Below are 144,179 nucleotides of genomic sequence, written 5' to 3' on the forward strand. Positions count from 1 at the left end.
GCGCAACGGAGCAACTGTGTCTAAAGTGCCGGAAAATAGAGAGTTAAAAGTTTCTGTCGCAATATCGAGTTCTTCTAAGCTATCTGGGATGCTGAGATGATGAAATTGATCAGGAAGATTATTAATAAAGTAATCTTTAGTGGCAGAAGTGATAGGTCTAACATATTTGTAACACGGAGTAGGCTTTGCAGCCTTGGCCAAATGAAGTTTACACGAGACCAGATAATGATCTGAGATGTCATCGCTCTGCTGCAGAATTTCAACGGCATCAACATTGATTCCGTGTGATAATATTAGATCTAGGGTATGATTACAACAATGAGTAGATCCTGACACATGTTGTCTAACTCCAATATTATTCATTACAGCGAGATGGTCTTTCTGCTGGGCCTTAGGCCTGTCGCACCTCCAACGGTGCCTTTGGTGGACTATGCATGGCAGAGGCGTCCTCTTCCCTGAGGCAGGCCTAAACCTGTCCGCATACCACACGGTTTTGCTGCAGGATCTTCAGCTGGGGACCACCGCTCATTGACGTTTTGCCCCTTAACCCAGAACGTCTCATGGTGGCGGGGCAGTGAACAGGGACGTCTCCCTGACACCCCCTGCAGCAAAACCTAATTAGATGTTACACCCCAAGCCTTGTCTCGTCGTTTCAGCCAGAGCCAGTGGCTTGCTTTCTCAGATTCCTCAGAGAGCTCTTTGGTGGATCTGCTCAGTGTGGCTCCCCGTAGTCCCAGGTCCTTGAGCAGACGTGATGTTGATCTGCCCACAAAGCCTCTGGCTCCCACCTCCATCGGGTACAGCCTCACACTCCATCCACTTTCCCTGCACTCTGCAACCAGATCTGCATACTTCGCCTTCTTTCTCTCATAGGCAGCTTCCAGTCCCTCCTCTCATGGCACTGTCAGCTCGATCAGTATTACTGACTTCACAGCTGCAGACCACAGCACCACGCCTGGTCTTAGGGTGGTGCTGCATATCTCCTGTGGGAACTGGAGCTGCCTTCCCAAGTCTACTTCCATCTTCCACACCGCCCCTGGTGTTAATAGCTTGGCGGGTTGTCTCTTGCTGGTATGCATTGCGTGTTCCCCCTGCCTAATGAAGTGGATCCTGCATCGGCTCTCTGATGGACTCTGGTTGTTTGCCTCCTGTCGACTTTTCTCCAGCACCTCTGCCAGCTTCCTGAGCACTTGGCCGTGCCGCCATCTGAGCCGACCCTGTGTCAGTGCTGTTTTACAGCCCGACAGAATATGATGGTCATATGATGGAATTGATGGTCCCACAGAGGTCGCAGGATTGCTCTGCTCCAAGCCATTGGTGGAGGTTTTTAGGGCTCGGGAGGGTGTCGTACGTTGCCGTAATGAGGAAACTGAGCCGAGGCTGTGGCAGTTTTTGCAGAACTCTGCCCAGCTGATTGCTCGGCTCGCAACACCCTCCCAAGTTGTCCACCGCCCCTGCTGCCCCTGTACCACAGACCTCACTCTGGTCTCCTGTGGGACCATCAATGCCTCACTCCAACATATTCTGTCTGCTCAAGGACCTGGGACTACGGGGAGCCACACTGAGCAGATCCACCAAAGAGCTCTCTGAGGAAGCTGAGAAAGCAAGCCACTGGCTCTGGCTGAAACGACGAGACAAGGCTTGGGGTGTAACATCTATGAGCGGTGGTCCCCAGCTGAAGATCCTGCAGCAAAACCGTGTGGTATGCGGACAGAGGCGTCCTCTTCCCTGAGGCAGGCCTAAACCTGTCCGCAGACCACACGGTTTTGCTGCAGGATCTTCAGCTGGGGACCACCGCTCATTGACGTTTCGCCCCTTAACCCAGAACGTCTCATGGTGGCGGGGCAGTGAACCGGGACGTCTCCCTGACACCCCCTGCAGCAAAACCTAATTAGATGTTACACCCCAAGCCTTGTCTCGTCGTTTCAGCCAGAGCCAGTGGCTTGCTTTCTCAGCTTCCTCAGAGAGCTCTTTGGTGGATCTGCTCAGTGTGGCTCCCCGTAGTCCCAGGTCCTTGAGCAGACAGAATATGTTGGAGTGAGGCATTGATGGTCCCACAGGAGACCAGAGTGAGGTCTGTGGTACAGGGGCAGCAGGGGCGGTGGACAACTTGGGAGGGTGTTGCGAGCCGAGCAATCAGCTGGGCAGAGTTCTGCAAAAACTGCCACATGCTCGGCTCAGTTTCCTCATTACGGCAACATACGACACCCTCCCGAGCCCTAAAAACCTCCACCAATGGCTTGGAGCAGAGCAATCCTGCGACCTCTGTGGGACCATCAATTCCATCATATGACCATCATATTCTGTCGGGCTGTAAAACAGCACTGACACAGGGTCGGCTCAGATGGCGGCACGACCAAGTGCTCAGGAAGCTGGCAGAGGTGCTGGAGAAAAGTCGACAGGAGGCAAACAACCAGAGTCCATCAGAGAGCCGATGCAGGATCCACTTCATTAGGCAGGGGGAACACGCAATGCATACCAGCAAGAGACAACCCGCCAAGCTATTAACACCAGGGGCGGTGTGGAAGATGGAAGTAGACTTGGGAAGGCAGCTCCAGTTCCCACAGGAGATATGCAGCACCACCCTAAGACCAGGTGTGGTGCTGTGGTCTGCAGCTGTGAAGTCAGTAATACTGATCGAGCTGACAGTGCCATGAGAGGAGGGACTGGAAGCTGCTTATGAGAGAAAGAAGGCGAAGTATGCAGATCTGGTTGCAGAGTGCAGGGAAAGTGGATGGAGTGTGAGGCTGTACCCGGTGGAGGTGGGAGCCAGAGGCTTTGTGGGCAGATCAACATCACGTCTGCTCAAGGACCTGGGACTACGGGGAGCCACACTGAGCAGATCCACCAAAGAGCTCTCTGAGGAAGCTGAGAAAGCAAGCCACTGGCCCTGGCTGAAACGACGAGACAAGGCTTGGGGTGTAACATCTAATTAGGTTTTGCTGCAGGGGGTGTCAGGGAGACGTCCCTGTTCACTGCCCCGCCACCATGAGACGTTCTGGGTTAAGGGGCAAAACGTCAATGAGCGGTGGTCCCCAGCTGAAGATCCTGCAGCAAAACCGTGTGGTATGCGGACAGGTTTAGGCCTGCCTCAGGGAAGAGGACGCCTCTGCCATGCATAGTCCACCAAAGGCACCGTTGGAGGTGCGACAGGCCTAAGGCCCAGCAGAAAGACCATCTCGCTGTAATGAATAATATTGGAGTTAGACAACATGTGTCAGGATCTACTCATTGTTGTAATCATACCCTAGATCTAATATTATCACACGGAATCAATGTTGATGCCGTTGAAATTCTGCAGCAGAGCGATGACATCTCAGATCATTATCTGGTCTCGTGTAAACTTCATTTGGCCAAGGCTGCAAAGCCTACTCCGTGTTACAAATATGTTAGACCTATCACTTCTGCCACTAAAGATTACTTTATTAATAATCTTCCTGATCAATTTCATCATCTCAGCATCCCAGATAGCTTAGAAGAACTCGATATTGCGACAGAAACTTTTAACTCTCTATTTTCCGGCACTTTAGACACAGTTGCTCCGTTGCGCTTAAAGAAGATTAAAGAAAATAGTCCAACAGCGTGGTACAACGAGCACACTCAGGCCCTTAAAAGAGCAGCCAGAAAAATGGAGCGCAACTGGAAGAAAACAAAACTAGAGGTATTTCGCATTTCATGGAAAGAGAGCTCGATTGCATACAGAGAGGCCTTAAAGGTCCCATGACATGGATTATTTTATTATTTTATAATGTTTCCTGGGGTGCCCTTATAATGTTAGTATGTTTTTAAGATGAACATTTTTAATAATTTAGAAAAAAAAGGCATTTTTCCTAGCCTGATTTTAGCCTCTGATTTGAACACTGTTTGAAGGGGCGTGTCTGCTGTGAGACTTCAGTGTAAACGCCCACTGCTGTGATTGGCTGACATGTTTGCATATGAAATAGCTAGCATTATGTGGAACTCTCTCGAATACTTTTACTATTACAGCTATCGAGATTAACGAATCGTGAGAAGTTTTTTAAGTATTTAGATCTATTCCCATCACATAAAAGGTTGCAGTGATGAGCATTGAGCAGATGACAGTCTGTTGATCGCGTGAATGGTGATCTTATCATTGCAACGCAGTTTCTGCACTCTCACTAATGATTTCACCAATGCAAACATGAGGTAAGTACAGTAAGAGCTTTGTTGTGCCGCATAACAGCGTCATTGATTTCATAACGAGTTTTGGCAAGTGGCCAGATAAACTCGCGCTGTGTGATTGACAGCTTGGGCGATTGGAAAGGGATTGTTCTTTGATCGCTTTCTGTATTTTAATCACAGTTTAAATAAGATTATTTTCATCCTACCATGAGAAACCATGTGAAGTTGATATTTTAGTCACTGGCTTGATTTACTGATAAACAGTATTGAACGATTTTGAGAGAAAGATTTTCTGTCTGAACTTGAACAATTACACATCAGAAATTCACATAACCCACTGGTTCTTCAGAGGCTTGGATGAAGGAACTAAAAAAATACTTTTGTGTTCATTTGTACATCCAAACACTGAGCAACTGCTTTGCTTCGCTCGTTTGCAAGCCATGATGTCTCTCTCCAATATCCAATATCACCAATATCGCGCTCACGCAGCTCATTTTCTCATGGGTGGGCCAAATTTTCTTTGCGGGCAAAGAAGAGAAAGGGGAGGTGACCTTTCCCCTTATGACGACATAAAGGGAAGATTCTAGATTCGCCCGTCTGAGCTTTCATTTTCTCAAAAATACCCAGGGCTTGGTTTACACCTATCAAAATGTCTAGCCATTGGGGGACCATAGGCAGGCTAGGGAAACTCTTATTAAGGTTAAAAAACCTCATAAAGTGAAATTTTCATGTCATGGGACCTTTAAAAGCTGCTAGATCTGCTTATTTTTCAACCCTATTAGAAGAAAATAAACAAAACCCTAGGTATTTATTTGAAACAGTGGCTAAACTAGCAAAAAATAAAGCTTCAAGCCCAGAAGTTTCCAAGCAGCACATCAGTAATGACTTTATGAACTATTTCACTTACAAGATTGATAATATCAGGAAAAAAATTATAACTATGCATCCATTTGATTAAACCGCTTGTTAAAAAAACGCAACTTGATCGTACAGAATTAGTCAATTACAGGCTGATCTCGAATCTACCTTTTCTGTCAAAGATACTAGAAAAGGCAGTATCCTCACAACTATGTTCCTTTTTAGAAAGAAATGATATCTGTGAGGATTTTCAGTCAGGATTTAGACCGTACCATAGTACTGAGACTGCTCTCATTAGAGTTACAAATGATTTGCTCTTATCATCCGATCGTGGTTGTATCTCTCTATTAGTGTTACTCGACATTCTTTTAAATAGACTCGAAAATTATGTTGGCATTTGTGGAATTGCATTAGCATGGTTTAAATCATACTTATCTGACCGTTATCAGTTTGTAGCAGTAAATGAAGAGATGTCTCATCGATCACAAGTTCTCCCCAGGGTAGCATGTACAGAGTGAAAAGCAACAATCCTAGTACTGAGCCTTGTTGTACCACAACACCCACTCCCTTTATCAAGTTGCGTTTTTTTAACAAGCGGTTTAATCAAACGGTTGCATAGTTATAATTTTTTTCCTGATATTCTCATCCTAGGGCGTCAAATACTGACGCTTTTGACATTTCGTCTACATCCAACGCACATGGCACCCTTTAGCGTCAATATGACACGCACAGAGCTTTGTTCGGTTATGGGTAGGTTTAGGTCTGGGGTAGGGTTAGGATTAGACCGCTAGGAGGCGCCTTCTGGCCCATATCTATCTGCGTCTCTTATTGACGCTAAGGGGTGCCATATGCGTTGGATGTAGACGAAATGTCAAAAGCGTCAGTATATGACGCCTTGGGATGAGATCGGGCTGGCTACCCTGGGGAGATATCATTAGGAAGCATGGAATTAGTTTTCACTGTTATGCTGATGATACTCAGCTCTATATTTCTTCACGCCCTGACGAAACTTACAAATTCACAAAATTAACTGAATGTATAGGTGATATAAAAAAACCAAATTTTTCCATCTTAAAAATATATCCAAATTACGTCATATGCTCTCATTGTTAACTGCAGAACAATTAGTCCATGCGTTCATGACATCAAGGCTAGATTATTGTAATGCTATTATGGGTGGTTGCCCTGCACGCTTAATAAACAAATTACAGCTGGTCCAAAACGCAGCAGCTCGAGTTCTTACCAGAACCAGGAAGTATGACCATATTAGCCCTGTTCTGTCAACACTGCAATGGCTCCCTATTGAACATCGTATACATTTTTAAATATTGCTGATTACTTACAAAGCACTAAATGATTTAGCTCCGCAGTACTTGAGCGAGCTCTTAACGCATTATAGTCCTTCACGTCTATTGCGATCTCAAAATTCCAACCAGTTGATAATACCTAGAATATCAAAATCAACGGCTGGCGGTAGATCGTTTTCCTATGTAGCACCAAAACTTTAGAACAGTCTTCCTAACATTGTCCGGGAAGCAGACACACTCTGTCAGTTCAAAGCTAGACTAAAAACACATCTCTTTGACCTAGCATACACCTAACACATTATAGACTTTTATAATTCAATGTTAGGCTGCATAGATTAGGTCAGCCGGAACCGGGAACACTTCCCATAAATCCTGATGTACTCGTTACATCATAAGAAGAATGGCGTCTATGCTAATATTAGTCTCTGTTTATCCCGAGGTTTACCGCAGTCCGCCGGATCCAGGCTGTATCCAGATCTGATGAAGGACCCGCGCCTGGACGCGACGATAGCGCAGTCCTGAAATGTCCTCCCTCCCCTCCCTCCCCTCCCTTTACCTCTCTACAGATAAAGCGTTGTCGGGATAATTCCGGTTCGCGTGGCTACGTGGAAGCCATACAAATTCTGTATTATTAATTTGAAGGCCAGACAAGTAGTATGTTGAGGGTTGATTTGTAGGGAAGGACTACACATATATTCAAATGCACATACCTACAGACTGAACTCGTAATACGCATGTGCACGTCATCGCCGTTCTCACTGGTTCGCGTTTTTGAAGTTTGCGCAGAAAGAACTTATGAGTTTTCTGTTAAAACGGTGTCGTGTTAGCGGCCCCTAAGTTAATAACTAATGATCGTTGCGACGGAAGTGAATCAATCACTACCATCCGCCATCTCTGCTGATCACCATCATTGTCCGTTCTCCGCTCTGGTTTCTTCTTTACCTGCAAAGACATTCATATTACTCATTCAGCTAAGTTCATTTATCATCTCATGCTTTATATGTAGAAGCAAAAATATGAATTATGAACAGATAATTAGGACAAATGTTAGCTATCACTCACTTGTGAAAAAGATGCGTGTTTAAATGTATTGAATGTGCACTTGTATGTTTAATTCGAATCTCATATATATATGAAGGTAAAATAGTAGCAAAACTCGAGAGCACGTAGATGTGAATTTGAAAACTTGTACAATAAATATTCGTACTTGTACATGAACATTTACACTCACAGCTCCAATGTGAAAACCTGTAAAATAAAAATCTGAAGTTGAATGTTGAAATTTGCACTCGCATACAATAGTCACAAACCTGTATTCTGAATCTGAAGCTGCAGACAAGTAGACACAAATGTGTAAAATGCCATTCACAAATATACAACGACAGACACAAACTTGTAATATATATTTTGCGTTTAATCTTACGTTTACATTCGCAGTACTACCTCAAATAGGCACTTGCAACTTCTCAAATCTGTCACTGCAATTTCAAATTTCGCGCCTTGACTTTTGCTACTCTTTTCGCGATATATCAGGTGCAAAACTAACTTGTGCACTTGAAACTCAGAGGCGGCGAGAGAGAAAGGGGGGCGGGAGTGGGGGGTTCAAAGGAGCCGTTTTATTGGTTGGCAGCTAGCCAATGAAATGGGACTTCGATGATGTCACGAAACCCGCGTGCACTGAAACACTAACATGGCTTAATGCATTAGACTGATATTAAAAGAAATAAACGATATTATCAAACTCAGTAAACGCAATGCTTATAATGCATACTACAGAAAAGCAGATGAGCACAGAATATGACGAAAGAAAGCAAATGTGTGTTCAGTGCAAATAAACTTGCCTGTGTTTTATTAATAATGTAACGAATTATGTGTTTTTTTTTTTTTTTTTTTATAACTGTTGGTCCATTAAGCCTCATTAAGCGTTTTCTTGGTTTTCTATGGGAGGAAAACGTACAATTAAACGCGTTGCGTTCATATTCTGTGCTCAATTGCTTTACTGTATGCTTTATTTGTATGGTGTTTCCTGAGTTTGATAATATCGTTTATTTCTTTTAATATCAGTCTAATGCATTAAGCCATGTTAGTGTTTCAGTGCACGCGGGTTTCGTGACATCATCGAAGTCCCATTTCATTGGCTAGCTGCCAACCAATAAAACGGCTCCTTTGAACCCCCCACTCCCGCCCCCCTTTCTCTCTCGCCGCCTCTGAGTTTCAAGTGCACAAGTTAGTTTTGCACCTGATATATCGCGAAAAGAGTAGCAAAAGTCAAGGCGCGAAATTTGAAATTGCAGTGACAGATTTGAGAAGTTGCAAGTGCCTATTTGAGGTAGTACTGCGAATGTGAACGTAAGATTAAACGCAAAATATATATTACAAGTTTGTGTCTGTCGTTGTATATTTGTGAATGGCATTTTACACATTTGTGTCTACTTGTCTGCAGCTTCAGATTCAGAATACAGGTTTGTGACTATTGTATGCGAGTGCAAATTTCAACATTCAACTTCAGATTTTTATTTTACAGGTTTTCACATTGGAGCTGTGAGTGTAAATGTTCATGTACAAGTACGAATATTTATTGTACAAGTTTTCAAATTCACATCTACGTGCTCTCGAGTTTTGCTACTATTTTACCTTCATATATATATATATAAAAAGAAAATAAAAGCATATTTTAAAATACGTAGAGGCAGCGCTTACTAAAGGCGGTGTCCTCAGATGATGCCATGTCCTCCTTTACAAAACGAATGTAGTTTTGGATCTCTGAGATGTCTATTAACACAAACAAAAAGGATTTATATTTTATTTAATAACAAAAGGTCGTTCTGATCCTGGACAGCTGCATGGTAGGCTACAATGTGATATAATATCATTTAATAATATTGTTAAGGAGTTCACAGGAGGTGTGTTCATATAAGTACCGATTTCAGCAGAGCGCTCATCCAGCTGTTGACCCGTGCCAGTAGCTCATCCTCCCTGTCATCAATCTTCTGCAGGTGGGTGTCGTGAGAAGCACTGACTGCATCGGTCACTGTGTCTTTATCTACCAAGAGCTACAGGGCAGCATAGGAAATGAGGACGAAGGATCAGTCAATACTAAAACTAAGTGTCTGGCATGTAGTTCCGATGGCTTTTGACTTCTTAATTATTCATAATTATACACAAATTAAGTGATCATGAAGACAGTTTTCCACTGACCGTTGCCAGATCATCTGGTATTTCCTCCTCTAGCTCGCTTTTAACCACCTTCTCCAGTGTTGCCAAGGCAATCACAAGCTGTTGTTCATGGTACCGGTTCTCCAGGTCTCGACAGGTGTCAGAGTTAAAAAAGCCTTACCCTTAAAAGAAAACCCCTTTTTTTTTTTTTTTTTTTTTTTTTGGATAAAGGATACTTTGATCTCTGCATCAGGATCCTCAGCAAACATGCTGTCAAAAAGTTGAGGTCCATTTAAGAACTCCACGAATGCGTCCTGTGAAAGAAGGAAGCAATATTTATTCACTACTGTCAAGAAGAGTATAAAGTTTGTATGTCCAGTAGAAAGAAGATTTTAATACAGTGCAGCATTTTAAACACTGTAGTGTAAATCTGACTTATTGAACCTCGAGCATTTAAGATCAGTGTTCTTGTACTTGAATGAGATGGATGGCATGGTGATGTTGGTCACCTTGTGTAGTTGAAGCACCTCATTGTTGATCTTCTGAGCCTCATATGCCTCCTGCTCCTGGTGTCAGGGTTCCATCAGATCTGCACACTCCGCCCATTCGTTCACTCTGCCTGCAATACTGATTCACCACACCTGCACCTCATCATCATCTCATCACCCACTCCCTTTATAAACCCACTGCACCTTCAGTCTACTGTCTGGTCTTGTCTCAAAATAGACGCACAAGACTCTAAGGACTTACCTGATCTACCCACCTGAGATCTACCCACCTGAGATCTACCCACCTGAGATCTACCCACCTGAGATCTACCCACCTGAGATCTACCCACCTGAGATCTACCCACCTGAGATCTACCCACCTGAGATCTACCCACCTGAGATCTACCCACCTGAGATCTACCCACCTGAGATCTACCCACCTGAGATCTACCCACCTGAGATCTACCCACCTGAGATCTACCCACCTGAGATCTACCCACCTGAGATCTACCCACCTGAGATCTACCCACCTGAGATCTACCCACCTGAGATCTACCCACCTGAGATCTACCCACCTGAGATCTACCCACCTGAGATCTACCCACCTGAGATCATCCTCTTCAGTCTCCTATTTCCTGTCTCCAATTCGCCATAGTGTCCTCAGATGATGCGATGTAGTTTTGGATCTCTGAGATGCGCTTGCGATTCCTCTCCACCTCATCTTTGCGTATCTATTAACACAAACCAAAAGGATTTATATTTTATTTAATAACAAAAGGTAGTTCTGATCCTGGAAAGCTGCATGGTAGGACACAACGTGATATAATATAATATAATATAATATTGTTAAGGAGTTCACAGGAAGTGTTCATAATCAAGTACCGATTTCAGCAGACTGCTCTTCCAGCTGTTGATCCGTGCCAGTAGCTCATCCTCCCTGTCATCAATCTTCTGCAGGTGGGTGTAGTGAGAAGCACTGACTGCATCGGTCACTGTATCTTTATCTACCAAGAGCTACAGGGCAGCATAGGAAATGAGGACGAAGGATCAGTCAATACTAAAAATAAGTGTCTGGCATGTAGTTACGATGGCTTTTGACTTCTTAATTATTCATAATTATACACAAATTAAGTGATCATGAAGACATTTTTCCACTGACCGTTGCCAGATCATCTGGTATGTTCTCCTCTAGCTCGCTTTTGACCACCTTCTCCAGTGTTGCCAAGGCAATCACAAGCTGTTGTTTATGGTACCGGTTCTCCAGGTCTCGACACCGTGCGAATGTGTGTCAGAGTTAAAGAAGCCTTACCCATAAAATAAAAGTATTTTTGTTTTGCTTTGTTGGAAAAAGGATATAATTCTTTCACATATTTAATGAACCCTCCAACCCTCTCTAAGACGTTCCACTCATAGACTTGGAAGATGTCCTTTAAAAAAACAAAAAAACATTTGTGAAACTCGTTTAGGTGATATGCTCCATATTAATATTACATTAACACTATAGGTATTTTTATTCTGACCTCCAGTACGTTCACCAGATACAGTTCAAGAGTCACGAGGTTGTTAGATAACCGGCCAGCCTGTTCATGGCAGGAAGTGATGTAAGCTTCAAGAAGATTGGCGTCTGTGATCTGTTGCATGTCCTCAATCTTCTGCAATAGAACAGAATTTTAATTTGTGAGCGTTTTGATGTGTTTAACTGGTGAGAAACAGGTTGTCTCGTGTGACTGAGGGAGAAGAAACCAACCTGTCTCCTGGAGTTTTCAAAGTCAGCTGTCATTTCCGCTGCTTCCCGCTGATTGTCAGTCTCTGCCTCATAGGAACAGGTACAAAAGGATTTCATCTCAGCCATTCTCTTAGCATGCTGAGCCAAACCCGCATCAAATATCTGCACACATAGAGCTTTCATTTCGCTCTTATATGTAAATGGACTGTCAAGGTAAATTGATTATTTTGAGTCCTTTTTAACAGCTGTTCCCTCATCTGCACTCTTAAAGAGGCCATTTTACAGTCTTCTTGTTGCTTTTGGGCTCTACTAGAATAGGTTTTCATGCTTGAATGTTAAAAAAAAAAAAAAAAATGTAAACACATTTGACATTGTTTCAGCACCTCTCTTCCGCATCTGTCAGCAACACACTGGGATGTGTTTCCCGAACAACGACATAACTCGCTGATTAACTACCAGAGTACGATGCATTGTTAAAGAAATCAACTAGATCGTCACAACAGTTTCCCTGAAACTGTACTGTCGCAAATTTGTCGTTCAACCACGTTTTTAATGATGTCACGCACATGGTGAAGTAATAAATACTTTTAATGAATCCGTTTGAGACCGAATCAATGCTAGATTTGTTCTATAAATTACGGACATGGCATCTGAGGACTGATTTTTCTCAGTTATTTTGCTTTATTTCCAGATTTAATCATAGGCTCCTTCTCACTCTTCAAAAACGACGCTTTGACAAACTAAAAGACGTAAATTACATTTGTGTTTATTCGAAATAAAAGATAAGAGATTGTACTGAATGTCAGTTTGCTTATTTTGCTCCAGATAAGGATAAGTCCACATTATATTTTAACAAAAAACTCTGCTTCTAACCACAGGTCGAGAGCTGTCGATCCGACCACACAAGTTTGCGATGCTGTTAGCGAATGTTTGTTGGAACTATAGTTTTGGGAAACACAGACTCATTGAACTATGCTGATAACGACGGAACTTGCGAACATAGTTGGGCGTAATTCATTAAGAACTGTAATTTAATGTCAACTTTTCCCTTGAAAAAGTAAAGTAAGGGATTACTCTTAATTTCTTTGTAATTCAATTACAATTACTTCTGAAGTAATTGCATTCAACACTGTATAGGCTGTACAACAATTCTATATAAAACAATAGTGGATTTAACATCAAAATTTTATGTTAAAATGTATGTTTTTTTTTTTTAATGTAACCCTCTCTCTTTACACACTTTGTCAGTTCAAGAATAATGTATGCAATTCTATAATGTTTATTTGACATAATTAAAAGAAAAGTTTCTTGTCTATCCTTGTATTGGTCAACTGGTTAAAGTTGATGGGATTTATAAAGTAATAAGTAATCCAATACTTTTTAGAGAGACAGTAATAAGTACAGTAATCTAATTACACCGTTGAAGACGTAATTAGGATCTAATAATGAATTACTTTTTTTAGAGTGACTTACCCAACACTGCTAATTATGCTTTTCAGAAATGCACCCCTGTTTAGTTCCTGTCTCAATGAACTCCTAACTTCTAAAAAGCACAATGTGCTCTGATTGGTCAGCTGAATCAATGTGTCGTGATTGGTCAACTGCTTCGAGCGCGTTTGGGAAATGTGCCGCCCCTTACCATAACCATGAGTTTCAACGCACTACTAACTAACTCAACTAGGCCCCGCCCCTTTATATTGCGTATGTCTTGAGCGGGAAATATTGTGACGTGTTTGTTCCTGGGCGAAAACTCAAGACTAACTCAAGAATAACTCCCTTTGGAATGACTTTGTGCTTTGTAACTTTGCAGACGTTTTTCATGCTCGATATTACACACTAATGGAGTTGACAATGTAAAAAAAGCATAATAGTTTTTTTTTTTTTTTTTGCAGTGATGCTGTAGAACAGGGATGGGCAACTTCGGTCCTGGAGGGCCACTGAGTTTAGCTTCAACCCTAATCAAACAAACCTGAACAAGCTAATCAAGGTCCTCAGGATTACTAGAAAATTACAGGCAGGTGATTTTTTTTTCAGGGTTGGAGCTAAACTCTGTAGGACAGTGGCCCTCCAGGACCGAAGTTGCCCATCCCTGCTGTAGAAGAACCATTTTTCATTCCCCAAAGAACCTTTCAGGAAAAAATCTGATCTAAAGAAAAGCTCCATGAATGCCAAAAAAGAACCCTATGTTTAAGAGTGTATTATAAAGTATTGCTTTCATTTGTGGTTTGATTTGTATATTTTGCCATTCATAAAAAGGATATGGCTCCAGCAGTGTGTCAATTCCGGGGAGGCGAGCCAGTTTCTCTGCATGAGGATCCTCAGCAAACATGCTGTTGAAAAGCTGAGGTCCATTTAAGTACGCCACGAATGCGTCCTGTGAAAGAAGGAAGCAATATTTATTCACTACTGTCAAGAAGAGTATATATTAAATTTGTATGTCCAGTAGAAAGAAGATTTTAATACAATGCAGCGTAAATCTGACTTATTAAACCTCGAGCATTTAAGATCAGTGTTCTTGTTGTAACGACTGAGACAAATCAGACACAATTATTTGGTATATGTACCAAAAAATCTTTAAACTACACTCTGGGATCTGTGGTCCCATCCCCCAAATAGGGCAAGACGGTCTTAGTTACCATGACCACGATCAGATAAGTTGGTTTTATGACTCTTAGCAATGTGAACAGGGCCCTGCTACAAAACCTACAGATATTAGAACAGACTCTCCTGCATTCATTTATCGATGAACTGATTAACATGAAATTAACATGCATTCCAGAACATTTTGTGAATGATTCACTGTCTTGTGTTGTGTCTTACACTAATAATATTATCTGTTGATACTATTATCTCTTTGAGACTATGTATTTTATTATAGAACCAACAGTCAATGTAACCTCACGCATACCATGTTTGGTCTCTATAAACTGTTACTTTGAAGATCAAAATGATTGTGTACATCAGGGTTCCTCAAACTCGGTCCTGCCCAGTTTAGCTCCAACCCTGATCAAACACACCTAGCTGTGAGTTTCTAGTGATCCTGAAGACATCCGTGAGCACCGCCTGCCATGCTTTCACGCTCTCACGATCTTGTTACATGCTCTAAGCGCTGTACATGCTAAGGAATAATTATCTTTTGGTGGCCATGAAAGATACGCTTTTCTTAGAATAGATGAATAATCAAGAGTTCGTTGGAACTGATTAATTGATTGTAATATTCATTTAGCTACCTCAAGTTAATCCAATTAACTGACCCAAATGATAATTATGAGTTAGTATTAATATTTCCCCTTTGAGCTAATATTGTTACATTGTACTTGAATGAGATGGATGGCATGGTGATGTTGGTTACCTTGTGTAGTTGAAGCTCCTCCTCGGTGATCTTCTGAGCCTCAATTGCCTTCTGCTTCTGGAGCTCATTGTATTGCAATTCTTGAATCTTTGCAGCGGCAGTTTTACGCTTTATATGTAGAAACAAAAAATATGAATTATGAACAGAACATTAGGACAAATGTTAGCAATCCCTCACTTGTGAAAAAGAAGCATGTTTAAATGTATTGAATGTGCACTTGTATGTGTAATTCGAATCTCATATATTTTACAAAACTCTACTTGCAGATAATATAACATGAATGCACTTAATGAGAGTTCACTTTCATGAATGTTTCTTAAGTCAACTTTTAAAAAGTGCACTTTGCAATAATGTAAAATGAAAACTTTGAAGTTCATTTTAAAACATTTTATTGGTCATGCTTTAAATAAGTACGCTTATTTTGATGTATTGACTAACGTTTTAAAGCTCATGTAAAGTACTTGATTATAATTTAAACTGTAGTGTGTTATTCAATATTATAAATTTATATATATTTATATATCATTATAAATTTGTTGATATATAATGTAAAGTTTTTTGAAAATACTTCTTTACTTACCAATGAAGGTGACTCTGATTTTTTGTGGCTGATTATTTGGACAGAAATTTGTGAAAAATGCCCTTTTCAGTGGAGAAAATATGGAGCCATGTGACATGTGCACGTGTGTTGAAAGAGGGAACAAAATGGACCCCTGTGGGTCATGTGACCACTCTTTTGCATTTTCTTTGGTTAGTATTTGAGTTCCCCTCCCCTTAGAGAGCATTGAACAATTACATTTTATTATGTTTTTATTAAAAAAAGCTAAAATAGACTATGTTGCCTGGAGGCAACACCGTACCATAGAGGGTTAATATATTTTAAATGTACTAAATTCCAACTTCATCATTAAGTTTGTAATTACAAATATATTTAAATTCGTTTTTCAATAGAAATTACATTAAAGTATATTTAATTTACACTCTTAAAAATAAAGGTTCTTTCTTGGCAAATTTGGCATCGATCATTCCATGATGAAACTTTAACATCCACGCAACCTTTCCATTCCACAAAAGGTTCTTTATAGTGGAAAAAGGTTTTTTAGATTTTAAAATGTTCTTTATACTATAAGAAAAAATAATGGTTATTTTAAGAGCTGATCACTTACAGGTTCTCGCTGCAAAAACCCAAAACTTTATTTTAATGAGTGTTAATGCTCGGCAGTTTATTCGGCAGTAAACCTGAACCATATTTAAAATAAAATAGAAGTAATTATGAAATTGCATAAAGATCTATGCCTGGTTTCACAGACAGGGTTTAGATTAAGCCAGGATTAGGCCTTAGACGTTCCTTATAAAACAAAACAAAAAAACATTACTGGTGTGCATCTTGAGACAAAACAATGTCACCGACATATTTTAAGATATATCAGTGCAAGTTGCTTTCAGTTAAAAAAGCTCAAACATGCATTTTAGTCTGGGACTAGCTTAAACCTTGTCTGTGAAATTGGGCAATAAATCAGAAAAGTTCAGCTAATTTCATTTATCATAGATTTACATTTTAAATTTAAATTGCAATTAAGTGTCAGAAAACATTACATTCAGTTTGCACTTAAATATTTTATTCTAAAGTATAATATTTCCATAATAGGTCCTCTTTTTAAAAGTGTGCTAGTGCACGTCTCTTTCACAAGTGGTCAGCTGAAAAACCAAGCAACTGCAATTATATGCAGCCGCGGATATATGAGAAATGACTTATTAATGTCTCACTAACCGTTTGTTCATCCAGCAGTCTGTAGTCCAGATAGACCAGGTCTGGAAGTTTTGTCGCCACAAATATCTTAAAGTCCTCTTCATCACAGATGGGATTTCCCGCAACGTTGAGAGTGCGTAAATTCTCAAACTTTTTGAGGTACACCACCTGCAGGGTCAGATATGATTTCCTTCAGCTTTATGTTTGAGTGACACTCATGAATTGGAATATTGGAAATTAATTAGTGGATGGCTGCATATTTTGGAGTCAGACTCATTTTCATCCTTTTGGGATTCCACATTTTCTAAAAATGTATCCTCTAAAATATTGTTGGCTTACATTATCCAGTTGAGCAATGCTATTGTTTCCAATAGAGAGGATGTTCAGGTTCTGCAGCGCATCCAGATTTTCAATGACAGAAATCCGGTTGTTGAACAAACTCAAGTCCTGAAGTTTCACAAGAGAGTCCAGTCCTTTAATCACTTCAATATTATTGAATGACAAATCTAAGGAATATAAGAATTCTGGGTTAGTATTTGGAGATACTCCGGATATGTTTTTGATATCAGTCGGACAGTCTGTACTCACCCAGCCAGATCAGATTAGTGAGGTTTTCTAACCCTTCAATCCTCTCAATAACATTATTACACAGCTGAAGATGTGTTAGAGAGGGGAAATGCCACTGGTGGGGAATCTTTAGGATGTCTACAAAAAACATAAATATTATATTAATTATATTTTTCAATAAATAAATAAATACATGCTATTTTTTATACAATGAACTGTTATTGAAATTATACCAATCATGATAATGAAAATGAATGAAATCAAATAAAAATCCTGTCATTAATTACTCACCTTCATGTCGTTCCAAACCGTTCATGTTCGAAACACAAATGAAGACCTTTTTGATGAAATCTGAGAGATTTCTGTCCCTACATTGACAGCTACGCAACTATCACTTTAATGTTTCAAAAAGTTCACAGAGCAAGAGAATGAACCTCATTGGTTCTATCAGAAGCTCAAACATGCTGCGTAACACAAGAATGAACCTCGCTTGAGCGAACAAGCTTGAGCTTCAGTTTACCACAACTGATGTGCGAGTTAATAAATGTTTATATGTGAATGAAAGCCTAAATTAAATTTGTTCATCATATAATGCGATCGTGTCTTTTCAGAAAATGTATTGGACTAAACCGCTCAATTCATATGGATTAGTTTTACAATATCTTTATGAACTTTTTAAAGTGTCAAAGTGGTAGGCCTAGTTGCGTAGACTGTCAATGGAGGGACAGAAATTGCTCAGATTTCATCAAAAAGATCTTCATTTGTGTTTCGAACATGAACAAAACTCTTTTGGGTTTGAAACGACATGAGGGTGAGTAAATGATGACAGAATTTTTATTTTTTGCGTGAACTGTCCCTTTAACACTGATTAAAAAACATTATCTGTGTGAGAGGGTGGATGTATTTTACTTGTCATGAAAATAATGTCTAAATAAATAAAGTGGGTTTCACTTTTTCAATAATTCAAAATATATTCTTATTTTTCTCTTGATTTTGGGGGTGAAATATGTCCCAGGAAAGTTTTCATGAGATTCACCCAGAATAAAAAATAAAAAAATAAAAAAAAAGTTTAATTTTACATTAAAATGAATTTAATTACGGTTCTTACTTCTGAAGTCCAACCGCAGCTGAGACACCTCCTCTGGGTGGGCTAAGGCTATTTGTCCAGCTGGTCCTCCCTGTTCAACAATTGCTTGTTGTAGCATCGCCTCATCGATTACTTTGGGTTTATCCTGTTCTCTGCTCATTTTCCAACGCTTCTGATTTTATTTTATTATACCTTTATTTAACCAGGGAAGAAAATCACATTGAGATAAGATATCTAATTTACAAGTGAGCCCTGGCCAAGGTAGCAGCACACAGTAAACATAATAAAAACAGAAAAAAGTAAAATTAAGTACATAAAACAATAGGCACAACATGATGACTGGACCCGTTTATTACCTGCAGTAACGGTGATTAGCAGTGCAATATTATCTAATATTAATATTATCTAGTGCAATTGCAATCTTATTTTGCAGACCTGTCACTATAAAAGCAGTCAAAACACTGTATCAGTCACCTATTTCAAATGTTATTACTAAAAGCTCATTCATTTGACAACAGACTTAACGTTACCTGGAAATATATCGCTGAAGTACTGGAATGATGGACGCAAACACTGTTGCTCAGCAACCACAGACTACCGCCATGACGTCATCAACTTCCGGAGTTTTCAGGAGCTTTGAGGCGCTCTAATGAAATTAAAATACATTTTAGTAATAATACTCAGCCATATAACGTTAGTGATATTCTTCGAGTATTTAATTTTTAAGATTCTTCATGAAATGGAAAATCGAAGGAAATTTGTTCAATTTTTAGTATTAATACTAAAATGCCTCCGCTATTTCTAAACTAAATTTCGAAAAGCAAACATGTCCATAAATTCATGTTTTTATAACGTAGTTTCCATACGTTTTTGCTCATTAAGAGTATTTTGTAAATTAACTGCCGTGTTAAGACTTTGCCCATGATTGACAGCTTCCTCGATCAATAAATTAAAGGTTCCGCTTGTTTAAACCAATCAGACAGCTCTCTGGGCGGGGCTTATGCGCGCTTACTGGGTCAGCCTCTCACCATCGGAGGATTGTTGTTGTCATCAAGATGAAGTTCTTGTTGGGGAATCCGTACAGCACTCCCGTTGGCTAGTGCATTGGTGAGTTAGCGGCTTATAGTAGCCTGTTCTTCAATGAAATATGTTTTAATAACTGTTAATGGACCATGTTCGTCCATTGTTCGTGTTAAAAATGCTTGAAATGTGTGTAGCTGCTAGCATCTTACAGGAGCGTAAACAGTCATCACTGTTAGCCACGCCCGCCGACGGGGGGGGACGGGTCTGTTGAACTGGGCCCTCATTAAATTATGGATAAAAAAAATAAATAAAAATAGGCCTATTTGTGGAAAAAATATGTAATATTTGAGTTACATAAAAGCTTTTTTATGTGTATTCTTCCTAATTGTCCTTGAAATAGTGGCCAAGAACCTAGATAAAATGGAGGCCTGGGAGATTTTCTAAACAAATATTTAAAAAAAGGTGGTGACGGTGAAGCTGGAACTAGTAAAGTCAATGTAGAGCAAGGTAAGAAACAGCGCTGCCAACGTTTACGAGCCTTGTCAGGAGTTTTCCTGCGTTTAATTTTTTTGGGCGGCCACCAAAGCAAATTTTTGTCCCGCTAAAGCCTTATTTGATCGGTAAGTGATGTAGAATAGAATGAGTGCTGCGCCTGACAGCCAGGGCGCTTAACGAGCAGAGAGAGAGAGAGAGCCCCGGCCGCGCGCGCGCACTCTCACGTCTTCAAACAACACGTCGAGCGCTGTCTCCCTCGCGCATATTAATCAAAGTCAATTGACACGATAGTAAAAGGTCGGAAGACCACAGTTTCACGTGGAGCATTTGGAATTTTTTTCTCTTGAATTACCGCGGGGTGTGAATTGTACTAAAAAAAACGTTTCCTTATCTTCTCTAGATTGTGTCTCATGGGCTTCTGAACCGCTTTTTGCTTTTTGGACCTGTTTGCCTTGGGAGACCCTACAGGGGCATATAGGCCCCCGGACAACTTAGCTCCTAGGATCATTCGGGTACTCAAACCCCTCCACCAAGATAAGGGGGCAGTTCAAGGAGGAGTGTAAGAAAATTTTGTACATTTTAAAGTAAAATTCCTAAATCTGGCGCAAAGTTCAAAATTAAGAGCTCCAGCCCATATTCAGTGTGCAACTTGAACAAAGAAAAAGTCAGTGCATTGACTTGTACCTGAAATTTAAATGGGACTCAGACATCTTTTTAGTTGTGATATAGTGTCTCAGTCTACATTACTCTACATACTACTATGACTACTACTACTACTAATATTATTCCTATGACAGTAATATAGCCATTTCTGTCAGGACCACTATCGTCATATATGATTGACAATAAGCATACAATTTGGATTGGCGGTATGGTTCCGTTCTGGGCGAGAACTCCCTGCGCATCCATGCAGCCTAGCATGGATAAGAGCAGGGAGAGCAGCAATAACCCCCCTTGGGGTAAACAGAACAGAACCAACATGAATGTATTGCAGATATCATTAATTCAAGATTTTAAAGTATGACATAATTCGAGAATTTATTCTGATTCGAAGGGAATCAGAATGCCAAATCCTGACTGACGAGAGGAGGAGCTGGGGATGGAGGAGGGTAATTAGCTCCTGAGAAACGCGATAGTTGCTGATAATACTGAAGCAGCTTATATATGTATACGGTGATAGGCGTCGTATTCCTATAGGTAGATGTGGATCAGCTGATAGTCAGCTGATGCGAGCTTGACTAACGTGACCTGCCAGAACTAACGCTACGCTTGATATATTGTAAAACAAATGCACTGAAAAATAAATGAAACTTTCATAATTAGTTTAGTCTATTTCTGTACATGCAAGAGATAAACCTGTGAGCTTTTATTTTGGCGAAAAACAAAGTTTACAAACGTCTCATTACAAATGTTGAAATGTTTGAAAGTAATATCTAATATAACCAATTGCATTTATTTTAATTTCAAACATCGCAACAGACCTTTCAGATCACTCAATTTGAAATGTATAATAAATGTATATTTATATTAATACACATTGATCTATACAGTACATGCAAAAAAGTATGATATTTATACTATATTTATAGATGTATATTATCTCTATGTTTGATGTTGCTGCAGGGTGTTGTTCCGTATGAACACATTTTGTCAAGTGAAGTGAACTCTAACAGATACCCCGTGCTCAGGGAATAGTGAGCAGTGAACACTACGTAGGGAAACCCTGTGGATTTGAGTTCTAGACGTGGTCCTGTGTCTGGAACTCATAATTGAGTTTGCGTCAGTATTTGAGTCGGCCGCTGATCCGTGTGTGATTTGTTTCTCACAGAAAAAGCCACAGATGGCTCCCTGCAGAATGAAGACTGGACACTCAACATGGAGATCTGTGACATCATTAATGAGACCGAGGAAGGGTGAGAGACCAACACACACATAATTCAAGGCTTTTGGTCATACCTAGGATATCCAGAACCACCAAAGGAGGGAGAGCATTTTCACATTTGGCTCCAAAACTCTGGAATAGTCTTCCTGATACTGTTCGTTGCTCAGACTCGCTCTCCCAGTTTAAAACTAGATTAAAGTCGCATCTCTTCAGCCAGGCATTCATATAATCCTACAGTTCAAACTACAATCCGGCCTCTAGCTCATAAATGCCAGAGGAGAACTGGCCCCCAACTGAGCCTGGGTTCTCCCAAGGTTTTTTTTTCTCCATTAGGTCACCTGATGGAGTTTTTTGGTTCCTTGCCACTGTTGCCTTTGGCTTGCTCAGTTGGGGATATTTTGGGGATATTTAATTAAATTTTATCAATCAATAAATTCCACTTGAAACAAACCTTGTTGTATTATTTTTATTTAATACTGTGAAGCTGCTTTGATACAATCTGTATTGTGAAAAGCGCTATACAAATAAACTTGACTTGACTTGACATAAACACATGCGCACAGATCTTGCTGATGACTCACAGTGACTCTCACGGACTCATTCAGAGCAGACTGACTGGGAATGTGCTGTCGTAGCGTCTCCAGCAGTAATGGGTTCTCACAGTTCCTCTTAGACCGTTTACAGCTGACGTTGAAAAGCATAAAACGTCTGAATTTCTTTGAAAGAAGAATGTTTACAACTAGTTTTATCTGCACAGTGAAATTCAGTGGGGTCCAAAACTATTGTCTTTCATTTGATGTAGGGATGCACGATACATCTGCCACCATATCGTATCGGCCGATATATGTTCATTTTTAAAGTTATCGATATCGGCCCAATAAGAAAATTTGGCCAATGTATTAAAGCCGATAAATATTCCTTCAGCTGTGCACTGTTGTGATGGTTTTCAATTGCTTGAAATATGATTTGAATCACTTCAAAAAAGGAAAATACAGTTAAGTGCAACGTGCAGTGCAAGTCTTTCATATAGGCTACATAAAATGATAATGAGAACATTATAATTGTGTGCTTTGGACGTGGCTTTTAATGGTGAGACTTTTGTTTTTGTGATCAGGCTCTCAAAAAAAATTCGGATTTAGATTTATCGACCAATATATCGGTTATCGGCAAAGAATGTAGTGAGAGTGGGATATTCCTACAGAGAGCAATAGAGCAGGATGAGTGACACAATGATATATTCACACAAATGTTCATGGAAATATAAAATCGTGAATATCACAATGATGTCAATGCACTTTTTATGTGGCCGATACGTTTTCTAAAGAGTGTGTCATTGATTAGACTGTGATATACTTCCTTGTCACGTGATGTTGTAATAGCGTCTATCATTTAAACTTATGTCATTAAAGTTGGCAAGTCCAATTCATTTCCATGAATAAGTTCAAAGTGTCCATTTAAAATAACTGATTCAAACTCTGATTCAATTATTCACTCGCATACCAACCCAAAAATGTTTGCTGAAGCATGTAGTATCATATACTGTACTGGAATGTTTTAATAAAAATATACATTACCATTCAGGAAGATAAAAAAAAAGAGGAAATTAATAGTTTTATTCAGCAAGGCTGCATTCAATTATTCAAAAGTGACAGTAAAGGCATTTATAGTGTTACAAAATATTTCTATTTATAATAAATATAAGAAGGATCATGTGACACAGAAGACTGGAGTAATGATGCCGAAAATGCACTTTGATCACAGTAATAAATTACATTTTACAATATATTAAAACAGAAAAGTTCATTTAAATTGTAATAATATTTTTCAATATTACTATTTTACTGTGTTTTTAATCAAATAAATGCAGCTTTAGTGAACATGAGACTTCTTTCAAAAACATTGAAACAATCTTACCGACCCCAAACTTTTGAACAGTATAATGATGTTTATTACTCTGTACTATTATATTGGTGCATATAAGTGAAAATGATCATTCTTGTTCTTGCATTAACATTTTGAATCTACTTGTTTGAAGATTGATAAAAAAAAAAGAAAAAAAGAATATATATATATATGTAGAAATTGTGTTTTTGTCAAACAGCGACCCCCTAGAGTCGTTGTGGAATACTTGCACTGTCGTAAATATATTATATTATAATGTTTTTACATGATTGCAACTAAATCACAAGTAAATAGTCTATAGTCTAGGCCTACTGTATAATTTAATTTGTGTTGTTTTTATTGGAATGTAAACATTACAAAATGCCAGATAACATCAATTAAGTTAAATGTACGTCGCATTATTTCATGACATTGGCCGTTATGATGTCATTAGACATGATTATTGCAATTTATCATAATAGTTTGCAAATTGTGCTCGTTTACACTATTTACAACCTCTACGTTAGGCTTATTTATGATAATTATGTGAGATATTGAAAGCTGTTCTCATGATAATCGCAGGAATCAACGTCAACAGCGTCGTCTGATATCCCTCAGGACTACGTGATAAATACACCTCACAACACCTGAGTTCAGCTGGCAAACTAATTCGTGAGGCATAGCTATCTGATTTATCAAAACGATTCCATTTACACCTGGTCACATAAATGTATTTTTGCAAAACGGATTTAAATTCGATCTTCAATTCTCGCGCTATACGCAGATTTAATGGAGTGCACGTCACCGAAAGCAACAGATATGAGCTGCATTTTATAGATCATCAGCTAAAATTTCTAAATCAAAGACCGCAATAAGAGAGAGCAGTAACAGCCCTGGTAAGATCATTTCGTTTCTTTACTTTTAATGATGAAGATTGTGTGTTAAGCGTCTACGACTTACTTTCACTTTGATTTGCGATAGTTTGCACGTTGGCTTGATGCAGTTGCTCATCTGCGGTGATGCGTGTTCCAGCGCGTCGTCATATCTGGATATAACATATAGCCTATAACATGCTCTCACACGTTTTTTTTTGTTTTTTTTTTTGCATTTTTGGGAGGAGTACAATTTACAAATGTGGTTTCAACAACCATATGCATTTACACTTGTCCAGTTTCGTCTGGAATGCGTCTCAGATCTCCTCCTGAAGTGGTTTGAGGGATCGGATTCAAATCCGTCTCAAATGCGTTTCGGAGGGCATTTAAACCTGGACTTTTCACGATCGGATAGCTATCCGATCTGAGAAAATGCATGAAGTGGCCAGGTGTAAACAACCCCCATGACAAAAACATACGCACGAAAGCCGAAAACAAACGCTGGTTGGCCTCTCACGTCCAAATTTGACGAAGTGGTGGGGGAAGTGACGTATGCCGTAAAGCAGTCGAATTTTGTAGTTCTTTTTGTGCTCTGGTTACTACCCGAACCCCGAAGTTACATAGTACCAGTAAAAGCGATACAGACCCTGTCAGGCTATGGCAGACGTGTCATTCAACCTATTGTAAGTTGATGTACCATCACAAGGATCTTGGAAATATATTATGAAGGTTGAAAAGTTACATAGTGTCGCTTTAAGAAATTTCAGGAAAATGACACAAATATCAAGATAAATACCGGACAGTGTCATATTTCCTTTGACACACAGCAACTGAGATGCAGATCAATAAATTAGTTGCCCAATTAAGTCCATTAGTCCTCCATGGTCACATGCTGTGGGTCAGAAGCAAAGGGTTTTCATAAAATCACTATAATGGTGTACTTGGCACAACTCCAGACCACCAGAACAGATCTGCTAATGTGGGTCAGTTAATAACATTCAACAAAAAACTCTGAAAATACTAATCTGGACTCAAACATGAAGATACGACTCTCTCTGGATGCCCTCCTTAAAAATGGGTAACGGATCTATACCGATTAAATATCCAGATTCACTGACATGCAATATTAGACACATTGCACAATGAGCACTGCAATCACACAAGTAAACTAGACACATAGTAGGCCTATGCTGGACATTTTACATGGTAGGCTGGCTACCTACAAGCAAACAAACAGCATATGGGCTGAAGTTCATAGGCTACTCTCACAATATAGTGAGCTGGTTACCTAGACCACATGTAGGCTGCCTACTATGTAGGTTTTAAGTCCAAAATAGCTGACAAACTGGTAGCCAGTATTTAAATTTTTGCAGGCCAACGACGAGCCCTGACAGCAGTCGGTACGGACCGGCATGTTTGATCGCTTCCATTTGTGTATATACACACACACACACACAATGAAAAAATTTTTTAACAAATTTCATAAACATATTTGGCAGAAAGGATTGATAACATGTAATGACTTGTAAATGTGTATGTATATATATTCTAATATTTATAAACTTTATTTACAAATTATATATAACTGCCCACACCCCATTTGAGAAATGCCCTTTTATGTAATAATACAGCTCTCTCTCTCGGTGCATGCTGGGAGTTTGGGGAATGTGAGCGTCTCACAGGTGAGAGGAGCGTTTCTGGGGATAGTTTTTCTTTACTATTCTTGTTTTCTTTATCTTTTTTCATTTTTTTGTTGCTGTTGTTGAATTATAGGTTTATTTCGAATTTTTTAGAATTGAGGAAAAATAGTCGCCAGGTAAAAGGTTTTTCCTCGTGGCGGAGGGCTGAGATGGAGGTCTCATCTGTGTCGCTCCGCCATGGAGTCAGGTGTATATGCCTGACGCTAGTGTGACAGTCGAGAACGTGCTTGTGGCAGGGGCGTGTCTAGAGCATTTTCAGTGGGGGGGGGGGGGCCATGCTGGGGCACTGCCTCCAAACGGGGTGGCCGCCAGTGACCAAAAAAAAAAAGAGCTAAATTCTACAGTATATTACGTAAATCCTATTGATTTTTTAAATTTTTTTTTTAACTTGAATAAAGTTACTTGTAAACAAATGTAGTAATAAAGCACATTTTGATTCATTTAGTTTTTTGTCATCCCTGTATATATCCATTAAGTTAAATTTGAGAGCCAGTGTTTATTATTTTTTGTGTTTTCATAAAACTAACAAGTTTATAAAATATATATATTTTTTTAATAATGAGCAATTTTAAAATCCCAGAAGCAGAAACGATGTCAATTATTTTCTTTTAATAAGTAGTGTGGCCATTACAATATACAGTAGTTTTATTCACAATCTCTTTCAAATAATAATAAATAAATAGACAAAAAAATAAGTAATACAAAAAACATTTTACTAACATTGTCACTAACAAGTTTAGTGACAACATGTTACAATGTTTACATGGTGGAATTTCTGGTAAGCTACGCTTTTTTATTATTTCAATTCAATTCAGTTATTGCGATTTGATTTAATATTGACTCATTTGGATAAATATTAGGTAGGCTATACAAGATAGGCGTTATTTTTCCTCAAGAAAAAAACAACTCACCTAATGCTGTAAACATACTGCCCTATCAGCTGGTAGTAGGCTATTATTTAAGGTTAAAAATAACTCAAATTAAATATAATGCGTTTTTTTATTATTATTATAATAACAACTTTATTTAATGATATAAGTAAAAATATAATAAATATGTAATATAGAACACATATTTAGCTAAATACTCTCTATAGCTATTTTTTTTTCTTGCCAACTATGTGCTATAGCCTATATTATGTTCATTAAATGGCTTTCCTGAGGTAAATGTGACAATTGTTCTGCTATGTTATTGACCTCTTCACGCTGATGAAAAACACAGATTTTTCTATATTATGTATGAGGAATATACATTTCGGTAAGTTGTACTGTATCTTTCAGTGTTCATTCAAGTTTTTTTACTATTAGCTATTACTATCTGTCACGTAACATTTACAAGCGCCAAAACGGTATTTATTGTTTGAATTTCGTAATAAAATTGACAGAATCTGAGAGCTGAGATTTTTGTATATCATAAGTAACCTGTTCTGTCTAGTGTGTCGGTCTCCGTGTCCTCTTTGCTTTGCGATTTTTCTGTGCGTGAGAAAATGGTTGTGTGGCGTGAGAGAGTATGAAAATTGCGTGTCTCACGGTGAATGCGTGAGAGTTGGCAGCAGCACTGTAAAAACAGTAGCAGAAATAGAGGAAAACAGTTGAAAAAGGCAGACCTCAACTAAAACAGCTGGAACTAAAACTTCTGTTTCGGTGGTGACTGGCAGCTCTTTGTTTGGTGTCTTGACTTCCCACTCTTGATTGATAAAGTAAAAGTCCAAGTCTGCGACGACCGTTGTTTATCTGGCGCTGCAATTCTTTGAAGCAAACTTCAGTAGAGTCTATAAAACTGATTGGTCGTAAAATGAACCAATCACAAGACATCTTATAGGGGGGCCACCTGGGGTGGAAGCCTTAAAACATGTGCTGTCATTTAGGCGGCAGCTGTTTATGGTTTTAGAATCGCCGGCGTTAGATATCTCGTTTCGGGTTAGACATGAAGACAAATCATGATCTATGCGAACACCAATCATTTGAAATGCTTCAAGTGTGGTAATATCGGACATAAAAAAATGGAATGCCCGCAGAAAACACAAGTTGAAGACGATATCAACAAAACACATGAAAGTGAACAGGCGGTCGATGGTGAAGTAGGCCTAGTAGAGAATGTGGATAAAAGTCAAGTCAAGTCATCTTCATTTATATAGTGCTTTTAACAATGTAGATTTTGTCACTTCGGGGTAGGTATGCGAAACAAATTTTCCCGACAACGCTTTATCTGAAGAGTGGTAAAGGGATCCTCCATAGGGAGAGACTAGTTGGCACTTCATCGCTGCGTTGTCATCGGGTCCAGGCAAAGGTCCTCGTCAGGTCTGGATCCGGCAGGCTGCGGGAAAACCTCGGGATAAACAAAGACACTAAAATTAGCGTAGATGCCATTCTCCTTATGATGTAACGAGTACATCAGGATTTATGGGAAGTGTTCCCGGTTCCGGCTGATCTAATCTATGCAGCCTAACATTGAATTATAGAAGTCTATAATGTATTATGTGAATGCTAGGTCAAAGAGATGTGTTTTTAGTCCAGCTTTGAACTGACAGAGTGTGTCTGCTTCCCGGACAATGTTAGGAAGACTGTTCCAAAGTTTTGGTGCTAAATAGGAAAAGGATCTACCGCCAGCAGCTGATTTTGATATTCTAGGTATTATCAACTGGCCGAAATTTTGAGATCGCAATAGACGTGAAGGACTATAATGCGTTAAGAGCTCGCTCAAGTACTGCGGAGCTAAACCATTTAGTGCTTTGTAAGTAATCAGCAATATTAAAAAATGTATACGATGTTTAATAGGGAGCCAGTGTATTGTTGACAGAACTGGGCTAATATGGTCATACTTTCTGGTTCTGGTAAGAACTCGAGCTGCTGCGTTTTGGACCAGCTGTAATTTGTTTATTAAGCGTGCAGGGCAATCACCCAGTAGAGCATTACAATAATAAAGAAATAAAGAAACAGAGACAGGTAATGAAACCGACAAAGAACAGAGTGAATCGAATACTCATGAACAAAATTAATCTACTGAAAATATAGGCCAGAAGGAATCGGGTGAAAAGAACTCAGGGGGAAAAAAAGGAAAAAAATTATAATTGTGATGGAGGAAAAAAAAGGAATTTTGAAGAAGCAGGGACAAGTGATGCCAAAAAATCTCATCTTGAAAGTTCGGATAGATACTGTTGAGAATATACCTCTGTCTCAGCTCTCTGAAAGCACTGATGTGACTGAAGACATGACTGATGATGATTGTCTTTCTGAAATCTCAGATATTCCCTCATACTATGATGAGGATCAGTTGTATACTGTAAAAGAGATTAACGATTTCCTTGGTGAAACAATTTGGAAGAAAAGCTGAAGTAAAGGAATTTTTTCCTGATGTGAAAAAAGTTTTTGGCTTCAGTGATCAAGATACAAAAGACTGCCGGTTATGAATTAAGTTGAAGAAAGAGATTCAGATTGGAAAAAAATGGTAACAAACCTGAGAAAAGAAAAAGTTCTTGAAAATTCTTTATAGTTTAGTTATGAAAGAAGCACAAGTGGTGAACTATCTGTCCCTTTTTGTCTTGTCCTCTCTTTTTCTGTCCTCTTTTTTCATGGACAGCCTTAGAATAGGATCCATAAATATCAATGGGGGAAGAGATTACAGGAAAAGAGCATGTTTAAATGAATATATAAAACAAGAATATGGATGCAATATTTGTACAAGAGACACATAGTGATGTGAAGAATGAAGTGGAATGGGAAATGAGATGGAGAAGTGATTTATATATGAGTCATGGTACAAATGTTAGTGGAGGAGTTGCTATTTTATTTCCAAATACGATTAATATAACCAATGTGTCTGTTGATGAAATAGAAAGAGGAAGAATTTTGGCTGTTCAAGCAAATGGTTTTGTTTCTGTTTTTATTAACATTTACGCATCAAATACTGGAGCAGAGAGGATACAAATATTTAAAAAGTTATATGAGTTTTTAAAACAAAATTGTGATGAAAATGTATGGTTGGTCTTAGTGGGTGACTGGAACTGTACAGAACATTTTACTTTAGATAGAAATGGAGAGGAACCTCATCCCTCTTCTGCCAAATTTTTACATGATGTTATTAGTAATTCTAATTTAGTTGATGGAGACCGCAACACCCTACAGTTAAACAGTACGTGGGTAAAGGTTTCTCATGATCATATTAGTACTGCCAGATTAGACCGATTTTATGTTAATAAGAGTAAAAGTAATAGAATTTTGAAATCTACAATTTGTCCAAATGGGTTCTCTGATCATCATTTATGTATAATTGAAATAAATGTAAGAAAGTCACAAAGTCATAGCTAATATTGGCATTTTAATGCGAAATTGTTGCATGATATGCTTTTTTTGTGAAAAGTTTAATGTGTTTTGGATGGAGTGAAAAAAACAAAAAAGTAATTATGATATAGTTCAGTGGTGGGATATAGGAAAAGCACAAATTAGAATATTTTGTCAAAATTATATAACAAATGGTAGGATAAAAAAACAGTTTTTGAACTAGAAAAATAGATAAAACAGACTGAAAGAGAGTTAATTGTTGGAGATGTTGTGACAGTTGGGAAGCTGAAAAAAAGAGAAGCTTTAGCCTCTTTATTTCACGAGAAAGCAAAAGGGGCTTTAATTAGAGCTCGCTTTGCATTGTTGAGAGAAATGGATGCACCAAGCTCCTCCTTTTTTTAATCTAGAGAAGAAAGAAAGAGAAAAAAAAATTGTTGCACTTGAAAGATGTAAATGGGAATGTCATTTCAGATCCAAATGAAATGAGAAATATTGCTTTGGAGTTTTATAAAGACTTATTTGGAGAAGGACAATGTGATATCGGATGCATTGAGGAGTTGCATAAAGACTTGTTGAAACTTTCTGATGAACAGAGTAAACAACTTGACTCTGGCCTTCAGCTGAAAGAACTGTCTGAAGCTGTTCGAAAACTTTCAGCTGGAAATATTGATTAAACTTGCTCATTTTGTGGTCTTTTTGAAGAAACTGCTGCCCATTTATTTTGTGAATACATTTAGGGTTGATTTACTAATGTGACCCACCGTTTTATCCTTACCGATATTATTTATTTTTATTACGAAATCCCAAAGTTGTCATCTCTTGAATATGTTGTTAATTTCTTTATTTTATATCCAAACATTTTCATCCACAAGCAAAAGTGGCTTATTGCTTTATGTTTTCCTCTTTTTCTTGTTCATCCCTCAGGCCTAGGCCTATAAATAACAAAAAATGCATTTTTTAAATGTATTATAATGAATTATTTAAGAAAATATATATTAAGATATTCAACCTTGTAGGTTCTTTTTTCCTGTGTAAAAAATATCATATTACTGTATGTATGTAAATGTTACCCTCCTCAAGTCTCGGAAGCCTGAGAGAGTAAGCTGAATGTACAACACTGGCCAGCACTGTAAAATAATAACGAGACGCTGTAAAACTGGAGTACTGGCTGCAGTCTTCGACAATATTTAATTGACTCTGTTCATTTCAATGCATTAACAACATTAACATATTTCAATAGAGATTTTATACATTTTAATCAAGGCTTTTCAGAGATACATTCTCCTTTTACAGGGTTTTCAACCGAATATCATGTATTTCACATCACAATAACATTCACGAGACATTACTCTAATTTTTGAACTGTCACAAATGAATATTGCATTTTGCTTCAAGCAATCCTCGTGTTTTACATGTAAGTCTCCATTTTGGCTCTACCTCACTCATGTTTCAACCCAGTCTCACGGCAGTTCGTGACATAGTCACGAAATTTAATCTATTGATTTCCCCATTTTTTCGTGTCACTCTGCACGACTTTCAATCTAATGTATTTCAATGGGACGTATTTTTCGTGCCTGCACCACGTTTTTCTTTCGAGAGCACAGTATTGTTTTTTCTCAATTGTTATTCATTTTGCAAACTTTAAGAGCTACATTACTCAACATTTAATCAGGAGATTTTAATCCTCGTTTTTATTGCTTTATATTCGGTAGGTTACTCAACATGAATCTATTGATTCGTGTCTATGGGCACGAATTTGCTTCTTTTTTTCGTGCCACACAACACGACTTCCAATCTAATGTATTTCAATGGGACGTATTTTTCGTGCCTGCACCACGTCTTTCTTTGCAACATCGTCTCACCCCTATTCGTCACATAGGCTATGCCGTCTGGTCATTTCCCCCTCACGTCCAAAGCCGACGTTGAGGGTACCCCCTATTCGTCACTTGACAACAACGGAGAGGGTCGTCCGATAGATTTGAGTGCAAATCCCTCATCTTTGAATTTTGAACTTTGATTATTTTTCTAACCCTAACTTTTTTTCCTCTCTTTTTTATATAATTTTGGGCTACATTAGAATTACATAATTACAGGACGGTATATTTTCTATATGCTTAAAACATGCCTTAATTTAGGTGGGATATTTTATAATTTTCGATCACATATTGTGGTAATTTCCCCCTTACGTCCATAAGCCGACGTTGAGGGTAGCTAGCTGAAACACTTTTCTAAATCGGTAATATCAACGATTTTTCCTCTCTTTTTTATATAATTTTGGACTACATTAAAACGACATAATTGCAGGACTGCATATTTGCTGTAGGCTTAAAACATGCCTTAATTTATTGTGGGATATTTTATAATTGTCGATGGTATTTCAATTTGCAATGGCTTATCGTGAGCCTACTTTGCTGCTTTTTTTTTTGCGCAAAAAAAAAAGAAAAAAAGAATAGCCTAGTTTTATAGAACTTTCATCTCAATACTGATTATGAAGTTGTAATAAATTAATTATATAGCCTACTGCAGAAATGTTTAAATTACTTTATATGGACATATCCTTTGGCAAAGAGATGGATGCATTCTGGGAAGTGATATGTGTTTAAATGTAATGGCTACATACTCATGTTTCCTTCACTTGGACATTTATGCTGACCCCTTTAAAATGTTTAGCACGGATATAAAATATTAAGACTGTACTTTTTAATTATGATTGATATTTTGGCGCAATTTTGTGCAACACGTCACTGTGTGTGTGACCATCGCAGAAACCATTGCCCAGCGCGATTCCACCACGGTAAGTCGCTTACAACAGCCTAATAAGCAAGATGAATTCATAAGCATTATTTACACGTCCAAAATTAATAAAATTACGAGTTTATAAAAAAAAAAAAAACATGTTCTAAGCCTAGATATAGGTTCTAGATGTATATATGTATATATAGGTATATAAAAAAAAAACATGTTGATATATATATATATCAACATGTTGTTTTGTTTTTTTTTGACGTGTAAATGCTTATTGAGTATTTATTGGGGGAATAGTAACTTTAATTGGGGACATCTAGATGATGTAATTTTCTCTCGATCATCGTGGTTCACACACAACGTCACTGTAATGTGTCAGTAATAACAATATTATCACTTGATCTAACGTTATAACGTTACTGCACATAACGCTGCCTTTATATCTGGGATGGCGAACCCTAGACACATACACGCCATTAAAAAAAAAAAATGTTACACGACTTTTAACAGTAGCACAGGAAATAGGAACAACGTGAATCTGTATTTATTTATCCTAAGAATTTACAAGAAAATGGGAATCACTCACTATTAGAGTACACTTTTTAAATCTTATATCAACATAACACTACATAATTAAAATTTTCTGTTGTTCTCCCTGCAGATCCTGTCAAACATCACCTGTCGAACCTATCCGAACCTGATTTTCAAAACCCAAAGGCACTTTTTAAGAGCCAACCTCTATCTCTTCATTATTTTCTATATCTTACATCCTCTCTGTTACTCTCTTTCATCCTCAATCTTTATCTATCTCACAGTCTTTATCTATTGCTCTTTCTTTCCTCCCTGTCTGTCTTTGTCTACTTGTCTGTCTTACCCATCTTTGTCAGTCTGTCTGTTTGTATCTGACTGTCTGTTTGTATCTGTCTGTCTGTCTGTCTGTATCTGACTGTCTGCAGAGATGGGCATAAATACATGGAAATGTATTTAAAATACAAGTACAAAATACTGTGGGGAAAAATGTATTTAAATACAAATACAGTATTTTGTATTTTGAAAATACACAAAATACTTGTGAAATTGGCCATCCAGTGCAGGGATAGGTCACAGTGAATGAAGAAACTACATAGGCCTACTGACTTATCATTCCTAACCTCATCTCTGCCCTCTCTTTCTTTCTTTCTTTCTTTCTTTCTTTCTTTCTTTCTTTCTTTCTTTCTTTCTTTCTTTCTTTCTTTCTTTCTTTCTTTCTTTCTTTCTTTCTTTCTTTCTTTCTTTCTTTCAATTACAAATAAACTTATGCAAAATAGCAGCCATTTATATACTTATTTCTGGTTACAATGTAGTCTATTACTTGTGGTGAACACTATTAAAAAATTCATACTGTATGTAAAACTGTGGGAACCTTTTCTGCTAATTAGCAAAGAATATGGATGGGCGATATGACCAGGGCCGGCGCTAGCCATTTGGGTGCCCTAAGCACAAATGCTTGGTGCAACAAACAAACAAAACATCTCCAGTTAACCAGCAGAGCATTCATTTCATTCGTTTTTTAAATAAGAGTCGATCTAGCGCTGAAATGTGTTGTTTTTTTAAATCAACTGATCAAAGTGCTCGTTGCCGAGCGATCAGTGGCGCGGATACTATGTTTGTTTCTGGCTCGCGCACAGCCTTCACTCAGACGCGCGTTTCAATCCGTTGTGGAGAGACTCTCTATTCGCTCCGGTACAATTAGAAAACAAAAAGCACAAAAAGTGTCCCTGCCTGATATACAACCACTAAAAAACATAATCGGTTTTGATGAGAAAAAAAAAAAAAAAAACTATATGAGTGCGGATTAGAACTCAAAACCTCTGACACGCTTGGCAAAAATTCTACCACTGGACCACTTAAATACACACATAATTTTCGTCGGATCAACATATAATAGGCCTCATTGAACGACCACTTAAACACAATATTAACATGCTTTAGACATATTTTATTTGTTATTTATACTAGTACCCTATTGTGATGATTTTTCACGACCCAGATTTTTTGGTGCCCCCCCAAGCACTTGGTGCCCTACGCGCAGTGCGTGATGTGCGTGTGCGGAGCGCCGGCCCTGGATATGACCAAAATCTCAATTTTACTTCACTGTAACAATATCATGGTTTCACAATTCTCCATATCAGTTTTGATTCCACAGCATAGACTGAATTTCAAACTCTTTTGATTTTTTTAAAATAAATAATTAATCAGAGCGTCATCTCACATTCCCTTTAAGAGCAGGCGCGCTTGTTCCATGGCGGATTTGCTATTATAACGGCGGATTTGCTAGACGCACGCCAGGAGCGGTTCACAGCCGAGGAGAGCGACGTTCTCGTCAGGGCCGTAAAACACAGAGAAGTGACATTGGGGATGGAGAAACACACCCAGATTAGCTTCGGTTAAACAGGCGTATGATAATTTGGGTAAATGTGTAAGCTAGATTTATGCCTATTTTTTCACATCTTCATGGACACAACAATGATTTCCCCTGAAGTCCACTGAGCGCGTAGCCTGGGTTTCCCGATGCTGCCTTGCTCGCAGCGCGATTTTATTCACGCTGCAAGGCAGCCTGGACACCATGGACCAGATTTTCCCCTGAAAAAGGGAACCAATCACAGAACGGGGAGGGAGCAGCAAGACGATGACGACACCGAAGCAGTTTGTTTATATCTATGGATCCAACATGGCATCAGACTCGACGTTACCTCTACCCTCATGTTTATCTTGCACAAACGGTAATATTCGCTAAACGCCATCGTGTACAAATAAATCTTTGACCCATCGTCTTTTTCCTCGTCGAATTTCTGTCACTCTACATATGTCATCTGGTATAATTGAAACGATTGGCTATGAGCTACGTACAGGCGCATTTGATAGACATTCATAGCGCCCAATAAACGGCTCTGGGCATTCGTAAACCACGCCTCAAATACGAGAAAATGAACATGTGGTTCCCAGACCAAGTCTCAAATGAGACTTGGTCTGACGTTAGCCAGGCTACTGAGCGCGGGTGCAAAATAGGAATGATACATGCATCGGTGTACAAAGTCAATTGTGCTGGGTGCAAGATAGGGCCCGTAGTGTCATATCACCCAGCCCTAACATGCAGTAATGCTTTAAACACATTTGACAAGCTAGTTGATCAAAATAAACAACCGGTCAAGACTGATTGGCTTACGCTATTTTCCCACTTGTCTCTGCTCTTTTATTCTTTCACGTTAACTGAAGTGAATAATGCACTATTTTACCTAGGGGTGTCAAAATTAATCGTTTCTACGATGCATCGCGATGCAGACAAGGACGATTCGGTATCGGTTCAGTAATAGACCATAAACGGTTATAATGTACTGACGCTTTTCTTACGTCATTTGTCGGGTACGTGCTTTGTTGCGGTAGCATACAATGGCAGAGGGAGGTGAGACGCGAGTGAGAGAAAATTAAAAATGCTCCAACTACTTTAAAAGCCAACATCTGGGCACATTTCGGCTTTTATGAACAACGTGGTAAGCACAACCTGCAGAAGACACGCGCTGTGTGCGCTCATGTCACGCACAAATAGAATATGCAGGAGGTAATACCACTAACTTGATAAACCACGTTAGCCGTTTTCACCCCGAGCTGTTATCGCCCGGCAGAGTCTGACTGCTTAGAGTAAGTGGATGAGCTCCGTAACCCGAATCCGCAGCCAAAAACAAATCACCCACCCGCCCCAATAACTTTCTCTGATTTAAGTATCCGCACCCGATGGTCAAATTACAATTATTCTGTGTTGTTACGCGTGATTATAAATGGATGATCATCACTTTCAACAGCGGACTCGGCGACGGTTGATGCGCGCATCTTTAATGGTAACATAATACACTGCTTAATGAGCGCTGCTTTTAAATGAACATTTCTTTAAAACAAAATTTATTTGACAGATTTTCCTTTTCTTAGTGTCATAAACAAGCTTTAATCCCTTGAAACTTAAACTGGAATGTCACTTTTTCTGTCACTGCAACTTCCCGAACAAGCGAGCACATGCGGTGCATCGTGATGCATCGTGATATCGAATTGAACCGGATCGATGACATAATAATCATAATCGAACCGAACCGTGAGACCAGTGTCGGTTCACACCCCTAATTTTAACTTTAATCAACAAGTAGAATTGATCATGACATTCTCACCTTATTCCAAAAAAAAAAAAAAAAGAAATCACTGATCTAATGCTGAGCTAGTGAATGTCTGAACTAGTTGATGCACAAAATCAATACCCTGATAAAGAGGTTGACTGGCAAAAAGTATTTTATGTATTTTGAAAATACAAAAATACTCATCTTAAATGTATTTAAATACAAATTACATTTGATTTTTTCCAAAGGCTTTAAAATACAAAATAGTATTTTGTATTTCAAATACGTATTTTAAATACATGTATCTGAAATACTGCCCATCTGTCTGTTTGTATCTGTCTGTCTGTCTGTCTGTCTGTCTGTCTGTATCTGACTGCATTGCAATGGCCACCAAGCATAAACTTGATTCAAAGGATCCCCACTACCAAGAGGGGAGACGCATGGCTCTGGAGCTGAAACATGAACACATTCTAGCTGAAGCCAAGGTTAGAGTTTTTGTACACCTCAATCATTTTATAACAAACATAACAAATTAAAGTAAAATGTGATGAGGAATATGTAAGAATGATGAGTGCAGAAGATTTAATACAGGTATATTGCATGATGCATCCTGCCATGCTCTGTGACATGTGTTAATAAGGGAATATAATAATAATTAAAGCTGCAAGCAGCGATGAAAGGGCCCTCGCACCCGTGCCATCGTCACTCGTTGGCTTTAGGAAGACAGAGCATGGTTGGGCAATGTGCATTTAAGGAGGTATACAGTATATAGTAGTTGCTAGCATGTTTAGTATGTTTTTAGCATGCTTAGTACACAATAGGTATGTGGTTAGTACTGCATTACTGTGTTAACCAGTTCAGTTTCTGTTGGCAGTAGGTGGGGTTATATATCTGAATATTGCTTTGTAGATGTGTTCAGTGCAGGACTTTTATGAAGTCTGTGAAGTTTGGGGCAGATTGGATATTGTATGTTTGAGTTACAACAACTTCCTTTAGCATTTCTAACATGCTTTAGAACTTAGCTATGTGTTTCTAGCATGTTTCTTGCATGTTACATATTAAGTTTGGGGCAGATTGGACATTCCATGCCTGTGTTACAGCAAATTCCTATTTAATTGCAGCAATAGCATGCTTTAGCAATTAGCTAAGTGTTTGCTAGCATGTTTTAGCATGTTTCTAGAATGTTGTTAGCATGTTTAGCACTTGCTGGCACTTTTTTATATGTTATTAGGAGTCCACAACAGTGTTTAACATGTCACTTCCTGTTGCCAGCAGGTGGCGCTTTGACTGTAACTGAATATGAGCATTGTAATGTGTTCAAGACAGAACGCTTATCAAAAGTGTGAAGTTTGGCGCAGATTGGACATTGCCTTCTTGAGTAACAACAACATCCTGTTTCATTATATTAGCATGCTTTAGCACTTAGCTTAGTATTGCTAGCATGTTTTAACATGTTTCTAGCATGTTTAGAAGTCAATGGTATTTTTAACATGTTGCTAGAACGGCATCAACGTGTTAAACATGACACTTCCTGTTACCAGTAGGTGGCGCTATTACTATAACTGAATATTCTCATGTAGATGTGTTCAGGCCATGACTCTTATCAAACGTGTGAAGTTTGGGGCAGACTGGACATTCCGTGCCTGTGTTACAGCAAATTCCTATTTAATTGCAGTATTAGCATGCTTTAGCACTAAGCTAAGTGTTTGCTAGCATGTTTTAACATGTTTCTAGTATGTTGTTAGCATGTTTAGCACATGCTGGAACTTTTTTATATGTTATTAGGAGTCCACAACAGTGTTTAACATGTCACTTCCTGTTGCCAGCAGGTGGCGCTATGACTGTAACTGAATATGAGCATGGTCATGTGTTCAGGACAGAACGCTTATCAAACGTGTGAAGTTTGGCGCAGATTGGACATTGCCTTCTTGAGTAACAACAACATCCTGTTTCATTGAATTAACATGCTTTAGCACTTAGCTAAGTTTTGCTAGCATGTTTTAACATGTTTCTAGCATGTTTAGAAGTCAATGGCATTTTTAACATGTTGCTAGAACGGCATCAACGTGTTAAACATGACACTTCCTGTTACCAGTAGGTGGCGCTATTACTATAACTGAATATTCTCATGTAGATGTGTTCAGGCCATGACTCTTATCAAATGTGTGACGTTTGGGGCAGATTAGACATTCCGTGCCTGAGTTACAGCAAATTCCTATTTAATTGCAGTAATAGCATGCTTTAGCAATTAGCTAAGTGTTTGCTAGCATGTTTTAGCATGTGTCTAGTATGTTGTTAGCATGCTTAGCACTTGCTGGCACTTTTTTATATGTTATCAGGAGTTCACAACAATGTTAAACATGTCACTTCCTGTTGCCAGCAGGTGGCGCTATGACTGTAACTGAATATGAGCATGGTCATGTGTTCAGGACAGAACGCTTATCAAACGTGTGAAGTTTGGGGCAGATTGGACATTCCATGCCTGAGTTTCAGCAACTTCCTGTTTCATGGCGAAACATCGAAATTTGTCAGGCCGCCGAGGACCCGCCCTTCGACGAAAACTCAAGATCTTCGCAATTTAACGTCGCAAAGGCCTTAAGATTACACTCACCAAATTTAAAGATGATCAGATTAAAACTGTAGGAGGAGTTCGTTAAAGTATGAGGCATGAAAATGGCAAAAACTGCACAAAAATCTGAGAGGAAGTTGAAAATGGCTGACTTCCTGTTGTGTTTAGGGCTACGCTCCAAGAGACTTTTTTGTAGGTATTAGGTCCTTACATGTATGTACCGAATTTCGTAAACGTACGTGGAACATAGCGGGAGGCGCACTCCGTTGAACTTTTATAGGTGGCGCTATCGAGCCATTTTGCCCCGCCCAATTCTGAAACCTATATCAGATGTAAATTTTCGCCAGTTCTGACACGTGTGCAAAGTTTCGTGAGTTTTCGAGCATGTTTAGGCCCTCAAAAATGCGATTAAATGCGGAGAAGAATAATAATAATAATTAAAGCTGCAAGCAGCGATGAAAGGGCCCTCGCACCCGTGCCATCGTCACTCGTTGGCTTTAGGAAGACAGAGCATGGTTGGGCAATGTGCATTTAAGGAGGTATACAGTATATAGTAGTTGCTAGCATGTTTAGTATGTTTTTAGCATGCTTAGTACACAATAGGTATGTGGTTAGTACTGCATTACTGTGTTAACCAGTTCAGTTTCTGTTGGCAGTAGGTGGGGTTATATATCTAAATATTGCTTTGTAGATGTGTTCAGTGCAGGACTTTTATCAAGTATGTGAAGTTTGGGGCAGATTGGATATTGTATGTTTGAGTTACAGCAAATTCATATTTAATTGTAGTAATAGTATGGTTTAGTACTTATAGTGTTTACTAGTATGTTTTAGCATGTTTCTAGTATGTTGGTAGGATGTTAAGCACCTACTGGCATTTTTTTTATATGTTATTAGGAGTCCACAACAGTGTTTAACATGTCACTTCCTGTTGCCAGCAGGTGGCGCTTTGACTGTAACTGAATATGAGCATTGTCATGTGTTCAAGACAGAACGCTTATCAAAAGTGTGAAGTTTGGCGCAGATTGGACATTGCCTTCTTGAGTAACAACAACATCCTGTTTCATTATATTAGCATGCTTTAGCACTTAGCTTAGTATTGCTAGCATGTTTTAACATGTTTCTAGCATGTTTAGAAGTCAATGGTATTTTTAACATGTTGCTAGAACGGCATCAACGTGTTAAACATGACACTTCCTGTTACCAGTAGGTGGCGCTATTACTATAACTGAATATTCTCATGTAGATGTGTTCAGGCCATGACTCTTATCAAACGTGTGAAGTTTGGGGCAGACTGGACATTCCGTGCCTGTGTTACAGCAAATTCCTATTTAATTGCAGTATTAGCATGCTTTAGCACTAAGCTAAGTGTTTGCTAGCATGTTTTAACATGTTTCTAGTATGTTGTTAGCATGTTTAGCACATGCTGGAACTTTTTTATATGTTATTAGGAGTCCACAACAGTGTTTAACATGTCACTTCCTGTTGCCAGCAGGTGGCGCTATGACTGTAACTGAATATGAGCATGGTCATGTGTTCAGGACAGAACGCTTATCAAAAGAGTGAAGTTTGGCGCAGATTGGACATTGCCTTCTTGAGTAACAACAACATCCTGTTTCATTGAATTAACATGCTTTAGCACTTAGCTAAGTTTTGCTAGCATGTTTTAACATGTTTCTAGCATGTTTAGAAGTCAATGGCATTTTTAACATGTTGCTAGAACGGCATCAACGTGTTAAACATGACACTTCCTGTTACCAGTAGGTGGCGCTATTACTATAACTGAATATTCTCATGTAGATGTGTTCAGGCCATGACTCTTATCAAACGTGTGACGTTTGGGGCAGACTGGACATTCCGTGCCTGTGTTTCAGCAAATTCCTATTTAATTGCAGTATTAGCATGCTTTAGCACTAAGCTAAGTGTTTGCTAGCATGTTTTAACATGTTTCTAGTATGTTGTTAGCATGTTTAGCACATGCTGGAACTTTTTTATATGTTATTAGGAGTCCACAACAGTGTTTAACATGTCACTTCCTGTTGCCAGCAGGTGGCGCTATGACTGTAACTGAATATGAGCATGGTCATGTGTTCAGGACAGAACGCTTATCAAAAGTGTGAAGTTTGGCGCAGATTGGACATTGCCTTCTTGAATAACAACAACATCCTGTTTCATTGAATTAACATGCTTTAGCACTTAGCTAAGTTTTGCTAGCATGTTTTAACATGTTTCTAGCATGTTTAGAAGTCAATGGCATTTTTAACATGTTGCTAGAACGGCATCAACGTGTTAAACATGACACTTCCTGTTACCAGTAGGTGGCGCTATTACTATAACTGAATATTCTCATGTAGATGTGTTCAGGCCATGACTCTTATCAAACGTGTGACGTTTGGGGCAGACTGGACATTCCGTGCCTGTGTTTCAGCAAATTCCTATTTAATTGCAGTATTAGCATGCTTTAGCACTAAGCTAAGTGTTTGCTAGCATGTTTTAACATGTTTCTAGTATGTTGTTAGCATGTTTAGCACATGCTGGAACTTTTTTATATGTTATTAGGAGTCCACAACAGTGTTTAACATGTCACTTCCTGTTGCCAGCAGGTGGCGCTATGACTGTAACTGAATATGAGCATGGTCATGTGTTCAGGACAGAACGCTTATCAAAAGTGTGAAGTTTGGCGCAGATTGGACATTGCCTTCTTGAATAACAACAACATCCTGTTTCATTGAATTAACATGCTTTAGCACTTAGCTAAGTTTTGCTAGCATGTTTTAACATGTTTCTAGCATGTTTAGAAGTCAATGGCATTTTTAACATGTTGCTAGAACGGCATCAACGTGTTAAACATGACACTTCCTGTTACCAGTAGGTGGCGCTATTACTATAACTGAATATTCTCATGTAGATGTGTTCAGGCCATGACTCTTATCAAACGTGTGACGTTTGGGGCAGATTGGACATTCCGTGCCTGAGTTACAGCAAATTCCTATTTAATTGCAGTAATAGCATGCTTTAGCAATTAGCTAAGTGTTTGCTAGCATGTTTTAACATGTGTCTAGTATGTTGTTAGCATGCTTAGCACTTGCTGGCACTTTTTTATATGTTATCAGGAGTTCACAACAGTGTTAAACATGTCACTTCCTGTTGCCAGCAGGTGGCGCTATGACTGTAACTGAATATGAGCATGGTCATGTGTTCAGGACAGAACGCTTATCAAACGTGTGAAGTTTGGCGCAGATTGGACATTCCATGCCTGAGTTTCAGCAACTTCCTGTTTCATGGCGAAACATCGAAATTTGTCAGGCCGCCGAGGACCCGCCCTTCGACGAAAACTCAAGATCTTCGCAATTTAACGTCGCAAAGGCCTTAAGATTACACTCACCAAATTTGAAGATGATCAGATTAAAACTGTAGGAGGAGTTCGTTAAAGTACGAGGCATGAAAATGGCAAAAACTGCACAAAAATCTGAGAGGAAGTTGAAAATGGCTGACTTCCTGTTGTGTTTAGGGCTACGCTCCAAGAGACTTTTTTGTAGGTATTAGGTCCTTACATGTATGTACCGAATTTCATAAACGTACGTGGAACATAGCGGGAGGCGCACTCCGTTGAACTTTTATAGGTGGCGCTATCGAGCCATTTTGCCCCGCCCAATTCTGAAACCTATATCAGATGTAAATTTTCGCCAGTTCTGACGCGTGTGCAAAGTTTCGTGAGTTTTCGAGCATGTTTAGGCCCTCAAAAATGTGATTAAATGCGGAGAAGAATAATAATAATAAACAGAGCAATTCCAAGAGGGTCCTCACACCATCGGTGCTCGGGCCCTAATTAAAGCTGCAAGCAGCGATGAAAGGGCCCTCGCACCCGTGCCATCGTCACTCGTTGGCTTTAGGAAGACAGAGCATGGTTGGGCAATGTGCATTTAAGGAGGTATACAGTATATAGTAGTTGCTAGCATGTTTAGTATGTTTTTAGCATGCTTAGTACACAATAGGTATGTGGTTAGTACTGCATTACTGTGTTAACCAGTTCAGTTTCTGTTGGCAGTAGGTGGGGTTATATATCTGAATATTGCTTTGTAGATGTGTTCAGTGCAGGACTTTTATCAAGTATGTGAAGTTTGGGGCAGATTGGATATTGTATGTTTGAGTTACAGCAAATTCATATTTAATTGTAGTAATAGTATGGTTTAGTACTTATAGTGTTTACTAGTATGTTTTAGCATGTTTCTAGTATGTTGGTAGGATGTTAAGCACCTACTGGCATTTTTTTTTATATGTTATTAGGAGTCCACAACAGTGTTTAACATGTCACTTCCTGTTGCCAGCAGGTGGCGCATTGACTGTAACTGAATATGAGCATTGTCATGTGTTCAAGACAGAACGCTTATCAAAAGTGTGAAGTTTGGCGCAGATTGGACATTGCCTTCTTGAGTAACAACAACATCCTGTTTCATTATATTAGCATGCTTTAGCACTTAGCTTAGTATTGCTAGCATGTTTTAACATGTTTCTAGCATGTTTAGAAGTCAATGGTATTTTTAACATGTTGCTAGAACGGCATCAACGTGTTAAACATGACACTTCCTGTTACCAGTAGGTGGCACTATTACTATAACTGAATATTCTCATGTAGATGTGTTCAGGCCATGACTCTTATCAAACGTGTGAAGTTTGGGGCAGACTGGACATTCCGTGCCTGTGTTACAGCAAATTCCTATTTAATTGCAGTATTAGCATGCTTTAGCACTAAGCTAAGTGTTTGCTAGCATTTTTTAACATGTTTCTAGTATGTTGTTAGCATGTTTAGCACATGCTGGAACTTTTTTATATGTTATTAGGAGTCCACAACAGTGTTTAACATGTCACTTCCTGTTGCCAGCAGGTGGCGCTATGACTGTAACTGAATATGAGCATGGTCATGTGTTCAGGACAGAACGCTTATCAAAAGAGTGAAGTTTGGCGCAGATTGGACATTGCCTTCTTGAGTAACAACAACATCCTGTTTCATTGAATTAACATGCTTTAGCACTTAGCTAAGTTTTGCTAGCATGTTTTAACATGTTTCTAGCATGTTTAGAAGTCAATGGCATTTTTAACATGTTGCTAGAACGGCATCAACGTGTTAAACATGACACTTCCTGTTACCAGTAGGTGGCGCTATTACTATAACTGAATATTCTCATGTAGATGTGTTCAGGCCATGACTCTTATCAAACGTGTGACGTTTGGGGCAGACTGGACATTCCGTGCCTGTGTTTCAGCAAATTCCTATTTAATTGCAGTATTAGCATGCTTAAGCACTAAGCTAAGTGTTTGCTAGCATGTTTTAACATGTTTCTAGTATGTTGTTAGCATGTTTAGCACATGCTGGAACTTTTTTATATGTTATTAGGAGTCCACAACAGTGTTTAACATGTCACTTCCTGTTGCCAGCAGGTGGCGCTATGACTGTAACTGAATATGAGCATGGTCATGTGTCCAGGACAGAACGCTTATCAAAAGTGTGAAGTTTGGCGCAGATTGGACATTGCCTTCTTGAGTAACAACAACATCCTGTTTCATTGAATTAGCATGCTTTAGCACTTAGCTAAGTATTGCTAGCATGTTTTAACATGTTTCTAGCATGTTTAGAAGTCAATGGCATTTTTAACATGTTGCTAGAATGGCATCAACGTGTTAAACATGACACTTCCTGTTACCAGTAGGTGGCGCTATTACTATAACTGAATATTCTCATGTAGATGTGTTCAGGACAGAACGATTATCAAAAGTGTGAAGTTTGGGGCAGATTGGACATTCCATGCCTGAGTTACAGCAAATTCCTATTTAATTGCGAAAATAGCATGCTTTAGCACTTAGCTAAGAGTTTGCTAGCATGTTTTAGCATGCTTCTAGTATGTTGTTAGCATGTTTAGCACTTGCTGGCACTTTTTTATATGTTATTAGGAGTCCATAACAGTGTTAAACATGTCACTTCCTGTTGCCAGCAGGTGGCGCTATGACTATAACTGAATATGAGCATGGTCATGTGTTCAGGACAGAACGCTTATCAAACGTGTGAAGTTCGGGGCAGATTGGACATTCCATGCCTGAGTTACAGCAACTTCCTGTTTCATGGCGAAACATCGAAATTTGTCAGGCCGCCGAGGACCCGCCCTTCGACGAAAACTCAAGATCTTCGCAATTTAACGTCGCAAAGGCCTTAAGATTACACTCACCAAATTTGAAGATGATCAGATTAAAACTGTAGGAGGAGTTCGTTAAAGTACGAGGCATGAAAATGGCAAAAACTGCACAAAAATCTGAGAGGAAGTTCAAAATGGCTGACTTCCTGTTGTGTTTAGGGCTATGCTCCAAGAGACTTTTTTGTAGGTATTAGGTGATTACATGTATGTACCGAATTTCGTGCACGTACGTGGAACGTTGCGGGAGGCGCACTCCGTTGAACTTTTATAGGTGGCGCTATCGAGCCATTTTGCCCCGTCCAATTCTGAAACCTATATCAGATGTAAATTTTCGCCAGTTCTGACGCGTGTGCAAAGTTTTGTGAGTTTTCGAGCATGTTTAGGCCCTCAAAAATGCAATTAAATGCGGAGAAGAATAATAATAATAAACAGAGCAATTCCAAGAGGGTCCTCACACCATCGGTGCTCGGGCCCTAATAATTAAAGCTGCAAGCAGCGATGAAAGGGCCCTCGCACCCGTGCCGCCGCCACCCGGTGGCTTTAGGAAGACAGAGCATGGTTGGACAATGTGCATTTAAGGAGGTATATATAGTAGTTGCTAGCATGTTTAGTATGTTTTTAGCATGCTTAGTACACAATAGTTAAGTGGTTAGTACTGCATTACTGTGTTAACCATGTCAGTTTCTGTTGCCAGTAGGTGGGGCTATGTCTATATCTGAATATCGCTATGTAGATGTGTTCAGTGCAGGACTTTTATCAAACATGTGGAGTTTGGGGCAGATTGGACATTGTATGCTTGAGTTGCAACAACTTCCTTTAGCATTTCTAGCATGTTTTATGATGTTTCTAGCATATAACATATTAATTTTGGGGTAGATTGGACATTGAATGCCTGAGTTACAGCAAATTCATATTTAATTGCAGTAATAGGATGCTTTAACACTTAGCTAAGTATTTGATTGCATGTTTCTAGTATGTTGCTAACATGTTTAACAGTTGGTGACACTTTTTTATATGTTATTAGGAGTCCAGAATAGTGTTAAACGTCACTTCCTGTTGCCAGCAGGCGGCGCTATGACTATATCTGAATATGAGCATGGACTTGTGTTCAGGAGATAACTATTATCAAACGTGTGAAGTTTGGGGTAGATTGGACATTGTATGCCTAAGTTACAACAACTTCCTTTAGCATTTCTAGCATGCTATAGAACTTAGCTATGTGTTGCTAGCATGTTTCTTGCATGTTACATATTAAGTTTGGGGCAGATTGGACATTCCATGCCTGTGTTACAGCAAATTCATATTTAATTGCAGCAATAGCATGCTTTAGCACTTAGCTAAGTGTTTGCTAATATGTTTCTAGTATGTTGTTAGCATGTTTAGCACTTGCTGGCACTTTTTTATATGTTATCAGGAGTCCACAACAGTGTTTAACATGTCACTTCCTGTTGCCAGCAGGCGGTGCTATGACTGTAACTGAATGAGCATGGTCATGTGTTCAGGACAGAACGCTTATCAAAAGTGTGAAGTTTGGCGCAGATTGGACATTGCCTTCTTGAGTAACAACAACATCCTGTTTCATTGAATTAGCTAAGTATTGCTAGCATGTTTTAACATGTTTCTAGCATTTTTAGAAGTCAATGGCATTTTTAACATGTTGCTAGAACGGCATCAACGTGTTAAACATGACACTTCCTGCTACCAGTAGGTGGCGCTATTACTATAACTGAATATTCTCATGTAGATGTGTTCAGGCCATGACTCTTATCAAACGTGTGAAGTCTGGGGCAGATTGGACATTCTGTGCCTGAGTTACAACAAATTTCTATTTAATTGCAGTAATAGCATGCTTTAGCACTTAGCTAAGTGTTTGCTAGCATGTTTTAGCATGTTTCTAGTATGTTGTTAGCATGTTTAGCACTTGCTGGCACTTTTTTATATGTTATCAGGAGTCCACAAGAGTGTTAAACATGTCACTTCCTTTTGTCAGCAGGTGGCGCTATGACTATAACTGAATATGAGCATAGTCATGTGTTCAGGACAGAACGCTTATCAAAAGTGTGAAGTTTGGGGCAGATTGGACATTCCATGCCTTAGTTACAGCAACTTCCTATTTATTTGCAGCAATAGCATGCTTTAGCACTTAGCTAAGTGTTTGCTAACATGTTTCTAGTATGTTGTTAGCATGTTTAGCACTTGCTGGCACTTTTTTATATGTTATCAGGAGTTCACAACAGTGTTAAACATGTCACTTCCTGTTGCCAGCAGGTGGCGCTATGACTGTAACTGAATATGAGCATGGTCATGTGTTCAGGACAGAACGCTTATCAAAAGTGTGAAGTTTGGGGCAGATTGGACATTGCCTTCTTGAGTAACAACAACATCCTGTTTCATTGAATTAGCATGCTTTAGCACTCAGCTAAGTTTTGCTAGCATGTTTTAACATGTTTCTAGCATGTTTAGAAGTCAATGGCATTTTTAACATGTTGCTAGAATGGCATCAACGTGTTAAACATGACACTTCCTGTTACCAGTAGGTGGCGCTATTACTATAACTGAATATTCTCATGTAGATGTGTTCAGGACAGAACGATTATCAAAAGTGTGAAGTTTGGGGCAGATTGGACATTCCATGCCTGAGTTACAGCAAATTCCTATTTAATTGCAAAAATAGCATGCTTTAGCACTTAGCTAAGAGTTTGCTAGCATGTTTTAGCATGCTTCTAGTATGTTGTTAGCATGTTTAGCACTTGCTGGCACTTTTTTATATGTTATTAGGAGTCCATAACAGTGTTAAACATGTCACTTCCTGTTGCCAGCAGGTGGCGCTATGACTATAACTGAATATGAGCATGGTCATGTGTTCAGGACAGAACGCTTATCAAACGTGTGAAGTTCGGGGCAGATTGGACATTCCATGCCTGAGTTACAGCAACTTCCTGTTTCATGGCGAAACATCGAAATTTGTCAGGCCGCCGAGGACCCGCCCTTCGACGAAAACTCAAGATCTTCGCAATTTAACGTCGCAAAGGCCTTAAGATTACACTCTCCAAATTTGAAGATGATCAGATTAAAACTGTAGGAGGAGTTCGTTAAAGTACGAGGCCTGAAAATGGCAAAAACTGCACAAAAATCTGAGAGGAAGTTCAAAATGGCTGACTTCCTGTTGTGTTTAGGGCTACGCTCCAAGAGACTTTTTTGTAGGTATTAGGTCATTACATGTATGTACCGAATTTCGTGCACGTACGTGGAACGTTGCGGGAGGCGCACTCCGTTGAACTTTTATAGGTGGCGCTATCGAGCCATTTTGCCCCGTCCAATTCTGAAACCTATATCAGATGTAAATTTTCGCCAGTTCTGACGCGTGTGCAAAGTTTCGTGAGTTTTCGAGCATGTTTAGGCCCTCAAAAATGCAATTAAATGCGGAGAAGAATAATAATAATAAACAGAGCAATTCCAAGAGGGTCCTCACACCATCGGTGCTCGGGCCCTAATAATAATAATAGTATATGCAGTTCCATCCCTCTGAGTTACAGATACTTGGAGAATCTATTCCAAGGCTCATTTAAGCTGTTCAACACCTTACTAACACCCTATGTTGTGTTTTCCTTTCACAAGTTACCTGCCTTTTGGTTACCTTACTTTTATCAACATCAGTCTTACAAGAAATATTCACTCCAATACACAGAGAGCAGCTGATGAGAGGAAACGTATACGAGACCCTCCACACACCTCTAAAAGGGACTCTGTAGGACGTGGTAAGCCGAGGGGGAGGCGAGGAGGGCGACGCCAAGCCTCCGCCACAGGTTATATCTGAATTATTTGACATTTGTAGGAATTTACTATGACAATGTTGGACCAACTCAAATTAGAACACTGTAATTGTTTATTGAGTTTAAAATATTCAAATATCTAAAAAGACATTAAAAAGTAGATAAACCTTTCAGTGACGCTATTGTAGAAGATATTTCCAAGTACTTAACAAAAAAATTTCTGATTTCATAAATTATTTAGTATATAGTTTGAAAAGAAGAACAAGAATAGAGTGTGATAGCCTAACTTTTTTCTTATTCTTCTATGTGCTGTTTTACAGCCACATACCCCACGGTTGAGTGCTCCCTGTCATCCAGTGTGGAGGTTCCACTTACTGCAACCTCAACAAAACTAAATCCTCAAAATGTAAATGTAATTTGGTAATTCACAGTGATGAATTTATGCATGTACAGTATAAAAAAAGTGTTCATTCTAATACTGATCATTTGACTTTTAATTGTTCCTTATCTAAATGATCCCTTACTGCTTTATTTTTGGATTTTCTTTACAGAAAAAAAATATGGAGAGGCTCTCTGATATTTTGGCGTCATGTCCTCCTGCTGCTCAGCCTCAAAGTAGCTCTGCATCATCATGGTCTTTTCGGCAGCAGAAAGCCTCAGAGCGCTGGAAGGAAGCAAGACCATACCACCTAAAATGCCTTATTTCAAAAGAGGCTGTTGGTCATCCCCTGTGTTGCCTTTGCAACGAGCCTGCTGTTATTAGGTTGGTTTTCATTAATACCAAACTTCAATTACCCAGGGTGGGTTTGCTGAGTGCCCTGCTTCATAGGCTAAGATACATGTCTTTTGGGATGGGAGAAGACTTAGATACCCAGATGAAAAACACATTAATGAGAAAAGTAAATCTAGGACCTTCTTGCTGTGAGGTGACAATGCTAAACACTGAGCCACTATGCAATCCTTTACAATAAAATCGAACCTAGTAAAAGTGAAATAGCTTAAATCGAGTGTACAGTACTTTATATAAGTTATTCACCTGAAATAATGTATTATATTATAATATTGTTTTATTTTCTCCTTAGGTGCAGAGAGTGTCTTCCTGAGGAGTGGTTCTGTGGGGACTGTGATGTATTGCATCACAAAACACATCCACTCCACAACAGGGAATGCGTTTGCCAACTGTGAAGGTGCCAGACTGCTCCTGTGGAGGCACAAACTTCACTGTGTTACCAGGCAAACCAGTGATTTTAATTACCATCAATGGTAAAAAAAAAAAAATATATATATATATTAGTGGTGGGCCGTTATCGGCATTAACGTGCTGCGTTAACGCGAGACTCTTATCGCGCGATAAAAAAAATATCGCCGTTAATCTATTCTCCAAATTGGGTTGGGAGATGGCTCTATACTACACAAGCTATGATGACGCAATCTACCCGCGGCCGCGAGGTAAACCCGGCTGCAACGCGTATTCGTCGTCATCTTAAGTAAACACAGCTGAAAGTGAAAGCTGGTGAAAAAGATCGGTGCAACATCCATTATTTGGACTTGGTACGGGTTTAAGCCGTCAGACGAGCAGCAGCAAACTATATACAGAGTGTGTGGGGTAACAGTTCGGTAAGTTAACACACGACTAATCCGTTCGACCACCTCAAATTCAAAACAAAACATGATATCACTGAATAGAGCCCTGCACGGGCCTCAAATCTAGGCCCGAGCCCGGCCCTGGCCCGAGCCCGGCCCTGGCCCGAGACGCTCAGGCCCTAGCCCGACCCGTGTCCGACAGCTCATCAGAATTATCAGCCCGAGTCCGACCCGAGCCCGTTTTTTTTTTTTTTTTTTTTTTTTTTACAGCGGCAGCCTGCCCTATTTGCAGCCATTAAAATATGTCCGTTATGTTTCTTTTCTTTTCATTTCTTTATTAAGTTAATTTAGACAAATGTTTGGAGCATAAAAAAAAATAAAATAAATGACGAACAAGCAAGCCGAGCCAACAGCGAGTAAAACATGTTTGATCAATTTAGCCTCTCAAATCAACGCTAATACTTTACTTGGCTACAATAAAATCCATAGATATAAAACACTTCAAGCATATCACACAGACAGTTAGTTCAATGTTTATTTATTAAACCACAGTGACTAAATGTTTTTTTGAAATACTGAGGCAGGCTCAGGCTGCTCGCAACAGCGCTCGCAAACGAAATGAGCAATAGCCAATCTAAACAAATTAAATAAAATAAATTGGAGAGAGTACTGTGTCTCAAATATGGCCGTGGGAGGTTCATGGCAGTGGTATGTCTGTTTTTAGATGCTTCACAGGAATTTATTTACAGTTCTGCTTTATAGAGTATACTGAACTAAGGCATGCATGTTACATATTGAGTGTTGTAATATTAATTTAGTTTAATTTAGTTCCCCCCAAAATGTTACACACTGGACAATTTGTTTCCCATGTCAGTCTACATTATAATATTCACATACTTCAATAACTGCAGCTTTGCTTTTCAATTTTTTGGTGCTATAATTTTTTTCTTGTTGAAGAGTTCTGTCAAAAACCTCTGCCTCTGTACTTCATGTCTTTCTAGACAGCAGCGAGTTTCGCCATCGCCTTCGAAGGAAGCTGGCAGAAGACAAAAAACTCATTCTTCAGGAGATACAGTAACAGAAATACAATGATCTTGTACTAGAATCGGCAACAACCATTGACGTAGCTGTGGTGGAGCATTCCCTAATTGGAGAGAGTACTGTGTCTCAAATATGGCCGTGGGAGGTTCATGGCAGTGGTATGTCTGTTTTAAGATGCTTCACAGGAATTTATTTACAGTTCTGCTTTATAAAGTATACTGAACTAAGGCATGCATGTTACATATTGAGTGTTGTAATATTAATTTAGTTTAATGGTGTATTTTCAGTTTTCTTATGTATCAATTGATAAAAAAAAAAGTCAATGTTTTAGTGATTATGCAAGATTGTCTCATGTATACATATAACTGTTATTGATTCTTAGCAAACATTTCGATCAAGAAACGAGTGCACGACCAAGTGATGTTAACAAGGCGACTGCATGAGGAAACAAGCGTTTTGGTGTTGGAGATGGCACAACACTGCACGTGGTTGCAGAGCCTGGCAATGGTTCTCAAGAACAAGTTGGCTGAGGAGGGTAAGTTTAATTAAAACCCTGTCCATCTAATGTGTTTAAAAAAAACATACAAAAAAACACATCAGTCACAGAACTTGGATGGAGTAGAACGGTTATGGCTCTCTTTGCCGTGGTCCTTTGGGATATACATAAAAAATGGGGATTAAAGTTGTTACTGTAGCTATGGTAACAAGTCAGTAAGGCTATACAGATTCACATTTGCTTGAAAGATGTGCAGATTTGTTGTACTATGTCTGTTACTGGAAAGCGGAAATGAACAAAAGAATTTGAACATTGGAATTTGTGTCCTGGTGTGTTACATGGGGTTAGCATAACATCAAGATTAATCTTATTATTATCTCCTCCAGTCAACATAGAAAACCTTGCTGGTCAGCAAGTAACAAAATGTGTTACTTCAGCACAACTGTAGTGAAGAAGAAAACTGTTAACTTAAAACAGCTATCAGACATATATATGCTGCTTTGGGCCTCCCTCCATAAAGTCACCTCAGTGAGCCATGTTGCCTTAAGTTGTTTTATACAGAAGCTAGCCTGGTCCCATGTCAGCGATACACATAAAAATGCCAATTATCCTGCTATGTAGATTTGAATTGGTGATATCTTTTTACTCCATTTAAGTTATTTGGCCCAAACATAAAAGATCACATTCATCTAATCTTTCCTAATGATCCGCTAGCATAAGCAAGCCGTCAAAAAACGCGTCTCTGTAGGCAGCCTAGGCTCTGAGATCTGCACACAAAAACAATTGCACTCACCACCACTCAAAACCAATCACGGCGGGTGTTGTGAGGTTTTGCGCTCGTGCAAGGCTGCCTATGACGGCTGCACGCGAAAACCTCACAACACCCACCCCTGTCGGTGATTGGTTGGAACACTATTTGTTTTGGTTTTGAGTGGTGGTGAGTGCAATTGTTTTTGTGTGCAGATCTCAGAGCCTAGGCTGCCTACAGAGACGCGTTTTTTGACGGCTTGCTTATGCTAGCGGATCATTAGGAAAGATTAGATGAATGTGATCTTTTATGTTTGGGCCTGAAATCACTGATACAACCTTTAATATAGTTTGTCTTTAATGTAATCTCGTTTGTATTTTGAGACGTAGACCAGGGAAATGAGGGACTTTGCTGTCTCTTGAGAAGAAGACTGTCAGAGGTGTCAGAAAGGTTCCAAGTGGTCCTCCAACAGTACAAGACTGCCTTAGGTCCTGAGGCCTCTGTCCTTCTACATGTTGAAGAGGAAGATCAAAGTGGCCTCAGTAGTCCAGACACCAGTGAGGATGAAGAGGAAAACACAATTTAGGTAATTTATTTATTATTATTATTATTATTATGTTTGTTTGTTTGTTTGTTTGTTTGTTTGTTTTTTGGAATAACCCCCTGTTACTGTTATTCTTAATAATTTATTTGTGTGTTTTATTAATGCTTTACACACCTTACTTATTCTAAAACAGCTGAAATTCACCCTCTTATCCTAATTCTTGCTTTTTTGTTTTTCTGTATTTCCCCAGATGGAAGCTGCACGAAGGACTATGTTGAAGGAAATGGACTTGCCCTATATCTGTGTATTATTAGTATGCTGATTGATTAACCACATCAAAATCTTGTTAAAAATTCAAACTGTGTATTTAGATTTTCCAAGCAATTTAGTAAGCACATTGCACAGTTCATTGAAAATGCACAAACCTCTCAGTATAGGTGCACCAATCTTATCCAAAAATGTAAACTTTGCATGTATGATATTACCAGATGTAATTACTGGGCTCATATGATATTAGGGTAGTGTATACTCTTTTAAGAGAGACTCCCCTTAATTGTGGTGACCCTGTGACCTTTCCTTTTGCACCAACGTTAGGCCAAACTTTTGACTTGCATACAACAAATGTTATGAACCGATTTCTGTAATTTGCTGAGCAATGAATCATGTCATGTTGACCTTATGACATTCCCTGTAGCACAATCATTAGACCAGAATGTCAAATTGAATATTGTCTAATTGGGCAGATTGCCATGAAATCTTGTAAGCACATGATGACTTTGGTGACCTCATGACAATTCCTCTATCATCACATTTAGGCCTTAATGTAAAAACTCATTCTTGATTGCATTTCTCAATATTCACTTATTCTGTGGTGCAGCAGCAGTGTCTGTGTCAGTCTATGACATTTTGTTTTTCCCCAGAGGAGGCTGCCTATATGGATCACTACTTAATTGAGTGTATATAACTTGTGTAACTTTATATTACTGCAAAGATGCATTATAGTATGTAACAGAAAAATACACCGTTTTTTATTTTACGATTATAATTTATATTGTATATTATTACAGTTGACAGATGACTTAATTCTTTGTTCTGCTGGAGCTTTTTGCAAGTAAACTTAATAACCTCACATTCCAATGTTTTTAAATACAGCCTTATGGCTTGTTTGACAAATATGCATTTGGTGTATTTTTACTGGTATTGTTGTGAAAGACAAAAGATGAATATTTTGTTTTTACTTTTTCATACTTTATTGAAAAACAATATTTTGTATTTGTATAGTTGATTAAAAAAAACATCACACTGTGGAATCTTGTTTACAGATAAACTGTTTAACAGTTTAAACTCTGTTTAACATCAAACTGCATTATTAATTAATTACTTTAATGCATGTCTTTTTACTTATTTTCAAACAATCAACCTTGTTTGTAATTAAACAAGATCTATCATAATAAGTAATGTGTATCTGTTAGGTGTATATGTTACAGTTTTTCTCGATTGCTGAAACACTATAACTATGGATTTGAACTCAAATTTCAAAAACACAACACCGTTTATCAAAAAGCACACCCTTTTCCCCAAACTATAAACACTACTCCCCAGTTTTGACACATGAGTCAGATTTGTTAAACTTTCACTGCAAAACTTTACACACATTATCCATTTATCATTGCCTACACAATGTTGTAATTTAGAAAGCACTACACAAAGAGTCAAAACTGATCACACAGCAATCAGAACCTTCAACAGATCGATGAAACGGATAAGATGAGAGAGGGAGGAGAAAGGGAAAGGGCTAAGAGACAAGCAGTCTCAGATGAGATTTGTGCCAGCTCCCTAGTTGGGGTCATCCCTCTGTTCCCACAGCTCTATGTTACCACGGCCCTATGTTACCACATTTCTGAGAATTTTTTTTTACTGAAAATTTTGAAAATTAGGTTCTATGTTCCCACAACCATATGTTCCTACAGTCCTATGTTCTCTCAATATTTTTAAAATTTCAAAGATTTTTCTCAAAATGAAACTCTAAGTCAAGTAATTTTCTTACCACATTTAACCCTCCCCTGTCCCCCAAACAGTTACTGTAAGCAAGAAGCGCCAAGTCACCAAAAGGTCAGGAGAAATCTGTCAGGAACTCTATGATCCCTGTGATAGAAATTTAACATTTAGATGTGTTCTTTTACTCTTAGATGTGTTTTTACTTATAGACGTGTACAACTTGTATTAACATCTTTTACTTTATTTTTACTCATAAGCATTTAAAGAAATATAATCATATAAGCTAAAGCACGTTATTAAAGATATGTAATCAAGTGTTAGAAAAGCATAAGTTAATACAAGCTTGCAGGGACAAAATGTTCTGAGTTATAGGAGACTGAGTAGCACAGAGTGTACTTCAAATGACCTTTTGTACTTCAAGTGTCCTTTTGTGTGCTCCAAGTGTGAAAAGTATGTGTGCAGCGTTGATCGAAATAAAGATAGACAAAAGGTGTGAATTTGAGCAGCAGCTAAAAACAGGAACTTGTAGTAGGCATGGTATTGTTCTGTCTAGATATAATTTATGCCAGACAAAAGATCTTGAACAAGATGTTTCCTTTTAAGGTAAGCGATCTTTTGAGACAGCTGAAGCCTACCCAGGATGTGTTAGGGGTATATAACCTCGGCAAGGGAACTAACCCTTGGCCTTCTCATAGCAGATGCTCTCTGTATGTGAATGCCAATTTCTTGCAAGAAATAAAGCTGATCTTTGTTAACCTTTGAGATATCCTACTGTCTTACAATTATTGAGAAAAGTTGAGAAAAGAATTTCCACAACAAATGGCGACGAGGATTGGGAATCGCAAAGCTGATGACCTCCGTGGACGAAGCAATTGATTGAACATCCCAAAGACAAGAAGTCTCTGGCTCCGATACCCCAACGCTAAAAATGCAAGGGACGGGAGAATTGTGGACACCACGGCAGGCCTAGGTGGACGCGATCCCGAATAAAAGAACCAAGCTGCAAAAAGCACGGTGAGAGAAAATTATTTACGTGGTAAATAAGAAAATTATTTGCGTATTTTTCCTAAAAGGGTCAGGGTTTTGGAATAAGCCTGAAAGTAATTTCCAAACAGGGTTTGAGAATAAGCCTGATAGTAATTTCTCAAATGCCATGTGTTAATTGTTTTCCCAGAAGGGCCAGAGTTTGAGAATAAGCCTGATAGTAATTTCTCAAACGTCCAGACAAGGTGCTGTTTGAAATAAGCCTGATAGTAATTTTCGAACATTTAAGAAGGCACTTGTTTGGGAAAAAGACCTAGCATCGACGGATGTGGGCATTTTGAAAGTCCTAGATTGATGAATTTAGGCAGGCGTGGTGGCCACGCTGGGGGAAAGAATTAACACAGTGAATATAGTGCGTGGTGACCACGCGGGGAAAGGATTTAAATACGCAAATATAAATACTGAAGAATTTAAATACGCAAATACAAATACTGTTGAGTAAAATTAGTGCAAAAATGGGTAATGTTAATGATAAAGAATTGGAGACAGTGGATTTCTCAAAAGGGAATTATTGTTCCATGACCAAGAAAAATGGAACACAGTTAAATTGTACGGATTTAATGTCTGTTTAATGTCTGAGTGTAAGCCATCTGCAAAAGACAAAGGAAAATTGGACAAAAACAAGTCCAAAAAGAAAGGAAGAAAATATAATTATGACTTTGATGGTCGAATTATAGATGTATGGTTAAATGAGGCAATTACCAGACAAAGAAAACAGATAAATGTAGCATTAGCAACCATTAGAGAGTGCAATGAGAGACAAAGCCAGAAAGAGGAAGCCAGAAAAAACTTTACTAAGCTCTGTTTCTAATTCTTCCGAGGAAATGAGATGCATGAAAACCCGCCTGGGTGAGGACGACCGCTGTCTGGCTCCCTACTCCCCCTACCAAGCACCACCAACAGTGGCCCTCCATGAACCACAAAGACAACCAGGAGCAATGGGAGGTCAAGATCAAGACAAAGACAAAGAAGAAGAGGGAACGAGTCTGCAAGCAAGACCACCAAGACACCCTGAACATCGAAGCCTGCTAGGTTCGATCACCCTGCCCTTTGCTCCTCCAGACTACACTCCTCCATCTGCAAAATTCGTAAATGTTCACCAACCCAAAGAGAAGCACAGGCCAGACAATCAAAGATAAGTACGTATGAAGAATATCTGAAAATTGTTTTTTTCTGGACGGTCTGGACCCTGAAATAGGGAAAAAGGTCAAGCGTCTGGAAGAAATCCGACGACACGCAACGCATCAACAACAGCTGCTGAGAGACCAAGCCAAGAACAAACAGAAAAAGATTGACAAAGACACTCAACTGGCTCTGCTGAAGATGGGGTGGAAGAGGACGTGGAATGGGTGACCGACCCGCAATGGACCCTGAAGTTTGTTATAATTGTGGGCGAAAAGGACACTGGAGAAATGACTGTCCGGATCCTCCAAAGAACAGAGGATTCCAACAGCCACCAAAGCCACAAGGAGATTGAAAGAAGGAGGGGGAGGGGAGCGACGGTGAAGGGTCTGACTCCCAGGTGGTAAATATGTTTAATCTTATCTCTTTTTCTGCTCCTTGCAATGAAGAAAATATGCTTGCTGTTTCTTGCAATGAAGAAAATTCGCTTGCTGATACTGAACGAATGTATAAAGCATTTGCAAAATTACCAATGATTGATATCAGTATCGAGGGTAGGAAAATTAAGTTCTAAATTGACAGTGGAGTGAAGAACTCAGCAATTAAAAATGAACAATTGCCTGATTTAATTGTATTATCTGGAAAATGGGCAACCTCCAGAAGTGCCACAGGGCATCTGGTAAAGGAACCATATACAGCAGATTTGTCTTGTCAGATTGGTGATCACTCATTTTCTAATGCTTTTCTTGTAACTACTACCTGTCCTTGTAATCTTCTGGGAAGAGATTTGATGTGTAAACTGAAGCTGAACTTGTATTGTGATGACAGTGGCCTCACTGCTGATATGAGCATGGTGCGAATGCCAACTGAAACATTATATGTTTTTGAATGGAGCACTCCTCAGTGTGGTCTGCAAAACAAAGCCACAAATAGGATGCCTCCTGACCATGATTTCATGGAAGAAAGTGATTTGCATTGCACATGTCATGTTAGCAGTGAGCCAGATGAAATTTTTGCTGAAAAATTGTCTGAACTAGAGATTGAGGAACTGAAAACCTCAGAATTAGTTTGGTCAGATAAATGGTGTGCTGTGAAGGTTGAATTGACTGATAGCCAAGCATCACTGTATGATGTGGAGGGGGCCGTCCCTCACATCTCTTTAGCTAAACCACAGACTGCAGAGTGGAGAGAATTGGGGCTTTTTGTGAAACAATGTGACTCACTAAAAGATTGGTGGCTGACAAAATGTGTGGCCATCTGAGAGCACAGGGTTTTACAAACAGTCACTATAAGAGAAAATATTAAGGGAATCAGAACTGTTAAAGTGATGAATAAATAGTACTATATGAATTGCACGTGTTTAAATATTATACTTTTTATATGAAGGCGTCTAGAATTTGTATCCCGTTATCCCTGGGAGACAGTGTGGGAAAATGGTTTTGATCTATGAGATTCTAAGAGTCAATGGTTTACTGTATGTTTAACTAAGATACTTTTTTGTGCATTGTGCATATGAGAATGAGATTGGGTGACCAACTTTAAATATAAATTGTGATTTGACAAAAATATTGGTCACTCCATTTCATTTAAAAGGTCATTTTCTAGATTCAATAGAAACAATGTTTTCTAATTATAAACATTTGAAATCACATGCTGTCATCATCAGCGAGATAGAAATGTTTTTTATTTTTGTCCATGGATCAAAGATTGTGTGAAGATTTCCAAATCTTCTTTTAAATAGCTTATGAGCAACAACAAAAAGTGGAAAATTGAAATTGTGCAAAGAATGACAAATTGCATTTGAGAAATTAAAACGGATTCTCTCAACTGCAATTGTAGGTCTATACGATTTCTATTTAAAGTGTTTAATCTATTTGATTTTGAAAAGCTAGGTTTACGTTCACTGTGTTAAACTCAATCACATGACGACTGCATCGGACAACTGAGAATTGATATCGTAACGTTCAGACACTGTCGCAAGGGGAATGCCACAGTGTGTCTACGTTCAGTAGTTTCTGTCGTCGTCGAACTTTGTTACCGTTCATATTTGGTGGTATTCCACTCCTAATATATGTTCCCCATTCAGTTCCTAAACTGCTAAGGCAGACAAGAATGAATGAATGAATTAATGAATCTCTGGCCAGAGAGGGGGGTGTGTGGAGTGTGTGAAAGTGGGTGTGTGAATTATGGTGTTGAGAGACATAAATGATGTCAATCAAAACAGCTGTATCTACACAGGGTAAAATATGACCCAACAGGGAAGAAAATATTCCCAATAAAATAACAACCATGGATGATTTTGACTAACTATCCTGAGCTGGGTTATTGTTGTGGTAGAAATAAACAATGCCACACACGTACAGTGTATAACTTTGGGAAGGAAGAGAGCAAGCTAGCTTGCCCTGTCCACCCAATACTTAACGTTTTACTTTTTACAGGATGTCATGATGGATCTCATCGAACAGAACTGATTCTGTTCCAAATGTATAAAATATTGTCTTGTTACTGTTTAACATGAAATTTTACAGGTCTCATCGGAAAAAAGGACGACCGGCCAGACAAGCAGATGAGTCTGGCGACATGATACATGTTGTCACTAACAAAAATACTTAAGGTCTCCATTCACAGGTTGTTCTTATGGTTCACTCCACAAACAAGGTCCAGTGGACTGCGGTTGTGTTCTGAGGGAAAATCTTGCAACTATCAGCAAGGTTGCAGTGTGTGACACCTCCGTCCAAGCTTCTCACCTTAGACTACACCAACCAGCTTGAGCCAAACGCCAACCAGCCCTCAGCAACCCCAAACGCCGACACCAACGACAACGCACAGCGTCAAGTGGGGGATCAAGGAAGTGCTAGTAACTTTTCCTCCCTTGCCAACGTGGGATAAGCCCATTGCAACGTTTCGCAAAGAATCACCCTGGTGAAGATGGAACGTCCATGGGGCAACGAGATGATCAACACAGCTGGAGGAAGATGTGGACCAACTAATGCTTTAAGCTTAGTATAAGAATTAATTTTGTGTGATGTTTATTGATGTTTTATTTGTTTTAATCAAACTATACTGTAGGACTTGAGTATTTAGATCTCATGATTTGAACAATTACTGATTCATTTGAAAATATTTCAGGTACTCGTAAATTAAGAAGAGGGAAAATGTCTTAATTCTGTAGAATATAGGGACATTAAATAGGGTCATTACTGTAAAGATAATAAATAATCTAGGGACTATTTTTGAAGAAACTTGAGGGTTTTAGAACCCTAATTCAGATATCATAGATGCTAAAAAATTAATAGTGGTAATAATTGTTCTCTAATAAGGGAGGATAAGTAACTTTGCTGGACTAGGTCCGAATAGATAATTGGGTAGGTTTCTATAGCGATTGATTAATGACATGTCAGCAGCTAAGGCTATTATCATGGCAGGAGCTGGGTTGAGCTGAGTTAATTTTAAAATTAATGACATTGTTTGAAACAAGATAATACAGTTATTGATATTTGTGTTAAGGATAAAAATGAAAGTATTCTAGAACTTTTTGGTTAGATTTTATTACACAGATCCTTAAATAGATCTGACTAAGTAAAACAATCGCCTACTTGAAATAAAAGCTAGCAAAATAAGGTCAAGAAAAATGGTTAATCAGCAGTATCAGCCTGTTAAAGGCCTAATAGATCAATGTGATTCGAAATTTAGCAAAGGATAATGAAACTTGATTCAAAGTTAAAAGGCAATGTACTATGGTATGATTAGTTGTTGTTTTTTTTAAATAGAATTAGATTGCTAGAATTAGAATGTTGGGAAGAAGATGAAGTTGAGGTTACAGTGCCTGAAGATGAGGTATACGAGAACGAGAGCGAACATGAGTTTGACTAAGAAACTAAGAAAATTTACTTGTTGTAAATTACTATTATTATGGAGAAAAAATGTCAAATTTTGTGTATGTTCTTTGAATGAACAAGGGGTGGAATGTGATAGAAATTTAACATTTAGATGTGTTCTTTTACTCTTAGATGTGTTTTTACTTATAGACGTGTACAACTTGTATTAACATCTTTTACTTTATTTTTACTCATAAGCATTTAAAGAAATATAATCATATAAGCTAAAGCACGTTATTAAAGATATGTAATCAAGTGTTAGAAAAGCATAAGTTAATACAAGCTTGCAGGGACAAAATGTTCTGAGTTATAGGAGACTGAGTAGCACAGAGTGTACTTCAAATGACCTTTTGTACTTCAAGTGTCCTTTTGTGTGCTCCAAGTGTGAAAAGTATGTGTGCAGCGTTGATCGAAATAAAGATAGACAAAAGGTGTGAATTTGAGCAGCAGCTAAAAACAGGAACTTGTAGTAGGCATGGTATTGTTCTGTCTAGATATAATTTATGCCAGACAAAAGATCTTGAACAAGATGTTTCCTTTTAAGGTAAGCGATCTTTTGAGACAGCTGAAGCCTACCCAGGATGTGTTAGGGGTATATAACCTCGGCAAGGGAACTAACCCTTGGCCTTCTCATAGCAGATGCTCTCTGTATGTGAATGCCAATTTCTTGCAAGAAATAAAGCTGATCTTTGTTAACCTTTGAGATATCCTACTGTCTTACAATTATTGATAAAAGTTGAGAAAAGAATTTCCACAACATCCCACATTAGGACATTTTCAAAACTGAGTATTGTGTTCATACATTTCCCTATAATTTCAACAGCTAGTCTATACTACTACAGCTAGTCTACACTACAGCTATTCTACACTGCTACAGCTAGTTAGGGTTAGGTTTAGGGTTAGGGTAACCCTAACCCTCTGTGGGAACAAAGAGCTGTGGGCACTTGGGGCTCTGGGAACATAGGGCTGTGGGAACATAGGCACGCTCCCCCCTGTAGAGACGTGCCATTGAACTTGTTACTAAGCGTTCAAATCAGCGTCCATACTTGAAGTTCTTCCAGTTTCCAGAGTAGGGTCAGTTTTAGGGTTATAAAATTGTAGCTTTACTATACACTCACCTAAAGGATTATTAGGAACACCTGTTCAATTTCTCATTAATGCAATTATCTAATCAACCAATCACATGGCAGTTGCTTCAATGCATTTAGGGGTGTGGTCCTGGTCAAGACAATCTCCTGAACTCCAAACTGAATGTCAGAATATGGGAAAGAAAGGTGATTTAAGCAATTTTGAGCGTGGCATGGTTGTTGGTGCCAGACGGGCCGGTCTGAGTATTTCACAATCTGCTCAGTTACTGGGATTTTCACGCACAACCATTACTAGGGTTTACAAAGAATGGTGAGACATTCAGATGGTAGAGTCAGAATTTGGCGTAAACAGAATGAGAACATGGATCCATCATGCCTTGTTACCACTGTGCAGGCTGGTGGTGGTGGTGTAATGGTGTGTAATGGGATTTTTTCTTGGCACACTTTAGGCCCCTTAGTGGCAATTGGGCATCGTTTAAATGCCACGGCCTACCTGAGCATTGTTTCTGACCATGTCCATCCCTTTATGACCACCATGTACCCATCCTCTGATGGCTACTTCCAGCAGGATAATGCACCATGTCACAAAGCTCGAATCATTTCAAATTGGTTTCTTGAACATGACAATGAGTTCACTGTACTAAAATGGCCCCCACAGTCACCAGATCTCAACCCAATAGAGCATCTTTGGGATGTGGTGAAACGGGAGCTTCGTGCCCTGGATGTGCATCCCACAAATCTCCATCAACTGCAAGATGCTATCCTATCAATATGGGCCAACATTTCTAAAGAATGCTTTCAGCACCTTGTTGAATCAATGCCACGTAGAATTAAGGCAGTTCTGAAGGCGAAAGGGGGGTCAAACACAGTATTAGTATGGTGTTCCTAATAATCCTTTAGGTGAGTGTATATATCAACAATCTCCTACAGTTGAAACATACATTATACTATATTTAAATGATCAAGATGAAAGATCAAGACTGTTATTGTAGTTGTAGAACAACCATCAGGGCCGTCTCCAATGTACACTATTTACATTTTTTTTCCAACTGCTTGCACACATTTTCAAAACTATGTCACCTTTTTTCAAAACTTTCCCAAAACTGCACACACAAAATTGTGTGTAGCCTAGTGTTTTGAAAAAAAGTGTTTTATGCAATTGAAAACTGAGTCAAAGGCTTAGAAATAGTTTATTGTTTTTGGAGATGTGGTGTGAAGTTTTGCACTTTGAGTGAGAGGTTTCAAAAAATCGTGTGACATAAAAAAGATTTTGTGTGTAAGCAGTTGGGAAAAAAACTGTATAAACTACAATTCCCACGAGAGACGCGCCATTGAACTTCTTACAAAGTGTACAAATCAGTCACCATACTTGTAGTTCTTCTGGTTTCCCGACCAGGAATAATGTTATAAAAATGTGTCTTTACTATTCTATATTAAGAAACATACATTATACAGCCGAAACATACATTATGTTATATTTATATATGATTAGGATAAAAAATAAAAAAAAATCGCCAAGACTTCAAATCTGTGGTTTTAGCTGGTAGGCTACAGTAGACATGAATTCAAGATTGTCGGCGGGAGTTATGCTACCCTTCAAAGAGCGACTTAAAAAAAAAAAAAGTTTTATTTAACATTATGTTTATTTATTTAATTATGGCCTGCAAATGTTTGTTTTACCAACTGATGAATGTAATAAACTGCCACTTATAAATATGTCAGAATTAGATGCAATAAGTATACAAACAATATCCTAATATTAAAGAATTCCAAAATGTGTGAAATAGGCTACTCTCCAGATCAAGACCTTCTCAATAAATCAATATTTGGCTTTTTAACTAGTGACAAAAACTGTTCAGTTCTAGAAGATAAAATCATTTATTTTATTTGGATGAATTAGTCTGTTTATCAGATTTACCAATTGCTATAATTTGTTTGTGCTGGTCAAGAACAATAGATAAAATTGAACTGCAAGCAAAAACTTGGGGCCACTGTTTCAAATATGTGAGTGGCTCCTCCCCTAACAAATGTAACCTCACTCCATTTTTTTTTTATAAAACTTGAGAGCCCTGATTAAATTATATATGCTAACCTAAATTTTAATCAAAAAAGAATCCACTTGTAAAGTTAAACAAATTTCACATATAAATATGCTCAATGTAGTCTGTTTCTTTTGTCTCAACCACTTCATCCTCATATTGTTTTGAATTAAATTGATGTATGGAAAAGTAAAAACAAAAATGATCTTTTGCAAGTGTTATTGTAGTGTATTTGTGTTCTTTCACAAAAATATAAGTGAAAATATGCCAAATGCTTATTTATTGCTTAATTACTCACTAGAGGCTTAAAGAATGATCAAACAAATTTATTGACAAGGTGCATAACAAATTGAAACTATATAGTCTTTGGCAATTGGACCACATCAAGACATCATTCTTTTAAGAGAAAAGCATGAAATGAAAAGGGATATCCCCTACATGGAGCCGACACTGGTGGTGGTGGTGAAGGGGTGAGTAGCAATGCTGAGATCTAGATGAATGTGGAGCTCTTCTCCTGATGACCACAGTGGAGGGACCTACTGTATGACACGATTGGCTCAAGAGGGTTGAGATGATAATACATTTGGTTTAAGACATAAAACACCCAGTCAGCTGATGAGTTTGGAGTAGAAGAGAGTGAGAGAGACAATGTAAAAGATATGATATAATGTGCGAGTATAAAGAAGGACAGTCTTATTTGTTGAACTTCATATTTTAGCTTCATGTCAAACAAGCCATAAGGTTGTATTTCTTAACAGTGGACTGTGAGGTTAAGTGAACTTGAAAAGCACAGAAAACAGAACATGAAATCAAATTACACGTCAACTGTAATAAAATAACAGTGCAATTTATAATCATGAAATATGAAACATGCTTTTGAATAACATCTGAAAAAGAAAATTCAGTTGGATTAAGTACATTTCTAGTACATTCCCTTTCGAGATTAAACTCCAGGTCATATTCTTGGAGATGTTCCCCTTTTCACTACTACAGAAAGATGAGATATGACTTCAAATGCAGCACAGAAACAATTTAATAAATAGGCTGAAACCAAAATGGAGTTCTAAATATACATTTTATTTATTTTCATTATTTTGGAGTGAATCCTTTGGCTGCCAGGAATGGGCCCACTGCTCACCACTAAAAACAGAAGGGATTTTTTTTTCTGTTACTGGTTGAGGTTTCCAATAAACTTAAAACATTACCGAACATGTCTTTTATAAGTATAAGTTTCATTTTCCGTCTATGAAGGACCACCACCTTCATGCATGCATTAATGGTGGTGGTCCTTCATAGATGGAAAATGAAACTGTTATACTTATAAAAGACATGTTCGGTAATGATGTGTGCTTTACACTTGTTTAAAAGGCTTGTTTAATCTGAAACAGAACAGATTAATAAAAAAATTGTAGCAAAAAAAAAAAAGTTTAAGTAAATAAATAATGAATGCATTAATTCATAAAGCAGAAGAACAGAATAATACATACCATACTGGACAGGGCTCCCAGTCAACCAGCATTTCTGCTTTGCCCTAATGTAAGAAAAGACAAAAAATAAAATCCATTCTTAGCATAAGGCTATTATGTCTGATTATAGGCATTGAGTTTCATTGATTTTCAGAAGACACTTCCTCATAAACTGTAATTCAAAAAGACTGAACACATAAAAAGTATCTACCTAACAATTATGGTATGTATAATATGTATTTGCCAACTCACAAGGAAGTTTCTAGATCCTATATTACACTCTGCATACGGCCTACACTCTGCAGTTCCTTTATGACTGTCTAACCTTTCTCACTCTTTCTCTTAAAGGGATACTCTACCGTTTTTTCATATTAAACTATGTTATTCCCTTAACTAAGACGAGTTGATACATACCTCTCTCGTCTCAGTGCGTGCACTAAATCCCTCTGTCTTACGGCGAAACTTTGTTAGCCCAGTTCATTTAATATGGGCCAAGCAGAGAACTCCACGTTTTCCCTATTTAAATACAGTTACTCGCGAAGTGTAACTCGACCTAGGACGGTGACACAAAACAAAACGTTGCGCTTTTCTAAGCGTGTAAAATGGATAACTATTTTGTATGGCGGAATACCATAGCAAGTGCTTGTAAGCACTTCGACTTGGCGCAGTAATATCTAAAGCGAATTAACAGGGGTTAAGTTGCAATGTTTAACAAAGTATGAATCATTGCATTTACATGCACTTACTCTTTTGTGGCCTTTTCCTTTCAGGCATATGCCTTGGTCCCCCTGTGGGATATAAGATTACAGTCCAGTTATATCCACTCAGAAAAAAACAAAAACACATTTACAATAATTAAACAAAATGCACTTTGTAATGTCTTTTCAACATAAATATGTGTCCCTGGTGTGTCTAGACACCCCTGAAATATGAGAAAAGACGATCCTCTCAGTTAATGTGTGTGCAAACACGCTGTTTAATTTGGCTCCAGATTTTACATCACATGCAGGCTCATTGGAAAATAGTAATCATAGTAGGCTTTTAGAATACTCCATCTAAAATGACCTGTTTCAGACAGGGTCTGCATAAAGGACCAGTTTGAGATAAATAAGGACTTTTTTAGGATCATGCAAAGCTACTCTAGTGGAGTATCAGAATAAAAATATAGAACTGGAAATGAACATAATAGGTCCCCTTTAAATTCTATTTAAGTAATTAATTTACATATTAGAGAATCTGCTTGACTAATGAGTTTCATAGTTACCAAGCTATGGTAACAGTTATCAGAACCACCAATAATTACCCTAATAATAATAATAATAATAATACTTCATCACATTTATATAGCTGTTACAATGACAGCTGAAGCAGATGCAGAAGCAGGATCCAATTGCAGCAGGTTTTATTAAACAAACTCAAAAGGTAATAAACTCAGAGAGAGATACAGGAACAGCCAACATACAACATTAAGAACTCACAAAGACTGAAACAAGACACAGGGCTTAAATACACAGACAGACAAGCTAAACAAGATAACAAGGGGGCGTGGCTAATGGAAAACACCTGGGAAGACTAATCAACATAACGGGGACCTGCTAAACATAGAATGAGACAGGGGAACACAGACATTAATCGTGACATAGCCCCCCCTCTATGGGCGGCTCCCGACGCCCATCAAAACAAAACAAAACAATAGTTCAGGAGGGTGGTGGAGCGGAGGCGGACCCGGGGGTGGGATGGAGGGCCAGGCCCGTGGAGTGGAAGAGGACCTGGAGACTGCGGCAAGACGGGAGGCCAAGGCGGATCAGGCTGTGCAGGCGACCAGGGCGGATCAGGCTGTGCAGGCGACCAGGGCGGATCAGGCTGTGCAGGCGACCAGGGCGGATCAGGCTGTGCAGGCGACCAGGGCGGATCAGGCTGTGCAGGCGACCAGGGCGGATCAGGCTGTGCAGGCGACCAGGGCGGATCAGGCTGTGCAGGCGACCAGGGCGGAGCAGGCAGTGCAGGCGACCAGGGCGGAGCAGGCAGTGCAGGCGAAGATGACCATTCAGGCGGCCAGGGCGGAGACGACCCTTCAGGCGGCCAGGGCGGAGACGACAGGCCATCTGGCGGCCAGGGCGGAGACGACCCTTCAGGCGGCCATGGTGAAGCAGGCTGAGGAGGTGGCCATGGTGAAGCAGGCTGAGGAGGTGGCCATGGTGAAGCAGGCTGAGGAGGTGGCCATGGTGAAGCAGGCTGAGCTGGTGACCACGGCGGAGAGGACCCTTCGGGTGGCCAAGGCGGAGAAAACCCTTCGGGTGTCCATGGCGGTGAGGACCCTTCGGGTGGCCACGACGGAGAGGACCCTTTGGGTGGCCACGACGGAGAGGACCCTTCGGGTGGCCACGACGGAGAGGACCCTTCGGGTGGCCACGGCGGAGAGGACCCTTCGGGCGGCCAAGGCGGGTCAGGACTGGACGAGGCCAGCGACGAGGGCAGGTCAGGACTGGACAGGACCAGTGATGAAGAGGGCTTTGAGCTGGGCAGGACCAGCGATGAAGAGGGCTTTGAGCTGGGCAGGACCAGCGATGAAGAGGGCTTTGAGCTGGGCAGGACCAGCGGCGAAGAGGGCTCTGAGCTGGGCAGGGCCAGCGGCGAAGAGGGCTCTGAGCTGGGCAGGACCATCACAGACTCTGGCTCGGCGTCGACAGCCATCTTGTCCAGAGACACTGGCTCGGCGGGCGTGATGTGAAGCTCTGGCTCGGCAGGACTGACGTGAAGCTCTGGCTCGGCAGGACTGACGTGAAGCTCAGGCTCGGCAGGACTGACGTGAAGCTCAGGCTCGGCAGGACTGACGTGAAGCTCAGGCTCGGCAGGACTGACGTGAAGCTCAGGCTCGGCAGGACTGACGTGAAGCTCAGGCTCGGCAGGACTGACGTGAAGCTCTGGCTCGGCAGGACTGACGTGAAGCTCTGGCTCGGCAGGACTGACGTGAAGCTCTGGCTCGGCAGGACTGACGTGAAGCTCTGGCTCGGCAGGACTGACGTGAAGCTCTGGCTCGGCAGGACTGACGTGAAGCTCTGGCTCGGCAGGACTGACGTGAAGCTCTGGCTCGGCAGGACTGACGTGAAGCTCTGGCTCGGCAGGACTGACGTGAAGCTCTGGCTCGGCAGGACTGACGTGAAGCTCTGGCTCGGCAGGACTGACGTGAAGCTCTGGCTCGGCAGGACTGACGTGAAGCTCTGGCTCGGCAGGACTGACGTGAAGCTCTGGCTCGGCAGGACTGACGTGAAGCTCAGGCTCGGCAGGACTGACGTGAAGCTCAGGCTCGGCAGGACTGACGTGAAGCTCTGGCTCGGCAGGACTGACGTGAAGCTCTGGCTCGGCAGGACTGACGTGAAGCTCTGGCTCGGCAGGACTGACGTGAAGCTCTGGCTCGGCAGGACTGACGTGAAGCTCTGGCTCGGCAGGACTGACGTGAAGCTCTGGCTCGACTGGGCAAATGACTGGTTCGGTGGTTTTGGTGGAACGTGGAGCAGACCTGCGAGCTCCCCGGACGGCTATCCAAGCGGGGTCAAACACTTTAGACACCAGATCAGCACTGTTAGAAATAAGTTTTCGTGCTCTGGGCCATGTGATCTCAGCCACTGGTCCGAAACAGATACGGTGCTCAGCAGGGAGTGGTAATGTGGGTTTGCCTGGGCTGACAGTGTGAGCAGGTTTGGCTGGGCTGGATGAATGTAGAGCATACTTGGGAGTAAAACTCTCCCAGCAGATGGCAACTGCTTCTCTCCAGTCCAGCCCCAAGAGATCGGGGAGTGGTCGAGGATCGACGCATCCGATTATATAACCTGTTTTTAAAGTTTCATCACTCAGATCACAGTTTGTAGCTAGCTCACAAAATTTCTCAGTAAACTCAAACAGATCGTGGCTTTCCTTCACTATCGCCGTGAGCCGATCCCAAAACATCTTGAAGGACGCGTACTGCTGGATCCATAAATGGTGAGTTCTTCTGTTACAATGACAGCTGAAGCAGATGCAGAAGCAGGATCCAATTGCAGCAGGTTTTATTAAACAAACTCAAAAGGTAATAAACTCAGAGAGAGATACAGGAACAGCCAACATACAACATTAAGAACTCACAAAGACTGAAACAAGACACAGGGCTTAAATACACAGACAGACAAGCTAAACAAGATAACAAGGGGGCGTGGCTAATGGAAAACACCTGGGAAGACTAATCAACATAACGGGGACCTGCTAAACATAGAATGAGACAGGGGAACACAGACATTAATCGTGACAATAGCGCTTTTCTGGGTACTCAAAGCGCTTTACATGGAAGGGGGAATCTCCTCAACCACCACCAATGTGCAGCATCCACTTGGATGATGCGACGGCAGCCATATTGCGCCAGAACGCTCACCACACACCAGCTTATTGGTGGAGAGGAGACAGTGATGAAGCCAATCAGTATATGGGGGTGATTAGGAGGCCATGATGGACAGGGGCCAATGGGCAAATTTGGCCAGGATGCTGGGGTTACACCCCTACACCCCACCGCACCCTACTTTTTCGAAGGACACCCTGGGATTTTTAATGACCACAGAGAGTCAGGGACCTCAGTTTAACATCTCATCCGAAGGACGGACAAACATTATTTACATACCTGACTTTTTTTTTTTTCGACTTGCGACTGTGCCCCTGGCTGACCCTGTGAAGACAGCTGTGGGTTTGGAGAAAGAAAATTACTCATATACCAAATAAATCTTTAACTTATTATTTAAAATACTTGAAGATCACAACATCGCACAAGTGTGGCAGTACATGTATTAATAGGTGTAAAGTACATGCATTCTTATTGCGATTGAATTAAGGTTGCTCCATTAACTCCACGTGTTTCATTTTATCGTTTATGTCCATCCTGTTTGTGATAATCCTAATTTGTTTCAACAAGCGCTGATCCTGCGCTGACTTGTTCAGGGAACGCAAGGGGTGGGAGAATGGTTAAGTTAAGTGTTCATGGGACACTGACATTCCCAATTATTTTGAATATTCAAATTATCCTAATATCTTTAGTAATCAAATTTGGCCTAGTAATTTCAGCATTTGATTAGTAGTACTTATTTTACTTTTAGATTTATAATAGACTCACAAAATTCCTTCCAACAGCCCTTGTACAGAATCAGATAGACCTTTCATCTATCTAATTATGTAATATCAGATCAACTTTTCTAGCAGATTATCCATTGAAAATGAGAACCCTGTAGGTGATGATACACAGGGCAAATTTTTTAGCAATGTTGCCGTCAACGGGCAACCAGATGAGACACAGGGCCCACAACCCATCTAAATTATCCAGATAGAAATGTGTTGCCCATTTTCAATGTGAAAGTGCCCAAGGAACAATCGCTCGGCAAGATTGCCCAGCAACATTGCTAAAAAAGTTGCCCTGTGTATCATCACCTAGTGAGTTTTACTTTATCAAGCAGCAAAAAAGTTATAGCATGGTGTGTTTGAGTTCATTTCGTTGAAAAGAGCCCTAACCTGCATCAAGCTCTATGGGGGAAAAACACTTGAAGTCAAGTTAAGGTTTTGGCCTTTACAAATATAAACTGTAACTCTTTAAATTTGTTCTAATTACCTTGCCCCTCCGTGGATTCCGCCTGCTCCACTTGCCCCTCCGTGGATTCCGCCTTGCCCCTCCGTGGATTCCGCCTGCTCCACTTGCCCCTCCGTGGATTCCGCCTGCTCCACTTGCCCCTCCGTGGATTCCGCCTGCTCCACTTGCCCCTCCGTGGGGCTCGCCTCGCAGGGTGTGAGCTGCAGAGTAATCAGCTGATCCTCATTGCCACTGGAATCCTGGGTCCATCCTGTGCAAGTTAAACAAGTGTTGTGTTTTGCTTATTTAAAACATAGAGGTTAACCATAAGCTTGATCTGTACCTGTTTTAACTGTTAGGTAAATGTGTTTGAATAATATATACCAAATTTTCTCCAACCAGATTTGAAGGCAAGGAGAACTATTGAGAGTCTACTGGATGTATTAGATATCTGTAATATATCTGATTGATTTTCTATGACGATAACCAATACAATATATCTTTAAGTCAGAAAATAGAGCAAAAAGTGCTCATAATATCTATTGAAAAAATGACAAGTATAATGTTCGTTTACAGTCTGGGTCAAACTATTCAGTTAAGACTAGACTGCGTGCGCTAAAAAACTTTGGGCTTTATGCCTCAAAGTTAGTAGCAGTGTAAGTTTGTGGTGTATCCAGCAAAAATTTGATGGTTTTCTTTTTCTTTGTGCTATTTCCGTTAATGATCTACATTTTAGCACTGTCCTCGATATTGTTTCAATGAGTATATATAGATTCATTATCATTTGATTCATTGACCCAGTGACCAAAACGGGTCTTTGCAAATGTAATGTGTTCAATTAGTATGTCACTACAAAAATTGCTGTGGTCAGAGTGCCTAAACATTAAAAATATGGTTGTATGTGGGCTGAAAACAGAAATGAAATATGTCTCCTACAAAAACATACCAAACATAATTCTAAAGTTGACAGTATATGCTTGAATGCACTTAACTCTGGGTGCCAAATCCCATTGTAGACCAGTGTGCTGCATGCTATTAATACAAACAGGGCTCAATACACTTAGAATCTACATGTCTACATCTGCAGTTGCAGGAAACTACTGTTTTGAAATAGTTTACTTCAATTCCCATAATCAATTGCCAGGTGTGAATTTTTATGTTTTTCTACCCATTTGCGTCTACATTAAATGCGTTGGTAGAGACGTCACATAGAGTAGACTATGATCATACAAGCATTCAGCAGCAGAAAAATAGAATGACTGAATTTAAGTTTCAGGGGTGAGCCATTCCTTTAAGATTTAAACATTAATAAAATATTTTGCGTACTCAACACAAGTTGTGAACTGTGACTTTAAGATACAGTGCATGCATCTCACCTTCACAAAGGTATTCATAAAATGAACCTATCTTCTGTAGGTAGTCCTGGGCAAAGGTGGAGAGTGTGCAGCGAGGCGTTAATATTTCGCACTTAATTTCTTTTTTTTTGTTCTCCTTTCCTAGTAGCAGAACTGGTTTGTAGCCAATGGCATGGAGTTTCTCAAGCTGCAATGACAAAATTGTGTGTTTGCTGTTTAAAGTAATAGAAAAACAACATAAAAAATAACTAAGAATATTAATTAAAAAATATATAACATTATTAATGACAGCATCCAGGTTACTGCCATTCAGGATTTTTAACCTAATGGTGAGTTTAGCTGTATGTGCAAACAGGAAAGGCTCATACAATAGAAGCAAAAAACAACTCTATATAGAAAAACAGTAAAAAGATGAATCTGACACCATGAGGGAACCCTTTATATAACTTTATATAAATATTTATTTTTGTAACATTAGTAGCTCGGGTTTTGCACCTACATTGATAAGATTATGTAACCATTGTGCAACTGGACAATGACAATCTAAAGATTTAGTAAAAATAAAGGCAGAACCTTAGCGATTACGTGACCAAATGGGTGAATGCTGCACATATTTACAGTTGACGCATTCACATTTTAAAGTGCTTTGAGTAGTACAGTATGAATGCAGTTCATGTGTTATTTCTCATCCACTCGATAAGAAAGTTTGATTATTAAATTCCACCTGTAATTCTGTCATAATGCATGCCTGTATATGTTATGAACTCAAGAATTCCTGAGTTTCAATTATATTTGCTGTGTGTTCAAATTTTGCTCTGGTAGATCATTTTGGTATGTGATGTATTATGGTGAAGATGTGATTACTTAAGGGTATTACCACTAAAATAAAAACTACAAATCACAATTACGTGTGCCTTCAAAGTTGATAGTTAAATTATACTTTTAAATTGATTCTGATGACACAGGGAGGACAAAGTATCATTGGAAAAAAAAGATTCATCTATATTGGCAAAAAATAATGCCTTTCTGACCTTGCGCTGGCATGCTCACTTAATAACAAATGGTACCACTGAATGTACTTCCTAGATGATCTGGACAGTTTACTGTCATGTATGAAATTGTACGTACCATGATATTGGCTTCATCCTTGATGGATGCAGTGTTGTGGTTTTTCTTACGACCAACCACCCATTCCTCTCGCTTCTCATCAAACCTCTGAAGCTTCTTCTTGAGGCGCTGCTTCAGAGGCTGCTCCTTTTTACAATGTGAGCAGATCTTTTGAGCGCAAAATAAAATCCCCTGGCAAAAGGGGCAGATCTTTTTTGTAGACCCCCCTGGCATTATAACAAACAGTCAGATACAGACAGTCAGATACAGACAGACAGACAGTCAGATACAGACAGACAGTCAGATACAAACAGACAGTCAGATACAAACAGACAGTCAGATACAAACAGACAGACTGACAAAGATGGGTAAGACAGACAAGTAGACAAAGACAGACAGGGAGGAAAGAAAGAGCAATAGATAAAGACTGTGAGATAGATAAAGATTGAGGATGAAAGAGAGTAACAGAGAGGATGTAAGATATAGAAAATAATGAAGAGATAGAGGTTGGCTCTTAAAAAGTGCCTTTGGGTTTTGAAAATCAGGTTCGGATAGGTTCGACGGGTGATGTTTGACAGGATCTGCAGGGAGAACAACAGAAAATGTTAATTATGTAGTGTTATGTTGATATAAGATTTAAAAAGTGTACTCTAATAGTGAGTGATTCCCATTTTCTTGTAAATTCTTAGGATAAATAAATACAGATTCACGTTGTTCCTATTTCCTGTGCTACTGTTAAAAGTCGCGTAAAAATTTTTTTTTTAATGGCGTGTATGTGTCTAGGTTTCGCCATCCCAGATATAAAGGCAGCGTTATGTGCAGTAACGTTATAACGTTAGATCAAGTGATAATATTGTTATTACTGACACATTACAGTGACGTTGTGTGTGAACCACGATGATCGAGAGAAAATTACATCATCTAGATGTCCCCAATTAAAGTTACTATTCCCCCAATAAATTCTCAATAAGCATTTACACGTCAAAAAAACAAACAAAAAAACATGTTGATATATATATATATCAACATGTTTTTTTTTATATACCTATATATACATATATACATCTAGAACCTATATCTAGGCTTAGAACATGTTTTTTTTTTATAAACTCGTAATTTTATTAATTTTGGACGTGTAAATAATGCTTATGAATTCATCTTGCTTATTAGGCTGTTGTAAGCGACTTACCGTGGTGGAATCGCGCTGGGCAATGGTTTCTGCGATGGTCACACACACAGTGACGTGTTGCACAAAATTGCGCCAAAATATCAATCATAATTAAAAAGTACAGTCTTAATATTTTATATCCGTGCTAAACATTTTAAAGGGGTCAGCATAAATGTCCAAGTGAAGGAAACACGAGTATGTAGCCATTACATTTAAACACATATCACTTCCCAGAATGCATCCATCTCTTTGCCAAAGGATATGTCCATATAAAGTAATTTAAACATTTCTGCAGTAGGCTATATAATTAATTTATTACAACTTCATAATCAGTATTGAGATGAAAGTTCTATAAAACTAGGCTATTCTTTTTTTCTTTTTTTTTGCGCAAAAAAAAAAGCAGCAAAGTAGGCTCACGATAAGCCATTGCAAATTGAAATACCATCGACAATTATAAAATATCCCACAATAAATTAAGGCATGTTTTAAGCCTACAGCAAATATGCAGTCCTGCAATTATGTCGTTTTAATGTAGTCCAAAATTATATAAAAAAAGAGAGGAAAAATCGTTGATATTACCGATTTAGAAAAGTGTTTCAGCTAGCTACCCTCAACGTCGGCTTATGGACGTAAGGGGGAAATTACCACAATATGTGATCGAAAATTATAAAATATCCCACCTAAATTAAGGCATGTTTTAAGCATATAGAAAATATACCGTCCTTTATGTAATTTTAATGTAGCCCAAAATTATATAAAAAAGAGAGGAAAAAAAGTTAGGGTTAGAAAAATAATCAAAGTTCAAAATTCAAAGATGAGGGATTTGCACTCAAATCTATCGGACGACCCTCTCCGTTGTCAAGTGACGAATAGGGGGGTACCCTCAACGTCGGCTTTGGACGTGAGGGGGAAATGACCAGACGGCATAGCCTATGTGACGAATAGGGGTGAGACGATGTTGCAAAGAAAGACGTGGTGCAGGCACGAAAAATACGTCCCATTGAAATACATTAGATTGGAAGTCGTGTTGTGTGGCACGAAAAAAAGAAGGAAATTCGTGCTCATAGACACGAATCAATTCGTGTTGAGTAACCTACCGAATATAAAGCAATACAACAAGGATTAAAATCTCCTGATTAAATCTTGAGTAATGTAGTCCTTAAAGTTTGCAAAGGGAATAGCCTAACATTTGAGAAAAAACAATAGTGTGCTCTCGAAAGAAAGACGTGGTGCATATCTACGCCCCATTGAAATACATTAGATTGAAAGTCGTGCAGAGTGACACGAAAAAAAAGAAGCAAATTCGTGCCCATAGACACGAATCAATAGATTCATGTTGAGTAACCTACCGAATATAAAGCAATAAAAACGAGGATTAAAATCTCTTGATTAAATGTTGAGTAATGTAGCTCTTAAAGTTTGCAAAATGAATAACAATTGAGAAAAAACAATACTGTGCTCTCGAAAGAAAAACATGGTGCAGGCAGGAAAAATACGTCCCATTGAAATACATTAGATTGAAAGTCGTGCAGAGTGACACGAAAAAATGGGGAAATTCGTGTCCACGAACACGAATCAATAGATTAAATTTCGTGACTATGTCCCGAACTGCCATGCCATTTTGGCTCGAGATACTTCCAGTTGTTGCAGTTGTCTCCAGCGAGACCGAGAACCCTCCAGAAGCTACTGTCAGCGAGACCGAGAACCCTCCAGTAGCTACTGTCAGCGAGACCGAGAACCCTCCAGTAGCTACTGTCAGCGAGACCGAGAACCCTCCAGAAGCTACTGTCAGCGAGACCGAGAACCCTCCAGAAGCTATTGTCAGCGAGACCGAGAACCCTCCAGAAGCTATTGTCAGCGAGACCGAGAACCCTCCAGAAGCTATTGTCAGCGAGACCGAGAACCCTCCAGTAGCTACTGTCAGCGAGACCGAGAACCCTCCAGTAGCTACTGTCAGCGAGACCACAGGCTCATCAGAAGCTACAAGACCCCGGGGCCCTAAGGCAAAAAGACAAAGAAGTGAAGTATATTTCCTTAATTGTCAGTAATGTCTTATTAGTGAATAATATGTGGGGCATCTCAGAACTATGTTTTTTTTAATACAGTACCTGTCAAAAGTTGGAACCCACATACCCATTTGAGAGAATGGGAAAGCGTGCCCAATCTTTTGACTGATACTGTACATTCTAAATGAGTCTGTAGAACCCAGTTCTGGCAGGTCACGTTAGACAAGCTCGCATCAGCTGATCCACGTCTACCTATAGGAATACAACGCCTATCACTGAATACATATATACGCTCCTCCAGTATTATTAAAAGCTATTGCGTTTCCCAGGAGCTATTTACTCTCCTCCATCCCCAGCTCCTCCTCTCATCAATCAGTATGTGGCATTCTGATTCCCTCTGAATGAGACTTAAATTCTCTAATATTGTTGTACATTACAAATAATTAATGATATCTGCAATACATTAATGTTGGTTCTGTTCTGTTATTGCTGCTCTCCCTGCTCTTATTCATGCTAGGCAGCATGGATGCGCATGGCGTTCTTGTCCAGAGCAAAACTAGATCGCCAATCAAAACTGTATGCTAACTGTCAATCATGTTTGATGATTGTGGCCCTGACTGAAATAATGTTTAATAAAATGTGGTATGTTGTATATTCTTTATACAGATTCAGTCCAACAGAGGGTAGCCAGCAAGATGAAGCAAAAAAAAAAGTGTTAAAGGTACAATATGTAAGAATTTTGCATTAAAATATCCCAAAATCTCAAGGCCAGTGTTATATATTTTGTTAAGTTGATTACTTACAATATCCCAAATGTTTCCAACTATTTTTAAATCGTGAGAAAATTGCGATTTTATCCAAGGAAACGGGGCGTTAGAACAGGGGTGAGCTGGGAGTCGCCAGTCAATTGCGTCATATCCGCGTTACCCTCGGTTTCCGCTCATACTGCGTGGAGTCCTGGACAAATGCGGAAGTTGTAGTTGTAGCGTCTATCAAGCTACAAACTTTAGCTTGTTTCTTGCAGTCGTTATGGTACACAATTATTCTTTACCGATTGCTGCTGGTTCTGTCGACAAAGCATGCTTAATTTTATATTTTCCAAATGTAGCATTCGGTAATAGTTATGTTTATGTAAGGAAAGTATTATTGCTTTAGATTTGTGTTTAGTTTATTGACATTGTTTATCACGTCTGGTGTTTATGGCCATGTAAATAAACATAGCATGTGTTATACATAAAGATTAATCAGTATTTTGGCAAATGATGTGGGCATGTTAGAATGTACTTTTACAACAATTGTTTAGAACACGTAAAACTGCGCAGCGTTATCACAACAATGAATTCAACAAATACAGTAACATCTATGATAACCAATTTAGTATTAAACCTTACTTTTCTTGCGGTTAATTCATTTTAATGAAATAAAAGTGTGATGAGGTTTAAGAGTCAGGAAGGAAGAAGACAGGGGTCGGCGTGACTGGGACTCGTAGGCTACTTTATTAAAATAAAGCAAAACAAACAAAAGCCGCGCACAACGCGCATTTACCGTGGCAACCGCGACGGCACAAAACAGTTCAAAAATGAGAGCTCGGATCCACCGGTTCTCTTTCTCTGCGTCCAATTTTCTCTCCAGTCTCTCTCTCGTTCCAGCGCGGCTTATAAGCTCTCCACGCCAATAATACTTTGCACTTGACCTACTTGCTCGTCTCTTCTCTCTCCCGTTACAGACCGCGCTGAACCACGCCCCCCTCGCCACAAAAAGCATGTCATTAAACGCAACATTTATAAAAATAGAACTTAGCCTCATCCATGAACATGATTTTTCGATTCCCGTCTGACTGATTTACATCCACGGTGGAGTTTAAAACGACAGTTCCCATCATTCCACGCTCCTTCACATCGTCATCAAGCTACGCCGTTGTTGTTGTTTGGAATGTAGCGCCCTCTAGCGGCAAAAAAATTCTTGCATATTGTACCTTTAAGTAAATTTTCTCTATTTAAAATGATATGATGTATCAATTACACATTGATTCAGGGTATTTGGTAACAGTTTGCCACAGTTTGGTATTGTCTATACTGGTATATTGGTATACTTATTTCAATGTTATATTGCCTATCTTTCAGATGAGTGTCCAGAATGCTGTATAAGAGTGAGGCAAACAACTTTGAGTACTCCAAAGTTTTGAAAAGAAGAGTGAGAGAGGTTTGTCTTTCTAAAGCCATTTCAAACTGTCTTGCTTTATATCAATGTACCCTCATTCACTCATTATTAATATTTTAATCCTTTTTGATTCTACAATGAAAAAAGGCCATGTGTCCACCAAAGCGGTTTTTTTCACGCGACTGCCGTATTTTTCCAATTGTTTTTAATGGGAGCGCCGTGGTTTTAAAACATGCATGGGTGTAACAAGGTGCTGAGCGTATTTTACACGCTGATATACCGAGCCTTCTGCGTTTTTTACCAGTCGCCGAGAGTTGACGAATGTTCAACTTTGGGTAAAACGCAGCGCTCATCACTGTCACTTTTTACCCAGCCGTCCAATCACAGTGGAGGAGGGGCTGGACAAATGCCACACAGACCAACTGTCACATTCTGCTTGCTCACATTTAAATTTATTGGAATTTTTAACAACACAGAAATAAAATGATCTGTGAAATGAGATACTAGTACACTTTTGTTGATATTTCATATAATATGTGATTTCAGCAGAGCGCCTAGCGTTTTCAGCTGGCTAAAAACGGTTTGGTGGACATGCGGTTTAATACTGCGTTAAAAAAATGTCTTCATTGTTTGAGCACTTGACTCTACAACTGGATGTTTGGAGAACAATAATCTGGATTTAGTGTTCATGCACTGAGCACTAATTTAACCAGAGTTTTACAAACAAGATGCATACATACTTTACAATAACAGAAAATAATTTGGCTGTACGTATTGCTCATATGGGTCAATATATAATTGAGGGAGTTTTCATGTCCATGAGATTTATCTCGCAAACATGCTTATTAAAATAAAATTGTCAAAGTCTTCAGTGTTCTTCATGATCTTGTCTTTACAAATTCCATAGTTAATTATTATGGAAATAATCATTTATTTATAAAAATTTACTAGATATCCCTAAGATGTCAACTAAATAACCGTCCGAAATGAATTACAACCACAATCTCATTACCTAAAAAAACATTTTAAAAACTTATTCAAAAACAGTTTTAATTATATTATTTACATTAAGTTGAGGTAATTGTGAACAATGTGTCTTTTTGGGCAATATGTCACATTTTCAATAGTAATTGACAAATTGAATATGTGTCCGAGAAGTCGCTGTCATCTAAGTTACCCATAGCAAATACACCCCTCAAGGAAGAGTGTGTTTTCCAAATCACATGACCTGCTCCACATGATGTCATTTCCTCCTGAAGAGAAAACTAGCAAGACTCCAAGGTATGTTCTCCCTCCACATTTTCAGTTATTTCACCTAAAGTAGTGCTTGGGGCAAATGTGTACTTATCATATATCAACAATGTTACTACAATGAATTCATAAATAACTTTAAATTTCAATTTTACTCAGTTGTACATATAATATTTAGAAGAACCTCTCCGTAAAATGCCATGTGGTGTCTGGTGCTAGGCAACCATTTTGATTTTATCCCTAAAAACAGCAAAAATGTCAACTAGGTTACCAGTCACCTATGTTACTCTGCAAAGGTAACTTAGTTGACCAAGAGTAACATAGTTGACAATCATGACATGTTCTTATAGTTTTCAGGAGTTCATTTAATATTCTAATTGTACAGTAACTATAAAACACTTTGCAATAAATATTATAAAAGTAAACTTGTTTTCAGGCAAATGCCACGATTATCTGCTGCAGAAAAGCAGCGCCTGCAAAAAGGGAGGCATACTTGGCAAAGTAGTCTTTTCGCGTAGTGTTTTTGCGCAGCGCGTATGTGTTGCACGTCATCACGTACGCTCATTATTGGCCGACGCTGGTCGTGTGTGATGCGTGTGTCGTACAACACTGATGCGCTGCGCAAAAACACTACGCGAAAAGACTCGAGGCCCAGAGAGAAGGAAATTAATAGTGGAATAAAGTCGTTATTTTGGGGGGTTTTTGCGCACAAAAAGTATTCTTGTCACTTGATATACTTAAGATTGAGCCACTCTAGTCACTTGGACTATTTTAACGATGTCTTTACTAACTTTTCTGGGCCAGCAAGTTCCAATCACTTAGAAGCCTACGGAGGAGTGATCCAGCCTTCAGATTTCATCAGAAATATCTTAATTTGTGTTCCGAAGATGAACGAAGGTCTTACGGGTTGGAACAACATGAGGGTGAGTAATTACTGACAGAATTTTAATTTTTGGGTGAACTAACCCTTTAACAAGCAGAATCACTGAAGGAGAAAATATTATTTTTTAAGACACCGTTATGGAGATCAGTGTTTGCTTTAGTTGGGCTCTTGACCCTTAAATCATTAACTTTAGATTTTGTTTGGCTGTTGTATCTGAGTTATAACGGCCAGATGAACAAAAAGAAAAGTTGATCAGGTGGTGTTGGTTATGTTTTGACATAATCATAATTTGCCTGAATCACTGAACTCATTTAGAGTCTAATCTTTAACTTAAATATTTATTGTTGAGTACAGCAGCACAGTGACTCTACAGCATAAGATCTGCAAATAGTTTTCAGCATTTTCAATATAATCCAAAATATTTTTTTAAAAGTTGTTCTGATCAAAAGTCTTAGAAAATTACTTTATGTAGACACGCTGACATCAATAATCAGCCTGTGAATCTCAACAATGGTGACAATAATAAAGCATGTTGCAGTGCATTCTGGGTGCCACCAATCAAAACTCATTCATGCCTCCCATCATGCATTGCGGTATGAATAAATTATGATCCGAATGGTCTCACTAATTTCCTTTCCCTAATTGAATATTCTGTTTTTCACCATTGTTGAGATTCATACACTGATTCTTGATGTCTGTGTGTGCCTAAAAGAAATATTTGTTTTATCAGAACAACTTTTAAGAAATCCTTTAGATTATTTCGAAAATTCTGGATCTTATGCTGTAAAATCACAGTGATGATGTAATCAACAATATACATTTAAGTCAGATATTAGACTTTAAATGAGTTCAGTGAATCAGGTCAAATTATGATTATGTCAAAACATAACCAACACCACCTGATCAACTTTTTTCTTTGTTCATCTGGCTGTTATAACTCAGATACAGCAGCCAAACTAATTCTAAAGTTAATGATTTGAGGGTCAATAGCCCAACTAAATCAAACACTGATCACCATAATGGTGACGTAAAATATTTTCTCCTTCAGTGATTCTGCTTGTTAACATCAGGTGTCTTCAATAATGGTAAATCATCACTCAATGAATCACTTCATTAGCTTATTAACTTTAACAATCTTGATTGTTAATTTAACACTCATATTTTAACACTTTAGCACTCTTGAGTCTGGAGCTAAATAAACTCCCAGGAGAGTACATTTAACACTGGAGTTTTTGCTGTGTTATAATGATTTAATATCAGTAAATTGACTTACAAAACTTTTATTTCCTTTATTTCAAGGCTACTCAAATATAGTGATAAGTTAAAATCTACCTTAAGTGATTAAGGTATCATTAAAACCTTAAAAAAAAAAAAAATTAGGCTGTCTCTTGATATTGTACCTTAACCTTTAAACGAAACAGTATATGTACCTTTTAATGCTTGGGGACATATATGTACCTTTCTGACCCTCAAAAAGGTACATATATGTACCTTGGGGGACAGAAATGGACTCCTACTGTACCCCTATTTCTGAGAGTGTACTGGCCAATGCGAGAGGATGCGCTCTGGTATCCATTTGAGGATGTGCTCAGGTTGATTCCTGCCCCACAGCACATGACAGCACGTCATGTTGAAATAAAAAGAGATGTGTGGGAAGATATTGCCAAATCATATCTTCATGGCTAAGGACATGCGCACACACACACACACACACACACACACACACACACACACACACACACACACACACACACACACACACACACACACACACACACACACACACACACATGCTAACAAACACGTGGCACAAGCACACGGTCAAGCACACACACATATAGACACACACACGCACAGATAAAGACACACACACGCACAACACACACACACACACACACACACACACACACACACACACACACACACACACACACACACACACACACACACACACACACACACACACACACACACACACACACACACACACACACACACAAAGATTACTTGATTGAGCTTGACAAAGTCATTGAAAAATAAACCATAATTGGCCATGTTCTTGGGTTAGAAAATGGGGAGTTTGTTCTGTCTCCGCCGGTTTCATGGGTGCCTGGAAGTTGGAGGGTATGCCAATGTTTTACTTGGGTTCTGACATATGAATGTTTTTGAGATACAACTGTTTGCACTATTAAAATTCTGATCCAATGCAGCACACTTATTCTGTTAACCAACAGAATAAAACACTATTTGGTTATTGTTACTTATTGCAGTGCACTATTATTTTTTGTTCAATACAATGCACTACTGTATTTCATTCCACAAACAAGATTTTCAAAATGTTTACATGGTGGAATTTTTGTGTAAGTGCTGTTTTTGATACTTTTGTTGTTGTTGTTTTCTATGTTAGGATCTCTTGCTTATGATATATGTGCTTGTTAATAAAGTTGTGATTGATCCTTGTAAACTGATGTGCGTCTGTATTTCTCCTTTATGTCATGAAATATTCAACAGGTCTTGATTAAATGCAATAAAAGATTAGCTAACATATAATAATTGATATAGTTTAGGATTGTTTTTGTTAAATACATCATCCTACTTTGTCATGTCCAGTCAACTATGTTACTTTTGTCAACTATGATACTGGGCTGTCAATTAAGTTACCATTATGTTTTTTTTAAAATATATGTATTTCAATGGTTCCCTAATCTCCAAGTAAATATTTAGAAACTGAGTAGCTGTCAAATATATACCTCAGCATAATTTCATCAAAAAAATTATCATGAATCAAGCAGTTTGGAAACAAAATATACAGACCGGTTACTTCAGTACTTGAAATTTGGGGTTTCAATTGAACAAAATGTGTATTTTCTTAATTAATTGGGTATTTTAATTGAAAAGGTAGGTAAATAGACACATATTCTTCCAAGAGTAATGATTTTTTTAAATATCTGCCATTTACTTAAAGTTAAAACTTATAGGTTTTGTCCGTAACATAGTTGACCAAATAATGAGTAAACTTCTTGTTTTTAAAACTAAATATCTGAAATCAATTATGCCTGAGCTTGGCAATGACTAAAATCAAAATATTTCAGGGATGATTTATCAGGGAAGATAATAATATTTTGTAAATAAATATATTTTTCCCCAGAATTATTCAAACTCAAAATCTCCCACAATTATATATTGACCCATATGATGTAGACTGCTGTCCAATCAATACTTCGGTTACCAACCAATATATGTTTAGGTAGGTCTTATGTTGGAATTTATTTAACGTTACTTGTTGTAGTTATTAGTTGTCTGTCTGTCTGACAAATATGAAACCTACAATTGCACATTAATGTAATTTTGCAAGTAATTATTCGTCTTTGATTTTCCTTATAGCCTTCATACTTTTTTGCAAGTATTGACATGAAATAGGTCTTAAATTCTTAAAATCTTAAAAATATTTATTTACTAATTAAATGTAATTTACTTTTTGAAACTTGCAGAAACCTTGAAAACATTAATGTAAAGATAAAATAGTAGAATGATTACGTTGGTAATGTAAAGTTAACATGAATTGAAACTGTCACAATGTTTTCATGTAATTTACTAGACCACTCAGATGTATGATATTGTACTGTACCACTTTGAAACACCACCTTACAGCAATAAATGTTCTTGTTTTAATGTTATTACATGTTAATATTTTCCAACAAAGTATATTTTGAGTACTCCTGACATGACTTACTTGCTACCACCACAATTGCAAGACTTGTGCCAAGACAAACGTTGCTGGATGTTGTGTTGTGATAGTTTTTCTGTGTGTGTTTATTCTATAGGGAACAGAGGAGGTCCTTATTTGTTGGGTTCCATGCAAGACCTGGTAGGTGTACTAATGTACAGTTTATTACACACTGACACCATACACAACAGTTTAAACATTAACAATGTTAACAGTTTTTTTTAATAGTTATATTTCATAAAATGATATACCATTTTGCTAGCCTGACAGAGTTACTCAGCAAATGTAAATTTTTACTTTAAACGTTGTATCTTTACAGTGGGACCAAATGGAAGGACTCCTGGGAGCCCTCCTCCCTTCTTGAAGAATGAGTTAAGCATTTTGTTTGTTAATTTAAAAATTATAATGAATAAAATAACTACAAAGTTTTTGGCTTGTTATTCATTGTCTAAAAAACTATGCTATATACAGTTCATACAGATCTTTAGAAATAACTTAATTTAAAATATTGTATTAAATGTCAGTTTTGTATGAATAAATGTTCACTAGTTCACACTTACATATAATTTCAGGTAGCAAGGTTTAATGCCTATTTGGCGTGCTGTCCGGAGGGAGGGCTCCGAGCTCGGATTAGGCCCGAATCCAGAGTACTCCCCCCGTGTAAGTGTTCAGAACTAGAAGTGTGGAGAAGGGGTGGTGGAGGGATGATGCAAACTGTTAATGGATCGAGGTAAAACTGTTGAGTCTATAGATACCCTCTTGTCATTGTTTGCTGAGTGCTATCCACTCGTGTTAATTATCTGAACGTGTTCCTCCCAAACTTAGTTAATAAAACTTCATTTATATTTATGTCTGTGAAAGATGTTATTTTTTTTTTCACCTGTGTTTTTCTGTATGTGTCTTGTTTGTAAACAGGATTACTTGTAACTTGATGGATGGGTGGGGCATGGTCCAGGTAGGAAACTATCAAATTTTTTATTAGGGTTTAGATTAATTAAAATGGATGTATTTGGAGACATTTGCTTTACTATATGCCCTTGATGTTCAGGTTTGTGTCCCTTTGTTCAGATGACATTGTGTGGTAAACATCATAATGGTCCTGGTTCCACACTAGGGAAGGAAGTGGAACAGTAGTTGGCATGCCATGTAATGGCAGTTTTCCACTACACAGTACCAGCTTGGCTCGGCTAGCTTTTCACTGTGTTTTCCATTGCAGCTAGTACCTCCACAATAGTACCTGGTTGTCATAGCGACACACTCCCGCTACCCACACACACAGGGCAATGGAGGAAATCGAGTGTATATGCTGTTTTTGATCCTCTGGATGTGGCTGTTTCTCATAGCAAAAAGTAAACTATTTAAAAATGACGGGGTTATTCACTCGTTACTTTGCAGTGATGCAGTGAATAGTGACGATTCTCTCTGACCAATCAGCAGTCTGCCTGGTTTTCACAATGTTTTAGTATCGCCTCAGCTCGCTCGAACCTGGCCGGAGGTGATACGAAAAAAAGTACCTGGAAGCAGTTACAGGTACAACTTTTATACATGTGGAAAACCAAACAAAGGCGAGTCGGGGCGAGCTGGTACTGTGTAGTGGAAAAGCACCATAGATGTGCCAAGTGCCATCATTATATGCCTCTGTATTTGGATAGAAGACCAGTAGCAGTTGGATCTTTTGATCTATTATTCATTGGCAATGCAATAATTATGCCTTCTAAGCATCAAACTGATTTAATATTGGCATAAAATTACATATAAATTTAAATACATAAAAAAGAGACCTGTTTAATATCCAAGAAACAAATGTAACTTGTTTTTAACAATATGAACATGATTAAACAGAATAACCTGAATTATCAAGTAATCAGATAACAAAAATCAAATGGTGGTTCGTACACTAATAATACGTTTCTTGTAATTTTAGACTTCTAAAGCAGATCCACTTTGGGACCTGGAAACCCTGAAAGCACCAGCTGCAAAATGAGAGAGTGGGCAGATGGTAAGAAAATAATGAACATGATCTGACATGAAGAAGTTTTATGTTTATTACGAAGTTGACCACAATGTTATTCTGCTGTAGTAATCTGTAATTAAATGCTTGTCTGTCACAATTTCACAATATCTCCAGCCAAATATTTATAGCCACTTGTATGATATCTTGGTATCGTTTACATGAAGCTGCATTTTCTTTTGACGAGTAAAGATAATGATTAAAAAGTTATTTTGATGCTGGAAATGCAGCATTGTAGACTATTTGTAGATATTTGGAATTGTCATCTTTTTTTGGGACCTTGACTGCTGTGTGATGTCATCTTTTTCTTTCTGTTTTTCCTTACAATTCCTCTACAGGTTCCTGTGACTTGATAGAGGACGCTAGATGTGGGCACAACAGTTCTATCAATCGTCTGTTTGTCTGTTGGAAAATAGTGCAATTGAATTTGACATTTCAAACCAAAGCTAATAAGTGTCTCTCTTGACTGGCATCACCAGTAGTGAAATAATAATGTTAAAAGTTTGTTAGTGAACTAAAAAGTCCTTAGTAGCCTACTGCTTTAATAAATCACTGTAACTTTTGCATGAAGTACATTGACAGGGTATGTAATATTGCCTCTGATCTTCTTCAATTTCTTCATATTATTCTGTATGTGTACGTATGCAATATCTATTCACTGTTTGTTGAACATCATCAAATGGAATTTAAACCATAGATGTTTTTCTGTTATGTTTTCCATATTGTATCATCGATAAAATCCACTTTCACTGACATCCTGTAAATCTGTGGAGAAATTTCTTCCTTTGTCTTGATGCATACATATGTTCACTACTGTAATAAACACAATTGTAATGGCCGGTTGTGTGAACTTAACAGAATACATATTTAAAAAAATAAATTAAAGAAAGTAGACTTATAATTTTATTCAGCAAGGATACATTACATTAATTAAAAGTGACAGTAAAGACATTTACAATGCTACAAAAGCTTTCTGTTAAATAATATAAAATAATTATTTTAAACTTTCCATTCATCAAATAAACAAAAATTAAATGTATCATGCTTACTATAGTTTTTATTTCTCACAAGTTCATGACTCATGCAAAAGCACTTAGGCCTATAGTGTAGCCTATTTTACTGTGGTACATACGTATGTGCACTAATAAACACCATTGTGATGGCATTGCCTGCTATGAAAGTACCATTTGGACACCTAATTGACTTATTCTCTATAATGCAGATGCTCACAAGTAGGCTACATGAATTGTGCAAAAACACTTAGCAAACACTTTCGTGCAAAAACACTTAAATGGTGCATATTTTACTTGTGTGGTGCGTACACTACTGTAAAGACAATTGTTAAGACAATTATATGACAATTGTGATGGCATTGCCTGTTGAGTGAACTACACTACAGTTTACCGTAGTAAAAACAAAACAGTAGGCTACACTTTATCAGGGTTCTGTAGTATTCATTAACAAAGTGTTGTAATAGGTAATAGGCCTACTACAATTTACTAAAGTAAGTTTCACATCCAAAAGTAAATGCAAACTACAAACAGCGTCATGTTCACCCAAATAGCATTATTCATATCACATTAATCCTACACTGTTAACAACATGCTAACTGCTAATTTCTAAGTAAGGGGGCAGTTTAGTAAAGCCATGGCCAAACAAACGTTGTAAAACTCCGGCTGCAGTAAAACCTTTTTATATTATGTGCATAGATGGTTTTATAACCCTATATTTAACCCCTAATTTGCTAAGACAACGAGAGTGGTGCTGCTGATGTTTTTATAAAGCTGCTCCAAAATATTAACTAACATCTTTACTTTTTCTCAACATAGATCTATAAATACAGTGTAAGTATGACTTCGGTTTTAGGCTACTATAGGTTTGATATATTCCGTAGATGTATCTTTTTACAACCCTATTCACAGCAATACTTTGGTAACTGGAAGAACTACAAATATGGCGCTAATTTGTGTCAAGCTGGAGGGTGCTGCTATAGGAAATTGTAGTTTTAAATAAATATAGCTTATTACTTAAAATTGAAAGTAATAAATACTGAATTAAGAGTACAATTAGGCGGGATTTAAGTGGATGTAATCGCATTTGTGTGATAATATTTTATATAACTGCTAAATAGGTGAGAATCAATTTTGACCATAATTGACTGCACCCCATTTTAGTGACTCTATCCTTAAGAGTATAGTCACATAGCTAAAGAGCTCTCTATAACAATTGGTCCGATGTATTTCGCCCCTTCTGTATTTTGAATGACAGCTAAAACCAGCCTAAGACAGTTGGCTGGTCTAAGCTGGTTTAAACTGGAAGTAGCTATAGCAGATTGGTTTTAGAGGGGTTTTGAACATTTTTTAGCTGGTCTTAGCTGGTTTTAGCTGGTCAGGCTAAAACCAGCTAGGCCAGGCTGGAAAAAAGCTAGGCCAGGCTGGGAGACCAGCCATGGCTAGCTGGATTTTTCAGCAGGGCATGCACTGAGGTCAAAGTTCAGAGGTCAATATTCCAAAGCAGGAGCCATTTCCAATCTTCATACTGGCATATATTATTCTCTAATCCTACGTCAAGGCTTTAATTTCAACATTTCATTGACACAGCTTTGTCCCAGGGATAGTTTCAGTGAAACCTTTGGAAGCCCAACCTCCAGCCTCCAACCTCACAGGCATCCCATCACAATTGTGTTTATTACAGTAGTGCACATATGCATGTACCATGTACCACACCCAAGTAAAATATGCACTGTTTAAGTGTTTTTGTATGAGTCATGAACTTGTCAGCATGGGGTCAACCCTATATTCCCACATTTCTAAGATTTTTTTTTTTCTTGTTACGAAGAATTTAGAAAATTAGGCCCTATGTTTCCACAGTCTTATGTTCCCACAGCCCTATGATCCCACAGTCTCGTTTATATTGGGTTTAGGGTTAGGGTTAAAGAAAATCAACCTTGGAAATGATGGAACATAGGGCTGTGGGAACATAGACACGCTCCCGTGAGCATCTGCATTGACTTATCAAATGACTCTCTTTACTAATCAAAAAGAGAGTAATCAAATTAGGTGTCCAAATGTTACGTTCACAGGAAGTTCGCTCAACAGGCAATGTCCCTATTTGATCATCTAAGCCAGTATATGTGGGGTTTCCTCAGGCTTAACCCTAACCCTAACCTTCTCTGGTTTCCCTACAACAGTCCAAAAACATGCATCATAGTTCAATTGGAGACATAAACTGTCATTAGGTGTGAATGTGACCCCTGTTATAGACTGGCCATTCATCCAGGGTATTTCTCTACATGTGGCCCAAGATGTTGGGGAAGGCAAACCAGCCTCTGAAGTCTCATGCCTCTAAAGAGGATTAGTGGTCTGGAGAATGAGTGGATGGATTATATTGACAACTTAAAGTGATAGGTCATAAAGAAATTGTTTATTTCTTTTCTTAAACAGAGTAGATTTTTTTTCTCCCCATATTATTAAAGTCAAAGGGGGCTATCAACTGCTTGGTACGCCGAATCTTCAACATATCTTCTCTTATGTTTAACAGAAAAAAAACTCAACAACTTGAGGGTGAGTAAATGATGATAGAAGTTTCATTTTTGGGTGAATTATACTTTTAAGCAGTTTAAGAAACCTGATTTGAAGTGTAGTGTGTATATATTTGGCTAAAGGGCATTTAAGGGTGAGGAGAAAACATCATCCTGCACAAACATTCATTACAAAGCAATTTAAACTATGTGACCAGATTCACTAGAATGGATCATGTTTTAGTGTGGTTAATTTTGATTAACTTATATAATTTATAAAATAGTCTGTTGAGGGAATATATTTTTCACAATTAGATTACAGGTTTGAACAGCTAAAAATAAAAATTAACATTACCCTTAGCATGGTTATAAGGAGCCACTAATGGTCTAACCTGTAAATGTATCCTTACTGGAAGAAATGCTATAGAAATCCTTTCAGATATTCTAAGAGATGACAGAAAATTAACATTTTCAATATACGGTAAGTAAATGAAGTTATTTAAGTTATTTTTTTTTTAAACTGATAGGGTTTTATGATTTAGAATAATATAAAATGCATCATATAACCAATGCAAACAAGTAATTGTTAACTAAGCTATTACTTTATTGTAGTTGTTATCAGCAAATAATGCATATGGATGATCCTACTAAAGGAAATTTTGCTCAAATAAATGAACAAACAGGAAAACAAAAATGTCATGATAGAGCATGCCCTGGGACTGTTTAGGCCTATTTTAAACAAAAAGAGTGAGTCAAACATTTTAATCCATGCAATAGTGCTTTTTGAACCATTCTTTACTCCAGAAGTGCAATCTACAATGTAGTACATTTTTATGCAGATAAAAAAAATTAAATACATTGGAAATCTCTGGAAAATCAGAAATGTGGATCTACGCTGTCTTCGTCAGCTGATTCGTAGGAATCTGTAGACATGCTTTCATAGTTGTCAGTCATCTTTTTAATCCATGCAATAGTGCTTTTTGAACCATTCTTTACTCCAGAAGTGCAATCTACAAATCTTGTAAATTTTTAGGCAGATACAAAAAATAAAAATACATTGGAAATCTCTGGAAAATCAGAAGTGTGGATCTACGCTGTCTTCGTCAGCTGATTCGTAGGAATCTGTAGACATGCTTTCATAGTCGTCACAGTCATCTTCTTCAAGGACATCCAAACTATCCCATCCAGTCACTAATCGGTGATATGCTTCCTTCACCCTTTGTTTTTCAGTCTTCAGATCATGCAGCTGCTTTCGAAGAAGACAGAGCAAGCCACAATATGCATCCTCTGACAGTCCTGATGGATAGGCAAAAAAAAAAAAAAAAAAAAAATTAGGCATTATAAATATAGGTAATATAGGTAACATGAAACCAGGGGTGGATCTACAGGGTGGCAGCTGCCACCCATGGGATAAAGCCTTGCCACCCATGTTGCCACCCCATTTATAAGTCAGATAATATTTCTTAAAGGTGCATTATGCGATCCTGGTTGGTATAACCTCTTGTTGATATTTGAAATTATCATCAAACAAAACGGACGCTAACTAGCCCCTCCCTTCTCCTCATACTTTCCCCAAACCCCACCCCCACATCATTCTAGTCAGTTATTGACTGGAACAGTCTGTTATGTTTACTGCTTACGGGTCGAACTGTTTTTGCTCAGTTTGTTTGAGCTGCTTTTGTGGAGAATAGGCTGTCTGCAGAGACCTCGTTTCTCTACAGTGTGTTCAGGAGACAGCCAGCTAGCGGATCGTGAGATGTTGTTTGCGGTAGGTGAAAAAAAAATGTTTTGGCCTAAAAGACGCCTGACATCACTGATAGCACCTTTAAGTATATTTTGTGTTCATAGCCTACGTTGAAGACCAAGGAGACCCGCATCAAACAGAAATCTTAGAATCCCCTCCCCTTCACAATGGTTTCACCCATCATCAGCACAGCAGTGACCCCTGCGAAATTTTACAGTCTGCAGTACGCAGTGTCTCCATTGACGGTATATAATAAGTGTCTCGGAAAAGAGAGGCTGATAAGCAGTTAGCAGTGAGTTTAGAGGTAAGTTTTTCACCAAGTTGAAAAAGTCCATAAGCAGACAGTTAAGTAACCCTGCAACAACCACATTGTTACGTTATTTACATACGCAATACTTTCAAATTTTTCTATGATTGTCAGGTCTCTCAGATAAGGGTCTAACAACGTTAGTCTAGCTCTTTGGGTGTTAAACTAATTAACATTAAAAATAATGTTTGATTAAAAAGGTACTTTACTGAGTCTTTATGGAATTAGAGGGAAATGTTTGAACGTCATGGTTATCATTGCAACAATCCTGCATTATAATATTGTTTCAATCCAGATAACCTAAATCTACAGACCCTTTCCAAAAATTTGAATATCGTGGAAAAAGTTCATTTATTTCAGGAATAAAATGTGAAACTAATATATAGACTCATTGCATGCAAAATGAGATAGCCTATTTCAAGCCTTTTTTGTTGTAATTTTGATGAAACCTTTATTTGTTGTGATTTTGATGAAGCTTGTTAATTAATGATTACAGCTTGTGAAAACAACAAAATCGAAATGTCAGAAAATGATAATATTGCATGAAATCACACAGTAGTTACACAGTAATCTCATGCTCATTGAACCAGGTTTTGGTTATTTTGGCAGTGTGGGCAGGTGCAAGTCCTGCTGGAAAATGAACTCAGCATCTGCATAAAGCTTTTCTGCTGAAGGAAGCATAAAGCGTTCTAAATGTCCTGGAAGACGGCTGCGTTGACTGGTCATAAATCTAATCCTGATTTTGTGGTTTTCACAAGCTGTAAGCCATAATCATCAAAATTATAACAAATAAAGGCTTGGAATATCTCACTTTGCATGCAATGAGTCTATAATATTAGTTTCACATTTTAAGTTGAATTCCTGAAATAAATGAACTTTTTTAAATTTTTTGGAAAGGGTCTGTATTGATGGCTTATGTTTTATGACAAACGATAGTTTGCCTCAGGTAGATTACCCTTAAACCCTTAAAGGGTTTGCGTTAAACGCAGTTTGCGTTTGCGTTGCACCCTTAAAAGAATGCGTATCACTCCGTCCCACGGGCAGCTTTGGGGCTCTCTGATCATTGTTTGGTTCATCTTATACCGACCTACAGGCAGAAACTGAAATCAGCTAAACCTGTAATAAGGACTGTAAAAAGATGGACCAACGAAGCAGAGCAGGATCTACAGGCCTGCTTCGATTGCACTGATTGGACTGTTTTTGAAGCTGCAGCCACCGATCTGGATGAGCTCACAGATACTGTAACATCATATATCAGTTTCTGTGAGGATACATGCATTCCTACCAGGACATTCTTATCATTCACTAATGATAAACCATGGTTTACTGGGAAACTCAAACAGCTTCGTCATGCCAAAGAGGATGCTTACAGAAGTGGGGATAAAATCTTGTATAACCAGGCCAGAAACAGACTGACAAAGGAGATCAGAGTTGCTAAAAGAAGCTACTCTGAAAAGCTGAAAAACCAGTTTTCAGCCAACGACCCGGCATCAGTCTGGAGAGGCCTGAGGAACATCACCAACTACAAATCACCATCCCCCCGATCTGTGGAGAATCAACAACTGGCTGACACTCTCAATGCATTCTATTGCAGGTTTGAGAAGCCCAGACTCACACCTCACACCCGCTCTGATGTGCACTTCACACATCCACCATCACCTCCTGCAACCCCTCTCCTCCCCCCTTCTGCCATCCAACCTGAGCTTAAGGTCTGTGTGGAGGACGTGAGCCGAGTCTTCAAAAAACAGAAGACTAGGAAAGCTTCAGGCCCAGACGGCATCTCATCTGCTTGTCTAAAAGCCTGCGCTGACCAACTGGCCCCAGTCTTCACGCAGATCTTCAACAGATCATTGGAGCAGTGTGAAGTTCCCTGCTGCTTCAAACGCTCCACTATCATTCCGGTTCCCCAAAAACCTAAAATCACTGGACTTAATGACTACAGACCTGTCGCTCTCACGTCTGTGGTCATGAAGTCGTTTGAAAGACTGGTGTTGGCCTATCTGAAGGACATCACTGGACCCCTTCTGGATCCCTTTCAGTTTGCTTACAGAGCAAACAGGTCTGTGGATGATGCAGTCAACATGGGACTGCACTATATCCTGCAACATCTTGACAGACCTGGGACTTATGCACGGATCTTATTTGTGGACTTCAGTTCGGCCTTCAATACCATCATCCCTGATCTTCTCACAGCCAAACTGACTCAGCTCTCCATGCCATCCTCAATCTGTCAGTGGATCTCCAGCTTCCTGACAGACCGGCAGCAGCGAGTGAGACTGGGGAAGCTCACATCCAGGACCCTCACCATCAGCACTGGCGCCCCCCAAGGGTGCGTTCTCTCCCCACTGCTCTTCTCCCTGTACACTAATGACTGCACTTCTAAAGACCCCTCTGTCAAGCTCCTGAAATTTGCAGACGACACCACCGTCATCGGTCTCATCCAAAATGGTGACGAGTCTGCTTACAGACTGGGGGTTGAACAGCTGGCTGTCTGGTGCAGCTATAACAACCTTGAGCTGAACACGCTCAAAACAGTGGAGATGATTGTGGATTTCAGGAGAAAATCCCCAGCACTCCCCCTCTCACCATCATGAACAGCACTGTGGAAGCAGTGGAGTCATTCAGGTTCCTGGGCTCTACCATCTCTCAGGACCTGAAGTGGGCAAATCACATTGACTCCATTGTGAAAAAGGCCCAGCAGAGACTGTACTTCCTTCGCCAGCTGAAGAAGTTCAATCTGCCACAGGAGCTGCTGATCCAGTTCTACTCAGCCGTCATTGAGTCTGTTTTAAGCACTTCCATCACTGTCTGGTTTGGTTCAGCTACCAAATCGGACATCAGGAGACTACAACGGACAGTCCGGACAGCAGAGAGGATTATTGGTGCCCCCCTGCCAACCCTCCAGGACCTGTACTCTTCCAGAGTGAGGAAGAGAGCAGGTAAAATCATCACAGACTCCACTCACCCTGGACACCCCCTGTTTGAACTGTTACCGTCAGGACGGCGACACAGATCACTGGCCACAAGAACATCCAGGCACAGGAACAGTTTCTTTCCACAGGCCATTTCCCTTCTGAACACTTAACATGCCCCCCAAGGCATATGCCTGCAAGTGCAATACTCCCACTGTCTAGTGCAATATTCTCTTAACTCAGGTGATATTTATATTTATATTATTCATACTACTCAAAATACTGTAAATATGTTCATAATCTGTAACATGCACTAGACTCCCACTGTCTAGTGTAATATTCTCTAACTCAGGTGATATTTATATTTATATTATTCATACTTCTCAAAATACTGTAAATATGTTCATAATCTGTAAATGTTTATTCAGACTAAACCCAACTGTGACCCCTTTTTTTAACTTTTTATACTATTTTTATTTTATTTTATTTTTTTATATATTTTATTCTTAGAATTTGTATTACTATGTTTCTTGTTGTATTTGTATTTGTATATGTGCACTGGAAGCTTCAGTACCAAGAAAAATTCCTTGTGGGTGCAAGCACACTTGGCAATAAAGCTCTTTCTGATTCTGATTCTGGTTCTGATTAACAAGACGACCCTAGGTTGCATTTTGGCGAGAGTTACCTTTTAAGAAGCAACTTAGCGATGTATATCAATACACTAAATTTGACATGCCTGTCAAAATTCTTAAGTAAACTCCAATGAGAGGTAAAATATTTATAATTTAATAATCAATGATTTCTGAGAAAACAAACACTTACTCTTAGTAGTGAGGCCATCTGACAACGCATCAGTCTGATCGTTTAGATCTTTGACACGTCTGCAGATGTGATCCCAGTGTCTCTTCATCTCCTCCACAAGTACAGCCTCTTCTTCCTCAAGTCTCTGTACTTGCATCAGCTTGTCAAATACCTTTTTTTTCATGGCCAGAGAAGCATCACCAACTGAAAATGAAAATGAACTTGATATGTAACAAAAAATAAAAGGTATGATACAAGTTTTTGCACGTTTATCAATTAAATAAATTGTTTACATAAATTAAAAGATTTAATCACGTCAATATAAACATTTCTTGATAATCTACTCACCCCAATGCCAACCAAAATGTTCATTTCTCTATTTCTTAAGTTTTTTAATAAAACATTTCAGGATTTTTCTCCCCATGATGGACTTCAACTAACCAGGGAAAACACAGACCAACTTCTGGCAAATGTAGATTTGCTCTGCAAGTTAGTCTGGCCAAGAGTCCATTTAAGCTCATTTCTAATCTTTCCAAATCTTGGCAATAATCTCAAAAGTTTAGGTGGCTTTACACAATGATGATCGCTCTGATTGGTTTTAGGTCTTTCCAATTACCCCCAGCGACATCCGTTGGTGAAGCGCAACAACTTTGAAATGCGTTATTATATTAAAATTGCAAACACATGAGGACAGTCTCAATGAAAGACCCACGACTGACAGAGGAACGTGCTATTACATTTCTCTCCTAAATGGTAGGAGATTAAATTAGATTTAATGGAGCATTTTAACTGTGACAAGATGATTGACAGGGCAGTTTATGTGACAGGATGTATATGAAAGATCCATCCAATAAAGATAACAAAGTAGTATGTCCCAAAGCTTGCCTACTCTTTTGCTACACATTCAAAAGTAAATACCTTTTATTCACAAAAAGAGTAAGTAGGCAAATTGGGACGCAGCATATGGCTTTACACAATGACGATCGCTCCGATTGGTTTTTGGTCTATTCAATTGCGCCCAGAGGCATTTGAGCAACGTCTGTTTGTGTTCTTTGAAAATGAGTTGTTAATGAAGATTTTCCAGACCCTATCTCAGTTACGACTGAGAAGGGTCTGGTTTTAACCAGGCTAGACTTCAACCACAACCAACATATTGAAGTCTAAATCAACGCAGTTTCAAAGGGCTCTACACAATAGGGTCTTTATCTAGCATTTATATACTCTTTAACCACAGTTGTTCATCTTGTGATGGTCTGCCAGGCATCCGGTTCAAAAAGGCAGGGAAGGGGCGAAAAATTCCATCTCATTCTCCTCCAAATTCAAAATTGTTGTCGGACATCTTTGATTTAGTTTATTATTACCATTTAAAAAAAAAAAAACTCTTGTGACATTTCCAACATGACGACGTAATTTCCGGCACGTCGCAGACCAGCACAAGATGAACAATTGTGGTTAAAGTATATCAATGTATATATATATTTTTTAGAAAATGACCAATCGTTTAGCTAGATAAGACCCTATTCCTCAGCTGAGATTAGGGCTGGGCGATATGGACCACAACACTTCTAATATACATGCATTTGAAAAGCAGATTTCTCTAAATTTTCTCGGTTTGCTTTCAGCTTAGACATAACCAACTTTCTTTATGTAAACCTTGTGTGTATTTGAGAGTATTAGCAAAATAAGACTCGAAAGATAACTTAGTCCAAAAGTAACCAGGCGCTGTTAAATAGGCTTCAGTGCATGTGCGCTTCAGGTGTTCGTGCTCAGTAAAGCGCATGTTAGAACAGCCCATCAGCAGTGAATGACACGTATAACTGGGAAGGCTTTAAAGCACATGGAAATAATGAACTTTTGTGAACTCACTAAACTGCAGTGTCCCGTTCCTCTGCGTTAACATTCGATGCAAGTATGTGTCGCGCTGTACCCTAGGCTGTTGAGTAGGGCTGTACTGTCCCAGTCGATTAGTCGATTAATTGGTCGATACGTTCTGGTTCGACCAAAATTCTGATTGGTCGATTTTTTTGCCGCGTTTATTTCATCATTTTTGCTGTGCTGAGGCGCGCTCATTTCATCAGGTGGAAAGCACTAACTGCTAATGGGGGTGTTTTCAGAGTACCCTTGTTTCACTGTAACAGTCTGTCTTCAGAACACCCCCCTTGTTTTCACCTTTTTTGGATTACCCCAACCCAAGAGAGAGCGATAACTATAGAAGGTTTGATGCTGAATATTATTTATTTAATTGTGAGAGCGTTTAATAGTCAGTCCTCTTCTAACATGTCAACAACAAAGAAATCGACAGTGTGGCAGCATTTTGTTAAAATTGATAACAGGAAAAAGGTCGAATGCAAAGTTTGCAAGCAACAGTTTTCCACAGCTCGACGACAAACATGACATGACATATCATCTAAAAGTGGTAAGCTCACTTGTCTGCGTTAGCTTGCCCTGTCTGTTTTGAGTAGGCTATATGAACATATCAGAATTTGCATATTTCAATGTTTTAGTGTGATAACCTAACTTTTTTTTTTTTTTTTGGAGCCTAATGCGTAATTGCGCTGTGCTGTTGGTTGTGTTAGTTTTGAGCCTAGGATGCTTTTTTTTCAGTTATGCACTTTATTTCGTTTCTGCTCTTGATCTGGTTTGTTTAATAAATATTCTTTTTTTTATTAAAGTGGACGTGCCTTTTGTGTTTATTAAGAGTAAAAGCTTTAAGTTAATAGTCTATTCGTGTCTCAGCTGCGAAGCTGAGCTCATGTTCAGCCTCGCTCGGTGCGAGGACATGCACGGTGAAATGATAGTGTCTGACAGTTATAACTTATTATTATAACATATGACAAATAATTGTCTAAATTATGTTGCATATTCCTCAACAGTTCTTGTGATGATATCACTAGTTGACAACATAGTACTATTTTCGGAAATCGTAGGCTATGATATTGCGCAGGTGCACGTGATCACGCTGTCAGAGCCGACAGACTCGAGTGTCAGACTCATTTCAGTGCAAAATAATTAGGTCAAAAAACGATTTAATATACTGCAAATAGCCTACTAGTTTTTTTTATGTTTATTTATAATTCATTTAGGCGGACAACAAGGCTACCAAGTACTGCGCACAGTGCGCATCTAGTTAATTTAACGTTTAATTTTTAGTCGATTTTAGTCGAAAATTTCAGGACTTCAGTCGACCAAGATTTTCTTTGGTTGAGTACAGCCCTACTGTTGAGACACACTCTACATAAGCAGTCAGCAGCTTGCTTGGAGCAATGATCACAGTGCAAATTTGAACTATATCGAGATATATGCGATATGGTCGAATTTTGTATCGCATTTTAAAATATATCGATATATAAAATATATCGATATATTTTAAAATGCGATAATATTGACCAGCCCTATAGCTGATATTCTACAAAGCCCTTTGAAACTGAATTGATTTTGACATCAACATATTGGTTGCAGTTGAAGTCCATTGTGTTGAGAAAAATCCTGAAATGTTTTTCTAAAAAAATATATATATATTTTACACTGAAGAAAGAGAGACATTGACATCTTGGATGGCACTGAGGGGAGTAAATGCGTTTCTGCAGCAAGCAAGTCATCTGCAGAATTCAAAGCTTTGGTACTTGTTGTAATAGAATTGTACTTGGATATTGCATCGGATAACTTCTTCTTCTCTTCGACAATCCTCCGTCGGACTTTGTGCCGCTGCTTGTTGCGATCTGGGTTATATAAAAAAAGGTGATTAAAACAGACCATTTAAAAGAAATTAGGATTATCCAAATAAGAAACAACAGATTAGGGGTGTGACGAGACACCTATCTCACGAGATGAGACGCAATGGGTTCACGAGAACGAGGAAAGATTTTTGCACAATATTTTATTCAAATCCTCAATGGTCAGGCCAAATCATGACTTGAAAAATTTGAATTGTTTTACTGATAATCTTCTAATGAATGTCATTTCAGTACTACTTCATTGGAGTATGAATTATCAAATGCTTACAGACAATTATATACAAGCACTTTAAAAGGTTTTGCCAAACTCAACTGACTGGTTTTTCTCCTATATTATTTAAGTCTCTTCAGACCTTACTGTACATGAAAACATAAAAATAAAAACAGCATTAACTAATAATAAAAATACAATTTTCTTAGTCTTATTAAAGGAATAGTTCACCTCAAAATCAAAAACTGTGTCATCATTTACTCACCCTCAAGTTGTTTTAAACCTGTATGAATTTCTTTCTTCTGCTGAACACAAAGAAAGATATTTTGAAGAATGCCGGTAACCAGACAGTTCATGGACCCCATTGACTTCCATAGTAGGAAAAAAAATACTATGGGAAGTCAATGGGACCCAAGTTACCAACATTATTCAAAATATCGTTGTGTTCAGCAGAAGAAAAATTCATTCAGGTTTGAAACAACTTGAGGGTCAGTAAATGATGACACAATTTTAAATTTTTTTGGAAAAAATAAATTCAACTATAATCCAAGTACTCTCTCAGTTTTGAAGTGCAAACAAACCAAAAACAGAGACCAGAGTCACAGTACAGAGATATAAGTTTGATATTAGGTTATTGTATGCAGCTTAAATTGCACACATTAGAAAGAGCTCTTGTTTTACTTTCACTTTCAAATTCACGATTGCACGTACTATGTACCCGGAGCAGCGGTGCTGAACACGTGTTCTACAATACAATACATGCAGGCTCTTTTATGCAACAAATCCGTCGCAATCTTCACGCAATCAGTGAAATGTGATTCCTGTTACACTATTAGCAACTGCAACTCATGTTGGATGAGCAGAGCAGACTTTACAATAGTTTACAATGGTTATATTTATTTTTTTAACAGCAAAACATCAGTGGAGGCATGTAATGGGAATGTAACTGTGACATTCTATGCTAATTTCATCTTGTCACATTTTAGTCAAGCAAGATATTGTAGCAAGAGATCTCGACACACCCCTACAGCATATATAGAGCATTTTATTTACCTGTTAGCCGATACAAATCTCTCTTTTTCTGCTGAATGCCTAAATACAACCCTTCAATCTGATGCTGCAACCCCACTGGATCGTCGGTTCTACTGCCATCGGGAACTGTTTAAAATAGCATATCAGATTACTGAATCAGGACATTAAGCAAGAAAAGTATTTTAAGATTTTACTTCAAATAAATTATTAAAAACTATGATATTTACTTAATATAAAAACTGTAAAAATATGGAAAAACAAAAAATTGAGAATGCACCTTGAGTTGCCCATTGCTTAACATCGCACACTCATTGCTGCAGCTCTATTTAGGACTTAGCCAGGACTGCCTGAACCGCCTCGACATCTTCCTTGGCTTCCTTCATCTTTTGCCCAGTCTTAAACATAGATGAGATTAAACATTTAACTGAATATGACTGTTTAAAAATAAATTAATAGTAAATGTATGGCTTAAAACAACTGTTTTAAATGCGTGGTACCTTGATATACCGCTTAGACAAGTAAATGTGAAGGTTCTTCCTCTTTCTCTCATTCCATCCTTTAGCATGAAGGGTGATCATGTCCACTCGTGCTAAACAAAAACAAAAAACAAACACACACAAACATATATCAGGGTATATGCAGGAATCATAGAGATGAATTTACTACCTTTTACTACCTTTTTTACCACCTCCACAATATTTTTTACTACCATCACGACATCAAGCAGCAGCCCTTTTTTTGGGGGTGTGGTGGGGTGGGCGGGGTATGTAAAGCACCACTTACTACTTACTATAAGGTATAAGTGTGACACTGTCACACCCATCATACATATTAGGTACACTAATGTTTAATTGTTATCATTAAGTAGGCCTATTGTCATTGTCAATTATGTTTTTTTTTGTAGTGTCGAGTTGAGTTTCAGTTGTCCTTATCTTAACCCTAGCCCTTGAGTTATCCTAACCATAGCCCTTAGCCCTAATAAGGTGAATAATAACCTTGGCACTTTGTCATTGCTATCAACTCCGACTCACTCAGGGCTCGACATTAAGCCTTTTCATGTGCTTGTCCTCTGGACAAGTAAATCTGTCATTCACTTGTCCGAGTAAAAAAGTTGCTTGTCCGGAATGTTTTTGGTGTGTGTGTGCTGTAAATATAATTTATTCTGAAGAAATATCCCCATCTGTGTTAAATCAGCTCTGATATATTTAAATCTGCATATTGTCATATCTGCACCTTTAAAGGCAACGGCACCAGTAGTTTAAGGAATGTACAACTGCATTAAATAATGTTATGAATATGAGATCGTTTAAAATATTTTTGAATATACAAATAAGAAACGTTGGAAAGAATTATACTTTTAAACATGAAAGTAAACCGCCAGTAGGAGGCGTCAGGCGACCGTCTTAATGAGCAAGTCATTGAGTCATTCATTCAAACGATTCGTTCAAACAACTGATTCATTCAAGAATGAGACATGTTTATGAATGGGACATTGAATCTTTGACTCAGCCAATTCGTTCAAAACGCTGAATCATTCAGTAATGAAACATGGTTAAGTGTTGCTGTGAGATGCGTTACGGTTCTGCTGTGATCTTTGTTTGGAACTATTTTTGCTGCTGAAACAGAACAAAAACAGTCAATATTGTGTCTAAAATGTAAGTAACTTAATTTGAACTGTTTATTGAACTGTTGTATCAAAAGCAATGTCACATTTTCAGTCGTGATGGTACTCAAGAAAACAGCACTCGTCGTGTGAGGTTGCTAAACTGTATCATATGTTAAAAATATTAAAACACATTTTGAATTTTGGCACTGGCAGTAACGTTATGTTGTTAACTGAGTTTAAACTGAGTTTACATTTGTTTGGATTTCTCCTCGAGAGGCTGCGCGAGCCTCAACAGCGCAACCTTGTTACCGTCAGTAGCCTAATACATCCACTATCGATCGCAACTTACAATAAATATAAATACAATCAGAATCATTCTCTCATTTTAGTGATTTCCTAGTTATTTATACATTTTTTTTTATTGACGTTTAATTAGGCTACTTGTCCGGTCGGGCAAGTAAAATTGTCTTTTACTTGTCCCTTCAAAAAATCCACTTGTCCCGGACAAGCGTTAATGTCGAGCCCGTCAGGTCCTGTTAGCACCGTATATATATTTTTTAATTATGCTAGATGAAGTTAAAATATGGAGACACAAATATTAAGTAAAAAAATGGAAACTCATATATTGAGGTGGTGATGAAAAATTTACTACCAAGTCAAATTGCGTTTGTTACCTTTTACTACCTTTCAAGGGCCTTAATTTTGGTAGATTATTTTTACTACTTTTACTACCTTTTACTACCGCGTGGACACCCTGATATATACATACACATATATATACACACATATATATATATATATATATATATATATATATTTTTTTTTTATGTCTATTCACTGCACATTGATATTCCAAGATTAAAGGAATTGTCCATTTCAAAATTAAAATTCTGTCAAGATTCATCCTCAATTGGTATGGAAGTTGTTCACCCTGAATTATTTATACAAGAGAACACAACATATATTTTGAAGAATGTTGGTAACCACGCAGGTGATGGACCCGATTGACTTCCATAGTAGGAAAAAAAATACTATGGAAGTCAACAGGGTCAATCAATGTTGAAAAAAATATTATTTTGAATGAACTATGTGATTTACGAAAAGCTAAACAACTAATATGAGCACAAATATAAATTTAAATAATAATAATTAACTGAACAATTCCAATAGGGTCCTCACACCATTGCTGCTCAGGCCCTAAATCAGGCATCATTTTCATTTTTAAATTTGATTATGAAATTTTAGATTATTTTGTCTAAATCTATGGACTACAAAAATACAAGGCTGTGTACATGACACTTACCAGCCTTACTCATATATTTTGTTGTAAGAGCAACACGTGATTAAAAACTGTTAACTTGCTCCACTTCTTCACCAATAGTAGTGCCTGCTCCCGTTTGATTTTTACCACTCCACTGAACCTATAAAACAAACCGGCACAATTTTACAGACAAATCAAGTTTAAAGTGAAAATGAGTATGCAGAAAAATATATTTATATATAAATATAACAAATTATAATTGTTACCTTTAACAATAATAATTAAGACCTTTAACAATTTCATGTTATTTAAAACAATCGATCAACGATTACCTTTACACAACTGCGGGTAAAAAATAAATAAAAATCCTGTACACGGTCAATACTTGCACAACTGTTATTAAAGTTTAGATCCCATGACCATCATGAATGTAGGTATATTACTGTGATGAAGGTCATGGGACCAAAACGTTGTTAATGGGCTATTCTGATACATGTGCAAGTACTGATAATGTGCAGGAATTTTTTTTTTTTTAAGTCATTTAAAACAGAGTTACCTCACAGCTAGTAGAGTGTCCCTTTGCGTGCATAACAGAAAGAAAAGGCTTCATCTCTGTTAACGGCTGCAGACGTGGAACTGCCTGTGCAACTTTTTGCAAATAGGGCCAATATCGACACATAATGTCTGTGCAGAAGAATCTGCAGTTGGTTTTTGTAGCCACTTCATTTTGCAAAAACATTGGATAGGCAAATATTTCCCCCCTCTTCATGTTGAGTCCTTTAAGCAAAATGTTGTGTCCGCACACTGCCACCTCCAACCCTTCCTCATCCAATTTATTGCTTGACTTTTTTGAGGTCTCCCTGGCAGCAGCCCATGTTGACTGTCCACATGTGCCTCTCCCTTTTACCTGCAAGACAGTAATAATCATAATAATAAACAACATTATCAGTAAAGATGTATAACATATATACAGTTAAACAACAAAAATACTAATAAAATGATGGAAACATACAGGGTTGGTGTTTTGCTGAATGAAATCAACAAATGCTGCCACATCTTCATCCTTGGCAATGAAAATACCTTCGTAGAAAGGCTGCTCCTCTACTCTATATTAATTACAGTGGAACAAATTGGATTAGAGGGCCAATATACACTAAACATGTATAGAAATATTCCTTTAATATATTAGTTATGCTATTACTCTTTGGCTTTGTTAAACCGGTATAGTTTACGGTTTCCATCTGCAGACACAGCAACTGCATCTGGGACACATGCAGGGCACAAGAAATGATCGACTCCACTGAGCTTCTCTTTCTCATGACGACAATAAGTCCATTCCAAAAATGCTTTTTGGAATGTTTTGCCACAAATAGTATCAATCTAGCAGTGAAAAAAAAAAACTAAAATTAATTGGGGATAAGGAAAAGTTCATTAACAAAATTAATTGTAATTTTTTAAAAGAACCCGTCCAAATGTCCGTGACCTATTCTCTAACATGTTCACAAAGGCTTGTCTTGAGAGGCCTGGTGCAGTGACTTTGAACTGCTCAAAAGATGTAAATAGGTCAATCTGATATATAGTTTGAAATGCAAAAGAGCCTGGCCAGTAACCACTTTGGATAAGGTCCTGCAGCTCAGCTGTCCATGTTTTGTGGCATGTAATGCAGCGCCAAACAGGCAAAGAGAGGTCATAGCGACCTACATTACAGTCCAAATAAGTTAGTGACAAGCCTGAATATCAAAAATTTTGGATTGAGTAAATACTTTGGTTTTAAGGAGTACATACCATTTATGTTGATGAGATGTACTAATCGGCCAGCACTTACAGACATGTTTTGAGCCACACAACTGCAAATGTTTTGCGGTTGTTGGATGGGTAACAAACATGCTAAAGAAAAGAAAAGAAAAGAACATAACTAACATATGACTTAGATTTTTAGACAACACATCTTAAAAATGTTTTACTTACCTTGCTCACATAATGTGTGTTGGCCATTGATGTTCTTTATGACATTTGATGGAGGAATAGGTTTAAAAAAAAAATCTAAAAAACACTCCCTGTTATGCAAAACAAGGTACTGGTGGGTTGACACATCACAGTTGTCGCAGTAATGTGGTTTTGGCAAACAGTCCTTGCACCTTATCACTGCTGCATTCACTCTGCAGTGATCACAAGATACGGAAAATACCCTGTCCGAGGCAAGCGAGCCGTCCAAGAGCTTTTGTCTTGCTTCCATCCAATGGTTTTCAGACACTATTTTTCTTACTGTCCAGTTGTGAGATGCAGACATACTTTTCTCTGAGATAAGTGCATCATGGAGCTGATGTAACTGTATATCTTAAAAGCCAAAAGTCATATAAAAAACAAAGTCATTATCTATTATAATTTATCAAAACACAGATAATGGTTTAAAAAAAAAATCTTGACAAGATGGAAGACTTTTGTTACTTACCAATAGCACACTGTGCATTGATGCGTGTATCTGAACAATCCTCATTCATAGACTCAGAGTCAGCAGCACTTGAATTTACTAGAATATATATTTTTTTAAATCAGTAAACCCATTATTGTATTTTTGATTGGCTCTTTTATAAACTACTAAATGGACACAATCGGCTTACCAGGATCAATCAAAGTTTGGTTGCTTGTTGATGCATGGACCACTGAAGCTCTGGATTTACCTGTAACGTACCAGTGTAAAAGTGATAAGCCTCTATACGATTTTTGAAAACAGAAACATTAAGAGAAAATAAACATGATATTATCACTTACCTCCTTTTCCTTGTTTGGCTTCTCTTTTTGTATACACCAAATGACCACTTTTGTCTCTTTTTTTCCATCTGATCCTTGGAACGTCTTTCTTTTTTTTTTTAGGTCGTGATTTAAGAGCAGTATCCTCCTAGCCATAATGATATATGTTATCAGAATAAAATGCTACAAAACGAACAGTATCAATACTTACAGACATTTCAAGAGACAATTTACTTCCTGCAACTCCTGCAAATCAGACATTATTTCATCGATGTCGAGTTCAAATTCCTTTTCCATGTCTTCTGCAGATGGATCAGAGAAATTATTGGTGGCCATTATTACAGAATGGTTTTCAGGTTTACAGATGGTTATTTACAGGTATAGGCCTGTAAATTCACAGCCAGGCAGCGGGTCTTCTTCTTTGTTTAAATTGCAGTTGTCAAACAACTTTTAAGTGTGCATTACCGCCACCTTCTGATATGGAGTGTGGATCACATTCGCCGTTGCTCACTACTCTATAAATAAATAAATAAATATATAACCCCATAAATATCTAAAGCATTTACGATGCTGATCGTAGCCTGATCAGTCTGTGAATGTTCAATGTAAGACTATTTATATTTGCTTACATTCACTGATAACAAAAATAATAAAACGTTATCAATTAGCCTAAATGTGAGCAGTCCCCTCTATATGTAGCCTATATGTTAAATTCAAAAGAATATGTATGTATATAATATAGATATGATTATGGGGTCAACGTACTATTTTTTTTACCAGGGTTAATTGAAGCTCAGCTGGGTGTCCTCATGCTCACTAACGTTAACTTGCTGTAGTACGTTTCACGGAGTAGTCTACATAAAACAATCACCTGACTGAAACGTAGCCTTGGCTACATACATATCGTAAGGTTCTGGCAAAACTTGTTAAAGCGAGTGATTATGTACATTCACTGAATGAATATTATGAAAATAAAATATATATTTCTCGCTAGAAATGTAATCAAAACTTATTTTTATCCAGAATCTAACTCAAAATATTGTTTTTTTTTCACTAAAAATGATAGAAATGTCCGCCATGTTATTTTGTTCTCGCGACCGGAATCTTGAAAGTCACGTGACTTGGACATAGTGCCTCTAGTGGACGTTTCACACAGAAAGTGCAGGGAAATGTACTTTCAGGTACGTATTTCAGGGTTTGCAAAAAAGTACCCAGGTCTCTTTAGCGACTCCAATAGGATGTTTGAGCATTGAGCAATAACTTTACGTACCGAGTGGTACATATTTGTGGCGCTGCAATAAAGTGTTAATAAAACAAATCACCTGACTGAAACGTATCGTTCTGGCAAAACTTGTTAATGCGTTTGATATCTTATTAAATCATACTAGTGTGAGACATAGTGAGACACATAGCAAAGGTATAATATTTTTTGGCTGGCTGTTCGCGAATAGTTTGCCAACAAGTTTTGTGCGGTTTGGTACGTAATCAACACGGTCATGATTGCGCGATTCCCTGCCGTTTAATTTACACAAAACACATGAAAACTAAAACATGCAAAAGCATTTTAATTATGAATTGTTCCTTTTGCGAGGCAATACCATACTATTTCGGTAAGTTACCTCAGGGAAGTGCGATCCAATGTGCTCGTCGGACGTCTATCCTCAGTCTGGCATGCTTGGCACCTCAAAGGCGTGGAAATAATTCCTAATTTATATTAAAATAAGTGTATGCTGAACATCATTTATTAATATTGTCGCCTTTATAAGCTTATAGACAAGCATCTGGAACGGGGGAAATGTATGCCAAGCTTAAATGTATGTATAGTGCCTCTAGTGGACGTTTCACCCGGAAAGTGCAGGGAAATGTACTTTCAGGTACGTATTTCAGGGTTTGCAAAAAAGTACCCAGAGTAACGTATTTCCAATGAGCCTGGGTTGAAAAATAACCTGCAGGAAACGTTCTGGGAAAGTTCTCTTTAGGTTATTAAATAACAACCTGCAGGGAACCTTCCCAGAACGTTCTCTTTAGGTTATAAAATTAAACCTAAAAATAACCTGCAGGGAACGTTCTGGAAAGGTTCTCTTTAGGTTATTAAATAAAACCTATAAATAACCTGCAGGGAACGTTCTGTGAAGGTTCTCTTTAGGTTATTAAATAACAACCTGCAGGGAACGTTCTCAGAACGTTCTCTTTAGGTTATAAAAATTAAACCTAAAAATAACCTACAAAGAACGTTCCTAGAATGTTCTTATTTGGTTCCCCAAAAAATAACCAAATGGGAACCATATGGGAACATTAGGGGAACGTTCTGTGTTTGCTGGGACGAATGTTCAGTAGTGACTGGAGGTCATAGACCAGGCGTGTGCAGCAATTTGAAGTCCAGGTTAACATCCATAAATAGATCCATAAAAATAAACACGAGAGAGACCGACGGCCAGCCGAACATACAGGCGCAATCTACAGCGCAACCTTGTTACCGTCAGTAATACATCCACTATCGATCGCAACTTACAATAAATATAATACAATCAAAATCACTCTCTCATTTTAGTGATTCCCTAGTTATTTTAATTTTTTTTGTTATTGACGTTTAATCAGGCTACTTGTCCGGTCGGGCAAGTAAAATTCTCTTTTACTTGTCCATAAATGTTAGTTTTGAGGTTGTGAACATGCAGGTAATGTGTCAATCGAATATAAACCTTGTAAACAGACTGTTTGCAAGCTTTAAAGTCAAGTTAGACATGTTTCCACGTGCTAGTCTACAGGGCTTTCTGTATGTTTATCTGCTAACAGGAGCTTGAGATCTGTGTGCTGTGTGGAGGAGACTGCATGTAACAGAGCCTTGTGTATATTTTTGTTGATTTGTAGAGGTATGTGTATCATGTTCATTATTATTCATTTGGCATATTTACATTGGCTGTATTAAGAATGTAAAAGAAATTCATGTCAATTACATTGAGCATTTTAAAATTTAATTCTTTTTCACATTTTTATTTAAAAGTATTTTTGCTGATAATACTAAAGATGAATTAAAGTCGTCTGTTTTATCAGTCGTGTATGTATGTGCAGTCTGCGCTAGGCCAGCTGAGAGAAGGAGCTTGAGATCTGTGTGCTGTGTGGAGGAGACTGCATGTAACAGAGCCTTGTGTATATTTTTGTTGATTTGTACAGACAAATCCATCGTTCTGCATTCATTAAAAGAGCAACCAGCAGTTGGTCGTGGTCCGGGTCCTTTCTTCACCCATTACAACAAGAATTACAATCGGGGTTAAGGGGTCGTGTTCATTTCACGCATTTCTGTGAGATCAGGTTGTTTTATTATGTTTACTGTGTTTACTACCTTGGCCAGGGCTCACTTGTAAATGAGATATCTTATCTCAATGTGATTTTCTTCCCTGGTATAATAAAGGTATAATAAAATAAAATCAGAAGCGTTGGAAAATAAGCAGAGAACAGGATGAACCCAAAGTAATGGATGAGGAGATGCTACAACAAGCAATTGTTGAACAGGGACTTCAAGGACAATCTGGACAAAAAACTTTAGCCCAGCCCGAGGGGGTGTATCAGCTGCGGTTGGACTTCAGAAGTAAGAACCGTAATTAAATTTCATTTTAACGTAAAATTAAACATTTTTGATTGATTTTTTATTTTATTCTGGGTGAATCTCATGAAAACTTTCCTGGGACAGATTTCACCCCCAAAATCAAGAGAAAAATAAGAATATATTTTGAATTATTGAAAAAGTGAAACCCACTTTATTTATTTATTTAGACATTATTTTCATGACAAGTAAAATACATCCACCCTCTCACACAGATAATGTTTTTTAATCAGTGTTAAAGGGACAGTTCACGCAAAAAATAAAAATTCTGTCATCATTTACTCACCCTCATGTCGTTTCAAACCCAAAAGAGTTTTGTTCATGTTCGAAACACAAATGAAGATCTTTTTGATGAAATCTGAGCGATTTCTGTCCCTCCATTGACAGTCTACGCAACTAGGCCTACCACTTTGACACTTTAAAAAGTTCATAAAGATATTGTAAAACTAATCCATATGAATTGAGCGGTTTAGTCCAATACATTTTCTGAACAGACACGATCGCATTATATGATGAACAAATTTAATTTAGGCTTTCATTCACATATAAACATTTATTAACTCGCACATCAGTTGTGGTAAACTGAAGCTCAAGCTTGTTCGCTTGAAATGCAAAAACCACTGAGGTACATTCTCGTATTACGCAGCACGTGTGAGCTTCAGCAAGAACCAATGAGGGTCATTCTCATGCTCTGTGAACTTTTTGAAACATTAAAGTGATAGTTGCGTAGCTGTCAAAGTAGGGACAGAAATCTCTCAGATTTCATCAAAAAGGTCTTCATGTGTGTTTCGAACATGAACGGTTTGGAACGACATGAAGGTGAGTAATTAATGACAGGATTTTTATTTGATTTCATTCATTTTCATTATCATGATTGGTATAATTTCAATAACAGTTCATTGTAAAAAAAATAGCATATATTTATTTATTTATTTAAAAATATAATTAATATAATATTTATGTTTTTTGTAGACATCCTAAAGATTTTCCACCTGTGGCATTTCCCCTCTCTAACAACTCTTCAGCTGGATAATAATGTTATTGAGAGGATTGAAGGGTTAGAAAACCTTACTAATCTGATCTGGCTGGGTGAGTACAGACTGTCCGACTGATATCAAAAACATATCCGGAGTATCTCCAAATACTAACCCAGAATTCTTTTATTCCTTAGATTTGTCATTCAATAATATTTAAGTGATTGAAGGACTGGACTCTCTTGTGAAACTTCAGGACTTGAGTTTGTTCAACAACCGGATTTCTGTCATTGAAAATCTGGATGCGCTGCAGAACCTGAACATCCTCTCTATTGGAAACAATAGCATTGCTCAACTAGATAATGTAAGCCAACTATATTTTAGAGGATACATTTTTAGAAAATGTGGAATCCCAAAAGGATGAAAATGAGTCTGACTCCAAAATATGCAGCCATCCACTAATTAATTTCCAATATTCCAATTCATGAGTGTCACTCAAACATAAAGCTGAAGGAAATCATATCTGACCCTGCAGGTGCTGTACCTCAAACAGTTTAAGAATCTGCGCACTCTCAACCTTGCGGGAAATCCCATCTGTGATGAAGAGGACTTTAAGATATTTGTGACGGCAAAACTTCCAGACTTGGTCTATCTGGACTACAGACGGCTGGAGTGAGACATTAATAAGTAATTTCTCATATATCCGCAGCTGCATATAATTGCAGTTGCTTGGCTTTGTTTTTCAGCTGACCACTTGTGAGAGAGAAGTACACTAGCACACTTTTAAAAAGAGGAGCTATTATGGAAATATTATACTTTAGAATAAAATATTTAAGTGCAAACTGAATGTAATGTTTTCTGACATTTAATTGCAATTTAAATTAAAAATTTTTATCTATAATAAATGAAATTAGTTGAACTTTTAAACACACCAGTAATGTTTTTGTTAATTTGTTTCATTTGTTTATTTTTTATAAGGAACGTATATAAAAGCTACTTAAATGCCCTAATGGAACTAAGGCCTAATCCTGGCTTAATCTAAACCCTGTCTGTGAAACCAGGCATAGATCTATATGCAATTTCATAATTACTTCTATTTTCTTTTAAATATGGTTCAGGTTTACAAGCATTAAAACTCCTTAAAGTAAAGTTTTTGTTCTTTGCAGCGAGAACCTTTAAGTGATCAGCTCTTAAAATAACCATTATTTTTTCTTATAGTATAAAATACATTTTAAAATCTAAAGAACCTTTTTCCACTATAAAGAACCTTTTGTGGAATGGAAAGGTTGCGTGGATGTTAAAGTTTCTTCATGGAAGCATCGATGCCAAGAAAGAACCTTTATTTTTAAGAGTGTAAACTAAAATATACTTTAATGTAATTTCTATTGAAAAACGCATTTAAATATATTTGTAATTACAAACTTAATGATGAAGTTGCAATTTAGTACATTTAAAATAAATAAACTTAAAATGTCATATTGAACAACACACTTCAGTTTAAATTATAATCAAGTATTTTACATGAGCTTTAAAATGTTAGTCAACACAATTTAAAGCATGTACTTATTTAAAGCATGACCAATAAAAAGTTTTAAAATGTACTTCAAAGTAAAGTTTTCATTTTACATTATTGCAAAATGCACTTTTTAAAAGTTTACTTAAGAAACATTCATGAAAGTGAACTCTCATTAAGTGCATTCATGTTATATTATCTGCAAGTACAGTTTTGTAAAATATATGAGATTCGAATTACACATACAAGTGCACATTCAATACATTTAAACATGCTTCTTTTTCACAAGTGAGGGATTGCTAACATTTGTCCTGATGTTCTGTTCATAATTCATCATTTTTGTGCCTACATATAAAGCGTGAAACTGCCTTTGCAAAGTTTCAGTATGCTGTAGAAGAAGTGCAACACAACAACTACACAAGGTAACCAACATCACCATGCCATCCATCTCATTCAAGTACAAGAACACTGATCTTAAATGCTCAAGGTTTAATAAGTCAGATTTACTCTACAGTGTTTGAAACGCTGCACTGTATTAAAATCTTCTTTCTACTGGACATACAAACTTAAAGGTAGGGTAGGTAGGAATTTTATAAAAAACTTTTTTCCAAATTTGTTTAAACTTTCTATGTATATCAATACATAATTAAAATGTAAGTACTCTGAAAAAAAGAGTATAAAAATCGAGTGACTCCAGACCGTTTAATCTGCATTAAACACAGCTCATTATTTCCATTCGGGACGAAACAAAGGATTGGCTTAGGCGACTGTCACTCTCTCGCAACCATGGCAACCACCCTTTTGCCACACAGGATCTGCCTACTTGCGCGCACCCGTTTGATTTGAGGAATTCAAGAGGCACAGAACCTAGGAATAGCAAAACAATGGCAGAGAAAGAGCAATCAAAATTCACATTACCGGCATATGCAGTTAGCGAAGGCAAACAAGGCAAAAAAGGAAGACAGTACTAGAAAAGGTAATGAACAAAAAGTATTTGGATAAACAAAGAAATAAAACGCGTGTCAATATGCTCGGACCCTAGTTGCACGGCCTCTTGCACGACCTCCTCTGCTTCGCCCTCGACCCCGGACCTGTCCTCGAGCTGACGATGCGGTACTTGTCTCTGGAGTGTAGTCATCAGAGTCAACAATGCTTTCATTATGGAAACTCTTACATGCAGAACACCATATATGCTATGAATCTTACACGAAATTCATCTTCATCACAGTGTAACTGATGGTAATGGAAAAACGTGTATTGCAACCTGTTTTTAGCTTTGTCTTATAGATATAACTAGCTCGTTAGCGAATCAAAAAATATATATTTTAAACTTTACCAATATCAATATGCTAGCTTGATAGTGAGTACTAAAATACATCTTATTTGTTTATATTCATAATGATAAAGTTAGATTTTTTTATTACATGTGATTCTGACATGATGTCACTGCATGCACTGCGCTCCTCTCCGCTCGTCTCAGGTAATGCGTCTTCCAGTTCAGTGGTCGGAGTCGCGCGTTCATGTGTTTTGGGGGCGTGGCTTTGGAAGGAGCCCAGAAGGGAGGGGGTGGAGTGAATGGAAATAATGAGCTGTCTTTAAAACAGTCGTGAGAGGTCTACAGACACTCGATTTTTATACTTTCTTTTTCAGAGTATTTACATTTTAATTATGTATTGATATATAAATAAAGTTTAAACAAATTTGGAAAATAAGTTTTTTAGACAATTCCTACCTACCCTACCTTTAATATATATACTCTTCTTGACAGTAGTGAATAAATATTGCTTCCTTCTGTCGCAGGACACATTCGTGGAATACTTAAATGGACCTCAACTTTTCGACAGCATGTTTGCTGAGGATCCTGATGCAGAGAAACTGGCTCTCCTCCCAGGAATGAAAGCGCTGCTTAAGACATATCCTTGTTATGAATGGCAAAATATACAAATCAAAAACGAGACAACCTGTTTCTCACCAGTTGAACATCAAAACGCTCACAAATTAAATTCTGTTCTATTGCAGAAGAATGCGGAAATGCAACAGATCGCAGACACCGAGCTTCTTGAAGCTCACATCACTTCCTGCCATGAACAGGCTGACCAGTTCTCTTAAATCGACCGTCATGAGTCTTGAACTGCAACTGGTGGACCAACTGGAGGTCAGAATAAAAACACCTATATTGTTCATGTAATATTAATTACGGAGCATATCACCTAAACGAATGAAAGTTTCACAAATATATATATATATATTTTTTTTTTTAAAGGACATCTTCAAAGACTTTGAGAGGAACATCTCAGACATGGTTGAAAGGTTCATTGAATTTGTGCAAGGGATATATCCTTTATCCAACAAAGCTAAACAAAAATGCTTTTATTTTATGGGCAAGGCTTCTTTAACTCTGACACACATTCGCACTGTGTCAAGACCTGTGTCAAGACCATAGACAATAAGGATAATCCAACGCACTCCGGACCTACTTACCTAACCATCACTCTAACTATAACCTAACTAGTCTTCAGAGGGTACCGATTAAGAGATTACTCTCTCCCCCGGAATACCTCCAAAAACAACAAACTAAAATAATAAAGAAAAACAATAAACAGCAAACCGTCGTCAGGACTGGCGCTAGACACAGCCCTGCTGGCTTACTCTTTCTAACCGGAGAATAGGTAGGATCACCCCCAATCTGCTCCACAGAATCCAATTAGATCAATCAAATTAATCAATCAACCTAAAAAAAAAAAAAAACGGGACAAGATCCCGAACGAGCCCCCATTTATGTTAAGAACCCCTGTTTTTAAGATGCTCGTTGAGAAAGGGGTCAGCAACATAAAAGGAGACGCGAGGCAAAGAGCAATTTAAACATTTGTTATAAGACTAATAAATGATTGCACAAACTCACATCTCTCATTCCCCACTCTCCACATGTAAAAATAACACTTAAACTATACTAAAGTCAAAACATACTTAACAGAGACTAACAAATAGATCAAAAAAGAACATCAAATAGAACACAACTTGTCTTCAACGGCTGGCTGGGCATCATGACGTGCACGGGATTCACGGCTGCGTGACTCATTCTGTTTCACTTCTCTCATATACTCTAGCAGGAGCCATTAGAGCAATGGGACACAGGTGTGCACTGTGCAGGGGCGGAGCCTAACACTCAGAAGAGAAAAGAGTAATCAGAGCACAAAAGGATACGCACAAAATACAACACTCATAAGGCTTAGGCCGTAAAAATTTCCCCTCCTGGAGCAGGAGGCAATTGAGGCTCAGAAGATCAAAAACAAGGAGCTTCAACTACACAAGGTAACCAACATCACCATGCCATCCATCTCATTCAAGTACAAGAACGCTGATCTTAAATGCTCGAGGTTTAATAAGTCAGATTTACACTACAGTGTTTGAAACGCTGCACTGTATTAAAATCTTCTTTCTACTGGACATACAAACTTAATATATACTCTTCTTGACAGTAGTGAATAAATATTGCTTTCTTCTGTCACAGGACACATTCGTGGAGTTCTTAAATGGACCTCAACTTTTCGACAGCATGTTTGCTGAGGATCCTGATGCAGAGAAACTGGCTCTCCTCCCGGGAATGAAAGCGCTGCTTAAGACATATCCTTGTTATGAATGGCAAAATATACAAATCAAAAACGAGACAACCTGTTTCTCACCAGTTGAACATCAAAACGCTCACAAATTAAATTCTGTTCTATTGCTGAAGAATGCGGAAATGCAACAGATCGCAGACACCGAGCTTCTTGAAGCTCACATCACTTCCTGCCATGAACAGGCTGACCAGTTCTCTTAAATCGACCGTCATGAGTCTTGAACTGCAACTGGTGGACCAACTGGAGGTCAGAATAAAAACACCTATATTGTTAATGTAATATTAATTACGGAGCATATCACCTAAACCATTGGTTCCCAACAGGGGGGTCGCGGCCCACAAGGGGGCCTCAGCGAGCTCTGTGGGGGGTCGCGTCATATTTTGAAAAGTTTTGAGCAATTTGCATTAAATAAAAGTCCTTAACTTTTTTCTGTTCAAAATGTATATAATGAGCGAGTTCATCATGAATCCATTTTCCAAACCGTGTTTTTGTCTTATCCTGAATCACTATGGTACACCTATAATAAGTGATTACATTGGGACTATTTTTACGATCTTTGTTCGGATCGCTGCCGCTGCGGAGTAGTCCAGTACCTGCGTGACTCGTCATAGACACACACAGAGAGAGAAGTAGTTCCGGCTACAATGTTCTTCCGAAAGACGCATTATTCTGTTAATAAACGCAAGTTTATTATCGCTCGCTATAGCGCCACAAGCCTCAAAAATAAAGCCTCACATTGATAAAGCCTCAAAAATAACATGCAAGTATTAAGGCCCCAGACAGAAGTCATTTAGTAATAGCCTATATTCATTCTTTTTTTTACCTACACACAAGTGTGAATACTGATATTTTTGTTATTGCATTTAAAATAGGGAAAATTTATAGGCAACTCCTAGGCTTACATTTTTAAATTACAAAGGGCCTACTAATGTTTTTGTTATTGTATTTTCAATATTATAGGCTATTATTTGTGCATAAACATATCTGTTTATAGTAAACATACCGTTTGTTTGAAAACAACATATTTTGTCATCCTTGCTGCAAGCTTACAAGAGCGAAAATATCATTAAATGTGAAGGGGGGCCCTAAAATATTTTCTTGGGAAAAAGGGGGTCTCAGACAAAAAATGGTTGGGAACCACTGACCTAAACGAATGAAAGTTTCACAAATATATATATATTTTTTTTTTAAAGGACATCTTCAAAGACTTTGAGAGGAACATCTCAGACATGGTTGAAAGGTTCATTGAATTTGTGCAAGGGATATATCCTTTATCCAACAAAGCTAAACAAAAATGCTTTTATTTTATGGGCAAGGCTTCTTTAACTCTGACACACATTCGCACTGTGTCGAGACCTGGAGAACCAGCACCATGAACAACAGCTTGTGATTGCCTTGGCAACACTGGAGAAGGTGGTCAAAAGCAAGCTAGAGGAGAAAATACCGGATGATCTGGCAATGGTCAGTGGAAAACTGTCTTCATGATCACTTAATTTGTGTATAATTATGAATAATTAAGAAGTCAAAAGCCATTGTAACTACATGCCAGACACTTATTTTTAGTATTGACTGATCCTTCGTCATTTCCTATGCTGCCCTGTAGCTCTTGGTAGATAAAGACACAGTGACCAATGCAGTCAGTGCTTCTCACGACACCCACCTGCAGAAGATTGATAACAGGGAGGATGAGCTACTGGCACGGGTCAACAGTAATAATAATAATAATAACAGCGTAATATTTTCAGTTGTATGTATGAGAGCATTTCAGTTGTGTGTGTGTGAGCGTTTCAGTTGTGTGTGTGAGCGTAATATTTTCAGTTGTATGTATGAGAGCGTTTCAGTTGTGTTTGTAAAAGCATTTCACTTGTATGTGTGTGAGCATTTCATTATTGTATGTGAATGAATTTGGTTTCATATATGTATGTGAGAGGAAAAGTACATGTATATGCATGGTAATTCTGAATAATGTCCCTAGGGGCACCTCATACAAATGTACAAAAAGAAATGTAATCAGTAGTGTTGTGCGCATCCGCAAACCGTACTCGAGAAAAGGGTGGTCTGAGGTACGGTTCATGTGAACTCCAGTACGGTCCGAAAAACAAAAGAAAATTGTAATTATCCTACCAGTTGATGGTTTCAAATTATGGTTCAAAGTGGAAACCGGTCCATGGGCACTGGTCAGCAAGCCATTTGTGCATATTTAATTGCATCCACTAGGCAGGCGATTCACCTCCACAGGATTATTTATGGCACAAAACAGGATACACTTGCCGATCACGTTCACATAGGAAAAAAACAGAACAAGAAAACGCAGCCTTAGAAAACACAAGGCAAACGTACAATAATTCATTTCTGATTCAACATTTCAGTAACAAATCATATACATGCGCAGTTCAAATGACACATTAATCCAATTTTTCGACAGTTATTTAACACATCAACATTCATTAATCACTCATTAGCTGTGTCCCAATGTGAAGGCTGCATCCTTCGAAGGCTGCGGACTTCAAATGATGCAGCCTATGCGTCCTCCGAACGACGCACCATGTAGCCTTCGTAGGATTTCCTAATTGCGCAGCCAGGTGTTCCCGATTACCGCTCCAGGCGCCAAGCAACGGTGCGAGAGTATGCTGCCATCCTGATAATTCATTTGATATAATTGAGTAAACAGCTATGGAGCCAGAATTGGCTATTGTCATTTTCATGTTTTATATTTTACTGGAGGACATGGAGGATGTTTCAGGTCATGTACTTTCGGCTAAGTAAGGAACTACATCGTTGATACTCGAGGTGATTTTCCCACACAGGACAGCAACACTACAAAATTATGTTATTTTACAATATGATGCATTGTTTTACATTTAACTACACAAAAAGTATATAGTTTAAATGTATCAACCTTGAAAATATTCAGAAGTAAAATGCAACATATGCAGTAATATAAAAGCAGAACCATCACAAAAACCCTGACAAGGTTTTTTTCCTCCAGAATTCCTTTACTTTTACTCTTGATACCTTAAAGGGATACTTTACCGTTTTTTCATATTAAACTATGTTATTCCCTTAACTAAGACGAGTTGATACATACCTCTCTCGTCTCAGTGCGTGCACTAAATCCCTCTGTCTTGCGGCGAAACTTTGTTAGCCCAGTTCATTTAATATGGGCCAAGCAGAGAAGCTACCAAACACCTCCACGTTTTCCCTATTTAAATACAGTTACTCGCGAAGTGTAACTCGACCTAGGACTGTGACACAAAACAAAACGTTGCGCTTTTCTAAGCGTGTAAAATGGATAACTATTTTGTATGGCGGAATACCATAGCAAGTGCTTGTAAGCACTTCGACTTGGCGCAGTAATATCTTCACTCGTGGAAAAACCCCCGCTCCCTCTAGTGAAGATATTACTGCGCCAAGTCGAAGTGCTTACAAGCACTTGCTATGGTATTGCAACGTTTTGTTTTGTGTCACCGTCCTAGGTCGAGTTACACTTCGCGAGTAACTGTATTTAAATAGGGAAAACGTGGAGGTGTTTGGTAGCTTCTCTGCTTGGCCCATATTAAATGAACTGGGCTAACAAAGTTTCGCCGCAAGACAGAGGGATTTAGTGCACGCACTGAGACGAGAGAGGTATGTATCAACTCGTCTTAGTTAAGGGAATAACATAGTTTAATATGAAAAAACGGTAAAGTATCCCTTTAAGTACATTAGAGTATGCAAGATAATTTTGCTTAACTAAGGTTTGAAATATATGACTAGTAGTTTTTCCCCAATGCGGTATTAGTGGTTATTAAAAGTACTTTAGTGTAATAAAGTATCTCAAGATTTATTCCATGAGTCAGCCCTGCAAACCTGTTGGTAGACAACTTAGTGGATGGTGAAAATATGCAGTCAAACACTCTGGAGACCATCCCAGATGATGTCCCACCAGCAGGAGGCCTTACCAGGGTCTCTATTGTGGAGCCCATCCTGGTCCAGCAACACACCTAGGTCTCCCACTCAGCTGAATAAAAGTCCACATCATTTTTTCTTATTTTATGTACTGTAAATTTAAATGTTTATGTTGATTTTGAGATGTTTAACGTATTTTGTAAATAGTTGGGGGAAAAAGGTATTGAAGAATTTGTTTCATGTAGAAATTATGACTGTCATTACAAAAATAAACAATGTCCAGAGCAATGAATTCTTTTATTTACACATTTAAAGTTGCATAATTTTTTTTTTCCTTTTAAAAAATATAAGTGAAAAAAAGTTAAACAAGAATATATATATATATATAATTTTTTATTTTTTTTTCTCAATCATTCTTTCAAGAAGAGAAAACAGCCTGTCCATTCTCTCCCTACTCCCCTGTGCTCTCCTCGCCTCTGCAGTCCCATGTCTTCTCTAATCAAGTCCAAAAACTCGTCCTCTCTGTCTCGCCTTCATCGTGCTGCTGGTGCTGGTGCTGCTACCGTTACCCCTGGCTCCTCCTCTTCTTGGTCACACACTGCTGAACTCGGCCCTGGTGTGTCCTCAGGGATTGAGTCAATGAGGGTGGCAATGCCTCTGTCCCAACATCTCATCCATGAGGACAAACCAGGGCCAAGTTTCAGCAGTGGGTTTCCCACTCACACCCTCACCCGTCCCAGGACACTTGCAATCCTAAGGCAGAGCAAATTAACCATGGCTTGTTAACAACAACAGCACAATACATTTCAGCAAAGATGTGATCTCAACTTTCTTATTTTTAAAATAATATTCAGAAATCATATTTATGAATACTCAAATTTGGTTAAAACCTTTAGACATAGCTTGCATGACAGCACTACAAAAACAAAAACGCCTTATCTACTGCTTTTCTTATTGTTGTGGGCTTTATAGGGTGAATGATATTTCTTATTTACACAAGTTAGACAGACGAGTGCAAATATTACAATAAAATGTAATTTATTTAGTTTATTTATTTTTTTAATTGCAATTTAATAAATTGAGCTGTCTGCTCCTTGCTGCCTGAAACAATTATTAAACTAATATTAGCACAAGTTTTGCCTCAGACCACCTGACAAATGAAGCCACGCAATGGTGACGAAGGAGTTAAGATGAATTTTATAAGAAAGAAAAACTTGTGGCTTTTAACTGTGGTTTCACTAGCTATTTGAGTAAATGAAAACATAATACTTTCATTTAAATGTGAATTTGCCGTCCACCACCGAACTCTCGGCCGTCATTTTTTTTTTAAATAAAAATGCTGTCGTCACCGGCGTGCGATGACTTATGGGGTAGGATAGTCCGCTAAGTGTCCATTCATGTATCCTTCCTTTCACGGGGAAACGAATGGTGCATGGTGTCGCTTTAGCCTTCGTCGCGCTGCGATGACGCAACCGGCCTTCGAAGGATGCAGTGTCGCTACTCGATCCGTACCGGTAACACTATCTGTACTGCGCATGTTTTTCTGCCACTTCCTGTCATCATCAATGTTTTTACGACAACGTCACTGTCACTACTCGATCCGTACTTTACTGTCATGATTTGTACTGTACTGTCCTGCATGTGCGAAAAAAAACATGGATTCTTTTGCATTTTATGTGAAAGTTCAACAATTTCTCTTAAAAGGAGAAATGCCTGACAATCACGAAGAGCGTCGGAAAGTGAGACGGTCGTCTGCGAATTTTATCATCAAAGGTAACTATGACAAGGCAACACTAATCCAGGATTTGGCCTTAGTTCAATTGTGTTGTGTAACAATATATCGTGCCACAATATATCGTAATACAAAAATGCAACAATACGTATCGTGGATAGTGAATATGTATCGTGGATAGTTCACCCAAAATAAAAATTACTGTGTGAGGAAAAAAATGGATGTTTTCAGAGTTTTTGTGTAAGTACTACATTAAACAACTATATAATGTTGATTATAATGTATAATAATGCAATGGGGAATATTTGTGGGTCCTGATAATGCCAAACGTCTTATGTTACCAGAATGTTAAAAATATTCGTCTAAAATAATTCAGTATTTTCAGCTTCAGAATCATGAATATTTGTATTCTGGTGGCACCATTGTTCTTGGGTTACAAGCACCAAGTCCAAGCCTATTCATTTAAACCCACAATGTAATATCAAAGTTAGCATTTTAATCAACAGTGCATTTTGTGTTAACCTTTTATAATATTTCTTGGGAGTATCGCAATAATATCGTATCGTGAGTTCAGTATCGTGATATGTATCGAAACGTGAAATGAGGGTATCGTTACACCCAGCTTTTATAAACTTGCCTTAGAAAAATAAACATTACTGGTGTGTATCTTGAGACAAAAAATGGCACTGACATATTTTAAGATGTATCAGTCACGGTGTTGCTTTAAGTTAAAACAGCTCAAATATGCATTTTACTCTCTGGGCCTTGTCTGTGTGAAACCGGGGGTATAAGAACCGGAAGATTGTATAATGAAAAATAGAAGAGAACTGACTGACTGGTACAACCTCATGTGCTAAATGGAATTTTTTTTTTTTTAAATATCAAGTTATTTTAACTGTACTTGTTCAGCTCCCATATCTGGGTATTAATATGTGATTTTAATGTAGTTAAACCTGTCAGATATCAGATAGTAATACTTTGAATTTCAACTTTCAGACGTTTTCTTTTTTTCCTTTTAAAACAGACCACAGACTCTTCTACATCGGGCCCCAGTATGCAGTATATGCGGCTAGTTGTCCTGTCAGAGGAAAAGAAGAGGTCTGTTCTCACGGAGTGCCACAATAACCCTGGGACTGGCAATCATAGTGGTGTCAGAGGCACTCAAAACCGGGTTATTGCTGGCTACTATTGGTCTAAAATTATCCGGGATGTGAAAGAATGGGTAATTTTACATACTTAATGGGTATCTTATATCTGTTCTTAACTCTTTCCCCGCCAGCATTTTTTTTTTTAAGTTGCCAGCCACCGCCAGGGTTTTTGACGATTTTTGCTAAACTTTAATGGCCCACAGAATATTTTCTTCTATGAATATATGAACATGCTACATATCAAAATAAAGATCTGAGCCTCTGCTTTTAAACAAAAAAAAATATTTTATTTTATCTTAATTTTTTCTTTTTTTATTGCCACTTGAACATAGATAGGTTTTGTCAAAAACACAACATTCTGGACAAAAAGGTGAGAAAAAGGCATTTTCAAGCAGAATACATTCAGATGTCGTTTCCATCATATATAAAACCTTCCAAAATAAATTACAATCATAAATAAATCTAAAATATATTAAATTTAGGCACTGTAATTTGCTTTTGAGTGGTACACAGAGTAACATTTCCCAGGATGTAAGGGGACGCCACAACTTTTGCAGTAGAACGAGGTCTCCTTCCGCAACCCCTTACGTACACAAACTCTGCATCCTCTGGTTGGGTGTTGCTTTTTGGGAGTGGGCGGGATTGGAACAAGTTCATGAACAGCAAAACTGACATTCAGCCTGTTTGTTGGGTCAGTGTTGTATGGTGCTCTTGGAGTGTTTTCAGTAGCACTTTTCTCCCCACCACCAGCATACTCTCGGCTGGTCCATGATTTTATAACACTCTGGATGAACGAGAGAAGAGTGTTACAATTACCCTGTGGGTTTTTCGCTTTGTAAATGACAAAAGCGTTGAACAAACTGATCTGAAACAGATACATGACAAATTTCTTCGTCCACTTGTGTGACTTCCTGATAAAAGGGTAGTACACAATGTTTTGGTCTAGTTTGTCAACGCCATTCATTTCATGATTGTATTCCACAATGCATGCTGGTTTTTGCTTTGCAACTTTTTCTTGGTGGCCTCTCTGCCATACCTCAACACGTTCCATGCTGTTCTGATGGAATGTTGTAACCATTTTCACTGTTTGTTTGTCTCTCCATGCCAAGACCATCACATTTTTGTTGTGACGCATGATTGTTTCCCCAATCCTAAGGTCAGCATTTCTGACATCTCGAATGACCGGCGGTTCACCTCTGTTTTTCCTAATTGTACCACATACATGGGTTTTCACATCAAGTAGGCGCTCACACAGTCGTACAGAGTTGTATAGGTTGTCCATAAACAATCTGTAGCCATGACCTGCTAGGCGATCAAGAAGAGAGACAACCGTGTCACCCAGGGTAGCGCTTTCCCCACAATAGGGCTTCATGTTAAAACAGTAGCCTGTATCAGAATCGCACAAGATGTAGGATTTTACTCCATATTTGATGGGTTTCTGGGGATTGTACACCCTGAAAGCTAGGCACCCACGCCACAGAAACATCCCCTCATCAATGCAAATGTTTGACTTGGGCTGATACATTTCGCGGAATTTGGACACAAGGTGATCCAAGACAGGGCGGATTTTGTACAGCCTGTCAGTACAATTGTCCGGCCTTGTTGTATTATCATTGAAGTGAAGAAATCTCCATATGATTTCAAACCTGTTGCGAGGCATGACCTTGTTGAAGTAGGGGGTAGCTAACATGTCATCTGTACACCAGTACATATCAAGTTCAGGCTTATGAATGATACCAGTGAGAAAAAGGAGCCCCATGAAAGTTTTCATTTCTGAAACTGTGACAGGCTTCCATGCATGACATCTAGCATGTTTTGAAGTGTCATCCATAGCCTGAATACACTGATCTGCATACAGGTTGGTCTGATCAACAATGTTCTGAATCAGTACATCAGAAATGAACAACTCAGTAAAGTCTACAGGTTGTTCTGACTCAAGAGCAGCAGCATCACCGATAGGCCCAGGATTCTCAGTGAAGGGAATGTTTTTTGGCTGCCAGTTAGTTTCATGCCACTCAGGATCATCAGGTTCAGCATCTTCAGCTGGATGGTTCACAGTGGCACTTGTTTGGTCACCAGCAACACCATGTTGATGTACTTGACGCCTCTGCCTCTGCCGTGTTCTACCTGTAAATAATTATATGAATAATTGGAATTACTTTCAATAAAAAGACATAGATACACACACATACACACAGGTGAAACTCGAAAAAAGTGAATATCGTGCAAAAGTTTTTCAGTAATTCAACTTATAAGGTGAAACTAATATATTATATTGACTCATTACATGCAAAGTGAGATATTTCAAGCCTTTATTTGTTATAACTTTGATGATTATGGCTTACAGCTTATGAAAACCTTTTCACAATATTCTAATTTAGAATTTGGGGTTTACATAAGCTGTAAGCCATAATCATCAACATTATATAAATGAATAAATTAACTTTTGCACGATATTCAAATTTTTCGAGTTTCACCTGTAAATACATATTACAATGTGGTAAATGTGCACAAAGAGAGAAACAATTTGGGCATTACACGCTCATATTTTATGCACACAGCCACACATAAATACATGCACACTCACACACAAACATTATAGTGTTTATATATATATTATCCAAAATTGTGCATTACATGTGCATAAAGATAGAACACTTTCTCATATATTTTCTTATCTTGTCTTACCTCTACGCGTTCTGCCACCTGGGAACGATGAATGAGATCTTGGCCTTGAATGCGTCCACTCACTGTCCGAAGTATCACAGTCTGAACTGTCACTGTCCACTCTTCGACACACAGGTGAACTTTGTCTTCGTCCAGATCGACGGGTGAACAATCTATCTGCTGCTCGTCCATGACTAACGTTAGAACTTTCTGTGACAACATGTTCATCTCTCTCACTGACTAACGTTACTTCGTCCCGATCAGATTCAGAATGATCAAATAAGGAGTGATCGGACTCAGAGTCCATCAACACCTCCAGTACTTGATCAGCCGTAAACCTCTTCATTTGTCTGTCAGATAGCTACATTCTCGCTACTCCATTCATGTTTGAGCCGATCACAGTCGGTTTCTTTGATCAAAAAGTTCCGTACTCTTTCAGAGCATGCGCACGGGTCTTCCTTACCGTATACCACCATAAACACGGATACCCGGAAAATTCCGTGTTTGGCGGGGAAGCGTTTTTTCATAAAACCCGGAAAATTCCGTGTTTGGCGGGGAAAGAGTTAAGAATGTGTCTACTTTTGCCACCTTTGATTGTTGGATACCTCCTTGATTTAAAAGTTATATTTGAAGTGGATCAAAAAAGTTAATCAAAGTTGGAGTGTCCTAAAACTCCATCAGGTGACCTAATGGAGAGAAAAAAAAACCTTGGGAGAACCCAGGCTCAGTCGGGGGCCAGTTCTCCTCTGGCATTTATGAGCTAGAGGCCGGATTGTAGTTTGAACTGTAGGATTATATGAATGCCTGGCTGAAGAGATGTGACTTTAATCTAGTTTTAAACTGGGAGAGCGAGTCTGAGCAACGAACAGTATCAGGAAGACTATTCTAGAGTTTTGGAGCCAAATGTGAAAATGCTCTCCCTCCTTTGGTGGTTCTGGATATCCTAGGTATGACCAAAAGCCTTGAATTTAGTGATCTTAAAGAGCGCGATGGATTATAGGACGATAGAAGATCCGTTAAATAGACTGGAGCTAAGCCATTTAGGGCTTTATAAGCCAGTAGCAATACCTTGTAATTAATACGGAGCTTTATAGGTAACCAATGCAGTGATGATAAAATCGGTGTTATATGATCATATTTTCTTGATCTCGTAAGAACTCTAGCGGCGGCATTTTGGACTAACTGTAGCTTGTTTATTGAGGATGCAGGACAACCAGCTAATAAAGCATTACAGTAATCCAGTCTCGAGGTCATGAATGCATGAACTAACTTTTCTGCATCAGAAACTGATAGCATATTACGTAGCTTAGCAATGTTTCTAAGGTGGAAAAAGGCTTTTTTTTGTAACATATGAAATATGATTTTCAAAAGACAGGTTGCAATCGAGTATAACACCCAGGTCTTTTACTGTAGAGGATAAAGTAACAGGACATCCTATGATGTTAAAGTTGTATTGTGCGAGGTTTTGTGGGCGTTTTTTTTAACCGATAAGTATTACCTCTGTCTTGTCTGGATTTAATAAAAGAAAATTACGCGTCATCCAATCTTTTATATCTTTAACACACTCTGTCAATTTGGAAAATTTTGCGTTTTCATCCGGCCGTGATGAAATATATATTTGAGTGTCATCAGCATAACAATGGAAACTAATTCCATGTTTCCTTATAATATTTCCAAGTGGCATCATATGTATTGAGAATAACAGAGGGCCTAACACAGATCCCTGCGGCACTCCATAGTTTACTGGAGTTATGATCGATTTTTCTCCATTTAAATAGACAAAATGGTAGCGGTCAGATAGGTATGATTTGAACCAGCTTAATGCTTGTCCTTGAACACCAGTATAATTTTGTAGTCGATCTAAGAGTAATGTGTGATCTATAGTATCGAACGCAGCACTAAGATCAAGTAAAACTAGTATTGAGATACAGCCTTGGTCAGAAGCTAAAAGTAAATCATTTGTGATTTTAACAAGCACAGTTTCAGTGCTATGATGCGGTCTGAATCCAGACGGAAACTTTTCATAGATATCATTTTGTTGCAAGAAAGAGCCCAGTTGAGCAGACACCACTTTTTCTAATATTTTAGACATAAATGGAAGATTTGAAATGGGTCTATAATTTGCTAGATTATTATGATCTAATTGTGGTTTCTTAATGAGAGGTTTTATAACTGCCAGTTTAAATGTTCTTGGAACATGACCTAAAGATAAAGACGAGTTAATAATATTGAGGAGAGGCTCTTCTACTACAGGTAACACTTCTTTCAGTAGTTTAGTTGGTATAGGATCTAATAAACATGTTGTTGTTTTAGATGAAGTGATAAGTTTATTTAACTCTTTTTGTTCTATAGTTGTAAAGCACTGTAATTGTTCTTGCGGGGTGATAATTGAAGCTGAATTATAAGGCGCAATTGAAGATTGAACGTTTACAATTGTGGTTCTGATGCTTTCTATTTTCTCAGTGAAGTAGTTCATGAAATCATTACTACTGAACTGTAACGGGATATTTTGTTCGGGTGACGTCTGTTGATTTGTTAGTCTAGCCACGGTGTTAAATAAAAACCTTGGATTGTTTTGGTTGTTTTCTATAAGTTTGCGGAGGTGCTCAGCCCTGGCCGCTTTTAGGGCCTTTTTATAACGTGACATACTGTCTTTCCACGCGATTCTAAAGACCTCTAAATTAGTTTGTTTCCATTTACGCTCTAAAAAACGTGTTTCTCTCTTTAAAACATGCGTAGTATTGTTGTACCATGGTGCTTTATTTTTCTCTCTGACCTTTTTTAATTTAATAGGTGCAACCACATCCAATGTTCTAGAGAGAATGGTGCTCATAGTGCTAGTTAGTTCTTCTAGTTCATCTGTTTGTTTGGGTTCAGGCAGCAGCTGAGACAGATTAGATAAGCAATTTGAGAAATTATCTATGGTGGATGGGAGGATTGTTCTGCCTGGTTGATAACGCGACGCCGCATGACATATTACAGCAGTACGTAATATGCAGTGATGTAGTGATCAGTGACATCATCACTTTGTGGAATGATATCTATATCGGTTGGATCGGTTCCATGTGATATAATTAAATCGAGTGTATGATTAAGACGATGAGTTGGTCTGGTGACGTTTTGCTTGACCCCAAATGAATTTAATAAATCTGTAAACGCAGCCCCTAACGCATCATTTGGATTATCTACGTGTATGTTAAAATCTCCAACAATTAATGCTTTATCGACATTGACTAATAGGTCTGAGAGAAAATCTGCAAACTCTTTTAGGAAATCAGCGCAAGGCCCTGGCGGTCTATATACGGTAGCCAAGGCTAGAGATAATAGGGATGTTTTTCTAACATCTAAGAGCGTAACATTTAGTACAAGTACTTCAAATGAAATAACCCGTTTTCTGAGTAACATTGAGAATATCTCTATAAATGGTTGCAACACCGCCGCCACAACCAATCAGAAGGGGCTCATGCTTACAACAGTATCCAGGAGGAGTAGACTCATTAATACCGAAATAATCATTTGGTTTAAGCCAGGTTTCAGTAAGGCAAAGTACATCGAAGCTATTATCTGTGACTATTTCTTTTACAATAACTGCCTTAGGTGTGAGTGATCTAATGTTTAGAAGACCTAGCTTTAGAAATAGTTTTTGTTTACTAATAGCAACATTTTCTGTTTTAATAACAATTAGATTTTTCCTAGATCCTGCAGTAGATTTATTATTTGATCTCACTAAACGAGGAATAGACACGGTTTCTATGCAATGTTGTCCTAAGACAAGAACGGGTATTGTTCAAAAGTCATATATAACTTTAATGAAAGGTCTTTATCCACTTCAAATGTTGACTACTGTATTATCACCTGCAGTAGCATATGGACTAAACATATTAAAGGACAAGTTCGGTATTTTACACTTAAAGCCCTGTTTACAGATCGTATCTGATGAAATAGAACGGTTAAGATAAAAATTTGGACACATGCTGCTGTCCCGAGAATTTTAGGTTTATTTCGCTTCCCCCCACCACCCCCACAATGGTTGTCTATATGCACTGGAAGATTCCGTCCTAAAAACACATTAAACTTTCGTTTACAAAGACGTGAAACTCACCGAGTGGTCAGGGGGTGTTCACTGATATGTTCCATCAAAAATCGCTGAAAAAGATGCATTCCAACAGGTTTTATCGTAGTTTTTGTCCAACTCCATTGACTTAATAGGACGTGCTGTGAGACCGCAGCACCTTTACGATATTACTCCGCCGCTTCTTCTTCTGCTTCTTCTGTGTATTCAATGAAATGCCCGTGGTTTGCTTGCAATTGGCAAAGGTGCATTATCGCCACCAACTGGGCTGGAGTGTCTATTATTCAAGCTCTCAACGGAAGAATCACGGGTGTGATGCGTTTGGCAAAATAGGTCCACAAAAGCTAAATAAACCTAAAATTCTCGGGACAGGAGCATGTGTCCAAATTTTAATCTTAACCGTTCTATTTCATCAGATACGATCTGTAAACAGGGCTTTAAGTGTAAAATACCGAACTTGTCCTTTAAAGCCACAGATGCCATGTCACTTAATGTTAATACCGCCATCTCATCAACTGGATATTTTCGAGACAATTTGTTCAAGAAATGTGTTGCTTTTTAGGTCAGATCTGGTCACCGCTGCCAGTTGAATGACCCAATCAAGACTGTTGTGCCAGTCTTACATTCCATTAAGGTACTTCTTACAATGTTTTAGCATACTGATGAAACTAACAAGCTAGTCTCAAGCTTGTTTACAGTTTTACCAGCATTTGACTAATGCTAATTTTGTGGCATGCAGGTAAAAGAAGCTTGGGAGGTGCTTGGCCTGCATCTGATTGGGCCACTGCCAGAAACGGCAGTTTGTTTGTTCATGAGTGTGCGAGAGCGTGTGAGAGTGAGAGAGTGTGAGAACGTAAGAGCGTGTGAGTGTGTGAGAGTGTAAGAGCGCGTGAGAGAGAGCGTGTGAGAGTGTAAGAGTGTAAGAGCATGTGAATGTGTGAGAGTGTAAGAGCGTGAGAGTGAGAGCGTGTGAGCATGTAAGAAAGTGTGAGAGCGTGTGTGAGAGTGTAAGAGCTTGTGAGAGTGTAAGAGCGTGTGAGAGTGAGCGTGTAAGAGCATGTGAATGTGTGAGTGTAAGAGCGTGAGAGTGAGAGCGTGTGAGCATGTAAGAGAGTGTGTGAGAGTGTAAGAGCTTGTGAGAGTGTAAGAGCGTGTGAGTGTGAGAGCGAGAGCGTGTGAGAGTGTAAGAGCGTGTGAGAACGAGAGTGTGCGAGCGTGTGTGAGTGTAAGAGCGAGCGTGCGAGAGCAAGAGAGAGAGTGAGTGTGAGAGAGAGCGTGTCTGTGTGTGTGAGGGATGGAGAGCGAGAGTGTGTGAGAGCAAGCGAGCGAGAGCGTGTGATGGATTGAGGGAGGGAGAGCGTGTGTGTGAGAGAGTATGAGGGAGGGAGGGGGTGTGAGGGAGGGATGGAGGAGAGATGGAGGGAGGAGGGATGGAGGAGAGAGGGAGGGATGGAGGAGAGAGGGAGGGATGGAGGAGAGAGGGAGGGATGGATGGAGGAGGAAGGAGGGAGGGAGGGATGGATATAGATGTAGGGATAGATGGATGGATAGATAGATAGAGGGGTAGATAGATGGAGGAAGAGATAGATGGAGGGTAGATAGATAGATGGATAGATAGATAGATAGATGGAGGGGTAGATAGATGGATAGATAGATGGAGGGGTAGATGGATGGATAGATAGATGGATGGATAGATGTATATAGATGGATGGATAGATAGATGGAGGGGTAGATAGATGGAGTGATAGATGGAGGGTAGATAGATGGATAGATAGATAAGATAGATAGATGGAGGGGTAGATAGATGGAGTGATAGATGGAGGAAGAGATAGATGGAGGGTAGATAGATGGAGTGATAGATAGATGGAGGGGTAGATAGATGGAGTGATAGATGGATGATAGATAGATGGAGGGGTAGGTAGATGGAGTGATAGATGGAGGAAGAGATAGATGGAGGGTAGATGGATGGATAGATGGATAGATAGATAGGAGTGATAGATGGAGGAAGAGATAGATGGAGGGGTAGATGGATGGATAGATAGATGGAGGGGTAGATAGATGGATAGATAGATAAGATAGATAGATGGAGGGGTAGATAGATGGAGTGATAGATGGAGGAAGAGATAGATGGAGGGTAGATAGATGGAGTGATAGATAGATGGAGGGGTAGATAGATGGAGTGATAGATGGATGATAGATAGATGGAGGGGTAGGTAGATGGAGTGATAGATGGAGGAAGAGATAGATGGAGGGTAGATGGATGGATAGATGGATAGATAGATAGGAGTGATAGATGGAGGAAGAGATAGATGGAGGGGTAGATGGATGGATAGATAGATGGAGGGGTAGATGGATGGATAGATAGATGGATGGATAGATAGATGGAGGGTAGATGGATGATAGATAGATGGATGGATAGATAGATGGATGGATAGATAGATGGAGGGATAGATAGATGGAGTGATAGATAGATGGAGTGATAGATGAGTGATAGATGGAGGGTAGATAGATGGAGTGATAGATGAGTGATAGATGGAGTGATAGATGAGTGATAGATGGAGTGATAGATAGATAGATGGAGGGGTAGATAGATGGAGTGATAGATGGAGGAAGAGATAGATGGAGGGTAGATGGATGATAATAGATGGATGGAGTGATAGCTGGAGGAAGAGATAGATGGAGGGGTAGATGGATGGATAGCTAGATGGAGGGATAGATGGATGGATAGATAGATGGAGGAAGAGATAGATGGAGGGGTAGATGGATGGATGGATAGATGGAGGAAGAGATAGATGGAGGGGTAGATGGATGGATGATAGATGGATGGAGGTAGGTATGGATGATTTCATTTATTAATAAATAAATAAATAAATAATTTTATCCGGTGTGTTTCAGTGTTTTCTTGAGTGCAGACATTTGTTAAAGTATGCTGAAATAAATAGAACAAACCTTTACCAAATGAAATATTACATGTAGTAATATTGTAAATATTACAATATATTACACAATATTACTTCTGCAGAGGAGGCTGATCGCACACTAGTGGCATCATAATGCCCACACTTAATGCACATCTGTATTTCCCATACATAAACTATTTAATTCTTTAAATCCTCGAGAATATTAATTCTCCATTTAATTATTGAATCAATTTAATGTAACCTTGATATTTTATATATTTATGTTAAGATAATCACTAGTAAATAACTTTCCAATACGGATCTTATTTTTTATTTATTTTTTAAGATGTAAAATGTACAATAACTGGCTTATACAGAATTGACAAAAATATGAATGTTAACAGGAATAACACACAACTTTAGGGAGAAGAAAATAAATTAAAGTTAAAATAAAATAAATAAACAATAAATAAAATGACAAAGGATAAATAAAAGTCAGTTAAGGGGCTTCAGTTACGATACGGATCGTGTAGTGTCGAACAACAACTGCCGTAAATGGTTTCGACATCAGACAGGAAGGAGACGTGTTCTCGCATAGACATAATAAATACATAGACGCCCTATTGGCCGCTGGATCGTGCGTCAACGGCGCCGCCATACTGCGGAGGGCAACTTTCCCATACCTCTCATAACGAGAATTGAGAAAAATGCCTATTTCGTGTGCTTGCTTGGGGCTGTACAAATCGCCACACAATTGAAAACAGGTCTCAGGGAATTACCTTTCACAAGCAAAACTGAACATTTGTTTCTGGTGTTATTTCATTTACTATTTTTATTTTCAGAGGAGAAAGGCCGCGAAATTTAAAAATACTACTGTTATTGTGTCACGAAATGTAGTTTTAAGAGTTTTTCAGTCGACAATGTAGTTGTTTAACCCTCTGAGGTCGGCAAACGCGCCCCTGTGTTTTGCTGGATTTTCTTCACATTGTAGTACAATAAACTTAAATTACTCCGTCATTTATGGTTATACAGAAAAAAGAAATATAAAAAAAGAATCTGTGATATTTCTACTTTTGTGTGTGTCCACTTACAATCAAATCAAAACATTGTGCTTTTGTAAAATAAAGAAAATAAACAGGGTGTGCGTTCTGCCTCTCCGTCGCGGTGAACTTTTTTTTCTTGAGCACGTCTATAAACTGAAACAAAACTCAGCGAATACTTGTCACACATTTATGAGCCATACACCTTTATACACATTTAAGTGTGCACTTTTAAATGATCGGATTCAAACTGAAAACAAATATTCTCTGTTTAAGTAATTTGTATAAAACCAACAGGATGTCCAGTATCTCAAACGCTTGCTAATTACTTTTAATTCGACCACGCCCACTCGCGCAAAAGTGATTCACATGCAAATCGTCCACATGGGACGCGAACCCCCTCGTTACCTCAAACACAAAACACCAAAACACTTCACAAGTCTCTGCTTTTCGTCGAGTTTGGAAGACACGTCTGAGCTTACATTGGATTTACCCCCAGAAGAAGAAGAACGCGATTTGAAGACAAGAAAGATGTAAGGTAAGAAATTCGTACTTATTAGTTTATGGTATTGTTGCATAAACTTCACATTGCAGTTGAACTGTTGCTAGATATATGGTGAATATTATACTATTTAGACCTGTGTTTACTGTTAAATACTGTTTGTGGATATCTGCTCAAACATAGATATGTATAACCATAATGTTTAATATTTTGGAGCGCGATGGCGTTTGAATGTATCATATTTTGGAGCGCGCTGTGGGTTTGAATGCATCATATTTTGGGGCGATTGCGTTTGAAAGGAAAAATGCACCAAACATTAGGCTTTATGTTTTTACTATTATCTCATTTCATATCATCATAACGAATGGAAACATTTGAAGTAACATAAGATAATCAATATATTTTTCTCTAGCATTGTTACTGAAATCTTTTGGAAGATTTATAGGCTGCTATAGGTTATTGTTATAATTATTTTATGCAGTACTGCACATAGCGTATGCCTACAAGGCACAACAAACATGTTGTTCATTATATTATATATTGTTGGAAACATTTGTGTGTGTGTGTGTGTGTGTGTGTGTGTGTGTATTCTGTGAATTTTAAAAAGCAATTTTAACGAGAAAAATCTAAAATGTATTCCCAAAATCGTGCAGGCCTAGTTTTCTCTTGATACCAGTATGTTCACTTTTTTTTCTTTTCTTTCAGGGACCAGATGCAACTGAGTCCTGCTGACTTCAACATTCACATGAGTCTCTGTACATGAACATGGTAAAGTGAAAATCAAACACCTTGGAAATGAAAGGTATGTACAATGTTTTTAGGAATGGCACAAAGGTCTCTGTCTTTGGATCATTGTTTTCAATGTGCTCTTTTGTCATTTGCTGTGTATTTTTGGATTGTGTTGTGTTGTAAATAAATCCAAACAATCTAAAAGCCATTATTTTTTAAATATTCTCATTCTTTGTGCAAGGTTGCTCTGAATGACAGGGCCTGATCGCTCCTAATAGGGCAGTTAGGGGAGTGTCTTTGTCTTTCTCAGGTGTTGAAGGCTTACATATTCATGAGATGATCACGCCTCTTCGCATATGGCTCTTCACACAAAACACGTCTTAGAAATTTTTAATCAATATATTGTCTTATCTGAATGAGCAGTCAGGGTGATTTTCACATAGTTTTGGAGCAATTATTCTAGGCTACGTGATACAATTTTCAAAAGTCTTGTGAAGAAATAATCAGTATGGGTTTCATGGCCTTATTTCAGTGACAATTTTTTTTATCATTATCTCAAAACTACAAACTTTTACATACATGCTGCTGATATATTATTGTAGCAGAGTTTGTGCTAAATACAGTGTAATAAGACTTTAGCCATGACAATGTCACAAGTAACAGAAATAAGCACAAATGTCAGAACACCTCCAGGGCCAGAAAACAGCTCAGACCCCAGAGGGTTAAAGCTCAAATCTGTGGTTTATTTATAAAGATAGCGCCTATTTAAAAATGTTATCTGAGGGTTTCGGAGATGTGAGATCCAGCGATCACCGGGCGCTCAGCGCTCATGTACCCCGCCGAGAACAGCCTTACCTCGGCTAGTGCTTCTGACGTTCGCCGCTGGATCTGATGTCTTTAGTCTAGTGGTTAAACATGAGAATAATTCGTCTTGTGTATATCTAACGGGCGATCTTTGGTCTCATTAATCTATCATTTGTTCCTTGGCAAATCGTTTTGGCTGAAGGCAAAGTGAAGTTTCATAACTTTATATATTTAGGCTATTTAAATTTAACGTTGTAGCCTGCTGTATGTTTGACTGAATCGTTTACTTTATTTCTTGACTTGTATAGCTTCTTATACCTTTTAAAAACTGAAATTGAACAAAAAGAGACAGGGTTGTGTCATTTTATTTTATATAGCCTATGTAAGAATATTTTAAAATATATAAATTTACATTATTTATTATTGTTATTATTATAATATACCACTTGCGATATTCAATCTATTATAGTTATGCTGTTAAATGATTGTACTATTCATAGTAACTATTTAACTTATTATTTTTCATTGTCTATATTCTGTAATTGATATTTCATATTCTATTGCTATTATTATAGTATTATACATAAACTATATGCTATTATCAATATATTATTATATTATAGTACTTTATGATATTATATAATTATACTTTTCATTACTATTTTATTTGCTGTATACTGTTTGTTTATTTATTGACTAAACTATTTACTATTAGCCTACTTCTCACTTTATCTTATATTTACTATTTGCATTGCACTGTAGTTGTACCATATCATATGTATTACCATAAAGGATCCATCAGTTATCTTTGTTATTGCTAAAATCGGGTCAATGACAGAATATGCTTTTTCCACAATAAGAAAACTTTATTTTATTTAATTTAATGTGAAAATTAAATTATATCTCAGTATGGGGGTGTTCACAATTCTTATCCAAGAATAAAAAGCCAAATACATGACAAGCCTGAGCTTTGGCCATTCCTTATTAAAAAAATAAGTCTAACTATCGAGATTTTAAATAACTAGAGATGGAACTTTTTTATACACCACATACAAACCACTGAAATCGGTTGATAAATATAATTTTTTGGGGGTTTTTATCCAGAAAAACCGCAGCTCACCTGTTTACTTGCATTTGATTACAGCGCAGTCTTGCCCTCCGCAAAATGGCGGACGCGTTGACGTATCGCAGCAACGTTCCAAAGCGGCCAATAGGGCGTCTATGTATTTAGAGCGCAACGCGTCATAATCTGAAGACCACGCCCACCAAGGGGAAAAACAAACCAACCGTCTCCATTGACTTTGCATTGCGAGAGGCTGCCTCCTTGTCATTTCTTGCTTCTAAGAAAAGACAGAATAATGCCTAAAAGCTGCTATGTGACAAGGTGTACAGCAAACAAGCTAAGAAACCCAGAAATAAGTTTTTATAAGCTGTCGACCCCAAAAAACGAGCGTTTGAGGACATAAAAGTGGATACAGGCTGGAACGAATGGGTAAATTGTGGGATCCTGACACTCAGTATGCACTAAAAATACACTACGTGTGCAGCAAGTTAAACATTTGGTCACTGGTGAGTCAAATATCCAAATGTCAGTTTTATATATTATATTTCTGTAAGATAAACTATCCTGTGTTGCCGATTACGGTCTCCTCCAGCGGACGTGCATTAGTTCTCAAGAGTAATGAGACACGTGACGCAACTGCCTGTATCCACTTTTATGTCCTAAACACTCGTTTTTTGGGGTCGAGAGCTAATAAAAACTTGTTTCTGTTTTTTTTTAGCTTGTTTGCTGTACACCTTGTCACACAGCAGCTTTTAAGCATTTTTCTGTCTTTTGTTAGAAGCAAGAAATGACAAGGAGGCAGCCTCTCGCAATGCAAAGTCAATGGTGACGGTTGGTTTGTTTTCCCCCCCGGTGTGGGCGTGGCCTAAATGCGCTCTGTCTCTATGCGTTCTCGCACATGCGCAGTACAGATCGTGTTTCCGGTACGGATCGAGTAGCGACATGCATAATTGAATTGGGACAGCCTTCATTGCGCCGCGGTGACGCAATCGGCCTTCAAATGCGACCACACAGCCTTTGAATTGGGTCATCCTTCGTCGCGCCGCTGTGACGCAATCGGCCTTCAAATGCGACCTTCCAAGGATGCAGCCTTTGAATTGGGACGTCCTTCGTCGCGCCGCTGTGACGCAATCGGCCTTCAAATGCGACCTTCCAAGGATGCAGCCTTTGAATTGGGACGTCCTTCGTCGCGCCGCTGTGACGCAATCGGCCTTCGAAGGCTGCATCCTCCGAAGGCCGATTGGCCGCATTTGAAGGCCGATTGCGTCACAGCGGCGCGACGAAGGACGTCCCAATTCAAAGGCTGCATCCTTGGAAGGTCGCATTTGAAGGCCGATTGCGTCACCACGGTGTGATGAAGGCTGTCCCAATTCAGTTCTGCATCCTCCGAAGGCCGTATTTGAAGGCCAGTTGCGTCATCGCGACGCGACGAAGGCTACCCTGATTCAAAAGCGACGCCAAATGCGTCCTTCGTTTCCCCGTGAAAGGAAGGATACATAAATGAACACTTAGCGGCCTATCCTACCCCATAAGTCATTGCGCGCCGTTGACGACAGCATTTATTTTTAAAGGCGGTCGAGACTAGAGATCGGTGGTGGACAGCAAATTCACATTTAAATGTAAGTATTATGTTTTCATTTATTTAAATGGCTAGCGAAACCAAGTTAAAGTTTATTATAAACTTCATCTTAACTCCTTCGTCACTATTGCGTGGCTTCATTTGTCAGGTAGTTTGAGGCAAAACTTGTGCTGATATTAGTTTAAAGGGACACTTCACCCATTTGCATTAAGCTTTGTATTGTTAGAAACCCAGTCATATATTATAATAAACGTGGATTTTTCATTAATTTTTCCCTGAGATGGGAGAAATAAGGATTTAAGTGTTTTACTTCCTGCTTATTATGACGTAAAAATCATCATTTTGCGTCATAATAAGCAGGAAGTCACATTTCATTGAAAAGTGTAGAGACTACAAACAAGCTCCTCATTATTCCAGGGGGCGGGACCCGCTCACGCTACAGGCCTATTACAGATCAGTGGGTGGGACTTCACTTTCTGAAACTAAAAGCAATATCCTCCATCTTGTTTGGAAGCTAAGCTAACAGGCACTGTGGAGCAAGCTGTGAAGATATGACAATAGCGGAGGGTAACGTTACTCAATATGATGTAGAAGAAGAGGATTTCGGAAGTCTGATGCTCGAATCAGGTGTTTGTGGCTACCTTTACAAGCCGCATAGCGAAGAGCAGCCGAGGCAGAAGACCTGCCTGTCGCGGACGAGAAGCCCAGACTGGCTCGAGCTGGGGGCGGACTGGTGGCGCCGGTGATCTCACTATGCAACTACGAACACAGAGATAGAGTCCGTCTGCTGCAAAGCATTTAAACGATGCCAATTTCTCCTGGACGAAATCTCTGAATCAGACGAGGACACGGACGTTTGTGTTGTGAACCATCCTAGTTTCGCACCGCATCTGACTGAACATCCCGGTAACGTAACCATGCAATAATTCACCACTTCGAAAGAAATACAAATGAGGAATACATGAACGCTAAACAAGTGCTCGGTTGATGTGCGTTTTAACATTGCTAAGAAAATTCCCGCTCCTCGGAGACCGATGCGTCTCAGTAATGACGCCACCGGCCTCGCGTCGTTCTCCCGTGCCCCTCAGCCTCGTCCTGCTCGCCACAGTAAACATGATGAATGGCGACTGTAGAACGCAAAAGCTGAAACGCGGACATTTTGAGCGATCTCGAAATCCCTGGCAAACTCGTCACGGAGACTCACTAGTAGCTAATCCTTGTTGTTTTCAACTGCGCTCTGTAACCGGTAGGCGTGGCTTGGGAGTGGCCTCCTAGGGCAGCGAAGCAAGTGCATTCTGGGAGTTGTTGTCTTTCATCCACATAAGCCAAAAATACATTTTCTGGCTTTTCTCAGTCTAGAAAGCTCCAAATTCAAAAATGTCTTCACATTTCTTCTACATAAATGACCTATTTTAAATACACATTCATCTTTCCAGAGGTGAAGTATCCCTTTAACGACCTATTTGTAATATTTGCACTAGTCTATCTCACTTGTGTATTAGGCTAAAAGAAATATGCTAAAGAAGTAAGCCCACAACAATAAGAAAAGCAGTTGATAAGGCAATGGGGTTTCACTTTTATGTGTTTTTGTAGTGCTGTCATGCAAGCTATGTGGTTTTAACCAAATTTGAGTATATAGAAATATGATTTCTTAAGTATTTTGTATGCATGTCTTGATGTGTCATATTTTGCAGTGTTAACAATGCACTTAAGATTGCACCCCTGTGTTAAGCTTTTTTAGAGCAATTCAGGAGAAAAAAAAAATACTAAGTAAGAAAGTTAATACACACGTCTTTGCTGAAATGTATTGTGCTTTTGTTGTTAACAAGCCATGGTTCATTTGCTCTGCCCTTAGGATTGCAAGTGTCCTGGGACAGGTGAGGGTGTGACTGGGAAACCCACTGCTGAAACTTGGCCCTGGTTTGTCCTCATGGCCCAGTTCAGCAGTGGGTGCCCACGGTGAGGAGGAGCCAGCAGCAGGAACACCAGCCCAGAGGCAAGGAGAGTAGGGAGAGGATGGACAGGCTGTTTTCTCTTCTTGAGAAAATGATTGAAAAATATATTTTTTTCTACATATTCTTGTTTAACTTTTTTCACAATTTTTTAAAAGGAAAGAAAAAAAATTTTATGCAACTTTAAATGTGTAAATAAAAGAGAATGAATTGTTCTGGACATTGTTTATTTTTTTGACAGTCATAATTTCTACTTGAAACAAACTTTTTTTTTTCAAATAAAATTGGTAAATGAAAATCATTTGTTCCATGGTCTACATTAAAGTACTTTTTCCAACTATTAACAACATACGTTAAACATATCAAAATCAACAAACATTTACAGTAGCCTACATAAAATAAGAAAAAAATTATGTAGACTTTTATTAGAATTTATTAGAATAATAATTAGACTTTCAAAAAGAGTAATTTCTGAAAAAAGTACTTTTAATAACAAGTTTTTAGTATCAAGAGTAAAACTAGAGGTATGTATTCTGCAGGGGAAAAAACTCCTTGTCAGGGTTTTTATTATAGTTTTGTATTTATATTATGCTACTCCTGCATTTTACTTCTGAATATTTTCAAGGTTGTTACATTATATACTTTTGTGTAATGTAAAATCATATGTGAGGGAAAAAAGGTACTTCAGTAGGTTACTTCACATTTGTACGTGAATATTTAATGAAATATGCAGTTCCGAAAATTAGAGTAACAAAATGTAGGTCTGTTGTCACTATAACAAATTGTTGCTAACTACAGCTGTGTCCCATATCAAAGGGCGCATCTGAAGCGCTCGGACCGGTCTAGCCTACAAGGAATGTTCTTGTCGCCTGGCAACCGTGACAGCTGCCGATGACGAGCGCGAGAAATACAGGACTTTTTTATATTCAATTGGGTTTTATATTCAAACAGGGCTAAACCGAAAATACATGACCTGGCAGCGCCGGGGCTGAAACATCCTCACCATGTCCTCCAGTAAAATATAAAACATAAAAATGACAATAGCCAATTCTGGCTAAAATGAATTATCAGGATGGCAGCTGTCCTCTCGCACCGTTGAGGAGCGGTGATCAGAAGGTTGCGCAATTAGGAAATCCTATGAAGGCTACATGGTGCGTCCTTCGGAGGACGCATAGGCTGCATCCTTGAAGTCTTCAGTCCTTCGAAGGATGCAGCCTTCACATTGGGACACAGCTCTAGAGTCTCAACTCATGACACAATGATCATTGTTACACGTGGTAGCTTTAGCCCACGGCTAACTAGTTCAGCTCGCGCTGTGAGTGCGGCCTACTCAACTCATCTCTTATCAAATCATTTCTGAAATTGACATATCTGTCATAAGATAACATATGATAAAAAATGTCACTCACCCACACGAGATTGCATCACATATTCAATTAAAGAATATTATTCAATAAAGATTATCACTCTGGGATCCACTAAATCTTTACTCCGATTTCCACTTCACCTTTCTCTCTCTGACGACAACACTCCAGGCTGAAGCATCCAAAGTTTCCAAGTGCACACAATCACAGTTCCCGATAGATTATGATTATCATTTAGTACAAGGAGTTTCTGGAGAAATGCTCCGTTCTGCTGTCTCATCTGATCTGTTCCAGATCTGTTCTCATCTGATTCTCTCTGCTCATGCTGACGGCGGCGCAGGCGCGACCTGTGGGCGGGCCTTATGAATATGCCGCTACTGTTGGCTCTCAGGGGTGTCAGTCACTACAGCACAATCAGTGATTGGATGAATTGCGTGCTATTGCCCAGTGGTGTAGTCGAGTGCATCAAGTAAAGAAAAAAAATTAACTAATTGAAAAAAAATATTTTGTCCAGAACAGAGCGACACGACTCGATTTAAACTGTTAAAGAAGAGCTAATATACTAAGAATGCTCTGGTCTGACCGATTGTCTCTCTGCTTTATTTTATAATAAATATCTCTGTGTCTAAAGTTCCTAATGTCCTGTACTCTCAACTTTTGTATAGTAGTACTAGTCATAATTTTTACACCAGGCATGAATAAAAGGGATGTTTTTTTATTTCCTGTTTCGAAAACCACTGGAAAACAATGTGTATAGAGGAATGAAAATATGAAATCATTTACCATTGATATCACACATTATTAAGATTTCTGCACAAGAGTTAACTGTAATCTCGGCAAACATTAAACTTTGCTGAAATTATGCGTCTCGCTT

General features: G+C 38.5%; 3 protein-coding genes, 6 long non-coding RNA genes and 1 pseudogene across 14 annotated transcripts; 5 read left to right on the top strand and 5 right to left on the bottom strand.

The window, feature by feature from the left end:
• Window positions 1–10,807: 10,807 nt before the first annotated feature.
• On the bottom strand, window positions 10,808–11,870 carry LOC309498337 (dynein regulatory complex subunit 3-like; the record flags this gene model as incomplete). Its single annotated transcript, XM_082169045.1, has 5 exons — window positions 11,700–11,870; window positions 11,473–11,604; window positions 11,262–11,379; window positions 11,112–11,218; window positions 10,808–10,966 (listed from the first exon to the last, which is right to left on the bottom strand). The coding sequence occupies exons 1-5, from the start codon at window positions 11,859–11,861 to the stop codon at window positions 10,808–10,810; spliced, it is 678 nt and encodes a 225-aa protein (XP_082025171.1). The 5' UTR covers window positions 11,862–11,870.
• Window positions 11,871–13,824: 1,954 nt separating this feature from the next.
• LOC309498416 (dynein regulatory complex subunit 3-like) lies at window positions 13,825–19,013 on the bottom strand (the record flags this gene model as incomplete). The annotated part of the gene is made up of 7 exons (XM_082169158.1): window positions 18,965–19,013; window positions 18,456–18,626; window positions 17,369–17,485; window positions 17,120–17,286; window positions 16,802–16,948; window positions 15,031–15,138; window positions 13,825–14,052 (listed from the first exon to the last, which is right to left on the bottom strand). Exons 2-7 carry the CDS (start codon window positions 18,592–18,594, stop codon window positions 13,825–13,827), a joined length of 906 nt encoding a protein of 301 aa, XP_082025284.1. The 5' UTR covers window positions 18,595–18,626; window positions 18,965–19,013.
• Window positions 19,014–23,970: 4,957 nt separating this feature from the next.
• Window positions 23,971–25,344, top strand: LOC309497102. The gene is made up of 2 exons (XR_014205384.1): window positions 23,971–25,162; window positions 25,242–25,344. It is a non-coding gene; the product is annotated as an uncharacterized lncRNA (long non-coding RNA).
• Window positions 25,345–52,604: 27,260 nt separating this feature from the next.
• LOC309497117 lies at window positions 52,605–56,157 on the top strand. Of its 3 annotated transcripts, XR_014205396.1 has the most exons (4): window positions 52,605–52,764; window positions 52,989–53,141; window positions 54,240–54,436; window positions 54,645–56,157. It is a non-coding gene; the product is annotated as an uncharacterized lncRNA (long non-coding RNA). The 3 variants fall into 3 exon arrangements; XR_014205397.1 differs by lacking the exon at window positions 52,605–52,764 and having other exon boundaries at window positions 52,899–53,141; window positions 54,234–54,436; XR_014205398.1 differs by lacking the exon at window positions 52,605–52,764 and having other exon boundaries at window positions 52,899–53,141; window positions 54,645–56,156.
• Window positions 56,158–56,546: 389 nt separating this feature from the next.
• Window positions 56,547–63,139, top strand: LOC309480843. The gene is made up of 2 exons (XR_014199795.1): window positions 56,547–62,307; window positions 62,477–63,139. It is a non-coding gene; the product is annotated as an uncharacterized lncRNA (long non-coding RNA).
• Window positions 63,140–72,751: 9,612 nt separating this feature from the next.
• On the bottom strand, window positions 72,752–75,812 carry LOC309482057. Its single transcript, XR_014200180.1, has 3 exons — window positions 75,094–75,812; window positions 73,987–74,152; window positions 72,752–72,881 (listed from the first exon to the last, which is right to left on the bottom strand). It is a non-coding gene; the product is annotated as an uncharacterized lncRNA (long non-coding RNA).
• Window positions 75,813–80,402: 4,590 nt separating this feature from the next.
• Window positions 80,403–89,317, top strand: LOC309486982. 2 transcript variants are annotated; one of them, XR_014201716.1, is made up of 7 exons: window positions 80,403–80,448; window positions 86,365–86,408; window positions 86,587–86,638; window positions 86,840–86,997; window positions 87,183–87,222; window positions 88,192–88,266; window positions 88,617–89,317. It is a non-coding gene; the product is annotated as an uncharacterized lncRNA (long non-coding RNA). The 2 variants fall into 2 exon arrangements; XR_014201717.1 differs by having other exon boundaries at window positions 86,840–86,927.
• A 3,236-nt stretch (window positions 89,318–92,553) lies between these two features.
• LOC309481892 lies at window positions 92,554–98,687 on the bottom strand. The gene is made up of 2 exons (XR_014200138.1): window positions 97,412–98,687; window positions 92,554–94,805 (listed from the first exon to the last, which is right to left on the bottom strand). It is a non-coding gene; the product is annotated as an uncharacterized lncRNA (long non-coding RNA).
• A 3,876-nt stretch (window positions 98,688–102,563) lies between these two features.
• Window positions 102,564–108,604, bottom strand: LOC309480975 (uncharacterized protein). Of its 2 annotated transcripts, XM_082145750.1 has the most exons (14): window positions 108,392–108,604; window positions 108,179–108,305; window positions 108,028–108,087; window positions 107,859–107,936; window positions 107,375–107,743; window positions 107,192–107,293; window positions 106,871–107,103; window positions 106,608–106,786; window positions 106,419–106,512; window positions 105,963–106,313; window positions 105,449–105,566; window positions 103,037–103,128; window positions 102,817–102,934; window positions 102,564–102,665 (listed from the first exon to the last, which is right to left on the bottom strand). In XM_082145750.1, the coding sequence occupies exons 1-11, from the start codon at window positions 108,491–108,493 to the stop codon at window positions 105,489–105,491; spliced, it is 1,773 nt and encodes a 590-aa protein (XP_082001876.1). In that variant the 5' UTR covers window positions 108,494–108,604; the 3' UTR covers window positions 102,564–102,665; window positions 102,817–102,934; window positions 103,037–103,128; window positions 105,449–105,488. The 2 variants fall into 2 exon arrangements, with proteins under 2 accessions (XP_082001876.1, XP_082001877.1); XM_082145751.1 differs by lacking the exon at window positions 106,871–107,103 and having other exon boundaries at window positions 106,608–106,668.
• A 98-nt stretch (window positions 108,605–108,702) lies between these two features.
• On the top strand, window positions 108,703–120,843 carry LOC309476409 (dynein regulatory complex subunit 3-like; annotated as a pseudogene). Its single transcript has 11 exons — window positions 108,703–110,136; window positions 110,186–111,743; window positions 112,731–112,847; window positions 112,930–113,096; window positions 113,268–113,404; window positions 115,979–116,351; window positions 117,507–117,592; window positions 117,979–118,111; window positions 119,059–119,129; window positions 119,203–119,326; window positions 119,469–120,843. The product of its transcript is annotated as a dynein regulatory complex subunit 3-like (transcript).
• Window positions 120,844–144,179: the final 23,336 nt, after the last annotated feature.

This window comes from Leuciscus leuciscus (genome assembly GCF_965113295.1).
Source record: "Leuciscus leuciscus genome assembly, chromosome: 1".
In the NCBI taxonomy this organism is placed as follows: domain Eukaryota; kingdom Metazoa; phylum Chordata; class Actinopteri; order Cypriniformes; family Leuciscidae; genus Leuciscus; species Leuciscus leuciscus.

Coding starts and splice junctions, on each gene's coding strand:
- LOC309480975 (XM_082145750.1), bottom strand. CDS start 108,493: ATGGCCACCAATAATTTCTCTGATCCATCTGCAGAAGACATGGAAAAG. Junction 107,744..107,858: donor CAATGCACAGTGTGCTATTG/GTAAGTAACAAA, acceptor TTGGCTTTTAAG/ATATACAGTTACATCAGCTC. Junction 105,567..105,962: donor GACACTCTACTAGCTGTGAG/GTAACTCTGTTT, acceptor TTTGTTTTATAG/GTTCAGTGGAGTGGTAAAAA.